At 42.6% G+C, this 112,272-nt stretch overlaps 2 protein-coding genes across 7 annotated transcripts; both read left to right on the top strand.

The window, feature by feature from the left end:
- Positions 620-82,827, top strand: GTF2I (general transcription factor IIi). 6 transcript variants are annotated; one of them, XM_018040483.1, is made up of 35 exons: positions 620-1,014; positions 19,668-19,771; positions 22,866-23,004; positions 25,744-25,878; positions 27,585-27,768; positions 27,938-27,966; positions 30,899-30,953; positions 31,415-31,458; positions 33,895-33,972; positions 40,331-40,387; positions 42,528-42,584; positions 44,649-44,711; positions 52,394-52,504; positions 53,888-53,953; positions 54,988-55,171; positions 58,973-59,031; positions 59,807-59,878; positions 63,694-63,877; positions 64,876-64,934; positions 67,927-67,998; positions 69,103-69,286; positions 70,943-71,001; positions 71,331-71,405; positions 72,493-72,594; positions 73,279-73,344; positions 73,667-73,850; positions 74,863-74,921; positions 75,294-75,374; positions 75,801-75,884; positions 76,253-76,436; positions 77,859-77,887; positions 79,567-79,608; positions 80,365-80,406; positions 80,877-80,952; positions 81,670-82,827. In XM_018040483.1, exons 2-34 carry the CDS (start codon positions 19,673-19,675, stop codon positions 80,933-80,935), a joined length of 2,997 nt encoding a protein of 998 aa, XP_017895972.1. In that variant the 5' UTR covers positions 620-1,014; positions 19,668-19,672; the 3' UTR covers positions 80,936-80,952; positions 81,670-82,827. The 6 variants fall into 6 exon arrangements, with proteins under 6 accessions (XP_017895972.1, XP_017895970.1, XP_017895973.1 ...); XM_018040481.1 differs by having other exon boundaries at positions 40,328-40,387; XM_018040484.1 differs by lacking the exon at positions 40,331-40,387.
- Positions 91,370-106,492, top strand: NCF1 (neutrophil cytosolic factor 1). The gene is made up of 11 exons (XM_018040750.1): positions 91,370-91,484; positions 95,992-96,072; positions 99,167-99,242; positions 99,394-99,559; positions 100,563-100,618; positions 101,687-101,809; positions 102,565-102,672; positions 103,504-103,621; positions 105,231-105,338; positions 105,878-106,020; positions 106,232-106,492. The coding sequence occupies exons 1-11, from the start codon at positions 91,413-91,415 to the stop codon at positions 106,357-106,359; spliced, it is 1,179 nt and encodes a 392-aa protein (XP_017896239.1). The 5' UTR covers positions 91,370-91,412; the 3' UTR covers positions 106,360-106,492.

Raw genomic sequence — 112,272 nt, 5'->3', positions numbered from 1 at the left:
GTCGAGTGAAAAGTGAGCAAAGCCTGGAGGAGGAGGCGTAAATAAAAACAGAATGGTGCCCTTCCTTCGCCCAGTCCGAAGTTGCGGCAAGAGTCTCTCGAGGCAAGCTTTAAAAACTAACAGGAGTTCTTTGTGTCCCGGAGGGTGGTGCAAGGCGGAGGAAGTCCCTTAGCGGAGCAGGGAAGGCGGCAGGCCGGCCTGGGGCTCCCGGCTTTTGCTGTATTCCAGCCTCTCAATTTGCAGGGAATCTCGGATGCAAGAGTGAGCGCGAGCCACGGGACCGTGGCTGCGGCCGGCTGAAGCCTGGCAAGGGAGCCGACTCGGCCTGGATTTTCATCCCTGCGTCCCCGCTCCCCTCCCCCACTCGGGCAGCCGCGCAGGCCCCAGGTGCAGCCATGTTCCTCGCTCCCACCACCCGCGCCTCCATTGACAGTCCTTGCCCGAGAGGGCCGGGCGCCGAGCTCGCCGCGTCCTCTGGCTCCGGGCTGGTCGGCGCGAGGCTTCCTGGGAGTCGTAGTCCAGCGCCCCTCGCCGTCGCGTTGGTGGGGACAAATAAGAGACTACAACTCCCGCTGGGCGGTGCTGCGGGTGCGCACGCGCAGCGCGCCTTCTAGGAACAAAAAAAAAAAAAAAAAAAAAAAAGAGGAGGAGGAGGGTGAGAGAGAGAAGCTCGGAGAGCAGAGAAAAGGGGCCACCGATCGCCCCCCCGCTTACCCGCACGCGCTCTCTAGCCGTGGCCGCCCGCCTGCAGCGGTTACCCCGGCCTATCCCTCGGTTCCCCTGTGAGAGGATCTAGGCGCTGAGCGAGGCCCTGCCAAGGGCGGCCATGCGGCGGTGACAGGAGCTCGGCCGAGACGCTCGGGCCCCCTCGCCCTCTCACCTCCTGCCCGCTCGCCAGCCCGTCTCAACCCCAGGCTGCTCCGCCGCGGCCACAGCTCGCGCGCGCGCGGCCCACATTCGCTTCCCTTCGGCGCCCCCCCGGCCCCGGCGCTGCCTGGAGGCGGCTGCACTCGGGTGAGTCCCCGTCGCCTCATCCCCGCTCGCCCCCCCAACCCCGGCCCCGGCTGCCATCTCGAGCGGGGCTTTTATTTTGAGACTCGCCCCCTCCCTCCGTGGGGGGTGCTGCACGGACAGCGCGGGGATCTGGGGACCGTCGGCGGCCGTGTTGGGGGGGGCCCACCCCGCCCCCCACCAGCCCCGGGCCGCCGGCGTTGGGGGTGGGGCAGGAGCAGACGCGGTCGCGGGGGACGACAGTTGACGCGCGCGCCTGGCTGCGTGGGGGAGGGGCGCGCGCACCGGCGCGGCGTGTGGCGGCGGAGGGGGGGGCGCCTCACGCGTGAGGGCCCCGCGCGCGAGCGAGCGAGCGAGCCTGCGGGCTGCGCATGCCCGGCCCGCTGATTGGCCGGCTCGGGCAGTGCGGGTGCGCGCTCGGTGCCAGGCCCCAGCCGTGGGGTCGCGCTTGGACTGGTGTCTCCGGGGCTCGTGCGCCCGGGCAGCAGACGCGCCGGATTGGCCGGCGGGCGGCGGGGGTGGGCGGTGCCGCGCTGCCTAGTAACTGCGGCCGGCGGGCGGGCCGCGGAGCGCCGCCCCTCCCCGCCCCTGCCCGCGCCCAGGTGGAGCCCGGGAGTGGGCTTTGTCCCGGGGCCGGGCCGGCGCGCCTGCCCCCGCGGGGCCTTGCTCTTTGGGGGAAATAAGCACAATGACCGGAAGGAAAACCTCAGCCTGCAAGCTTGGGAAAATAAGCCATCGGGATTCGGCCAGTATCCAGAGGGTATTCAGAGAAGACAACCCCCCCCCCCAAAAAAAAACCCCTGCCCTCGTTACTCCCGACTTTGTGCTTATCCAAATTTTGCCTTTTAATAGAGCGGTTTTTTTTTAAGTGTTCACGGTTTTGCGCTTGTTGGTGTCTGAGAATGTTCAGACATCGGCTCTAGTTGGAGTAGCGCCCACTCCTGAATGCGGGGCTCCGGGCACGCTTCTCAGCTTCTTGCGTTCAACTTTGCTGCAGACAATGGCTCGATGGGCCGCTGTGCGTAAAAGTGGTCTCTGGGTGCTCAGAAAACAAAAGGGGAACTTAGTTTACAGACGAGCGTGTGCATTAGAGTGCCGGGCGGAGGCCGGGTCTTACCCACGCCTCGAATCCCTCCCCCCACCCTCAGCTAAGCCCCGGGATTTGGGGTGACCGATTTTATGTCCTACAGCATATTTTTTCTTGGTCCGTTTTCCAGCCACTGCAATCTGCTACCGTGCACTTTTCGTTTGGCCTGCTTCTTGTGATCTTGGCTCACACCTGTAGGCTGGAATGACTTTTTCTTCCCTTGAGGCCGTGAAACTCTTATTGCTCATATGCAGTCACTTCTTTAAAGCCTTCTCTTATAATTTTGGGTCAGAATTTGTTGCTTTTTCTTACGGTCAGCTCGTTTGCCCCTCTTTATTTCCTCTTGGAGTTTGGTTGGTTCCGCTTTGTGTACACGTGCCTTGACCTGGTAACTAAGTTAAACTCCTGGAGAGGTAGGGATTAAGCCTTTTCTGTCTTTGTCTTTATCCCCCTTCCAGTCTACAACCGTCAAAGCTCATATTAGTAGCGACAGCTAGTGCTTGAGTAATGTTTTTATATGTCAGGCATCGCTCTTAGAAACTTAACGTGGTTTTCTTATTTAATATTCATAACAACCCCCTAATTCCACTGAGAAACAAGTCTAGAGAAGCTGGGTGATTACCTGTTGGTCACCAAGCCAGTAAACCTTGAACCTTTATGACTCTTAGCCCTTAGGCCATTGGTTCTCAGAATCCAAGCATCCCCTGCGGGGCTTGTTAAAACACAATTGTTGGGCCCCACCCCAGACGTTCTGATGCTGCACGTCTGGGATGGCCCGGAGAATTTGCATTTCTGTCTAATTCGCTATTGATGCTGCTGCTCTGAGGAAGAACTTTGTGAGAACTATTCACTCTGGTATGAAATTAAGTTGTGAGGGGAGTTTGTTCTAGGTGCATGCTTTTCCTTACTTTAAAACGAGGTCTTAAAGAATCAAAGTAATTCAGACTGCTTACTGTAGCTTACTTGGCAAACAGGGAGTTAAGAATTTTTGTTTAACTTGGCAGGCAGAGCAGCTGGAACTCCCCAACTCTTTCCCCCCACCCCCATTTCCAAGCACCAATGATTTGACTAACTTTTAAGAAAGTGACTAAAAGACTTTGTCATTGAAGCATAGGCTTTGGCCTTCATTGTCTTGGGGCACAAGTCTTGGTGAGAACGATTTTAATTTTTAGTATAATGGATTTCTGTTTTGGGAAAGTAAGTAATCTTAAATTAGATAAGGGTAGTGGGATTAGTTTCTAGTAATGTTCTATCATTTTATTTGGATGATCCTTAGATCGATGGTGTGTTCCAAAACATAAAATATAGAAGACAAGGTCTCTGCTCAAGTAAATCAAAAGACTGAAAAAGTTCCAAACACTTCACCTTTTCTGTTATTACTGGTGACCAGCTATTTACCTTGCATTCTACCTAATTAAATTCTATCATGTTTCATTCTTCTTTGAAAATATGAGTTTTTCAAATAATTGCAGTCTCTTCACATAACTGCTGTGGTGTAACTAACATGAAATTGTCTTAGTGGCTTAAACAGATGCTGATCAAGTGATTTTTATGTATGTCTAAGGGGAAGCATTTTTTTGAAGAATTGTTTGAGATTTAATTCTCTTTGAGAATAGTATTAATATTTCACTTTTCTGAAATGTATTAGAGGTAATCTACCTGAAAGATACGGGCTTCCCAGGTGGCCTGGAGGTAAAGAATTCAACTGCTAATGCCTGAGACAAACTTGATTCAGCCCCCTAGGTCGGGAAGATCCTCTGGAGAAGGAAATGGCAACCTACCTACTCCAGTATTCTTGCCAGGAAAAGCCCATGGACAGAGGAGCCTGGTGGGCTACAGTCATGGGTCGCAAAGAGGCAGACAGAGCTGAATACACATGCACACACCTGAAAGATAATTACCAAGAATTTTTTTAATAGTTTACTAAAGGTCCTTACATTGGTACCTCTTTTCTTCAAAAGTTGTCTCCATTTATTTGAGTTAAGCTTATTCATTGTTACTAAAAGAAGGTAGGAAATGTAATTAATCAGTTGTTCATCACAATTGTAGAGTTGGGTTTCCTTGTAATCAGTGAGCTTAAGTGGCAGTTTGGCAGTGTGAAGAATGTGAAGTGAAAGTCGTTCAGTTGTGTTGGACACTTTGCAACCCCATGGACTCTAGAGTCCATGGAATTCTCCAGGCCAGAATACTGGAGTGGGTAGCCTTTCCCTTCCCCAGGGGATCTTCCCCCATGCAGGGATCGAACCCAGGTCTCCCGCATTGCGGGCAGATTCTTTACCAGCTGAGCCACCAGGGAAACACCAATATGAAGAACAATACTCGATTAACCAATGTGTAGCTGAGGCTACTTGTGTGGGGGTAGTAAAACCAAGAATTAGTATTTGAGAGAATGTGTGTATATAATACTGGAAAAAATTAGGTGTATAAATCAGAAGTACTGAATGCATCTTAATATTCTTCTTTTTCTACTCTTTCTTTTTCTTCCTTTAGCGTTTTCTTCTTTCTTGGCTTTCCTTTACTGGAATGCTCCCAGATGCAGTTTTCTCGTTTTTCTTTTTTCTTTTTTTTCCTCTTTGTTTCTGCAATCCTCGCCTTCATACTCCATGCCTGTTTCTGTCACTACTCCTTTGCTTTTTCCCACTTTGACCTAGTGGGAAAGTAAGAAAAAGTTGCATAGGGATTGTCAGAGTTGATGGCAGATTGACTCATGTTCCTTGGTTGTAAGTTGAAAAATTATGGAGGACTTTAAAAGAATTCGCTTATTTAAAAAGTGTAACATCAGAGGCAAAATGAATTATGGCTGAGCGAGACAGAATATGGCTTCATTCAGTTCAGTTCAGTTCAGCTGCTCAGTCGTGTCCGACTCTTTGCGACCCCATGAATCGCAGCACGCCAGGCCTCCCTGTCCATCGTATGGCTTAGTGGGTGCCTGTTGACATGGATTCTGAAATTACTCCATCTGTGTCACCTTGAACAGTTCCCTTCGCATCTTTGTATCCCAGTTTCCCTGTGTTCCCTTTGTATTAAAAGGATGATGATAATAGAAACTGTTTCTCTTTTAGGGTTGTTCTGAAGATTGAATGAATTAAAATTAAATACTATGTTTAATACTTTACAGAAATTGAATTTCCTAAGGAAATAAAAACTGCATGTGATACCAATCCTTGTTATACTGATTACAGGGTTAATCTCCATAGACTCTGGAGAATGTAAATTCTGTGAGGGTAAGAATTGTTCTTTGGGGATTTTCCTCCTCTGACAAAGTGTTTTTGTCTTTGTAGGATGGCAAAGGAAATACATCACCCATTCCTCAGCTTAAAAGTGCTATCTGTGATTGTGCATGGGAATTCGTAGGTGAGAGTTGTGGAGTGGGTTGCCATGTCCATCTCCAGCGCCTCTTCCCAACCCAGGGATTGAACCCCGATCTCCTGGATTGCAGGCAGATTTTTTCTCATCTGAGGCACCAGGGAAACCTGTATGTGATTGTATTCTGGTATAATTGTAGAATCAGAGTGTAGTCAAGTGTTTGGTCCTATTTGGGGTATCTGGTTAAAATGAGCCCTGGTTAGTAGACAGCTATCTATAATGTGAATTTCTATAATGGAGATTAATGTCTGCCTTGTAATTAGTAAACTTAAAATTGGAAAATAGCCTTTAGAACTGGTTACCCAACACAGAATCCCTCCACCAATTTTCTTCAGCTATCACACAAGTTTTCAAAGCAGTATCTTCCCCCCACCCCACCCCTGCCCCGGGGTGTCGTTATATTTGAGGTAGAAACTCATAAATGTGTTGAAGGGCAATTGGTATTTCTTTGTTTTTATTGGGCAATTAAAGAAGGTAAGACAAGTTTAGCTGTCTTAATTGTGGTCAGGTCTCACTCACCTTAGTGTTTTCACTAGAAATGGACAATTAAATGATACCTGAGAAAACTGCTTATATCTTGTTCATTATTAAGAATTTGATATATTTAGAAAAAGCTCTTAGTATTGACTATAACATAAATGTGAACAGAGTTTTGTCTCAATTGAATTTTCAGACCAAAATTTACTTAAAATGAGATAGTGGAACTGCACTAAAATTAAAAAGTATTTGGCCTCAGTCTTTAACCCACTTAGATTACTTTATTGAAATGATAATTTGACAAAGGAGGATGACAGCATGTAAAATGCCCACTGTATAAGTAAGGAAAGTGCAAAGAGATTGACCCTAGTACTGGAATTAGTTTGAAAAGTGCCTAAAGGTGTTCAGGGAAATTTGTTTGCTTCCCACTTTTCTCCTGTTCTTTTTCTGTTTTTCCATTTAAAGCATTTTTAAGCCTTTTAAATTCAGTGCCTTTAATTACAATCACAGCATTGTATAACCATCACCACTATTTCTAAAATCTTTTTCATTGCCCCAGATAGAAGGCCATTAAATGATAACTTCCCTTTCCTTCTTCCCTGGAGTTCCTGGAAATCTCTTAATTTACTTTTAGTCTCTGAATCTGCTTATTTTAGATAGTTCATGTAGGTGGAATCCTGCAGCACTTGTCCTTTTGTGTCTGGCTGTTTCACTTGGAGTAGTAGTATTCTCAGGGTTCATCTGTGTTGTATGTACCAGAATGTCATTCCTTTTTGTAACATGGCTGAATGATACTGCATTGCATAATACACCGCATTTTGTTTTCTGCTCCTCTGTTGATGGACATTTAGATAGCTTCTACCTTTTGGACGTTACAGTGTTGCAACATGAACATTGCTGTACAAGTATTTTGAGTCTTCACTGTTTTCAGGCTTTTTGTGTGTATGCTTAGTGGAATTGCTGGATCGTTGCTTTTTCTTTTTATCGATTTCCTTGGGGCAGAATTTAGGTGGATCTGAACAGATCTCTCAATAGCAGAGAAAACCGCTGAGAAATGAGTTTGTCCCTTTGTGAAGAATTTGCGTTGGCCATTTCCACCATGAAAACCTCTTTCTTTCTGATAGTTGCTTATAGTGATTTTTTAAAAAATTGTGGTAAAATATCCACACCACAAAGCAGTGCTAAGGGCAGGCTGTACAGTCCCAGGGTTGGGCAGCCTTCATGAGGTCCAGCTCCAGGACTTTGTCATCTTCCTAAACTGAAGCTGCCCATTAACCCATTCCCTCTCCTTGCAGCCCCTGCACTCACCGTTTTACTTTGGGATTTGACTGTTTGATTTGTTTTATTTGGCTTTGGTGCAGAGATCTTAGTTTCCCCACTAGGAATCAAACCCAGGCCCACCACTGCAGTGGAAGCGCAGAGTGGGCAAGTCCCCATATGTGTGTATTTTAGAAATAAGTGATTTAATTAAATTTACAATTAAGTGCTTATTCAGTTTATGGAATGCTTATGTTTAGTATTCTGTCAGGTACTTGACAGATTCTGATAGGAACCTTGTGAGTTAAGTTGACATATTTATTGCCCTTTCCAGACTAGGAGATTTGGGATTAAAGAATCCCACAGCCAGCCATATCTAATATTGGAGCTAGGCCTTTAATTCAGAATTTTGGCCTGATTCCAAAGCTGCCGTTCATAATTGCTTGGCTCTGTTGCCTGCTTTCTGTGGACAATACACTAAAAAGAGAAAAGATGGAGCTTTTAGGCCAGTTACTTGATTTTTATTTCCTCCTCCAATTCATACAAAGTTAGAAAAAGACAAGTGAGCCAGTTTAACAAGTAAACCAAATGTTTTTTAAACTTGAAGTAAAGTAAAAGGAATATATTCTTTGTGTATTGGTAGAGAAAGCTGCTACTTTTAAAAAACTCTGGACTATCAGTATAAAAGTATACTTTATACATGTGTGAAAAATTTCAAACTAGTGCTGAGGAAAGTTGTGGATTTTCCTGAATAGTTGATAAGGTCTGTGTTTGTTTTACAAAGACTGTTCTGGATACTGTGAAACTCAGTGTTGAACTTGTGATCCACTATTGGGGAAGATCAACTTTCTCTGGCTTCATTTAATTATTTTATCATTCTTTCCTTCACCTGTTTTTTTTTTTTTTTTTTCCCTAGTTTTTATTTTTTTACTTATTTGACTGCATCATGAGGCCTGTGGGATCTGTTCCCTGAGCAGGGATCAAACAGACCTCTTGCTTGGAGTCTTTAACAACTGGACCACCAGGGAAGTCCCCTGGCTTTTTTATTTTTAAATATTTTATGTATTCATTTGGCTGCAAAGGGTCTTAGTTGCAGTGTGTGGGCTTAGTTGCCCCAAGGTATAAGGGATCTTAGTTTTCTGACCGGGGCTTGAACGCCTGTCCCCTGCATAGAAAGGCAGGTTCTTAACCACTGGACCATCCGAGAAGTCCCCCCTGGCTTTTTAAAAAAGGAAAAAATTTGACTGTTTTTGTTAGCTATCTCAACAGTTTTTTGGAAATAGGGTGGAGAGGGTATAATGTTTTAAGTATGAAAGTAAACACTTGGAGATCATTTCAAATCCTAACCTTTGCAATATATTTTGTTTTGTCTTGAGAGATTGCTTGATGTTTACTGATAAAATTACAAACTTTATTTCTGCAGAAATAAGAATTTACACTAGTGCTAAAGAACCTGCCTGCTGATGAAGGAGACGAGATTTGAGTTCCATCCGTGGGTCGGGAAGATCCCCTGGAGGAGGAAATGGCTACCCACTCCAGTATTCTTATCTGGAAAATCCCATGGATAGAGGAGCCTGGCAGGCTACAGTCCATAGGGTTGCAGAGTCGGACGCAACCAAAGCAACTTAACACATCTTAAAATGTAAACGTAGCCTACTATAGAAACTTAAAAGCATTGACTTAAAAATGAGCCTTGATCCATCTTGAATTAACCAGTGTGTCATGAGTTCTGACTGTGCTGAACTGGATGGAGGACCTGGCCCCAAACCCAAACACAGTGCTGTTGAAACTAAAAGACCCTGATATACCATTTGATTGATACATAGTCTGTAGGAGAAGTTTTTTCTGACAGTCTTTAGATAAAGTTGTGTGCATGTTTATACCTTTGACATGAAATTCTAATTACTCCTTCCTTAAAATGCAAGAAGCAAAAAAAAAATCCAATTTAATTTAGCTAATCGGGACAAATTCTAATCAGTAATCACAGTGTAACATCCTTCACTCTCCCAGTTCTAATACTCCACTTGTGACTGCAAAAGCAAAAAAGTTAGAACCCCTTTGAAGTCAGGTAAAAGTAGGAGGAATTTTAATTAGTGGCTATGTTTTAATTAATATGCATTAACTATTTTAAAAATTATTTTAATATTTAATTACTTTAAACAAAATAATTATAAGAAGAGCAAACAAAAATTTCCCACATACCCTTCATCCTGCAAGCCCGTTCATGTTTTGCCAAACACCCCTGTATGTAGCAAAAGGCCTAGTCCAGCAGCGCACTGAGTTCTCCGTCCAGGGACTGAACTGTGGCCTCGGCAATAAAAGCTCAGAGTCTTAACCACTGAACCACTAGGGAATCCCCAATATCACACTTTTCATCCAGTTGTCCCATCTCTATAATATACTTCACTGTTGAGCGGTTCCTCTGTCTTTGATGTTCATGCCCTCGACCTTTTTGAAGGTTACAGAGCAGTCATTTCATAACATGACTCTCAGCTCTGGTTTGTCCAGTGCGTTTTGGATAGGAGCATCACAGTGTTCTTGGGTTTTGCTGGGTGGGCACGATGTGTATTTGTCCTGTGACTGGAGTCACTTTGAACACTTGGTTAAGATGGTGGATGATGCATGCTGTATTTTCCTTTGCCTAGTAAGTGTTTTGTGAGGCAGTACTTAGGGATAATGAAAATATCTCTTGTCTTTTTAGCATTGCGGAATGCTGGGAATTTTAAAAATTTAGGCTGAGAATTCTAAACTTTTTTAGGGGTGACATTTAGTGCTTGAACCTAAAAATCTCATGTAGAGGAGTTAACCTAAGTCCTTGAAAACAATGAAATTTAAATATTGTGGGTAGTGGATTTTGAAAAATGTTAAAAATTGGGTTATAGTGTACAGTGTAGTTTAAAAGAACTTGGGAATTAAGAACAGTCGGATATGGATGATACTCTAATAATATAATAATTCTGTGATTGTGGGCAATTTACTTTCTAAGTTATCAACTAGTCTTATGTTAGAAAAGGTCTGCTTTGTAAAATGTGTCTGGCAGCTGTCACAAGAAACATGTCAAGATACTAAGTTAGCTTCTTGGGATCTTTCAGAAGTTAAACTAATGGAGTCAATGAATTACTATAAATACATTTTCTTTAGAAACTGCTCAGTGGACATAATTAGAACACATGGTTGGTGCATGCTCAGTCGTGTCTGACTCTTTGCGACCCCATGGACTGTAGCCCACCAAGCTCCTCTGTCCATGGGGTTTCTCAGTCAAGAATACTGGAGAGGGTTGCCATTTCCTCCTCCAGGGGATCTCCTGGGCCCAGGGATCGAACCTGCATCTCCTGCATTGCCAAGTTGGTTCTTTACTGCTGAGCCAGCTGGGAAGACCAGAACAAATGGTACTATGCTTAAAAAAATTTAAGATATTTATAAAATCTTTGTTCACAACCCACAGTGATTTCACTAAATGTATACTGACGTTTTAGGGATGAGTAAGTTTTCTCTCCTAAAAAAAACTTTAGCTTTTAGGATATTGTAGCTAGAACACGGAGCTATTAAATACAAGTTTCAGAGGTAGAAATTTTTAGGCAGACTAATAGATTGCCAGTATGTAATATTACATGATAACCTATACTAATTTTAGTGGAACTGAATCTTGTTTAGGATAAAATCAGCTGATTCAGCTATTAGGTCCTTGCCTTTTATTTTAGGTACCATCTAAAGAAAATATATAGTATCTTAGATGATGAATTTTAGCTTTTTCTTAGTTCTCTTGATTAAAAAAAAATTACTTTCATAAAATCAGAATTTTGTAAAAGTTTGAAATTCCATTTTACTGTTCTTAGAATTAAGTGATACTGAAAGTTATTTTACATTTCTCGCTGAAGATGAGTGTAGTTAAGACTGTAATGATGCCTTTAGTCACAATTTTTTTGAAATCTGGCTTTCATGGCTGTTAGTAAAATTAAATGAATTGGTAAATTTGAGACTTAGCTAACCTTATAAACAAAAAATAACCTGAGACCAGATCTCAAATAATGGAGACAGCTAACAAAGATGTGTGTGTGTTTAGTCACTCAGCTGTGTCTGACACTTTGTGACCCTGTGGATTATAGCCCGCCAGGCTCCTCTGTCCATGGAATTTTCCAGGCAAGAATACTGGAGTGGGGTGCCATGCCTCCTCTAGGGGATCTTCCCGACCCAGGGATCGAATGCACTGCAGGCAGATTCTGAGCCACCAGGGAAGCCCAAGAATACTGGAGTGGGTAGCTTATCCCTTCTCCAGGGGAACCTTCCTGACCCAGGAAACAAACTGGGGTGTCTGCATTGCAGGCAGATCCTTCACCTGCTGAAGCTACCAAGCAACAACCAAAAAACCAAGGAAGAGATAGCTCATCGTAAATGCTGGTACCGTGGAAGCAACCACAGCACAGGAAAGCCACGCTGCATTTTGTTGGAGTGCGGGTCGAAAAATTAAGTTTCGGTGGAAGATTTTCCTGGTTAATTAAAGTATTCCCCCCCCCTTTTTTTAAAACTCTTAAGCCTGTTTTATTGCAGAATTGAATACCGTATTATCTGTCCTAAATACTGTCTGTAGCTTTCCATGGCCAATATCCTAGGGGTAAGTATGTTAATTGATTTTTAATGTTTTCTCAGTTTTAATTGATCCAGGTATCTGAGGTTTAGTAATTATGGCTCTAGAAATAAAACAGTGAGTTGGGAAACTTACTGGTTTTTGTAGTCGTAAAGTTTATTTCACCATGCTTCACTAAATGTACAGTGTGGCTCTTAGTTGCTTATAATAAGTAAAAATAACAGAACTTAAACTGACTATAGAAAACTGAAAATGAAATTTTTGAGAAGAAAACGTTGAGCCTGGTGCCTGGCTGAGTGCAAACCCATTTCTTTCTAGCTGACCATGGATGTTGGTTTTGGGATTTTACTAAAATAAAGTGTTGCTTCAACGACTCATGGCTGTTTGTCATTGTTACTGGCGATGTGTGTGCCTGACCGTGCCTGTCAGCAGAATTTCGTGACGTAAAGTTACGCGCTCGGCTAGACGGTCGGTCTGCAAATCGTCCATATTTATTTCTTTGAACGATATTCTTTGTTTTTTTCAGAAAGTGCTGTTGTATGTTCATATGTACCCGTCAGTGTCCCTCTGCTGCTAAGTCGCTTCAGTCGTGTCTGACTCTGCGACCCCATAGACGGCAGCCCACCAGGCTCCGCCGTCCCTGGGATTCTCCAGGCAAGAACACTGGAGTGGGTTGCCATTTCCTTCTCCAATGCATGAAAGTGAAAAGGGAAAGTGACGTCGCTCAGTCGTGTCCAACTCTTCTCGACCCCATGAGCTGCAGCCCACCAGGCTCCTCTGTCCATGGGATTTTCCAAGGAAGAGTACTGGAGTGGGCTGCCATTGCCTTCTCCTCTAGTATTTGTCTTTTGGACAAAAAGGATATTATACTTTTGCTTCAGTTTGCTTCTAAGTGCCAGTTAATTTGCTGCCTTAGAAAGGTTGCCTAGTAGTACAGTTCTAATCACCTTTTAACCTACCTTTCTTGGATTATTTTTGTGCATGAAAGTTAGAATTTGGAGATACAGTTCTAGTCCCTGGTTATAAAATTAGCTGTCTCTATGACTTTATCCAGGCAGCGAATCTTGTTGGGTTGGATTTCTCATTTCTAATATAATGGAACAAAGAGGTTACACTAAAATATCTTGAATTTTCTTCTTGATCTAAGATTGTAAGCTTTAAGATTGAAGTGGAAAAATGCTTGTTGAAAATAACTATAACATCACAAAAAAGAAATAAGACATAAATGTGATAAAAAAAACACAAGATCAGAGTTATGACCCCTCTCCCCCCACTGATTTAACAATCTGACCTGAAGCTTAATTTGAAGTAGTTGTTACTTAATTCTAAATTTTAGCAATACTTTAGAAATCAACACAATCAGAAATCTTAAAGTCTCGGTTTTTTCATTAGAGTGATGATGGCCTATGTCAAAATGTTATAGAGCTCTGTTTGACTCTCTGTAAAATCTCTTTATTATTGTGCTGCTTAGCATTAATGGCAAGGATCAGAAAATTAAAATTGGAAGTGTGGTCAAATGAAAACACTTCCATGGGGGACTTCGCTGGTGGCCCAGTGGTTCAGACCCCATGCTTCCATTGCAAGGCCCGTGGGTTCCATCCCTGCCTGCTTGGGGAACTGAGATACTGCAGGCTGTGCAGAGCGAGTGGCCATAAATAAATAAGTAGCAGGCACACTGGTTACAGCAAAAACAAGCCATAAAAAACCCAAGCACTTACATGGAATTAATTATTGGCTAATTTTGAGGTAGAAGAGATCAGTACAGTGAGGACACAAACAAACCTAATCCCTGAAAGGGATCCAACGAGAAACCCAAGAAGACTTTACAGGCTGGCCGGAGTCCCTTTTCAGAGACATAAAAGAAGGCATTGCTTCTCTTAAACAATAGCTGACAGGTTAAAAGATAAAAAGATGAAACAGCAATAGGCCAATTAAGTTCAGTTTTGAAACTCATAAAGGAGAATTAAAATCAAATCAGGGAAACAAAAGATGAAGTTAAAAAACATTTGGAGTTGAAGAAGTAAGGAAATTGAAAACACGGGAAAGAAGGTGGAACGGATTCTGGTAGCCATGATTTTTGTGTCTCTAAGCACTTCTATCAAGCCCTTTCTCTGATGACAGTGTCCTGCTTTGCCTTTTGAATAACTGCTTCCCTTCCCTTCCTATTCCATGCAGTTCCGGCTGGACTGCCAGTCACAGTGCATCCCAGGTAGTCTTGTTCTGACTAGCCAGCTAAGTGGGCTTGGGATGCAAATCCCCAGACCTGTGCAGAAGGTAGCAAGAAGGTACAGGGATCACAGAATAGGTGTGTGGTCAAACTTTAAAGATATATGCATGGCTGTCTTCTTTGTCTTAGGAAAAAACTCATCTTCTTAAGGAGAAGTAAGGTCTGCTGGGAGGGAATAGAAGTCTAATGATGTCCCTTGTGTTCCTTGACTGGCTTTGCATGGAGTCAGTGCCACCTTTAGGCTGAATAAAACAGGAAAACTTCCTTTGTTTACTTGTGGTGCTTTGAATTGGGTAACCTTGCAGTTTAATAATAGTTCTGGCTAATTCATAAATTATTCTTGAAGATAAAGACTATTGTAAACTAGATATGGTTCCCAGAGTTGGTGGGACTACTAAGAATGCTCTAGAATTATAAAGAAAAACTTTTGTAAAACTACCAAAAAGTTGGTAGGAATTTTGAAGAGCTGTTATGAGAAAGCTAATATTAACGGGAGGATGGGGGACTTCCCAGGGGACCCAGTGGTTATCATGCCTCGCTTCCACTGCAGGTGGCAAGGGTGTGATCCCTGGTCGGGAAATTTAAGTCCCCATAGCTGCACAGTGGGCAAAAAAAAATTCTTTTTTAAGGGAACTAATAGTATAAGTGGAAATCTCTTTTGCTCTGAGGGCGTCTGCCAGTTTCACCATATGAACTTGAGTTTTGAAAACCTTGTGTGTTGAAGAGGCTGAAACCAAAGCACAGAATCTGCACAAAATTCAGGGGTCAGAGTCACCATTCCCCTCTATAACTGGCGACCCCCGATTGAATAAGACTGATTAAGAAATAAGCCAGCTTGTATCCCTGTCTGTGGTCTGGGTTAACATCTAGGGGATCCGAGGAAGGTGAATCCTTGAATTATGGTGATCTCCCAGGCAGGTACTGTTCCTAGACACCAGGTCTCTTGTTTAAAACAAGGTTTTGATGTAAAACGACCAGCAGACAGTAAAAGACAGGCAGGTATACACGGGAACAAGGACCATACATTCGAAGGTAGAACTATGAGAAACATCAGAAATACAACTGCAAAGACTTGAGATTTTGAATTATCCTAGACTATGAAACAACTCCCACTACTATGTTTAAAGAAATATGTCAAGCTTGAAAATCTTTGGGGTGAAGAAAATTTTAAATGTGACATAGCAGTGAACAAATAGTATAAATGAAAATTATAAACAAAGTAAAAATCCTGATGGGTAGTTTTAACAGAATAAGTACAAGTGAAGGAAAAAATGAGTGAAATGGAAGATAAGTCAGATGACCAGAGTTTAGTTCAGGGAGGATAAATGAGAAACATACAGAAGAGAGTAAGAGATTTAAGGATTAACATACAGTTAATCTGAGCTTCAGTGTGGGATAGGAGACAGAAAATGGGACAGAACCAATACCTGAGGAAAGTGTGTGTGTGTGTGTGTTCTCTCCGACTCTGCAACCCCATGGACTGTAGCCCCCAGGCTGCTCTGTCCATGGGATTCTCCAGGCAAGAATACTGGAATGGGTTGCCATTTCCTTCTCCAGGAGGTCTTCCCAGCCCTGGGTTTGAACGCGGGTCTCCTGCACTGCAGGAGATCTTTACCATCTGAGCCACCAGGGACGCCCCGAGGAAATAATAGCAGAGAATTTGCCACAACCAAAGGATGACAGTCCTTAGTCAAGATGCCCAGTGAATGATAAACATACTGAATGAAAGGAAATCTAAACTCTGCACACTGCTCACATTCTGAATTGTTTCAGTGCAATTTTTCTCTGTTAAAAAAGATTAAAAGCCATCCGCCATTTTTGTATTTATTCTTACATGGAGGACACAGTCGTTTTGGTCATTTCCCTTTTTGTTCCAGAGAACTCGCTGTCCCATTTTAGTTACTTGAAATTATTTTGTTTCATAGTCTCTTTATTTGGGAGCCTTCTGAGTTTTGATATGACTGATCATATCCTGGGGATTTTTCGTTGTTGCTCATTTCTAGACACACGAGACAGACACAGACACACAAGAGAGACACACAAACACAGCCTCCCTGTTTAACACACAGCCACACACATCCCTGTTTAAATTAAACCAGGAAAAGAGTGCCTGTTTCCTTTCTGTGAGGTGCTATACCCTTCAAAGTTCTTTTTTTCCTAGGCTCCCCGGATACTTTGTTTTGCTCTTACCCTTCCTCTCTCCCAGGGTTGTTGTGAATATGTAAAAGATGACTAATAAAACATGATAGCTATGTTTAATAAATGTTTATTTCTTTTTGGTCTGTCTTGCTCTTATTTTAAACTGACTGTATAGGGTGAGAGGTGAAAAGACCCTTCCTAGGAGGTGAGTGGTTGGGTGTCTCTGATCAGAGAGGAGGCGGCCGAGGGCAGCCCACCGGGGTCACGGAGCTGGTTGGTGGTCTGGGGCGCCCCCAGCCCGGCTTTCCTGCTCCTGGCTCTGGGAGGGCCCGCCCGTCAGGCCTCGTGCTCTGGAATCTCATGTCACCACCCGGCCTGGTGTGTGGTCACCGCTAATGCGGCGGGGCGATGACAGTTTCTTCCTGGCAAAGGCCGGAGGAGCGGACGCAGTCACGGGGTAGGGGTGCAGGGAATGTCCCACGCGCTGTGTTGACTAAGGGCGCTCAGGGAAGTGATCCAGATGCAGCCACTTCTAGAGAGCAGAAAGCCCCAGACAGAATCGGCCTTCCCCACGGAGCCCAACTGGACTCCGCCGCCTCCAGGGCTCTTCCCATCAAAGAGTACTGAGATGGCCCCGGGAAGTTTTGAGAATGGAGCGGGAGCGCTCGCCTCCTGTGGCTTGCCCACAGGCTGTTAGGATGGCGTCCTTCCCAGTTCTTAAACTTTGAATGTGTAGCATATCTGTGGCAATTGAAGGTGAGAGGTGGAAGCCCCAATAGGCAGGAAATTGTTCTAATGTTATATTCTGGCTCTGAGGATGACTATATGACCTTGAGAAATTACTGCATTTGTAACATGAGAACACATCTTTTTTCTCTTGCTAGAGAATTAAAGGAAAAGTGAGATTATTAACGTGCTATGAACTTTCAGAAATAATGATAGTATTAATATAATCTAAATGAAAGTGATTATAGAAAAACAGAATGCCTTGTCCATTTTGATTTAAGTGAATTTACATATAACTTAGGGCTTCCCAGGTGGCACAGTGGTAAAGAATCCACCTGCCAATACGGGAGACACGAGAGACTCGTGTTTGATCCCTGGGTCAGGAAGATCCTCCAGAGAAGGAAATGGCAACCCGCTCCAGTATTCTTGCCTGGAAACTTCCACGGAAAGAGGAGCCAGGTGGGCTACAGTCCATGGGGTCACACAGAGTCAGACGCAACTTAGCAACTGAATAACAATAGTTAAGAAATACTCAGGTGTCTTTAGTAAGTTAATTTATATATATGTACTTGTTTTATAGAATTATTGTTGGTCCTTAATTTTTCAGTTATCCTCTCATTAATTTCATTTCATTATTTGGTGTCTTGCTAAAACCTAGAATTAACTGAATTGAAAAGGGATAGTTTTTAATAGGCATCTAATTTGCATGCTATTTATAGGAAAGCAGTTCTTTTAGTATTATATTTTTTAAAATTTGCTTTAGATTTTGGCTTCTTAGAATGTCTTTATATGATATATGTTTGCCTTTTAAATTTTTTATTATATATATTAATATATAAAATTTAACATTTTAATGATTTAAAATTCCCCTGGCATTAGTTACATTCACAGTGTTGTGGGACCACCATCACTGTCTATCTCCAAACTTAGGCTCTGTATGCATTGAATAATAACTTCTCAGTGCTCCCTTTTGCTAGTCCCTGGGAACTAGCATTCTGCTTCCTGTCTCATAGTCTGATAGGTAGTCTCTTTTGAGTGGATCACACATTTGTCCGTTTGTGTCTGGATTATTTCACTTAGAGTAATAATATTTTTAAGGTTCATCTCTATTACAGCATGTATCAGGACTTCATGCCTTTTTAAGGCTGAGTTACATTCCATTTTATGGATGTATGATGTTTTGTTTGTTCATTCGTCTGACGGTGGACCCTTGGGGTTCCAGCTTTTGGATCTTGTGAATAATGCTGCTGTGAACGTGAGTGTGCAAATATCTGTTCACATCCCTACTTTCAGTTCTCTTGAGTATATACCCAGAAGTGGAATTGCTGCATCATGGTAATTCTGGGTAATTTTTTAGAGGAATACCAAACTGTTTTCCACAATGGATGCACCATTTTACACTCCTGATAGCACAGGGGTTCCTGTTTCTCCACATGCTTGCCAGCACTTCCTATTGAATGGTTTATGTGTTGCATTTTTATAGTGCTTGGAATTCAGCTGAGCCTCTTTGCTGGTACTGAAGTTTTCTAGAGCAAAAGTGTTATAAAGGAATCGTAGATGTTACTTGTCCTGCAGCCTGTTTCCTTCTTAGTGAAAAGTGAAAGTGAAGTCGCTCAGTCGTGTCCGATTCTTTGGGACCCCGTGAACTGTAGCCCACCAGGCTCCTCCGCCCATGGGATTCTCTAGGCAAGAATACTGGAGTGGGTTGCCATTTCCTTCTCCAGGGGATCTTCCCGACCCAGGGATTGAACCCAGGTCTCCCGCATTGTAGGTAGATGCTTTAACTTCTGAGCCACCAGGAAAGCCCCAAAGAAAGAAATCCCGTGCCCCACCCTGTCTGCTTCATCCACTTTTCTGTAATCAGGGCCCTCACGAGAAAGGGAGGTGGTGTGTGTTGAACTGTGATATAAACTTCGTGGATTGTGAAGTGCACTACCTCTTTCTGTCATTGGGAAACATTTTAACTAGTTCTGGGTGACATCTAAATTTATTTTGGAAGGTAATGAAGTGAAGTGAAGTGAAGTTGCTCAGTCATGTCCGACTGTTAGTGACCCCATGGACTGTAGCCTACCAGGCTCCTCAGTCCATAGGATTTTCCAGGCAAGAGTCCTGGAGGGGGTTGTCATTTCCTTCTCCAGAGGGTCTTCCAGACCCAGGGATTGAACCCGGGTCTCCCACATTGTAGGCAGATGCTTTACCATCTGAGCTACCAGGGAAGCCCATTTGGAAGGTGATGCTGACCTAATTTTATGGAAATAAAACTAGATGGAAAATTAGGGGATAGGTTCTGTATCTTATAGGGTAATAGCAGTTTGGGGCAAATAGAATACTTTTTTAAATAAATAAATTTTATTTATTTATTTTTGGCTGCATCTTATGGCATGCAGAATCTTAATTCCCCAAGCAGGGGTGAAACCCACACCCCCTGTGTTAGAAGATGGGGTCTTAGCTACTAGACCAGCAGGCAAGTCCCTAGAATACTTGGTTTTTGAGTCTCTTACTTTTTCTCTATAGCAAGAAAACTGTGGCTCAGATGGTAAAGCATCTGCCTACAGTGCGAGAGACCCAGGTTCAATCCCTGGATCAGGAAGATCCTCTAGATCTTGCCTGGAAAATGCCATGGATGGAGGAGCCTGGTAGGTTACAGTCCATAGGGTCCCAAGGAGTCAGACATGACTTCTCATTCTCGTTGGTTCTTAGGCAACTCATGGAGGACCCTTCCAGCTCTAAACATATGTTGAGCAGGACGCTGAGTTTCTAGCACTCACTTCCTTAATGCTTCTCTTTCCTAGGGATCATGGCCCAAGTAGCAGTGTCTACCCTGCCTGTCGAAGACGAGGAGTCCTCGGAGAGCAGGATGGTGGTGACGTTCCTCATGTCTGCTCTTGAGTCCATGGTGAGATGGCTCTGCAGTTGTGTAAAGTTTCCAGTTGGGTAACACTGGGCTTGTGAAAATGCGATTGATTGGTTTTTGGAAAACATACACTCTGTCTTTTTTTTTTTTTAGTATATACAGATTTTTTGCTTGAATAATATTTAATGGGATTTAAGCTTTTCAAATCAAATATTACTGCATAGCATGTTTTAGAATGTTCTTAACTTACCTGAATGTGTAATTTTTTACATTTCAGTTTTCTACCTCCTAATATCTTAGGCAATCCCTTGTTTTGCAAGCCTTAACTTTGAATTTGAGTGTGATATTTGAAGTTAGTCTGAGTTTATATATTATAGTGTGTTGCTGGTGTCTTACCGTATCGGTGTAAAGAACATTACCACAATTTGGGGCCTTAAGAGCATATTCACTATTTTACATCTATTCTTTATTATATTGTGCTTTGCATTAACAATTTTCTGAATTCAGTGGCCTTTACCAAATCTGTAGTGTAACTTTATTTGAAAAAAAAAAAAAACTTATTTATACATAATTGCAAAATAATTAAGTATTTTGTTGCATTTCTGTATTACTATCATAGTACTATAGTTTGCTTATCATGTTTTTATGAATATGTATGAGTTCATAGATTTAAAAACTATCAGACTTAGGTATTTTCGGACACAGTGAAATTATATATTCTAAGCAGGAGGAGGCAGTGTATTTACTGTCTTTAAGTATTATATATATATATAATATAATACATACATATATATATAGCAGAATACTAGTGGAATCTCTTATTTTTCCATTAGGGCATTTCCCGCCCCCCCTTTCTACTACATAGGAATTAAAAAAATTATCTCCTTCAAGAAAGCAATTTTAGAGTGGTTAGTGACCATATGTACTATTTCTCTCTGAATGTCACTTATTTCTCGCTTTTGGTCTTAAAATCAGTCAACATTTGTGGCTGTCATGTTAAATAATTTAGAGATTAAATCTACTCGGTTGATATTAAGTCATTTTCTTTAATACTAAACTTTACGTAGGATGACATAGTGTTGCACAGGACCCATTCTCTTCCTCAGACTGTCTTCATAGTTTCCTCGCCTTTGGCAGTGTTTATTTCCTCCTCACCTGCAGGAGTGAAGGTGTCTCCTCTTCCCAGTTGTGTACTGTGAAGTGTGGTAGGATATAGGTTGGCTTCATCCCTCTTCCTTTGGCCCATAGGTTTCTTTGATCTAAATCCTTAGACAGTACGTGAATCTTGCTTTGCTGTTTCATAAACGCTGCGTTTGGTGACAGGGTTGTCCAACTAAGAATGGATAGTGAAGCAAGAATGCACCCTCATTTATCACAAGGTACGTAAATAATAGTTCCTTATAGGTGAGCAGCCAGGGTCCATCTCACAGAAATGTAATATAACACAGCCTCAGTACAGCAGTGTTCGTTATGCTGAGAAGATTGTTGGCTCACCTCAAGGTCACAGTTTCTCTGCTGTGGCTTTATCACAGCTCAGACGCATTTTGATCATGAAAGTAGGTATAAAATGATTTATTCCAGATACCATTTTAAAGTGATAGTATGCAAGTAATTCCCATTTAAGAAATTAGAGGGTGGTAATTTCAAAAACAACCAGAGGAAGCTATAGTTTTCAACAAGTGATACTGAGAACTATTTGGCGGAAGAAAGTCTTTATCGTGTGTTAAGTTAAATTCTAGATGAGTAAAAATTTAAAGATAGTCACATTAAGATTAAAAAACCAGGAGAAAATGTATGTAAATTTGTATTTAATTCCATAAACAACTTTTCTATGCCTTATAGAGAAACACTAATATAGCATGAAAGATAAGCTGATTTACAGAAAACTGTCTAAAGTTCCATATTCTTTAATCCTCTTTGATTTTTATGCTACTCACTGGATTATTGGGTTTTTTTTTGTTTTGTGTTTGTTTTTTTTGCCATGCCTTGTGGCTTGTGGGATAAGTCCCCAGCCAGGAATTGAACTTGGGCCCCAGCAATGAGAGCACAGAGCCTTAACCACTGGCCCGCCAGAGAATTCCCTGGATTATTGATTATACTAAAGTATAATAATGGTTTATACTTTTAAAAATGGTTCTGGGAAAGTTGCACAGTAATTTTTGCTAGGATACTGAGAGCCCTTCTAGAAGTACAGATGGGAGTGTCAACTGATGACCCTTCTTAGAAAGCAATTTTCAGTAGGTTTTGAGGACCTTAAAAGTTTTTACTTTGAGAGTTTTTGGACTGTGGTTTCATGTCTCTGACTGTTCTCTGACTGTCTTTTAAGAAAGTCAGTCAAGGTACACATAACTATTTTGTTCCCAGATGATTTTTTCAGTGTTGTGTTTCAGAGTGATAATTTGAATCAGCAACATTTTCTATAAAGATTGCACTAAATGAATTATTGTTTATCCACAAAATGGAAGGCTGTATACTCTTTTGTAAAGATTTTAAAGAATATTTGGTCTCTAAGGAATGTACTCAGTAGAAGTGCACCTTTCTGAATGGGTTTCCAGTGGTGTATACATATGGAGATACTTGTGGAGGGGGGCATTTGTGATGGAAGTTGTAGTGAGGCTCTTGGGCCCCTATCCCCTGCAGGACTGCTGGCCTCTCTGTGTCAGGGGCTCCCTTGCCCAGGGGCTCCCCTGCCTTGGGGGAGGCCGGAACCAGCTCCCAGTGCCTGCAGCGCCTCCGCAGCAGCTGTCGGTTCCTGCTCTGCAGAACCCGGCTGCCCCTCACCTCACCAGGTTGCTGTCACTGGGAGTGCTCGCCAGCCAGCCTGTGTGCACATCTGAGTCTGTCTCTTGGGTTTTTGACCTATAATAGGTTACAAAGGATTTCTGCCCTTTTTTCATAAAGATTCTGTGAATCCTTAAAAATCAAGGTTATAAACAATTTAGAAATAATGGTCTCTTTAAAAAAATGGGAACTCTCTTCTAGATAGGATAACTTAAGGCCAGAAACTAGAAACTTTACCTTTTTCTAGATGAGGCATTAAGGCTGGTCATGTGATAAGATTTTTTTATTCATCCAGCTGAAAGAGTGCTTTTAAACGTCTGTGTGTAACATAAGATTTTCTATTTGTGTATTTTAGTGTAAAGAACTGGCCAAGTCCAAGGCGGAAGTGGCATGTATTGCAGTGTATGAAACAGATGTGTTTGTTGTTGGAACCGAGAGAGGACGTGCTTTTGTCAACACTAGAAAGGACTTTCAGAAAGATTTTGTAAAATACTGTAAGTATTGTTTTTTTGTCTTCTATATTCCATAATTGTTTATATTTATGGAGAACTCATTATTTTCACTTCTAAAGGTGAATGAGATTTATACCCAAAAAAGACTTTTCTGGAGTCTGTGGTGACATTTCAGAATGCTCAAAGGAAATCACTGACATGGTAACATATAAGGGGAAATACTGAAGAGCTTAAGAAAACTCGCCACTCTTTATTGTAGTGTGCTCCTTGCTTGACTCTGGCTAAGTGAAACACCTTAGAAGGTAGAGAAATGTCAGAGTGATTAAAATTTCTTAATTCAGATAAGAAAGTCTTGTCCCTGATAGATGTTTGATGTATTGGGGGAAAAAAGTTCACCTCTGCATTAAGTTTGGGTAAGCATGAAGAAAGTTCCACAGGTCTTCCTGACACCTCAGTGGAGTCATCTTATCCTCTGTTCTCAGTGAGGTTTGTGATCCTCCAGTCAGAAGCTCATCCAGGTAATGTGTTTATTTGATATTGGAACCAATGCATTAGAGAAATTTACTGTAGGGTGTTAAAACCTAGACCCTCCCACAGTATGACAGTGTTCATATCTGTGTCTAACCTAACACTGTCCATAGCTTTTGTCTTTAAGATCCAAACTTAAGTTTCCATTATCAAGTCAGATCCAATTCGTGATACATTAAGGTGGATAATAGGTGAATAAAAGTTCATTCTTAAGTCATTAATTTCAATTCTCAATTGTGTTTTTTAAAAAACGTCTCTCCCCTCTACTGTATCTGCCTCCCCTCCCCATTATCTTTTAAGCTTCACGGTAGTAATCTATTTAAATTTTTTCCCTCATTATTTCTTACCATTTTGAGAATTTTTAAGACTTTGGTTATGTTTGTCTATTTGAATTTGTACTAATAATGTTGCTTTGATTATGTGTGTGTCAGTTGCCATCCATCCCATGAATACTGGAATCCCACTGGCAGCTGTGTGTACATCCCTATTCCCTGTATGCTTTGCTAATGGGCTTCTTCAGTGGTTAGAACTAAGCATTAGGGGAATTGTCCTCAGTTGCAATTATAGTCCCTGCCTGTTAGTATTCATACTTTTTTTATTACCAAAACGTTGATGCCACAGAGAATAATCTTTTGGTATATAATGCTTAAGTACCTGATACTCGTTTCCTATAAATTGTTCTGCAGGTAAGATCAATTGTCTTCCGAAACCAAATCAATGGGTTTATGAGTCAGTTTAGAAATTCTTAGAGTTCTAAGCTCTTTTCCAGGGTTTTGAAAGACAGTATCCTATGGAAATAAAATAAGGTGAATCACTTAGGTAATTAAAATTTTTCTAATAAAAAGTAAGGAGAATGCATCATTTCTTTTAGTGCAGATATTTTAACCTGACATCTAAAACATCACTCAATATATATAATCAATATGAAGATTATTCTTTTGTACACCTGTGCAAATCCTTTATTAAAGCAACAACCAAAATACAGGATGGCTCATATGTTTTTTTTTTGTTTTTTTTTTTTTTTTTTGCTTTTTTGCCTCTGTATCAACTTACATATTAATCATTTGTTTATACTTTTAAATTATTTTTAAAAGGTGAACATTTATAGCTCGCAAATCAACAGTGACATTTCTACCCAGATATATTTTTCCATCTTATTTCCTGGTTTTAACAAGGGACATCCAGAACCAGGGGCACAGCACATCAAACTTAGGTGTCAGCACCTTCTGTGAGCAGCATTAGGTCATTTGAGAGATACACTGAAGGTTTACATTTTTCACTAAATACAAATAATTGATGCCAGGATATTCTTAGACCTATTTGCTTTCTGTTTTTACATTCTCTGTGAGCTTCAATTTTGATGAAACCCCTTACAAATGAAATCTCTAAAAAAAATCTCAATTAAAGGTCATTATCACCATCATATGTTATTTTCTTGTATAACAGACAGTCCTTCAAAAAGCATACTAAGCAATTCTGTTTTATTTGATTTTTTTCCCCCACCACTGATTTGTTTAATCCAAATCTTGTTAATCACTGTAGAAACCTTGTAAGTCATTAGGAAGATGACCTTTGTTATCTCCTAGACGATTTTAAAATGAATAGGTGAATGTAAAAATGTCTAGTACCTTGAAGGATGGGTGGTGGTTTAGTTGCTAAGTTGAGTCTGACTCTTTGCAATCCCATGGACTGTAGCTTGCCAGGCTCCTCTCTCCATGGGATTTCCCAGACAAGAATACTGGAGCGGGTTGCCATTTCCTTCTTCAAAAAAATTACTAATGGGGTATTTTGCATACAATTTTTGGCACTACATCTTTGAAATCTAGGCTATATTGTAAATGTACAACACGTCTTAATTTGGACTGTGCACATTTCAAGTGCTAAGTAGCCATACGTCAAGTGTCTATAGAAGCTTTTGTGTTAGACTTGGCAACAAGAATGATTTTGTAGTGATAATCTTCCCATATTAAATTTGTAGTTACTCTAAGGTATCTTTTCATTTTAAAATTACTAGTACCTAATTTTTACTTGGCAGAATTGTCACCTATAGCTGCTTTTGTTTCCGAGATGATCTGTGTTTCTTATAATTTCCATTCAAGTCATTTGTCTTTTAGGTTCTTATTTTTAAAGTTCCTCCTCTTCTCTTTCCTTTGTGTCAAATCATAAGTGTTAGCATTTAGAAAAAATATTCTTAGCAAAAATCAGATATTAAGATAATGGATATGGACCTTTTATAGCATTAATATTTTACAGGTGTTGAAGAAGAAGAAAAGGCTGCAGAGATGCATAAAGTGAAATCTACAGCCCAGGCGAATCGGATGAGTGTCGATGCTGTGGAGATTGAAACACTCAGAAAAACAGTTGAGGACTACTTCTGCTTTTGCTATGGTAGGGTTATACACTTGAATTGTCTAAAAAAATATGTTATAGAGTTGACTTTGCTAAAGGGCAGATTAAGTAATTGACTTAACAATCACATTACACACTTTCACAATTGAATGAGTTGATTCCCAGATATTGCGTTAACATTATGAATGACCTTTCTTTAGCTGTTAGAGTTGTTTTTCTTTGTTTTGTTTTTTAATGTAGTTTTAGGTTCACAGCAAAATTAAAGAGGAGGGTGCAGAGATTCCTTGTCTATCCCTTGCCTCTTCTACAAATGCTTAACTTCACCACTGTCCGCATCCCCCACCAGAGAACCTGCAGTGACAAAGCATAATGACCTGAAGAGTCCTGTTTATTTTTGACAAGTGTGCTGATCTCAGCAAGTCCCTGGGAAAAAAGCACCTTTCGTCAGTCTAGTTATGCAATAAACAGCTGTTTTTAGGGAAAGAGGAAAGAGGCGGAGGATAAAGGGTACACTGTGAAGTTGTAGGTAAAACTCAACTCTGGGGACCGGAGTTTCCAGCATGTGTGGGCCCGCCTGTCTGATACCCACAGACAGCCGAGAGGATACGTTCGCTTGTGAATGTAGGGTGTGTTTATCTAATAAGTTTTCAATGAGAATATTAGCCTGAAATTGCTTGGTGTTTTATGGTAACAGTAGGATTTGTCAGGGTTCCACGTGCTGAGGCTGAATTGTATATGAAAAGATTGTATTATACCACAGTGGGCCATTGCACCTTGCCTTTTGTGTGAATTTTATGTGTGTATTTTATCAATATATACTTTCCATTTTGGCTTTTTGAATTCGTTTCAGGTTTAGACCACTGCTAACATAGGAATAGGGCTCTCTAGTATTAGAAAGTAGTTTTGAAATCAAATACTGGTGATTGCAGCCATGAAATTAAAAGACGCTTACTCCTAAAAAAAAAAAAAAGATGCTTACTCCTTGGAAGGAAAGTTATGACCAACCTAGATAGCATATTCAAAAGCAGAGACATTACTTTGCCAACAAAGGTCCGTCTAGTCAAGGCTATGGTTTTTCCAGTAGTCATGTATGGATATAAGAGTTGGACTGTGAAGAAAGCTGAGTGCCGAAGAATTGATGCTTTTGAACTGTGGTGTTGGAGAAGACTCTTGAGAGTCCCTTGGAATGCAAGGAGATCCAACCAGCCCTGGGTGTTCTTTGGAAGGAATGATACTAAAGCTGAAACTCCAGTACTTTGGCTACCTCATGCGAAGAGTTGACTCACTGGAAAAGACTCTGATGCTGGGAGGGATTGGGGGCATGAGGAGGAGGGGACGACAGAGGATGAGATGGCTGGATGGCATCACCGACTCAATGGACGTGAGTTTGAGTGAACTCCGGGAGTTGATGATGGACAGGGAGGCCTGGCACACTGCAATTCATGGGGTCGCAAAGAGTCGGACATGACTGAGCGACTGAACTGAACTGAACTGAAAAGCATGAATGCGGGGGAGTTCCCTGGTTGCCTAGTGGTTAGGGTTTTGGGTTTTTCACTGATGTGGCCTGGATTCAATCCCTGATTGGGAAACTGAGATTCTGCAAGCAACATGGCAAAAAAAAAAAACCCCAAGAAACCTACTAATGCCATTTATTGAACCGTGATAACTGATCATGGTTAAGTTTTTCAAATTTTACCATTTAATGATGACTGTCTTTCTGCCTTTTCCCTATCTCTTAACCTCAGGGAAAGCTTTAGGCAAGTCAACAGTGGTTCCTGTTCCATATGAAAAGATGCTCCGAGATCAGTCGGCCGTGGTGGTGCAGGGACTTCCAGAAGGAGTAGCTTTCAAACACCCTGAAAACTATGATCTCGCAACCCTGAAGTGGATTTTGGAGAATAAAGCAGGGATTTCATTTATCATTAAAAGGTGAAGTACTTTCTCCCTTGCCCTGAATAGCTTTTTCAAATAAAGTTGAATAATTCTTCACCTTAAGTTAATTTGTTTTTATGATTGTTTATTGTAGAAGCCATTTAAATTTATGCTTTTTGATAACTTTTTGTGTTTACATGTAATATTTTGTTCTGTTTTACTGCAGACCTTTCCTAGAGCCAAAGAAGCACCTAGGTAAGTGATTGCTTTGCTTACATTATAACAGGACCAATTACTAAACCTGTTGTGTCAAAAATTTAATACATTGTAATGATGTCTCCTTTATTTTCTTTGCGAATATGATGTAAGACATTTTGGAGTGGAGTGGTACGATGTTTATATAAACCAGTGAAAAGTATTGAGCTGAAAAACCGGAGACTTATTGTTTTCAGCTCGGCCGCTTGCTTGATGATGTATTCAAGGCTTTGTGTTTGCAGGGTGTAAGGATCTGCCCTCATACCCCAGAATTATGAGGGATTTAATTTGCATAGTGTCCACTGAGCGGGCACAGAGAGATGGAACACAGGATTGGGGGGAGGGAATGCACAGCCACGTGTAAGCAGTAAAGGTGTTCAGTGCGGGTGGTCTAAGGGTGGGGTCACCACAGGAGGAGCACGGTGTACCCACTGGAGGAACGGTTAGTGGAGGTTCCAGGGAGGAAGCCCAGGAAGGAGTTTATGAGGAAGAGGGAATTAAGATGGGCCATTGAAAAATGAACAGGTTTTCAACAAGACTTCCTTCTGGGAAGTCCAGACATTCCTTTTGAAGGGAAAAGGGGTATTTAAAAGACTAGCACCCCTTTGAGAAGGCAATGGCACCCCACTCCAGTACTCTTGCCTGGAAAATCCCATGGGTGGAGGAGCCTGGTAGGCTGCAGTCCATGGGGTCGTGAAGAGTCAGACACGACTGAGCGACTTCACTTTCACTGTTCACTTTCATGCCTTGGAGAAGGAAATGGCAACCCACTCCAGTGTTCTTGCCTGGAGAATCCCAGGGACGGGGGAGCCTGGTGGGCTGCCGTCTATGGGGTCGCACAGAGTCGGACACGACTGAAGTGACTTAGCAGTAGCAACACCCCTTTGAGACTTGTAAAAGAAAATAATCACTGTGATTGGCAACTTCTAAGCAATGTAAACGTGAAAGGACAAGATAATATATGGATACCCAAGCATATATTGTTTTCTGATCGATAACCTTTGTTATCCTCACTACGATGAAAAGGTTAATTTTTTAGAAGCTTTATTGGGGTATCATTGACATGCCATAAATGAAGTTCACCCATCTCAAGTATACACTCCATATGGTATATGGAACGACTTTTTGGCAGTTGGTTAGTTGACCTTGTTTATTTCTGGACTTTCTACAGAGGGAATAGTATTGTATGTAAATCAAGACAGTTGACTTCACAGTCTGAATGTTTTGTATTTCTTAGTCTTGTTCTGGCAAGGATGTTCAGTGCAGCATTGAGTAGGACGTGGCTGTAGCAAATGTCATCTCGTTCTCCATACTATGTGGAAGCCATCTGAGCTTTCACCGTTGAGTTAGCTGTAGGTTTTTGTATATGTCCTTTTTGAGATTGAGAAAGTATAGACTTGGTTTTCATGTTTAAGTTAAAATTCATTTTTTCTTGATCAGTATTTTTTTGCCCTGATGTATAGCAGATTAGCTGTAGTTTGCCATTTGTATTTTATGAAGTCTGTGATTCTAGAAACATGTTCTGAAACATTGAGTCCTAGTGGTTAGTTAAACAATATTTCTATAGAGTGTTTAAAATAATGAGTTGTCCAGGTGGGTGGTTTTGTATGGCTCAGCTCTTTTGCCATACCGACTTTCAAAGTAATTAAAAAGTTGCAATTATAATGGGATTACATTTTCTAGTGTAAAAACTTTTAACAGGCTTATTGAGATATGATTGACACACAGTAAACTCCACATATTCAAAGTATACGGTTTGCTGAGCTTTGACACATGTATATGCCGTGAAAACTGTCATTGCAGTCAGGATAATGAAACCTCTCTCACTGCCATGCTTCCTCACCCCCCATCATAATTCCTCTCCTCCTCTCTGCCTTGTCCCCAGACTTTCACTCATGTTGTCAGCGGAGATTTCCTATATTTTTTTATGGAAATGGAATATTAGAGTATGTACTCTTTTTTTGTTTGTCTGGCTTCTTGCTTTGCGATTTTTCCGCGTTTCATGTATCAACAGATACTATTTTTTTTATTACTGACTAGTATTCCATGGTACAGATACTCCCAATTTGTTTACTGATTCACTTGCCCATGCACATGTGGGTTTCTATTTCTTGGCTTTTATAAAGAAAGCCGCTATGATATTTGAGAGCAAGGTTCTATGTGGACATTGTTTTCCTGTCTCTTGGGTAGACAGAGGGAATGGCGAGACCGTAACGGTAGCTAGTTATGTATTTGCCTTTTTAAGACGCTGCCAGAGTGGCTTTCAGTGTGGTGGTTTGGTTCAGGTTCCCACCAGCAGTGTGTGAACTGTAGTTGTTCTGCATCTTTGTCAGCATTTGATGGAGCCAGTCTTGCTCGCTCTTCCTTTTTTTTAATTTCTGCAGACATAGAATTCAGCCTTCTGTGGTGTATAAGCCAGTGGGTTGCAGTGTGTCTCCAAGATGTGCAGCTATCACACTGTCTCATCACCTTAAGAGGGACCTTGTACCTGTTAGCAGTCATTGTTGTCCAGTTCTTCTGAGTCAGAGATGGACTCATGGTGGATCTTGGTTCCCCAACCGGGGATTAAACCTGTGCCCATTGTAGTCAAAGTGCAGAGTCTTACCCTATGAACCACCAGGGAAGTCCCCAGATCTACTCCTAATAGAAATCTGACTTCCATTATACATCAGTATTGTCTTATTCAGTAATAGTATATTGGTATACTTGTTTCACTGATAAAAATAGGAGCTTTCTCATTAATGGGAGGTTTGTGGAGGGTTGAGGGGCTAAAAAGACACTCTTTCAAACTAACAGCAATACTCATTAGAATGACCTTGAGCTGTGAACTCCCTTTCCCCTGTTCATTCTGTAGTTAGGACCTTTGGAAGCATAGTCATATTTCATATTAGTGTTGGAAAAATCTAAATCTTAATATTTTCTTTGTACCTAGGTGGTCGTGTGATGGTTACAGATGCTGAAAGGTCAATGCTATCTCCAAGTGGAAGGTAAAGCATATTTCATTAGTACTAATGAACCTCCACACTTCAGCAAGTTTTAGTGTTTAGATTATTGATGTATTAGAATATTAAAAAGGCCTGCATTTGAATCCTTTGGAGGGCCTGTGAAAATGCACTTTTTGACTTAGTAGTTATGAGTGGCAGTAGTTAACCTGAATGAAGCTGGTGTGATTAGCCTGGTGACCACATTGTGAATAGGAAGGCCTTCTAGTAAGACTATGTTGTTTTACTTTACTTTTCCCTCCCAAAATGTTGATTGGAATTAGATTTCTAGATTCAGCTGACAAGTCATTGATGCAGGAAATAAATATGTGAATTTTAAAGTGAGTCACTGTTGTAGTGCCTGGGTCAGGTGAGTTGAGTTCACCCTGTGAGATCCAGGCATTTGAGCGCTGTGTGTGAGTGGCCCTCGTCGTGCCGAGCTTCATCAGGGTTTCTTTTCCTTACAGCTGTGGCCCCGTCAAAGTAAAAACAGAACCCTCAGAAGATTCTGGTATGTACCAGTGCTTTTAGAATCAGTTGTGAAATGTAAGTAAAGAAGACGTTCCCTTAGTTTATAAGCTTCTTTTTGGACTCATTACTTACTGCTTTGATGTGAAGTAGAACAAATTTATTCTAAAAGGTGACATTAATAAATAATATTAATTATTTATTAATATTACTGCTGCTTGTTCATGATTTGAGGCATATCTTCTAAAACCTTGTAGCATATATAAATAGTTCATACTGGGATATTGTTCCATTGTATGGGATATACTACTTTAATCCATTCACCATTTATTGGACATTTGAGTTCTTGCCAGTTTTGGTTGTTTTGAATAACAGTATGAAAATCTGTATATGTGTCTGCGGAGATATGTCTTCATTACTTTTTTTTAGTAGATTCAGAGGAGTGAATTGTGGGTGTTTGCTTCACTTTTTAAGCTACTGATGAATTGTTTTCCTTAGTGACTGTATTATTTTATGTTCTTAGCAGCAGTGTGTGAGGGTTTGGGTTTCCATCGCTTGACCAATGCTTGTTATTGCCCTTCTTTTTTGTTTTATTGCAATTCTAGTGTTTTCTTGTCTGTCTTCTTTTTCCCACACTCCCTTCTTTTCTTTTGCTAAGAAATGATGTGTTGGTGCTAGATGTTGCTGCAGTTGGAATATCATTGCTTCTCAGTAGGCAAAGCTGGAGTATCTGTTTATGTGTGTTCGTACTTATATACGTATGTTTACCCATCTCCATCTATGATTTTTTCTTGTCCATATCTTCAGTTCCACTCTTGGACACCCCAGGGTGTTTTTCTGTTTCCTTCCTTCCTGGAGAATTTTCTGAGAGTGGTGGAAACCTTGTTCAGCATGTTTACGTATTTCATTTCATGCAGGTTTCACTGCTAACTTCTTTGTCTTGCTGGCCCTTTGACACTTTCGCTGGGCTGTCACTGCTCACGAGTGACCCCCGTTTTCCTCCATCTCCCAGGCCTGTTGCTCAGTTTCTTCTGCCCCCTCACATAAATAAATAGTGTCCTTCTGCCAGCCTGCTGTGGGCCATTGAAACTCCCTGATGCAGCTGCATGTCTTGGTCAGAGCAATCTAATGGTATTTGAAATGGATTGTTGGCGTTAGGAGAAGTCTAAGTGTAAGAGAGAAAGAGAGACGGAATGAATGAGAATTTTTATGTATGTTATTTTTAGAGGGGTCTGCAAGAAAGGCAGCGTTGGATTCTCCTTACTGGGAATAAATAGTTGAGTTTGTTACACAGTTTGTTTCACAGAAGCTTTTTTTCTTTCCCTCTTTTCTTTCACGTCACAGGAAATCTCGGTTTAGTTTTTAGTTTATTGTGCTGAAATCACCATTTTGTAAATCTTCTCCCCTTTATTTATGTATTTCTCTCCTGAATAGTTTGGATCCAAAAATAGACTTGCTGACTTGAGAAAAATCATATTTTTTTGAATTTTTTAACCATCTTAATTGTAGATTAATAGTACACATAGTGGTTTATTTGTGAAGGGTTTTTTTTCTAATAGGTTTATTTCTTTCTGCCTTACACTTTGTTTTTGAATACGTGGGGAAAATACCTTTTATTAAGAACTCACTAAATAATTTGTTAAGAATCTTCTTTAAAACTTTTAATAAAATTGAAGTATAATATATGCCAAATATAAGTGTCTGTATGGCCAATGAATAACACTCACTGGGATATAGAATATTAACAACACCCCAAGAAGGGGCTCTCCTTCTCCCCTCTCATTACTCTTCTCTGAAAGTCAGCTGTTTGCTTGAATGTGTTTTTTTAACCTAAGGCTTATGCATTTTAATTTTCTTCAGCTTTTTTGAGGTATAATTGACATTACCTGAGTTTTAACAACATAGGTTTCTTTTCTCTAATTTTGACTTTCCTCTACATGGAATTGTACAAGATACACTCATTTATATCTGGCCACAAAGGTCTACTTCAAATCATTTATCCTCATTGTGGGCAAAGTGTTTTGCTAAAAGGTATGATTTGTTACCTTTTATTAATAAAGGGACATGTTAGGAGGGAAAAAATATATCTCATTATTAAAATCATTAAGAAGTATGCCATCTTTACTCTGGAATATTGGGTCATTAAAATTGATGTTTACAGGTGATTTTCATTGATTTATAAAAATATTTTAAACTCTGAAAGCAGTGTGACTAATTGTCTTTAATTGCAAAGATAACTTGTTGGAAGACAGATTTAGCATTAAATAATCCCAGAATGTTAGTAGGGTGGTTAAAACTTTGTCTTAGTTGGGTTTTAGGTTATTTTTGTCCCCATGACACCTTGCAAACATTTGTCTTTTGAAAACCTTTAAAATATGAATTGAATGCATTATTTTGCATTAGTAGCAGAGCACAGGGGACTTCCCTATACAATCTGAATGCCTCAAAGTATAATTTATAATTTAATTTGCTTTTATAGGCATTTCTCTGGAAATGGCAGCTGTGACAGTGAAGGAAGAATCTGAAGATCCTGATTACTATCAATATAACATTCAAGGTAGTACTATTTAATAAAGTTTTTCTTTCTAGAAATTATTGGTGGTTATAATTAAAATTTGTTAATTGCCTAAATTTCTTAGATATTGTTTTATTGATTGGTCCTTTGGTCCTTGACTAGCAGGTGTACTTGTAATTTCTCAGTGGAATAAAATTGATTTCAAAATGGGGCACTCAAAGTCAGTCTACAGGGGAAATGTTTAATCATTAATATTCTTTAAAAGGAAAGTAAAAGTTTCAGCTTAAGATAGAATTCAGTTTTACTTTTCAGAGTTATTTGCAAGGCATAAAAGGTCTTCTAAACCTTTAATATCTATTTGTAGAACAAAAATAACTTCACATTATTTTTATTATTTTAAAAATCTGTAAAAGATCAGACATTATTAAGTTTTAGGTATTTATCATTTTATTCTGTATCTTTTCTTGAGTGATAATCAAGAAGGAATTAAAGGTCATAATTTCACAATGCAGTTTGCTTTTCTGCATTGATGGATTTTAGTTTAGAAGAACATCTCTAGTTTATGGTAAGTTTAAATGTCATAGATGCATAAAGTACATTAAACATTTAAAGTATAAGATCTGTTTGGTTTTATGTATACCCATAAACCCAAAAACATTAGTCTTCACTGCACTCAAGATAATGTGTCCATAACCCTCAAATTTCCTTGAGCCTCTTTGTAATTCACAGCTCTCCCCAGCCAATGGCTGATTTGTTTTCTGTCATTTTATTTTAGTTTGCAGCTTTAAGAAATTAATATAAATGGAATCATCATAAAGTATGTACTGTTTTCTTGGGGTGGGGAGCTGTGACTTTCAAATTTCATGTAATTGTTTTGAAATTCATGCACATTGTTGCCTATGTCGATAGCTAATTCCATCTTGTTGCTGAATGTTACGCCATTGTTCATCGGTACCACCATTTATCCCTCCGTCTGTTGATGGACATTTTGGTTGTTTCTAGTTCGGGGCTATTAAAAATAAAGTTGCTATGAACATTTGTTTGGAAATAGCGTTCATTTCTCTGGAGTAGATTTCCTAGAACTGGAGTAGCTGAGATCTGTGGTAGGTATTGAAGCTACTGTGCTTTTACTTGTTGTACATCTACATCAGTGGGGACAGTAGTTCCTGTGGCTCCGTGTCCTCGTTAACACGGGTGTGGTCCGCATAATTTTTAGCCACTTTATTGGGTGTCTTGGGATAACCTCTTTTTGGTTTTAATTTGCATTTCTCTAATAGGTTTAGTTCATTTAAAATAATAAGTTTTTATCAGTTCTGGAGTATTGTAAAAGCTAGGGATAGATTTATTTTACTTTGTAATCATGTATACATATATATTAAATCTATGTACATATATTAAGTTGTCTCCTAGTGAATTTCATAATTTTTATGTCAGTTTTGATTGTTTTATTGCCATGATGGTAGTAATCACATGGCTAAAAGGTTTAGATAAATGTAAGGGTTTTTAATTGAAAAGTTAAAATTTTGGAAAATATTTAGCCGTTTAGCAGTTTTTGGTACCTTGCTAACATACTTAATAAACACTGTTTAATAAAATCTTTTTTAGCACATTATATTTAATTTTTTAAAGTAAAATTCTGCCTTTATCTGTGGCATTGTCTTTTTAGCTTTGCTGTTACTAGACAGGATTATATAAGATTTTTTTCCCCCCTTTAAAACAGGGAGTATGAGTGATTTAAGGTAATGCTTGAGTAATGGGAGTGGAAATCTGATATTTGTAGAAGAAAAGATTGCTGAAAAGATCAAGTGCAGTAGAAGAAGGTGGGAGCCAGACTATTGATTTTCATCTAGCCTGAGAGATACAGTCCATGCAGTTTTGGTATTTTTTGCAGTTCTTTGTATATTCTGAATAAAAGTCCTTTGTGATGGGATTTGCAAATAGGTTAATTTGACGATGTCCAACTTAGTGGGGAATTTTTTCCCTTGTATGAATTGTGCCTAAGTACCATACCTAAAAAAAAAAAAAATCTTAATTTACAGAGATTTTCTTGTGTGTTTTATAAGCATTTCAATAGTTCTACATTTAAGTGTATGATTGGTTTAGACCTAATTTTTATATAGTGTGCAGAATTCCAAGTGCAAACTTATACCTACAAATATCCAGTTTTTCCAGCACCTTTTGTTGAGAAGGCTGTTGTTTTTTTGTTGTAATACTTTTACATCTCAGAATATTCTGTTACATTGTCAGTTTTCTCAAGCGTATCCTGTTACATAGATATTTCTGTTTCTACCTTTTTCCAAAATTGTTATTGTCTTGAGGACTACAGTTTATAAAAGCCCTTGGGCATTTTGGTGGAGATTATGCTGAATCTATAGACTAAATTTGGCTGAATATCTTAATATTGAGTCTTCTGATACACAAGCATGATATGTGAATGTTGTCTAGCTCTTCTGGGATTCATCAGTGCTTGGTTTTCAGCATACATTTCTTACACATATTTTTTATAAGATTTATATCTAAGTGTTTAATGTTTTTCATTGTTACCATTTACTATAATTGGTTCTGGCTCTGGAACTGTTTCTGTTTTTTGTTTCTTTTTTACTCAAACATCTAGCTTTTGCAAAATTTCAGTAATTTTTTTCTTTTTTTGCTCTTGCCTTTTTTTTTTGTTGCTTTAATTTTAATTTAGTTTTATGTTTCCTAACATGGGATCTTAAATCATTCAGATAATTTCCAGTGTAAGTACTTAATGCTGTAAATTTACCTCTTAAACATTAGTTTAACTGCACCCTATAAACTTAGACATATTAGTATTAATAGTTCTTTTCATTCAGTTTAAAACATTTTCTAGTTTTCCTTGTGATTTCCTCTTTGTCCTTCGGTTTACATGGAAACTGTAGTCTCTTCAGATACTTGTGCAGTTGTGAGATAGCTTTCTGTTACTGATTTTTAGTTATATTTTCATTACAGTTGGAGAACATTCTTTGTATAATTTTAGCTATTTTAGATCTGTTAAGGCTGCTTAACAAATGATCATTCAGGTCTGCTGTATTCTTTCTGGCATTTCTCCCCTCTTGTTCTGTCCACCACAAAAGTACTGAAATCTTCATCTGCCTCTGTCTGTCTCTGGCCTCATGCTTTAGGAGTCAGCATGCTGGAGGCTCCCTTTCCCTTGGCTCCTTTCCTGGCAGCCCCCTTTCCAGCCCTGTTACCAGTGTCCTGAATGGTAACAACCTAAGTTAGTTTTGTCTGTTTTTGTAGTTTATGTAAATAGAATCCATCAGCATGTATCAGGCCTCTTCTGTAAAACATGTAATTTGTGAGACATGCTGTTGATTGTACTTACAGATCGTTTATTTGCACTGCTGTGTTGTACAGTCAGTACCCACGAGAATGGGTTCCAGAGTCACCCCCTCAACCCCCTCCATATCAAAATCCACAGATGATCAAGTCCCTTATATAGAATGGTGTAGTATTTGCATGTAACCTACAGACATCCTCCCGCATTCTTTATTTAAACCACCTCTATATTACTGAAATATCTGACACAATGTGAATGTTATCTTAGTAACTGCCAGCATGCGCATTTTGCATTTTGCATTCTGGAACTTTCTGGAGTTTTTCTGTTCCAAATATTTTTGATCCGTGCTTGGTTGAATCTGCAGATGCTGAATGCACAGATTCAGATGGCCTACTGTATTCTAAAATGCTTTTTAAAAATGTTTAAAGCCCACAAACATAATGTACATGTTCCCAGGTTTGCAGACTCTCACGTGAGGTCACACGTTGGCGGCATTATTGACACCCTTCTTTAGGCCCTTCCTATCCCCGTTTTTCCTCTGAGTTACCACTTTACTGAAATGGAGGTTTGCCCCTCCTGATAATGATTTTATACTTTAAATGAGTATACAGTTCCACAGAACATCTTCAGATGTGTATCCAGGCATACACATAATATTTTATGTTTTTTCTCAGGTTTTAACTTTGGCACAAATGGCATCATTCTCTATATGTGTTTTATGTGTTCTGCTGTATCAGTACAGGTTTTTGAGATGTACCTATTTTTGTCAGGAACAGGTTGTGGGTGGTTTTTTTTTTTTTTTTTTTTTTTTTTAGTATTTGTCCTTTTTTAATGACTGGCTTATTTCCTTTATTTGTTTTTGGCTGCACTAGGTCTTGACTGCTGCACGCAGGCTTGCTCTAGTTACGGCGAGCACAGGCTGCTTGGTTTTGCAGCGTGCGGGCTTCTCATTGCTGTGGCTTCTCTTGTTGCGTAGCACCGGCTCTAGGCACACGGGCTCAGTAGTTGTGGCACACAGGCTTAGTTGCCCCGCGCCGAGTGGGATCTTCCTGGACCAGGGATCGAACCCGGGTCCCCTGCACGGGCAGGCAGATTCCCACTGGACTACCAGGGGAGTCCCACGTACTGATGTGATACTGTCATTGCAGTAGTTACATATGTGATTATACTACAGTTCATTTGTTCATTCTTGTACTTTAAAACCATTCATGTTTTCTGTGAAACTTTTGGAATTCTAAAATAGACTTGGACACGTCTCTATGTACCTATCAGTCTCCTTCTAAGATGGCTCAGATGTGAGCACTGGGAAAGCGTGATTTGTCTGCAAAAACGGGTAGACACTCCTCAAGTTGTGAGGGTGCGTGTGCGACTCATTTAATGACAAAGAAAGTCCAAGTCATGTGCTATTAAAACGTGCCTAAAATTAACATAATTTGATAGTATAGTGATATGTGAAGGTAGCTGGGCAAATATTAACCAAAAGAAACCAAGTTTAGTAATAATAATTTGAGGCCAAAAAAAGAAAAACATAACAAGTACAAAGAGGAAGACTATATAATCAATATACTAATAAATTACTAAGTTGATAGAATAATCATTAACTTTTATTACCTAAAAATGTAGCCTCAAAAGTCAAAGTAGAAAATTGATTCAATTTGATGTAGTTGATAAATTTGTGAATACAGTCATATGGGAGATTTTAACAAATGACGATGCTTATAAAGTAGAGTATTTGAACTCTGCAGTTGATGAACATAAGCCAGTTCATGTATATCCAGAATTCCATACCCAGCAAATAAATGTTTATTTACAAAATATGGAACTTTTGCAAAAATAAACTTTATAATTGCTTATGGATAGCCTTGAGAAATTGCCAGAAAATATTGTAATTAATTAGAAATCAGTAATAAACATGTTATTTAAAATAGAAATCCTATACCATGGGAATCCTAAGAAATATACTTTGGCTTAAAGAGGACCGTATTAAATAATTTAGAGCAGAACAATATTGATAATGATATATAAGGTAGACTTGTGGAAGAGCAGCGACAGCAGTATTATGAGGTCAATATATTTTGCTATCATACAATGCATTTTTTCTGTATATTTTAAGCCTCGATTACGTGACTAGGAAGCAGTGAATCTGGCATTTGAAGTCAGGTCTTTCACTGAGACTCGAAATGTAAATAATTTTTCTGTTTTCCGTGAAATTATTTTCTATGCTATATCCTTCACTTATAATGTATACTTTTGTGCCTCTTCATGAAGTTCCTCATGCATTTGCAAAGCCTTTAAAAAGTCTTAGGATGTTTTCCAAAAAATATTCAGAGAAAGTGAAGTGGTTTATATTTATTTCAGATAAGAACATGTTTATGTTAAGTAGATGTTGAGAACACAATGTTGTGTTCTCTTTTAAATCTATTACTGTCACTGAAAGCATAATAAATGCAAGTGTGTTGTCAGTATCTATAGCAGTCTGTGAAGGTTTAATTAAGACAAAATGCATTGTATATTAATTATTGGGGAAAATCATGTTATTACATTTTTGTGGATCTGTAGAGAAAGGATTTTTGAATTAATAATTGTCATACTTCTATTTCATTGGAGTTTCAAGCTTATTGATAGGTTAATTGCATGATTTTAGAGATTCTAAGGAAGGTATAACAATTTGATTCTGCATTTTTCTTTAGTATGGCAAAGCATTAAGACAAATATTTGTCAAGGAAGAAACAAATGCACCTTGTAAGATACATCTGTGCTTGTAACCTATATGAAGTAAAAGTTGCAGTTTGCTGTCACGAACATGACCCATATCCACCGTTTTAGACATTTCATTCCCATTCAATTCATATCTAGACATTTTCAAAATTTCTTTTGACTATCTGTATATGGCTTTATCTGAATACACTTTTCCCATTCACTAAGACCATAAATTGACACCGTTCATTTGTCAGTCTTTTTTTTTTTTTTTCGCTTTTTTTTTAACCCATTGAAAAGGCTGTAGTATTCCATATCTCTCACCCAAATTTGTTTGCTGAAGTGACCCAAAATCTATTTTTGGGATTCATTTTGAAGTGTTATCTTTGTGTCCCAAAGCAGGCCCTTCTGAAACTGATGATGTTGATGACAAACTCCCCCTTTCGAAGTCTTTGCAAGGTATAACTTTTTCACTTCCGTTTTCCCACATAATGTTCTTATGTAATGTTTCTTTATACTGGACAGACTGTGTTTTTGTATTTATATCTGTATTATTACTTTTCTAAATGGAAAAGGAAATGTATTGGCCTTTTTTTTTTTTGAAACATAAATGAACTTCACAAGCAACAATTTTTGAAAACCAATTTTCCCTTTTGTGAATCTAGTAATGAATCTCGAAATGGGTACATGACACACTTTCATATTTAAGGTAAAGTACACATTTATACCTTATATCAGAATAGTCAGAAATAAGGCTTATATTGTATAGTTAGTAATGTAAATATCAGTAAGGTCATGTTGATACTTAATGTTTAGAAAGATTGTAAGATATCATTTGTAAATCCCTAATTTTATTGATTGAATGTCTTTTGGGGAATTGCTGTGTAGTGTTCCCTCCCTTGATGACCATAGGCTATTTGTGATGGCTTTGCTTCACCTCTGCTTATTCCGGCTTTGAGTGCATTAGATTTCATTCTTTTTTCTTCTTTGACTGCACTACGCAGCATGTGGGGTCCTAGTTCCCCCACCAGGATTGAACCCACGCATTGGGAGCACAGAGTATTAACCACTGGACCGCCAGGAAAGTCCCAAGATGTCTTTTCTTTAGCTCTACTTTTAATATAAATGTAATTGCTTGACTTACATTTGGAGAGAACAAAAAGTACTCACAGAATCATCCTTTACATGGACTGTTATCGTGTTATGACCTGATGGAATATCACCTTAGTTCCTCTTAGCCAGCCTTCCCTTTTTAAGTACTGGTCCTTTCTCCATTATCTCTCCTTGTTTTGACCTCACATTTTTGTTTTCTTTGGCATTACAGTCAAAGAATCCAGTGCTCCATAAATTCAAATGTTAATGTTTAATGGGTAGAGGGGAGCCGTGTGTTGAGAAAGTATAATTTAAGGAGTTAAGAATAATTCTTGGCTATAGATTTATAGATTTACCCATTGTTTTGAGCTCAGGTGAGTTTCAGAACATAAAATAAATGGAAAAGAACCCCAAGATAATTAGAGCTCCATAAAATTAGACATGGAAAACCCTAAATTTTTGGTCTTAGCATGGTACTTTAAATTTGGAGGTGCTAGGCACTGAATGACAGTTTTTTTAAACTGTAGTCAGTGCTCTTTAAAAATCAAGATAAAAGTGTATAAAACCTGTGTCCGGGGGTGGGGGTTACCTTTAGTATAGTTTCTTAAATTAGTTATCAGTGGATGACAAAATAGACCTGATGTTTCCTCCTGCCCCCTTGCTTTATTCTTCCCTATGGGTAATACATTTTTATTTCTACACGAAGGCAGTGATTTTCAATCTTCTCAATGTCAGTACCTCAGACATTTAAGGACAGAGGATCAATAGTCCGGGGCAGTTTGGGCACTTAACCTAATTGGCTCTCTTGGGTTTTAGATGACTTCTTTCCTGTTTATGAGTAAAGTTTCTCCAGTAGGATGAGCCTGTTCACTGTTGAATGCCTAACCTGATACATTGCTTTATGTTCCAGTTTGTAGAAGCAGGCAGATTATATTACCTGAATTAAAATGCTTTTGAGACTAAAGGTAGTATCTTAAGTTTTAACTTCTGCATTTCCTTTAAGTGCAACTTTGATTAAATAATGGGGATATAGTTTCCATAGCTTCCACTATAGTACAAATGGAAAGCAGGAAACGTTTCACAGCCAAACCTGAACTTGTGTTTCTCGACTTGATAGAGTGTTACGAGCAAAGACAGAACTGACTCTGATGTGTTTTTTTGTGTAAGTGCATCAATGGCAGATGAGCTTGGCACTCTGAAACATGTTATTCTAGTTCTCAAATTCGAATATCAATCAGTAATTATATCGTGTAGTTCTAGTAACTAATATTAAATCCCCAAACCTACTTAGGTCTACTCTACATGTTTGCATTTTAAAATGATTCTTTGAGTTTTCATACAGAAGTGTTAACATGTTTTTCTGAATTAGATAATATTGTTTGAATTAACTGCTAAGAAGTTAAAAGAATCAGCTTGTATTTGTGTTTTTATTTGCATTGTTACCTAGTTTCTCTTCTCCCAGCGTCAGTCTTTATTGGTTTATTATATGGGCTTATCTTCTTTTTAGGAAGCCATCATTCTTCAGAGGGCAATGAAGGAACAGAAATGGAAGTACCAGCAGAAGGTTAGATTTGGGAATTTTTACTTTGCTGTATTTATATTGTGTTGTTCTGTACTACAGGGAATACTATCCTTAAAGCCTTATTTGGAAATAAAATGATTGTTATGGTGTACCTTCTTAGCTAACGGGTGTTTTCTTTTAGCCCTAAAGATGTTATCCCTCTTTTACTGTATTGAATAATAAAGCATATGGGGACTAAAATTTAAGTGGTAAGTAAAATTCTTCATGATGCAAAACGTTGCCCGTTTTTTCTTGGTCATCTTATGCCATATTTGGAAAGAATGGTTTTAATATTTAAAATTTAAATTATTACTGGCTCTGTTCATATTAGGGTAATGTCGTCTACATAAGATTACTAAAAGAGAGATGATCTAGCTGCTCATTCTTATACCTACGGCCAACCCCGTGGAACTGCTTTGTTAACCAGCCATCCTCCTTTGATTGTAGGATTAAATGAATATTCAGCTACAGCTTTTTAAGTTATTGGAATCTTGAGTTAAACCGTTATCATGAAGAATGGCTTCCTAATTTGTAAACTGTTTAGATAGTTCCAAAAGAATTTTTGTAGGTTTCTCCCAAGGAAAATAAGTGGTAAGGCAACTGGATCTTATTTTGGAATTATTATTTCTCATATAAGCTGGTCATGTCAAGCCTAATTTTTTTAAGACTAAAAAAGGAGTCTATTCTGTACCTTTTTATTCTTTATATTTGCTTTTTAATTTTTTTTTAAATCCATAATTTGATATTTTACCCTCTTTGAGTGGCGGGAGTTCCAAAGGTCTTTGGAAAGTTGACTGATCTTTCTAAATTCAGATTTAGAATTGGAGTATTCTAATGGGCCTCCTGGGTGGCTCAGAGGGTAAAACATCTGCCCGCAATGCGGGAGACCTGTGTTCGATCCCTGGGTCAGGAAGATCCCCTGGAGAAGGGAAAGGCACTCCACTCCGGTACTCTTGCCTGGAAAATCCCATGGACGGAGAAGGCTTGTAGGCTACAGTCCATGGGGTCGCAAAGAGTCGGACACGACTGAGCGACTTCACTTCACTTCAATGGAATACATTTCTTACAGAAATACTGAGATACTCATTTAAAATAATATTTTAAATTTCTTGTTGAATTTTTTTAATAGATGATGGCGTTGGTGAATTTTTTTTTTTGGTTTGTTTTCTTTTACTGTGTGGAGGTAATTAGATATTTCCTCTGTAACAAAATCCTGTTTTAGATAGGCAGTATTTACAACAAGGAAATAACCTGATTACAAGATGAATCATACTGGTGTTCACTGGGCAATGTGATTTAGAAATTAGGCTTTGAATCACTTTATTTTTGAGGAAATTTTTATTGTCATATTGCAGTGTTGATAGAGTTGAAGTTAGGTTCTAGTCTTTATTCTTCTACTAACAAGTGAACATAATCTTTGGCAAATCAATTAATCTCTCAACCTTTGCAAAATGAAAGGAGAGTTGATAAAGATACTCTCTAGCTGAGCTTCCAGCACTAACATTCTGATGTACATTTGTTTTATGTAGTAACACAAATATTTAATTTTATAAAGTACGTTACATGCAAAGTTAGTCAGGTGATACAGTCCTCCTGTCTGTATTTGTTACAGTAGTCACTGTTTTGATATGAAGGTTCCCGCCGCAAAAACGTGGTTTTATTTAACAATATAAGCCACTCCTGGTATTTCTGAAAGAAGAGGAGAAATAGCTTTTTTTTTTTTTTTTTTTTACATAATAAAGCCTTTGTTTATATCCTAGCACCTTCTAGTTACAGCAGGAAAATAATTTTAACTTCATTCTGATCTGACTCCTCTAAAAAGTTTGAGTCCTTTAATGCAGGTAACTTGGTATTGTCTAATAGTTTCCCAGAGTTTCTCTACTTTCTGTTTTCTCTTCTCCCTGTTTAAAAGGGTCAGAGACTTTCACTTAACAAGTATGAGGTGGATTCAAACGGCAGTAAAATTTTATGGCAGGCTGCTTTCGGAATATCAAGTCCGCAAAATGTTGGAACGTAATAGAAAGTGCTTTATAATGAATGTCATTTTAGAATTTTATTTTTTTCAAGATTCTACTCAACATGTCCCTTCAGAAACAAGTGAGGACCCCGAAGTTGAGGTGACTATTGAAGGTTAGTTACCTAAAAGCCTTGATTCCAAAAGTGTACTTCTGGTCATAAAAATTATTTGTCACATTCACATTGCCAAGTATGCATTTCATTCATTTTTAAAGGGAACTTGTGGGGAAAAAAAAAAAATGGAAGCATATATGTGTATGTGTGACTAAAGTAACCACATCCCACAGCATACCCAGTGCTTTGGGAGTTTTAGACAGCAGAAGTCAGCTGTGAAGATGAGTGGTGGACCAGGCTATACACTGGTACTTTCTACCATTGGGAAACAGAGAATTTTTAAAAAGAGAAAACTATGACCAGACCGGGTGCACACAGAAATAGATTTATAACCTATTACTGAGCTGTGACATAGGAGCCTTACTTAGTACTGGGACCCCGGTTGTCAGCCTTAGTGAAGTGGAGGAGAAAGTATTGATAGTTCAATTTCTAAAGCGAGTTTTCCCCTTAAAATGCTAACATATAATGTGTCCTTCAAAACTTTTGAAGCAGCAGCTATAAAAATATTCTAAACTAATCTATATCAAGTTGCTTCAGACCAAGTTTCTTCTTCAGAGATAGCACATGAATTCAGATGAGCCAGTGTGTCCCGCATTATTTAAAGATTCAGCTAATTAATAACAGGAGCATGCCTTATATTTCATAATTATTAAGTGTATTGATATTTTTCCTTTTAAGTTATCTCACATGACTCCTATGAGTTTTTTTTTCTCCTCAAAGTAATTCTTTTCTAAAGCAAAAATCTTAACCCCCGCCCTGCTCCAGTGTCTCTCTACTCAGTGGTGGATGTCACTTTATTGTGACATCTAAAAATAAGTTAGATATGTACACATACATTTAGTTTGGCAAAAATTAATAGGTGTTTTCAGTGTACAGCTTTAAAATGAGCAAGTGAAATACACATATATCACATTTCCCATAGTGTTTTTCTCATAACTTTACATCTTGGTACTTCACTATTTTTTTTTAACTGCTGCATAACCTGTCTTGGTTTGCCATCTCTGTCTCTCCTTTTCTTCTTTGTTTATAATAACCTGTCTTCTCCTGGTGTCCACTGGTTATTTATGGTGTTTGGCTATTTCAGACTACTGAAAATGTTTGTCTTCATATAAGCTGATTGGTAGCTTTCGCCCAGTATCAGAAATTTTCTCCTACTTTGCATGTTGACATCTCAGTTAATTTAATATACACATTTTATCATTAGCATAATTTTACTAACCTAAAATTGTTTTGAATTGTTTCTAGTCTAGCATTTAATAATTTAATTTATTCATTTAGTCATTCATTCGTTTATTCATTGGCCACACCAGGCAGCTTGTAGGATCTTAGTTCCCTAACCAGGGATTGAATCAGCGTCCTCCTCCCCACCGCTGCAGAGGAAGTGTGAAGTTTTAACCCCTGGACCGCCAGGGAAGTCCTTAATAATTGACTTTAAATTAGAAGCTCAACTGTGAGAAGAAAATCTAGATTATATAATATCTAGATATTATAAATTAAAATTATAAGTTAAAATCTAGATATTATAAATACTCAGAACCTTTCCCTTCCTGTAGAGATAAGAAAAGCAGATGATGATTAAAATTATTAGCATAGGGACTCCCCTGTTGGTCCAGTGGCTAAGACTGAGCACTCTCAATGCAGTAGACTCGAGTTCAATCCCAGGTCAGGGAACTAGATCCGACATGCTGCAACTAAGATCTGGCGCAGGCAAATAAATATTTTATAAAATTATTAGCATAAAAAATTATTAGCATAAACCTTTAAAATAGGACTAGTAACCACACTGATTTATCTTAAACCTTGAAACCCATAAAGGCTATATTAGAATTGCTTAGAAAATAAACACTTGCTTTCCATAGTGTAATCCTTTAAAAGGATATCAAAATAATTAAGAAATCAATAGCTTATAAACCTGAAACGTGTGTCAGTCTTTTCAGTTTTCATTCTTTGAAGGGAATGATAAATCCCATTTCTTTTAAACTAAGACATAGTACCAAAATGTTGATTTATCATTCATATTTTCCAATAGTAGAATTTTGCTCTTGAGGCTGCTGCTTTATGTTCAGAAGACCAGAGAAATACCAGGTCTGTGTAAAGTAATTACTTTTCCTAGTAACATTTTCCATGGGATTTATGCTCACAAACAAGCTATATACCAACTCTAATTAAATTGTTAATAAATTGTTATCCGTACATTATGGAAGGTAAATTTTAAGTCTGTGATACTAACAAGGAAGGTCAAATGAGAACTCACATCCACATCTTTTTGATAAGTATATTGTATTTTTTTTTCTAGAAAGATGAGTATAGATGGTAGAAACTAGAAAAATATCCGTGGTTAGAAAATTAAATTTCGATACATTCTAATATTAGAAAAATATATCACACATTGAAATGGTAACTTTTAAAACATATAAGAGATCTGAAAAAAGACCTCTAGTGTATGTAATACGCTTAGTAGTGTGGTGGGGGGTAGGAGCCTCCTTTCCCGAGTAAGGCGTCTTTAAAAGGAGAAGTGTGCCTAGAGGACTGTGTTAGTTTTCTTTAGGAAAATCCTTGTACTTGAAAAGAAATAAGATAATCCTGCTTGCATGGTGGTGACTTTCGTTTTCTCTTATTGTATATTCCTGCATTTCCCAAAAAGTTTATAGAAAAGAAAAAAGAAACTTAGTCTTCAAGTGAGCTTTGTAAGATTTTCCACATTAACCTTGGTATCTTTATTTGCCATTATGTGACTGTGTTATGAAGGGTCTGATTGAGACCGATGCAGACATGTTATCCTGCAGGAAACAGTCCCCTGAGTGGAGATCTGCTCTTCCATTTGTTGTTGTTCAGTCTCAGTCATGTCTGACTCTTCGCAACCCCATGAACTGCAGCGTGCTAGGCTTCCCTTCCGTTTTTGGTGATCCGTGTGTTATTGAAGTCAGTGGTGCACATGTGGAACCTCTGTGACCTCGGTTTGGGAAACGGCCCTTAGAGTTATGTGGCTGTGCCTGCCTTGATTTCATAAACACCATGACTTCATTTTTGGGTAAAATCAGACTGTTGTCAGGACTTTGGCTTAGGCATGTGTTTGATAAGGGCAGAGAAAATCTTGCCCCAGAATTATCTGAAGTCTGGCTGTCATGAATGAGCTTAAAATGGAAAGTATTTTGCTTTAAAAGAGGTTTCCTTATATGCAGTTCACTTTCAAACATTTTTCCCCAACTTGAGCCGTGGCATAACCCCCTGATTTTTATTATTTGTCTTCAGATTGCTTTTAAATAGATTAAAAGGGTTTCATGTCTTCTTTTTTTTACAGTTTTTAAAATTTCATGTCTTGAGTAAAACTCTGAAATTTAAGGTTTTCTTCGGTACATAATTACATAAATATTGACACATAGGAACGCAGTTCATAACACCTCATATATATACATGGACTACTCTTTGGATAACACTGTTTTAGGGTTTCAGTAGTGGATTTCATCCTCTGATGGTATCGTTCTTTTTTTGTGAAATTTAGAAAATTTTGACTGTCGCACATAATTTTCAGGATTGTGCTATTCAAACGTTCATTTATCAGTCCACAAATATCAGACCCCTTGTATGTACTGAAGGCTGGAGTAAGTGTTAAAGATTTTGGAATGAACAAGATAGGAAAGTCCATTGGAGGGTTTTGAACAAGGAAGTAGTAAATTCTTTCTTTTTGAAGAAACAGGGCCGCTGTGAAGACTGAGAGAGCAGGTGATGATGGAAGCAAAGCGATTATAGTTACTCAGAGGGAGATGCTTTAGAATTGCCTGGTGACAGTAGGAACAAGGAGTGATTGAATTCTGGGTGTTTCTGAAGATAGAGCGATTGTTTTGATTGGTTGTTGTTTATTCTTATAAATGTTACTTGAGAGTTTGTAGAATCTATATAATTGAGTATGTTATCATTTGAATATTTTGTTTTTAATTTTACAGTTGCTAACAAATCACTTAGTTGACATCCAATTATTATATAAAAATTGGACTTTTGGAGGCATTAGGACCTGGATCCGTGGGTGAAAAATGCCATTTATTAATTTGAAATGTTGGAGGGTAATTAATAGCTCCAAGTAATTTCAAGGGAGAGGGTAACTGAGTTCTTTCATTTCTTTGAGTTTGAATAGGTGTCAGATTATTTGATAAAATGACCAATTTGATCTCGAAAATAATAAGTATTAAAAAAAAAAATGAGTTTTTGTATGTTAATGCATTCATTAATAATTAGATAAATTCAGTAACACATTTGAGCTCTGATTTCTGTGTTATTTATGGGCATATCTGTAAGTAGTATGTTGCAGAAAGGAAAACCAGGTTTTTCTCGATAGAAATTTTGACTTGGGGACTATCCCTGCCCTTTTTTCATGGGGTGGGAGGCTTGTTTTTAGCGCTGCGGCATAGCTAGCCCATAGTCTTCACTCATCTGCAGCTTTTGCATGCTAAAATACCTTGAAATTCATTTTATAAGCTTCTAGTTTTTAAGATATAAACATTTTTAGTTTGGGCTTAAATTTGAAGCATCCAGAGATGGGTTTTTTTTTTTTTTTTAACACAAATGTGATTGTTTATAATGTGGAAGCACCATGATAATTAGAAAACAGTGCTCCCTGCTAAACTGATTGTTAGAGGCAGACTGATTTCTGCGACAAAGAAATAATTTTAATCCTCTGTGAAATGAATTGTGAGGTCAAGAGTAACGTTTCCTCATGCTTTCCCAGAATCAGAGTGTTTTGCTGCAGTAGTGGAGAAAAAAAATAGGTGTGTTTGAGTTCATAGCTCTTCTTGACGTAATTCCATATTTCATATAAATTAAAACTCTTTATAATTACGTAGTGAGTATGTGAAATGGGTTAGTCTTTTAATAGAATTTATGTTGTGGTATTTTATTATCACAAATAACTTCACCTGTTCACATTTAATAGATTGACTTCATTATTGTCTCGAGAGAGAAACGCTTTTTAATGTTTTACAGTCTTTGTTAAATCATTTGCTAACTTGCTAAAAAACACTCTCCTAGATTTGTCTTTTTTCTAGTTATGGTCAAGGAGGTTATTTTTATAAAATATATTTATACTATTAAATCCTTTTGTTTTAAAGTAAGTTAATCTGATTGAAGAAATGCGGTTGTTGGACACTAAAGAAAAGCAAAGCTCTCTTGCCCTTTCCCCTTCACCTCAGTTTCAAACTTTTCAGATTACAATTGGATGAATTTTGTTACCATCATAAGCTATAGTTTCTTCATTTATTTTATACTCTCTATCAGTTTTCATTTTATCTAATTTAATTAACAATCATTTAAAATTATAATTTATAGAAATATTTGGGCTATATTAGCCTGTAAGGAAAATTGTTTTGTTTTAAATATCATTGCTTAATGTCCATAAAGGAATACACTGAATACAGTTAAAATGCTTGAATAGTATCCATAGGTCAAATAAGTATATTTCACTTTATCCTTTGCAGACTAGCCTAAAAATATTCTTTGGCTTCTAAAAATCTGTTTGGAAATTGGAAAAGGATTTTGTCTGTCTGTTTTCAGAAGCCAGACATTAGAGATACCTTATATGTTTTCCAAAATACATCTACTTGGGGCATTAAATAATTAGTTTCAAACCTATTATGGAATCTTTTGACTAGTTTTAATCCTTATACTAACTTATGAGCCCAGGATTCTTCATAGTCAAGTTTCTGTTTTACTGGTAGTTTGTCATTTTAAAATTGTTCTTTACTACAGATTTTTTTTTTTTCTGAATGTGCTTTTCTTTACAGTGGAATTTAGCACTTGAGAGTTTTTATGGTGTCGTACGTTGTTTATGGGGTAGCTTTTGTCTGAGACAGTGTCCGCTAGAGGAGTGCTTTTTCATTTACCAGCGCCTGTGCTGTGCTTAGTTGCTCAGTTGTGTCCAGCTCTTTGTGACCCCATGGACTGCAGCCTTACAGGCTCCTCCATCCTTGGGATTTTTCAGGAAAGAATACTGGAGTAGGTTGCCATTTCCTTTTCCAGATTTACCAGCATGTAAATAAGTCCTAATATGACTTTATCTGGCCCCAGTGACGCAATACTTTTTTCTCCTGTTGGTTTGAATGGTCAGTAAATGATTTCAGGTTTTTAGAAATCTGTTGACGTTTTAGTTGGCCCTCCATATCTCCAAGCTTTAACCAACTATGGATGAAGAGTATTCGGGAACAATTTTTTTAGCAAGTTCTAAAAAACAAAATTTGAATTAGCCAGGTGCCAGGGAGCTGTCTGTCCAGCACTTACATTGTCTTAGGTATTATAAGTAATGTAGAGATGATATGAAGTATAAGGGAGGATGTGCATAGGTTATGTGTGAATAATATGCTAATTTTATAGTGACATCAGCATCCGTGGATTTTGGTATCCGCAGGGTTTGTGGCACCAGTCCCTATTAGCCTATAAAGGAGGAACCCACAGTCAGTGAACAGGAGAATCAGTGTGCCCTGTCCTCTGATGCTATGAGAGGAATGACATTTAAGTATTTTAGGCTTACGCATAGATTCCCTTGATTAATATGCAGAGTATATAAAAGTCACCCATTGCTGTGCAAAGCAACATGGCGTATGAGGCTAAATTTGGATTTCATGTTATTCTTTGAGAGCTTATCTATTAATTATTAGTTATTCTTTAATAGCTTAAAGAATTATATCCATGATCTCATAACATAGTTAAGTCGTGTAACATTCTGTGATCCTGTTTGTTTAGCTATAAAATGAGAATGAAAATTACCCTGAAAAGGGTAATTTATTGTATCTTATGGTATCTCTTTGTTACTGCTGTTTCCTTTAACTCAATAATTATTATCTTCTTCACTCCATGTTTATTTTAAGTGTAGATTTCTTAAAATGATATTTTCAATAATTTACAGATGGTGTTTGAATAGAAATCTTAGTCATGTGCCAACTGATATTTTCCAGGGATCAGAAGAATATGACAGTGACAGCTTTTCTTACTTGATCCAATGTCCTTAATTCTAGCACCAGATACACTGAAGCATCATAGCAGAGTTGAGTTGTAGTCATAGCTACAAAGAAATCTTACTACAGGTTTCTTGGGTGGTCTATATTCTGTGCTTAAGTATATGATCGCCATACATAGGTATTGTATCGGATGAATCAACAATGCTTGTTTCACAAATGATGTAATCTTATTTCTTTTAGTTTTGTTTATTGAAAGTTATCTGTACAGTTAGTTATCTAGCCTGCTTTATGTGCTTGAATATTGTATAAGTTTAAATATTTTTCCATTCAAGCTACATATTCTTCCCCCTTTCTTACATATTTGTATGGTTTCCTTAGCTGTCTCCACTGAAGTCTTTTTCATGCAAGACTTAAAATACAGTATAATTCTTGACAGCACTCTGAGAGGAGTTAGGAGAAAAGGAAATTTCTAATGACTTAATTCAAACTAATTTCAAGCAAATTGAAAAAAGAAGACAAAGGAAAATGAGGATGATTCACTTGATCAGCTCCCAGAAGGGTAGGAAAGCTGGAAATGTGACTGGGAAAAGTGATGCTGAAATGGCAGTACAGAAATGAACCACTGACGTTCCAGTCGTACTTCAATCCCCCACGTCTTTCCAATGTTGAGACCTTTACAGGCAGTGGCTGTCATTCCTTTTGCCTGTCCCTCCAGTGATGATGGTTTTCTTTTTCAAGATGATGACTATCCTCCACCTGCCAAGAGACCAAAGAGCAGTGAGCCTCCCCAGCCACCCGTCACAGAACCTGCGAATGCCGGCAAACGGAAAGTGCGGGAGTTCAACTTCGGTAAGGTCCCGGTTCAGTGTGGTGTCTCCCGTTGTTAATTAGAACTGGGAAGCTTAGGGAAAGTCACTGGTGATCCAGTAGTTAGGACCACTTTCACTGCCTGGGCCCAGGTTTATAGTCCTGGGTCGGGGAACTAAGAGCCCACAAGCCATGGTACAGCCACCAAAAAAGAAAAAGAACGGGCAGGCTTAACAGTCATTGTTACTGACTTAGTAATTCAGTTATCTGTCTGAGATTTAGATCACTTTTTAATTTCAGATATAATTTTTGTAAAGATTGGTTTTATCTTTTGGCCGTGGTGGGACTTGGTTGCAATGCACGGGCTTCTCTTGTTGCCTTGCACAGACTCTAGGGGTCTGGTGGGCTTCAGTAGTTGGGGCTCACGGGGTCAGTTGCCCTGCAGCATATGGGATCTTAGTTTCTGGATCAGGGATCAAAGCCACATCCCCTGCGTTGGCAGGTGGATTCTCAACGAATGGGCCACCAGGGAAGCCCCAGATAGAATTTTGGTATAAGTGTAACTACTAGCTTCTAATCTAATCAAATCCCAGTGGAGACAATGTATCCATTTGAAGGGACTAAGTGAAATATTAGTGGCAAATTGGGTTTGTGATCCTTATTTTGAACAGATAGAACAGTTACCTGTATACATTTTAAAAAATAGCGCTTTAATATATTTTAACTTGTCTTTAGACATAATTACTGGGCTTCCTAGGTGGCGCTAGTGGTAAAGAATCCACCTGCCAATGCAGGAGATGCCAGTGATATGGATTCAATCCCTGGGTCGGGAAGATCTCCTGGAGAAGGAAATGGCTACCCACTCCAGTATTCTTTTGTGGAAAATTCTATGGACAGAGGCGCCTGGTGGGCTATAGTCCATGGGGTCACGAAGAGTCGGACACGGCTGAGCACGCATGCAGTGTGCCACAGCCATGCTGAGTTTGCATGTGTTTTTTAGCATGCTATTATGAGTTACAGCTATGCATAAACTCTTATTTCCATACTACTCTGACACGTGTTGGAAGGTTTCCTGCACAGCCTTGGAGACTCTCTCATTTTTGCCTCACTTTGTAGTGTTTAATTGTATGGGTCTTTTCTGCCTGCCTGCTTTACAGAATTTATGATTTTTTTTAAAAAAGTACTCAGTAAGAAGGATTTTGAAAATAAACTTTAAACACCCCTAACTCCAATCTTTATTGAACTAAGTACCATTTAAAAAAAAACTGTTCTTAGGAAAGCAGTAAAATTATATGGACAGTTTGTTTCAAATTAGGATATATTATATAGAAAATAAGTCTTGAGATGTTGGGTCATGTTAAAAGCATATTAGTGCCCCAAGCAGAGATTTATTATTGAGTTTTAACTTTTTCTCTAAATTTTCAGAGAAATGGAATGCTCGAATTACTGATCTGCGTAAACAAGTTGAAGAATTGTTTGAAAGAAAGTATGGTAAGTCTTAAACTCAATAATTCTTGTGATATTTTGTTCTCGAGCTTTTTAGCATTGGACTGTTCATCTAACAGGAGCAAGTCCCATTCTTCCAGTGTTGTGCCTTCCTTTTTTAATCTGTCCCTGAGAAGGCTGTGGATGGTGTCTATCCAAATCTTAGAAGTTTTGTTTCTACGTTAGAGCAAAGCTTTACAAGCGTTTCCTTTATTTAATTGTCAACTAATATTTCCTTTTAACTTTTAGCTTGCATATTTGAGAGTTTGTTTATATATATTTGTTGTAGACTTTGATGCAAAGCATTTTAAAGCTCTGGTGTCCAAGCCATCGTGTCATGTCACCTCTCAAAACTTCTCACTGAAAAGTGCTGAGTTCAGTGAGAGGAAGGTGTTCTCCTAATCTGAGTTCCATTGTCACACTAAGAACGTTGTATGTACTGTGTAACACCCAATTGCATTTACATGTCCATTATTATTTAGACAAACTGACTCTTTGCAGTTTAATAAAAGTATCAATGTCTGTTCATTATCTTTGATTTGTAACACTTCCCATCCTTTCAGCTTTTTGCACCTGTTGTATTATTTTGCTCTTGGATACACAAATCTTAGAATTTCTACATTTCGGAGAAATGTTCTTCTTCAGTTATTTTACTAAAAAATCCTTTTTACAAAAGCATATTTTAAAAATATTATTTCATTATATGCTGTTTGTACTAGCTGATATTAACTGGTATATTTTTCTGGATTCATTTGTGGTTAAAATTTCAAAGGAAGGTCTGCCTCTAGTATTTCAAGATAATACATTGTTCATATATCCTTGCAGTTGGGGTTAAGTAAAGTACTGACATCTTTGGTGTTCTTTTCCTTTCAGTTCTTTTGTGCTATTTTTCTTTTGATGCCTTGATAATAAATGAAATTTTAAAATAGTTATAAAAATTACCAAGTAATATCTGTGTATTCGATTATTAGTCTTTTCTGCTATCTGTGCTGAATCCTTGTCATTTCATAATTTTTTCCTTTCTCTTTTTACCCTTAAAGCTCAAGCTATAAAAGCCAAAGGTCCTGTGACGATCCCGTACCCTCTTTTCCAGTCCCACGTGGAAGATCTTTATGTAGAAGGACTTCCAGAAGGAATCCCCTTTAGAAGGCCATCTACTTATGGAATCCCTCGCCTTGAGAGGATATTACTTGCAAAGGAAAGGATTCGTTTTGTGATTAAGAAGTAAGACTCTTAAACTTTTTCTTTGACCTTGATTATTGCATCTTTTTGTATTGTTGACAAATATTCACTAGCCACTGAAGTGAAGTGAAGTGAAGTCGCTCAGTTGTGTCCAACTCTTTGCGACCCCATGGACTGTAGCCTGCCACGCTCCTCCGTCCATGAGATTTTCCAGGCAAGAATACTGGAGTGGGTTGCCATTTCCTTCTCCAGCGGCTCTTCCCATCCCAGGGATCGAACCCAGGTCTCCCACATTGTAGGCAGATGCTTTTACCGTCTGAGCCACCAGGGAAGCCCACTAGCCCACTAGCCCACTAGGCTATATTTAAAGTAAGTTGTTGTTTTATTTTCTGCTTTTCAGTGTGTCTGTGTAAGTTTTGACATAGTTGGCTTTTGGAATATGAACCCCTGTCCAAACCTGACTGGCATACAACCAGTATTTTCTTTTCCAGTTTTTTGCTAAGTATACTAAAAAAAATACTGAAGTATGACTGTCTTATTTTTTAGGTCTAAATTAAAAAAAAGTATGTGGAAATAAAGTAGGTTGTAGAAAAAAACAATAGAAGAATGAAAAGAAAGAAAGTAGCTGAATGCTATAAGTTCTTTAGTACTGACATAAGGGTTGTAGCAAGAAGGTGTTTTTTTTTTTTTAAGTATGTGTAGCATTTGGAAATGTATCTGCTTCCATTAAAAAATGGCAACCACATAACACATTTCCATATTTTCTACCAACTAAAATTTTATTAAGATTACAATAAAAGATTTAAAAAACTATCAGGACACTTATCACTATATTCAGCAAATGTAGATGTGTGGAAGCTTTCTCTTAGCTACATGAAGCGAGTATTAGATGCATTTGTAAATGGGAGCCCCTGGGAGACGAATTGTCTTTGGAAATTATTAAATATAATTGCTGCACTAAAATTTTCAATGAAAAGTCTAGAAGATTAGTTAGTATTATAAATCATAAAGACGATTATGTGCATGAGACATGAGGAAGACTAGTGAGTCCTTATCCAGTGACATCTGCTTGTTGTCGCGTCACTAAGTCGTGTCCAACTTTTTGTGACCCCGTGGTCTACAGCTCACCAGGTTTCCCTGTCCACTATCCATCTGGAGTTTGCTCAAACGCATGTGACATCCAACTTAACGTGAAAAGAGAAGGACAGTGTCAAAAACACATAGCATTTATTTTCCAAGCCTAAAAAAATGTGTGGAGCAGGGTAAATGAGAAGAAAACAAAGATATATGCCTAGTCACATTGCATGACCCTAAGTTTCAGTGCCCTAAGGATAAAGGCAGAAAGTACTAGGTTCCAGAGAACAAAACCATGTCACAGTAAGGAATGAAAATTATACTGATGTCATATCCTTTGTTTGAGAGGTAACAGATACAACTAACTGTTCAGTCATTCTTTCCAAGTTCTATGTGAAAATGAGTTGAACCTTCAGTTCTATAGCCAGACAAACATGTATGAAATCAGAGATTCCAGCATAAAAGAGGTTGGGTAGCAGTTGGGATGTCTCCAGCAGTAAATAACAGAAACCCTCCTTCAGGTTGGACTGATATTGTCAGTAAGCGTCTTATCTCACCTAGCTGGGAGATAGGAGGATTAGAACAGTGAGGCTCTGCTTCTGCTTCTCTCCAGATTCTTCCTTCCTTACACTGATAGCTTCCTTAGACTAGTTCTGAGTCTGGATGCAGCAGGTCCAGGAATCACAGCCAGACACCTCTACTGAGGGGAGGCACCAGCTGCCTGTGTTTCTCTGAGAGCAGGAAAACCCGACTTCTCCTTAGTTCAGTTTGTGTCAAATGCTCATTCCTCAGTCAGGCGCAGGCCTGGGTACGAGAACACCACGATGGATTTATTCTGTAGTCCTCACTTTTCAGCGGGGGTGGGGGGAGGTTCACTTATACATGACTTTGATTGTTAAGTCCTAATATGGATGTCTTTGAGTTATGTACATATTATAACTGATTTAATTTGTTCCTGACTTAGGGCTATAAATAGTAAGGTCAGTAACAGCAGCAGGATAGTCATTTGCAGAAATGTTGATTTTCTTTATTCTGGTTGAGAAAATGGAAACATTAACAAACACCTTAACCAATGAGTATAACCAAGCAGACTTCCTTCTGCATTGGTTTTAAATAAGGGAACAACAGAATTTAACGAAGGATGAAAAAGACCCAAGAGACCCCTCAGTTAATAGGTGAGCTATCCTCTACAGAGAAGCTTGTTATTAACAGATACTCTGCTTTCAAACAAATGATAGTTTAAAGATTTTGGCCTCCATTTTCCCATGATCAGTCAAGTGCTGTCGAGTGTGACACGGGACCATGCAGTAGGCAGCCACGCAGACTAGCAGCATCAGCATCACCCACAAGCTATGAGAGACACTGAATCGCAGATCCTGCCCAGACCTACTGCATCCAGCCTGTCTGTGATGCGGGCCCCCGGTGATTCCAGTGCTTATTAAAATTTGAGGCTTCTGGGCATGGGGAACAAGCTCTAAAGGATGATAATAATGGCAGTCCAGCACGATATGTCCAGTATAGCCCAGCAGTTTACCTGATTGCCCACGCCTTTTTTTTTTCCTTTTTTTAAACAGATGAGGGATTATGGCAGTGAGAAAGAGGAAGTAAAGATTTCATAGTCTCTCATGAAACTGAATGGTAAACAAAAAGGGCTTGTTGTAAAACCCTGGCACTAGTCCTAGGCAGGAATCGTAAACAACCTTGCCCCCGCCCCCAACACACACATTGAGACATTAAGAAGCATATAGTTTTCAGAGCTCTTATACTGTCATTTTCTTACAGTGCTTGGTTTTTAATTTGTTAGAAGTTTCAAATTTTTTTTAATAACTAAGGAAAATATGCAGATTAGTGTGTAGATTTTGCTTGTTGCTAATATTAAAGCATATAAAACTATATATTTGGTATTTAAATCTTTGTGCAAGTTCGTCACAAGATACTCATGCCTTGCATGTTCTGTTCAAGTCCTTTTGATATCCTCATTTATTGGAAGCCATCTTTCACGTTTGGAAAATACTTAGTAACCCTTTCCCCAGATGTTAAATGTGGTTAGTCTTGATACACATATACTATTTGTTTATTGAGAGGGGTGATTCTATACTTCAGCAAATGTTTTATTTCACAGCTCCCTCCTCCGTTACCTTCATCCTGTACTAGTTTCCAGCGTTTCTGAGATTACAGCTAATACATTGTCATGCTTCTCTGTGATCCCACTCTCCTGCCCTTGGTCTGTTACTTGAGGATATTACAATAAAATACTGATACATAAGGCAGATTGTGCAAATTCTTTGGAGTATTTATGTATTTGGAAAATTTTTAAAGCATGTGTATTCTGAAACACATTTAGTTCAGTTAGTTTTGAAATTTATTTAGGATTTTTATAGCTAGATTATAGATAAGTTAAAGTAAGGTTATTTTGAATTTAAAGTGAAATTGAAGAATCTCATTTAAAATTTTGTAGTTTGATTCTTTTGGGGTTCTGCTTTTGTAAAATACCTTTGATTTATCAAGTTAACTCTGTGTGTGTGTGTGTGTGTGTGTGTGTGTGTGTGTGTGTGTGTGTTTGAGCACATATGTTCCATGAAGACCACTATGAAACAACTTGCAGTTACCAAGTTGTCTTAAATATCTTAGGATTTAATTATGCTCAGGAGTCCAGGCTATCTTTTGAAATCTGGCCTTGAAAACTGAATTATTATATAAGTGCTAGTAGTTACTACTTTTGCTGAATATTGATGGGGTAAATATTTAGTAATTTTTCTCACCTTTCAGGCATGAACTTTTGAATTCAACACGTGAAGACTTACAGCTTGATAAACCAGCTTCAGGAGGTAGGTCTCCAGTCTTACGTCAAATTGTATGTTAAATCAGAACATGTTATACAAGGAATATTGTTCTAGATTCTCGAGAATAATAATCTCCTTTTCTTAATAACTCATTATAAATAAATGTAAACATCACATTTCTGGGTAGACTATAAAAGGACGATCCTCTGTTCTCCATTGAGAGGAAAAATTTCTCTGGCATAATGTGTTGAACAGTTTATTATGCTAGTCGAGATTAATCGGTTGAATGATCATCCATTTTGATACCCACAACTTAAAGACTTAGCACAGAAAGCCACGAGCATCATCACTTGTTGGTTAAATGTGTTTTGAAGGAAATATAGTCATGATTTGTTCTCCTAGTTGCTTTTGCTCTGTAGTGGAGGACGTTGGGTGGGGACATAAAATGAAAATTTTATCACTTACAGTTGGTATAATAAAAGGATTGCCCGCATTATCATAGCCCCAAACGTATTGTAACAAAAACTGCCTGCTAGCTGTTCTTCAGTGAAATGGATTCTCTCTCCTAGCTTTAATGATGACATGTTATGGTACCTGTGCAATAGTACTATTAAATTATACACTTTCATTTTGTCATTGTTTTGTGAGTTTTTACACGTTTCATTCAGTGTCAGCACTGTTTTAATAAACACATTATGAAATCTTAGAGATAATTTTAGAACAGGAAAACAATACTGCCTACTTAATAATTTATTTCATGATATTTAGTAATTTTATTACTGTCGTCAAACTAAAGCATTTGTGTATGTTACTCTTACAGTCAAGGAAGAGTGGTATGCCAGAATCACTAAGTTACGAAAGATGGTAGATCAGCTTTTCTGTAAAAAATTTGGTAAGTCTAATTTCCTCCCTAGCTAAAGTATTAACAGAATAATTTTTCCAAATTTTGGTTTTTAGGAAAGTAGATACCATGGATAGCTCATCTCCAGCTCTCTTTTACTGTTTGCTTTTTGAACATATATTGTGAAAAGTTTTAAACCTGTGCGGAGGGGGAGAGAACATTGTGATGAACCCCCGTGTCCTCTTGACTAGGTTACTGATACTACGGACAGGCTTTTCTGCACTGAGCGGCTCGCAGACAGGGAGTCCTTGTAGCAGTGTGGCCCAGTGGAGTGTGTTTGGCCGCCGGAGGCGCCCTGTCCTGGAGGCAGGCGGTGTCTGCAGTGCTTGCTGGGCTTCGTATCTCCAAACAGTTACAGTACTCAGCTTTGGTTTATCATCGTGACGGCTTTTGTCACTTTCTTACTTAAGCGTTTTCACTATTGTTATGGAAAGTTTGAAACGTCACTGGCACTGCGTTTCTTTCCATCTTACTGGCTGTCCTCTTCATTCTCTCCTCAGCCCCCGCCTTAAGTTCAGTCTTTTCATGTTGGATGCTACTCCACAGCTCAGTCCTCAGCCCTCTGGCTGTGCTTTCTCCGCAGTTGGTCTCACTCTGTCTACCTTAAAAATGGTGTATCGTCTGTATTGAATAGTGACTTTCACATTCAAGTTTCTAGCCCTGAAAACTTTTACCAGTGGACCCGTGTATTCACCCAGCTGGTTGGCAGCTCTTCCAGCTCCACGCATCCCAAGTCGAGTCCTTGACTCCCCCTGCAGCCCGTCCCTTTCCCGTCCTCCCAGAGCTACCACCCTCCCCCGGGCGTCCAGGCCAACCCCCCTGCAGTCACGCTTGGTTTCTTCATTTCCACAAGGCCTCCTGCTGACTCGACATGGGCAACATAGTGCAGATCGGTGTCTTTCTCTTGTCACCGCTGTCTCCCTGTAGTCAAAGCTGTTCCCAAAGCAGCCAGCTTTCAGTCTCACTGAAAACTTACGATGGAGCTTGTCACTGTTTGTGCTCCGGGGCCTCCCTCTGTGCTGCGAGTGAGTCCCGCAGCCCCTGATCCCGGCCGGCCCGCCTTCCTGCTCGCTCACTCGGTGGCAGCTGTAAGGACCACCTGCTTGTCCTTTGCTTTTGTCAGGCCGTGCGCTCCTCGGACTGTGGCACTGTCAGCACTCTCGTTCCTGGAATGCTCTTCCCGCAGAGGTGTGGTGCCTGCCCCTGATCTCGGTGTGCACGTGTCTGCTTTGGAGCGGGCTTCACCGGCTGCTCATCTGACATGAACCACGAAGCACACCCTGTGTCATCATGCTCAAATTTTTTTTAAAGGACTAATGGCTGCCTTTTTCCTTCCACTATGATACAGTTTGTACAACAGCCCACATCCTGTGTATCTCGGCTGTTCCTAGAACAGTGCTTGGTGCCTGAGCAGATGACCAACCAATAGTGAATGGACCAGTGTCATTAAAGACTACTGAGAAATTACTGAGCCTTTCAGTCAGATAGTATACTTGGGGCCTCACTGAATTATAACACTGCAAAGATCAAAGGAAGCCCAGAAGTGCCACAGAGAATCACGAGGACACGGGGCTTTTCTCAGTTTTGTGAAAGAAACCATGTGAGTTTTACACAAAAAGTTGAAGTCTCCTGGGTGCAGATTCTTGCTCCTCCCCTGGTTTCCGAGAGTGGCTTATGGCTCTGGCTTCTACAGACTCAGGAAACCAGCTTTTAGGAGTAGTTCCAGTGGCAACTAAAAACTTAGTCCATTTAATTGTTTGCTGTTTTCAGAATCCATGTACTTCAGTTTTACTTACATGGTTTAGCTCCCTGAGACTCAATGCCTTGAGGAAAAGTCAGAATTTAAGTCTTTCTCCCTCATATCCTTGATTGCCCAACATGAATATTTGGGTAGCTTAATGAAAATTTACCTCTGTGTGCATCTGGTCAGAAATCAGCTTAGGAACAGTAAAGAATCTGTGCTTTAAAAATCACTATATTTCCAAGCCATTTAGCGAAAGAAGATTGTGAACGTTATCATTAGAGATGCCACCATGGTATTGTCCTAATTCATAACTAGTTGGCATAGATAATGGGCATCTACATGAACAGCCTTAAACTTTAGCCTCTAGGACGTTTAGTTCTAGAAATTGAACCTGGTCTGTAAGAAACAGCCAATCCTAGTAGAGCATTGGTGCTCGCTAGTAAGCTGACTTTTCCCTCATGGAAGAAGAAAGCTGTGCGTATGGTAGTATAGTCACAGAAAGAAAAATGGGCCAGTAGGAAATACAGAGCTAAGAAAATAGATAAAGAGTTTGTGTGAGGTGGCGGGGGAGGAAGGAGGTTTCAGAGGGAGTGGATATATTTATACTGAAGGCTGAGTTGAGTTGCTGTAGGGCAGAAACCAACGCAACATTGTAAAGCAGTTATCCTCCAATTAAAAATTTTAAAAATAGATAAGACTTTATATATTGTTAAATTACAAACAACAAAATTCTGCTCCTGGCCTGTACTTCAACTTTAGAGAGAGAGAGACACCAGCGGAACTGTTGCTTTCTTCAAGGCTCCTGGCAAGGAAAGAGGAAAACTTAAGACTGTCGATCATATCGAACCCAAGTCCTGAAAGTTACACTGCAGATCGGCACCTATGAACCCCTGTGTGTCTAGTACTGAGAACTCAGCCCCACAGAAGACAGTGAATGCTTCCCCCCTCCCCAAGGATTCGTTTATAGATTAGGGTGATACGCATAGCAAAGCAACAAGTAAATAGTGTAGTATACTAGAAAGTGTTAGGTGTTCAGGAAAAAATTAAGCAAAATTAAGCAGAATGACTAGGGAGACAGAAAGGTTACTAAATATAGAGGAGACCTTGTTCATGATGAGATGAATGCTAATGCACTTGATCTTCCCCCTTTCTGTAACTTGTGCTGTTTCTTAGCTCCAACAATTTGGTTCTTTTTTATTTTATAGGAAGTTTTTTTAGAATTAAGTTTGTGTCCTTTATTGTTATATTTAGCAGAGTAACTATAATAAATATTACTCCCAGGTGTGAGTGTGAAAGCCTTTACCATGTTTTCAGAGGTAATATTTCTTTAAACAGCTCTGATCTAAATTACATTGTATTTGGGTTTTCAAATACACACTCCCGGGACTTCCCTGCTGGTCCAGTGGTTAAGACTCTCAGCTCCCAATGCAGGGGTCCCAAGTTTGATCCCTGGTCAGGGAACTAGATCCCACATGCTGCAACTAAGACCTGGTGCAGCCAAATAAATGAAAAATATTAAAAAAAAAAAAAACAAGAACACAAATACACGCTCCTTACTTAGACTGTCGGGATCCTACAATATAGTAGAGCCGTTCAGATTTGGTACTGATGAAATGAAGGAAGGAGTTAAGGCAGAAGGCGTTTGAATTTGAGAGGAAGGTCAAAGTGAGAGTCAAAGAAATACAGATGCTTCAAGAAGGCACTTTTTTTCAACCGTCAGATTATAAAATATTTAAATGTAACACACAGAATACAAGGGACACCTATAAATGCCGATATTTTGTAAATTGATTCTTTCTTGTTACACCTCTCTTTGGATGTGGCTTTAAAGTTGAATTAGTAATTACATTTTTACATTTTAAAGTTTCAGTGCTGCGCTTATTCAGAAACAGAATAGTAAGATACATTCCCATGTTGCTGTTTTTGTACTCAGTGATTGTTAAGGTTATTTTAAAGATGCTTTTTAAAAAGTTGACAGGTCCTTTATTATGGATTTTTAAAAAACTATTATTTCAACGAAAATTTAGTCTCCAGTCTTCTGAATTGCTTTTCTTTCATAAAGCTGAAGCCTTAGGGAGCACCGAAGCCAAGGCTGTACCTTACCAGAAATTCGAAGCACACCCTAACGACCTCTACGTGGAAGGACTGCCGGAAAACATTCCTTTTAGAAGTCCATCGTGGTATGGGATCCCAAGGCTGGAAAAAATTATTCAAGTGGGCAATCGAATTAAATTTGTCATCAAAAGGTAGGATTATAATTTACAGAAACATATTTAATGTTGTCTTTAAGAAAAGTTGATTTCATATAAATGGGCTTTCCCCCCTCCCAGTTGGACTTTGCTCCCCGTATTTAAAGCTGAGGTATTACATGTAGATTCGGTTTTCAAGCAGGTGTCTCTGTAGTACCAGGTACCAGATATACCAAATTGGATCCAACAGAAACTCCGTCCTTGGGAGGCTTGTTACATCGATCAATACCGAAAAGCGCCAGCTTTGGGAAAGATGGCCAGGGCAGCATGCAGAGGGTTCACTTGTGCACAGAGGATGCAAGAAAGGGGGTTCAAATGAAGGAAATAGCCTAAGTAGGTCAGGGCAGGGAGGTGTCAGGTGGCCTTGCATATTCAGATAACCACACAGTCTGTGTGGAAGGGAGTGATGCCCTTGAGGGCATGATACACTGAGGTGGCCCTGGGGAGGAAGCCTAGCTTTACGTCCTATACAGTCAGTGAAGGGTTGAAGAGGTTTTGACGCTGATTCCTCTTAAAACAATTTGAACTGGCTCTTAAAAGGGTTGGTCTGGCTTGAGTTGGGAAGGTAGCAGAATGGGTAATTTGAGGGCAGAGTATGGGAGTGGAAGGCCCATTTAATACAAAAGAACTGTCCTTGAGGTAGACTTTGCTTGCTGACTTGGGTTGCGCGTTTGTGGACCTGTTTGTTGGGACAAGCCTCAGGGTGACAACACCAGATGCACCTCCCTGTGGTGTTGTCTAGCCCACCTGAAGGGCAGAAGCCCGAGGTTGACCTGGGATGGGGCCAAACACAGCTGTTTCGCCGCAAGTTAGCCTAAAATGCCTTTGAGGACGTAGAGGTGGTCCCACCTGAATCTTTATAAATTGCTATTTTCAAACTAATCTAAAGTCACCAAGATGATTTTTTATTCACTGCAAATGAAGGTAGAGTGAACCATATGTGAAGTAAAGGCGGTCTTAATGCTCTCATCCTGATACCAATTGTATTTTTACAGACCAGAGCTTCTGACGCACAGCACTACTGAAGTTACTCAGCCCAGAACGAATACACCAGGTAAGAAAGTTGTGAGATCCTTTTTAAAAGCTTGTAAATCAAATAGTTTCTAAGTTTTCATTAAACTTTTAATGCCATAGGATTGTTCTTTTCTCCCTTCCACTCAAAAAAAATGTTTCATGAAAGATCAACACAGGCACTCCTTGTTTTATCAAGATGAACATAGCAGTTTGGGACAAACTTGAGCTTGAATTTAGACCCATGGTGTTCAGTAGAAATAGAATGTGTCACAAATGCAAGCCATGTATGTCATGTGAAATTTGTACATGGTGCATTGGTTTACGTTTTTCATTTCACTTATTTACATCCTTTGTTTGAGTCTCTGATGTATATTGTATACTTCCAGCACATCCCAGTTCAGGTGACCACATTTCAAGTGCGAAACGGCCCACACGTGCCTAATGGGCCAGACCACGAGATTTAGACCTTCATCTTTTCACGAGGACCTTGGTTTTGAAATGACAGATACTGTGATGGCAGCAGCTGCGCTGACATCCTGCCCGACAGAAAAGAGCTTTAAAAGTCTCTGTCTCAGTTATCAGAATGGTTTTGTTTTCTTTATCTGAGGTAATAACTGTGCCTTTCTTTCTTTCTGATGTTTTTATTTTCCATTCCATAATGTCAGATAAAATGACCATAACGTGTAGGTCTGCATATTAGGTTCTGCAGGTTCTGCAACCTTAGGAACTTCTGTTGCTAAGAACCAATAATGGGTTCTTCTGAGTTTTTGTTGTTAAATCTTTTCCCATTCCTTCTTTTTCTTGCTTTTGTTTTTGCAGTTAATCATTCTCGTAAATGCTAAGGTGAACTGCTGTCCAAAGTGGGTTATTTGTCTGTACTGGAGTACTGATTCTTGTAGGTACCTGGGTACAACTGGTGAAAGTCATCAGTATGTTAAACAGATGGTATAATCTTTTTGTGTTCATCACGGCATGAGAAGTATTTGGAAAAAAACTATACTGGGAAACAGGCCATCCTGTGCCCAGAATTCTGCCGGGGAGAAGAGGTGATGCTTAATTTCTCGGGATGAATGCAGCTTCCTCAGTCCAGCAAGCTCTTCAGAATGCATTTGACTTAGGCAAAGAAACAAGATATTGGTGACAGATTGGAGACTGGATGTGACAGAGACTTTACTAAGCAGCGTAAGGCAAGCAAAAATATTCCCAAAGGTAGAGCTGTGGTATGCGTTAGTCTGAATGTGATGGAACTCTATGTGTGTCTTCATTTCTCAAGACAGACCTCAAGTTCAAGCTTGTGATTATTGTGATGCCTGATTTTATTAGGAACATTTCTCATAGTGACTGTGAACTGAGGGTGTTAAACATGTATCATTGGAACAATCTGTAGGCAGCATAGACGTTACTCTGAGGATTCAGTAACAGTTTTAGCAGCACTTGATCTGCTGTTTTCTGGCACAGACAGTTACAGGCCTTGTATCTGAAGACACTCCATTCTCCCAGTCATTAACAGAACTTGGCCTTCCGCCATTCGTAGACCTTGGAAAGAATCAAAGCTTGTCCTTCTTCATTCCTACAAAATGGTATTTGGTCTGTCCGTGCCCTGGGTGTTAGTCTTGCCAGGCTAATTCCGGTCCTTGAGTACCTGCCAGAAGCATTGTGTTAGTCGTTGCCGTCAGAGACACCTGCCTGACTCTTAGGTTAACAGTTGCATGCTGAAACACGTGGCCGGGCACTTGGTTCTCAGTCTGGGAAAAGGGAGAGGTCTCGTGCGAGAAAGCTGTGGACCTAGCCAGGTAATTGAGCCTTGCAGGGGAAGAGAGAGAAGGCAGTTGGTTCCTGTGTGGAATGGTGCAGAGATCTATTTGTATTAGCATAGAAATACCAGAGAAGGAAGTGCAGGGTGAGGCAGAAGGGGAGCGACGAGTTGTCAGATGCCCTTGACCTTGGAGAAGGCAGACTCTGCTGACTGGTATAGTAGTATTCTGACTTGCTTCATACCAGACTGACTTTGTCTAGTTGAATGGCTGAGTTATCGTATTAAACCCTTGAGATGCTAGGTTTTGTTTTAAAGAAAAGGTTTTAAAGTACTTTCTTGGTAAAAGTAAAGGAAAAGAAGGAGTTTCTGAGGCTCCCAACCTTGAGCAGTATTTTTAGAACTTCTCCAACGTTTCCTGCCGCCTCACCCACAGACACGGCTGACTTTTGCTCCCGGGACGACTCGTGCACTCTCTGCCCTTTTCTCTAAATTAACTCTCTCTCACCCTCCTTCCTCATCCAACACCTCCAAGCATCCTCCACGGTCCCCAAGATCACCTCTATCCTCTGCATCCTCACCTCCACCAAACAAGCCCCGATAGTCTGTCCAAGTGATAACCCTGCCTGTCTTTTCTAATAGCTTATTTTTTCTTTATTTTTGTGTTGTATTTAAAGGGATATGGTTGTCTTACAAATAAAGGGTAAGGAAATCAGGTGTAAATAGTGCTCAGTGACACCTCCCTAATCACTTTATCATTCATTTCTTGCTGTGATGAGTGAAGTTTTCCTTTGTGTAAATCTGTAGGTGTACATGTGTTCAATAAAACAAGGAATGCCAGTTTAGAAAAGCGAATACAATTGTAGCTCTGGTTGAACCTGGTAGCGGAGGCCTGGGTCCTTATACAGGTGGTCCTTCTTTTCCTGAGAGGGTTCTTCGATGTACCTCCAAGGAGGAGTGTTTAAAAACTATTCATTCTAAATGCTTCTGAACAGGTTCTTCTTTATCTACATTGTGCACTTAAATTGGAACTCTATCTTCCTGAACTTCTTGACAAGTGCAGGAAATCATTCTTTTCCTTATGAACAGAAGCTTTTGCTCTTAAGAGAAGTTGTATGAAGAGTGTCCCTGGATATACACCTGAAACTGTTACAGTGTAATATGCTGATTATATCTCAGGCTTTAAAAAATGGCATCACTGGAAAGAAGAGCATCCAATCTGATTTTGTGTCAGCACCCATAAGGGACATGGTTAATTAGATTGATTTTTGCTTTCTAGTCAAAGAAGATTGGAATGTCAGAATTACCAAGCTACGGAAGCAAGTGGAAGAGATTTTTAATTTGAAATTTGGTAAGTAAAACATAGTCTTAGTTTTATAATGTTAAGGAAAGGCAGTGTTCTGAATGAACATTTTAGCAGTTCAGTACCTAAAGAGGGAAGGTCTCAGAAACTGGGTTTGACTTTCTTTCTGCTCTGACATTGGCTGCTTAAACTGAGCGAGTTACCTTCTGTCCCCTGGACTCCTGATTTCTCGTGTATCAGAGCGGGAGAGTGTGGGAGGTCTCGGGAGGGACCTCAGACCCACTGTCTGTACTTGTAACCTGGCTGACACCATGTGACACAAGGGTTTGATCATCTGTTTCAACGTAGATTTGTTGACAATGGTTTCCTGGAATGCTGTCTTGAGGATTCTGACAAGGCTCAGCAAGTGTTTCAGTTGATTGGGTATGTCTCGTGGAGAAGGAAGGAAGGAGTAGAGTGATCCCAGTATTCCCGGGACATTGCCGTCATTGTCTTAATATCTGGTGTTAACGTTTGTGTCCTGGATCAGGAACCTTCGGTGCACTTGACCAGTCTGCTCAGGTGGATTTTCTTGTGCACTGCTTACCTTCGGCATGTGGGATCGTAGTTCCTTGACCAGGGGTCAAACCCAGGCCCTCAGCAGCGAAAGCCTCTGGACCACCAAAGAATTCCCTCTTATCTTTTAACAAGATGCTGGGTTCAAGGGCTAGGTACTTGCCATATGGCTGTAGTTCATTTCCTCCCAGAGCACAGAGGCAATTTTGATTGTCCTGTGGGGATAGTTAATGGTCCTGTCCTTTGAAGTGTTAAAAGGTTCCTTTTGTTTTTTTAGGCTTGTTCTTCAGTTTTCCCCAATGTACTAAGTAAGATGCCTACAATGTTAAGTGGAAATTGCTGGATTGTTGGGAACTTTGGCCCAATGTGTTTGAGCATGCACAGATGTCAGCTACACTTACTGTGCTGATCACTTGAGAATATATGCAAATAGCAAGTCATTAGGCCATGCACTTGAAACTAACATACTGTTATATGTTCGTTGTATCACAGTTTAAAAATGCATATAATAAAAGCATAAAGAGAGACTGCTGTCAGACAAAAGTAAAAGATTGTAAAATTTTACCTTTCGTAAGTTATGTTCTCTTGCACTTTCAGCTCAAGCTCTTGGACTCACAGAGGCGGTAAAAGTACCATACCCGGTGTTTGAATCAAACCCCGAGTTCCTTTATGTAGAAGGCTTGCCAGAAGGAATTCCCTTTCGAAGCCCTACCTGGTTTGGAATTCCAAGACTGGAAAGGATTGTCCGTGGAAGTAATAAAATCAAGTTTGTTGTTAAAAAGTAAGTTCTCTTGGCCATTGCAATCCTTTCTGGAATTTAGGCAATTAAGTTGTATTTCTATTGAAAATCTTCTCTAACTTCAGGTTATGGCTAAGCTTTTGAGGTCCATGATAGAAAGTGTAGCATGAGCCTGGGACCGCACCTTGTCCATTGCTGCTGTTCTTTAGCCTGCACTTGATTTTTTTTTAATAACCTCAGATATGCAGATGACACCACCCTTATGGCAGAAAGTGAAGAGGAACTAAAAAGCCTCTTGATGAAAGTGAAAGAGGAGAGTGAAAAAGTTGGCTTAAAGCTCAACATTCAGAAAATGAAGATCATGGCATCCAGTCCCATCACTCCATGGGAAATAGATGGGGAAACAGTGTCAGACTTTATTTTTGGGGGCTCCAAAATCACTGCAGATGGTGACTCCAGCCATGAAATAAAAAGACGCTTACTCCTTGGAAGGAAAGCTGTGATCAACCTAGATAGCATATTCAAAAGGAGAGACATTACTTTGCCAACTAAGGTCCGTCTAGTCAAGGCTATGGTTTTTCCCGTGGTCATGTATGGATGTGAGAGTTGGGCTGTGAAGAAGGCTGAGCGCTGAAGAATTAATGCGTTTGAACTGTGGTGTTGGAGAAGACTCTTGAGAGTCCCTTGGGCTGCAAGGAGATCCAACCAGTGCATTCTGAAGGAGATCAACCCTGGGATTTCTTTGGAAGGAATGATGCTAAAGCTGAAGCTCCAGTACTTTGGCCACCTCATGCGAAGAGTTGACTCACTGGAAAAGACTGATGCTGGAAGGGATTGGGGGCAGGAGGAGAAGGGGAGAACCGAGGATGAGATGGCTGGATGGCATCACGGACTCGATGGATGTGAATCTGAGTGAACTCCGGAGTTGGTGATGGACAGGGAGGCCTGGTGTGCTGCGATTCATGGGGTCGCAAAGAGTCGGACATGACTGAGCGACTGAATTGAACTGAACTGAACTGATTTTTTTCCCCCTTGATTTTCTTCACATGTACAAGGAGAGCTGTGCTTGCCCCACAGCGGTGGTGCTGACGTTTGCTGAGAGATGCTATGATGCTGTAAGAGTCTTATCCATAGATACTTGAAGAAAGAAAGAAAGTGCTGATTTTTAATGTGCTCTGTTTATTCGTGGTTAAACTTATGGGCAACTGAATTTCACCAATTAAGTTTCTCGTTTATATGTCTCCAAAATTTCAGGAGCTGAAGAAACTAAACCTGTTAGTATTCATTTTCATGAAAGTGAAAGTTGCTCAGTCGTGTCCGACCCTTTGCCACACCATGGACTGTACAGTCCATGGAATTCTCCAGGCCAGAACACTGGAGTGAGTAGCCTTTCCCTCCTCCAGGGGATCGTCCCAACCCAGGAATCACACTGGGGTCTCCTGCATTACGGGCATATTCTTTACCAGCTGAGCTATCATGAAAGAAGTCATTTACTCTTCCTAAAATCTTTTAGCAGCTAGTTGTGGGAAGGAAAAGTGAATTTTTTTGTGTGCACAATGATAGAGATTATTTTTGCCTTACAGAGTTATTTTGTGGTCACCTTCATTTAAAAAAAAAAAATTGGTCGTCACAAGTTTTACTAGCTATGAAGACCGATATTATACTGGCCACTGTAACATTTCTTGGTTTTCTCTCTAGACCTGAACTAGTTATTTCCTACTTGCCTCCTGGAATGGCTAGTAAAATTAACACTAAAGGTAAGAGATTATGTATACCTTTGTTACACTTCGGTGTGGCAGAAATTTGTGTGGGGGGTGGCTTTTGATTTGTTTTTGAGCTTTTTAAGATATTTAATGCCTGCCCCCCCCCAAAGTAAACATTTCATTGGCAGTTTCATATTGCAGTCATCTTTCATTCATCTGTCCGCAGCTTTGTTGAGACTCATGTGGAGTATTACACCATCAGTTTAACTCTTCAGGTTTCTGTGAAAAGAGCCAAACTGAATTTCAGTACTCTGCTTTTATAGAGCATTTCCTTATGGATTTTTTACAATATCCAAAAGAAATGGTATATGCTTACTTTACAGCTTTGCAGTCCCCGAAAAGGCCACGAAGCCCCGGGAGTAATTCGAAAGTTCCTGAAATTGAGGTCACTGTGGAAGGTGAGATTGCTCTGCGGCCCGTTTCTGTCCACAGTCCAGTTCACTGATTACAGCTGTTGCCTCTTAACTCTAGTGTTGACATTTTTAGGGAAACGGGCCTTCACAAAACTTGTTTCAGGTGTGGAAAGCTAACCTGTGGTAAGTCTAGAGTTCTAAATGTTTTTAATCAACAGTTTCAAGTAGAGGAAATTTCTCTGCAGCCTCGCCGCTACTTGTTATTTTCTGCTTTTAGATGATATCCATCCTAGTGCGTGTCCGTTCCTTTCTGTTGCTGAGCAATATTCCATTGTGTGGATGTGTACCGCATTTTGTTTATTTATTCGTCACCTGATGGACATCTGGGTTGTACTGCTTTTTGGCTATTTATGAGTAATGCTACTCTGAGTATTCATGTACAAGGACAGTGGTGGGTTAATGAAAAGCTCTTTTGACCTGCCTTCAGGGTGATGGGGTGGAGAGATCAAGCTTCTCCAGAAATACCTTGCTTTTATCACTATGCCATTTAAAAAAGCTTTGGTTTTTATTCAGTAGCTTGAAGTAATTAAAGATTAGAATGTTGAGTCTTCATATTTTATTGAATTCTGAGGCCATAGTCAGGCTTTTAGTGGGAAACAACTCAGAACCCATAGCATTGTCTCTGTGTATTTCTTAGAATTCAAAGAAAAGATATGTCACAAATAGCCAGAGAATCCAAAGGAGAGCTTCACAGTGTAGGTGAAAGACTTGTATCTAAAGTTGTGTTTATGTTCAGAGGCCAACAGAAAAACCTAAAGGCAAACGTAAGTGAGCAGTGTCTTCAAAAGGCTGTGATGAGTCATGAAGTGAACTGAAAGTTCCTCATACCAGCCAGAAAACTAGATCGGGCGGGAAATGCCTCGTTGTAGGGATGGAAGTAGAAAAACGGACAGAGGTCTGTAGAACTCACAGCAGTGGCCTTTTCCTTTGCAGACTGCTTATGTCCTCACTGGACTCAACTTTTCCAGCACAGGTTGGCCTTCAAGAGCAGGTTGTACAGAAGTCACTAGCAGGTGATTGATTGTGTGTGCTGACTATGTTTTTTGTTTGTTTGTTTTTTATTCTTCTTTAGGCCCTAATAACAGCAATCCTCAAACCTCAGCCGTTCGAACCCCTACCCAGACGAATGGTTCTAATGTTCCCTTCAAGCCTCGAGGGAGAGAGTTTTCCTTTGGTAAATATATACTTCATTTTTCTTTATTTCATTACTTCAAATGAAAGGAATTAGTAAAATACTGTATTTTAGTAGCTGCACTGTTTTTTAAAGGCGAAGACTACAGAGCCAGATTGAGTTCAAATCTGGCACTAGTACTTATGATTCCATGACCTTGAGCAAGCTGCTTAACCTCTCTGTGCCTCCGTTTCCTTGGCTGTAGATGGGGATGACGTTATTTCTGGTTCCATAGGGTGATTTTTAAGATGATAAATACAGATCATCTAAAGGGTAGAGCTGTGTCTGCAGAGTAGATAGTATAATTGTTGGGGGGGCGGTATTTTGGTCTTTGTTTATTTTGTTAATTTGTAGCTGACATATTAGTAATATACTAAGTTAAAATTAAGTTAGTTGTTCAGTTGCATCTGACTGTTTGTGGCCCCATGGGCTGTAGCCCATCAGGCTCCTCCGTCCATGGACCTTTCCGGGTCTCCAGCATTGCAGACAGACTCTACCATCTGAGCCACCAGGGAACCCCAGTAATATAATAGAACAGTTAAATAATGCATCAGGATTAGAATAGTTACCAAGACATGACTGTGTTAAAAACCTATGTATTTTTTATTTTGTGCTGAGTAAAGATGCACAATAAAAGATGAAGAAGTTCCTCACCTTTCTGCGTTTTTTTTTTTCTTTTTCATGCAGAGGCCTGGAATGCCAAAATCACAGACCTAAAACAGAAAGTTGAAAATCTTTTCAATGAAAAATGTGGTAAGTTTATTTTGAAGTATTATTGCTATTAAAATATGAGATAGCTTTTTTATAAAACAGAAAAATGTGATCAGTGTAAAAATGTTCAACATTTAACTTATCATCAGATGTTTGTGGGCTTTGCAGGCATGAATTTGATCATTTTTCCCACATTTCTTCAAGAAATTGAAGACATTTTTCTAAAATTAAAATTCATGTGATTCTTTTAAAGAATAGTTTTAGTAGCTGCAAAATGTAGTTTGAATGCTTTTTTTTTTAAGGTTTAATTTTTCAAAAAATTATGTATATGAGAAACGATAAGTGTGTTTTGGTTTTTTTTTAGGTGAAGCTCTTGGCCTTAAACAAGCTGTGAAAGTGCCGTTTGCGTTATTTGAGTCTTTCCCAGAAGACTTTTATGTGGAAGGCTTACCCGAGGGTGTGCCATTCCGACGACCGTCTACTTTTGGCATTCCAAGGCTGGAGAAGATACTCAGAAACAAAGCCAAAATTAAGTTTATCATTAAAAAGTAAGGAAATAAGATGAAACGAGCTTGCCCCCTGAGTTGGTACAGTTTGACTCTGGGAGATGGCATGTGGATTCAGCTTTGGGGCCCTAGAGTCAGAGAAGCTCTTTGAGCTATACTTTTATATATATTTAAAAATTTTTGTAAGTGGTCAAAAGAGGGAAGGAGGGCTGTGACTTACCAGAGGGATAACAACTTGATTTTGCGAAATCTCCTTATAGTCTATATTTTTACTGGTTGATACGGCTGGAACCTTAAGTGGAGGTTCAGTGTTCTAAAGCTTTTTTATTTCTCCAATTTACAGAATAGTTTAAATCTCTCTTCTGTTTGCTTGGGATCTGTGAATTATGCCAGCACAGCTGAAGCAGATGAAAGTAACTGGAGTTAATAAAATATGTGTCAGTGTCCAGGAATTGTTCAAAATTAGTTGAAAGGAATTTTAGGATTTATTTATTTATTAATGGCCACCCTCTGTACTTTCAGCCAGGTCTCTAGTGGCTAAGACCCTGCCTCTGCTTCCTCAGAGAGACAGACTGTTTAATTTTTACTTTTTGGCCTTGCCCTGAGGCATGTGGGATCTTAGTTCCTTACCCAGGGATCAAACCTACATTCCTTAATTGGAAGCCTGTTATTGAAGTCTTAACCAGTCCCTCCAGGGAAAACCCAAGAGAGACAGACTCTTGGTGCTTGACTTTTCACAGCCTATCTTTATATTTCCATGCTGCTTGCGTGCGGGGCTCTTGTGTTTCCTTCTCAAGTCTAGCATTGCATCTTTCCAGGATATACTGAAACCATAGGAAGAAGCTATTTAAACTAAATAGGGCTTGGTGGATGTTAAAATCACAATGACAGCTAGTCTTTTTGTGTGTGTTCCTTTAGATGTCCATGTTATTTCTGTCCCTGCTAAGAATGTGTATGTATATAAAGTTACTAGCTTTTTCAGTGTCTTACTTGTTTAATTTTTAGTGTTTTACTATTGGAATACTAACACACATGCTTTTTCTCTTGTTTTTAGGCCAGAAATGTTTGAGACTGCAATTAAGGAAAGCACCTCCTCATCTAAGAGCCCTCCTAGTAAGCATTTTGCTACAGAAAACACTTTGTCAGACACTTACTTTGCAGCAGTAGTTTTAAAAATTATTGCAAGAGTAGCTGTTGAAATAAAACCTGGAAAGTACATTCAAAATTGGGGTTGTATCTAGTTTATGGTTTTTAAGTTTTTTAGTAGCTTAAAGATCTCTACATGTCTGATGCTCTACAAAGCAGCATGAGGAAGACAAAAAATGAAAAACATCTTTCAGGAAGCCCAATGTCACAGAACAAGAAAACATGTCATGAGGAACAAAGTTGGCTTAAAATATGGTCTTTTATAGTCTGTATTGTAAGCGTTAGGGAAGATTTCATTACATTTTGTGTATGTTTTTAATCTGAGGTTTCCGTTTTCAGGAAAAATCAATTCATCACCCAGTGTTAATACTACTGCATCAGGTGTTGAAGACCTTAACATCATTCAGGTGACAATTCCAGGTATGATCTCGCTGCCTCAATTATAGCTTGGTAGGGCTTCATGGAGATTGAATATGCTGCACATTGTCTGTTGTTCCCCTAGCCCCTGCAGAAATTATTGACCAGATACATCACCATGTCAGTTTATCTCTATAAACAGTGCTTGGCAATTATTAGATTCAACATGAGCTAAAACCTGTATGCTACCCAGATGCCTAGTGTGTTTAAAAAATTTTTATGAAACGGCAAACAAAACTCTTTATAACTGGAATGATGTTGTTGCATTTTCAGTTTAGTGCTGTTATTAAATTGTTTGGTTAAGTCATTTCAATCTTGATTGCTTTTTTAAAAAACATTCCCATAACATAACATTACATAGAGCACCTAAAAATGTATCTGGTCTTAAAATGGCATTGTTAAGTTACAGCTTTCTCTTAACCTTTTCAGACGATGATAATGAAAGACTATCAAAGGTTGAAAAAGCTCGACAGCTAAGAGAGCAAGTTAATGACCTCTTCAGTCGGAAATTTGGTAAGCTTTGCATTTGTGCATGGCTTTCCAGGTGTCTCAGCATCTGCCTGCCAATCAGGAGACGCAGGTTCCATCTCCGGGTTGGGAAGATCCCCTGGAGGTGGAAATGGCCGCCCACTTCAATATTCTTGCCTGGGAAATCCCATGAACAGAGGAGCCTGGTGACTCCTATAGTCTGTAGGGTTGCAAAGAGTCAGACATGACTGAGCATGGATGCAGGCATTTGCATAATACAGCTTGCAATAAGCCAGGAAAACTTTGACTCAGTTAGATCTTAAAACTGAATTATGCTCAAGTAGTTGTCATCTGTGCTTCTGTAAACCCTCACTAAGGTGGACTCTGCTTTTATGCCATTTGTCTCACTATAGGTGAAGCCATTGGGATGGGTTTCCCCGTGAAGGTTCCCTACAGGAAAATCACAATTAACCCTGGCTGTGTGGTGGTTGATGGCATGCCCCCCGGAGTGTCATTCAAAGCCCCCAGCTATCTGGAAATCAGCTCCATGAGAAGGATCTTAGATTCTGCTGAGTTCATTAAATTCACAGTCATTAGGTACGTGAGAGTGACTTGCTTGGTCATAGGAATGAACCTGCAGATGACTGAGGCCGAGTCATCGTCCAAAATGTGGTCCTCTGTAGTAAGTTTACTGTGTGATGAAATGAACTAATACAGTCCTTAAGTTACAGTGAGGCTCTTTCGTGCCTGTGCTGACTCTTCATTCTCTGGTTTTAAGGCAAGGTGCTGTTAGCACACTGTGACCTGTGGACCAGCTCCAGCCCGCCACATGTTTTTATTTTTATGTATTGTTAAAACCCAGTCACTCCTGCTTGTTTACATATTGTCTGTGGCTGCCTTCATATTGCAGTGATAAAATTAAGTAGCTGGAACAGAGACAGTGTGCTCTGGAAATATTTATGTCTGGCCCTGTACAGGAAAACATTGCCAGCCCTTGCCTGTGAGGCATCTTCCCGGGCTTCAGGTCAGACCAAGGATCCAATGCTAAGCCACTCCTGTTTCCTTGTCTGTCCAGTGAGATGGTAGTTGTTCCCTTTGAGAGTGTGAGCCGCTTATCCACAGAGTAGGAATGGTTGCCACACCTGCACGCTCACAGCGCTGTGCAGATTCCATTTGTTGATATGTGCTTGTCACAGTAAGTGCCACACACGTCCCCTTTGCCATCACCCAAGTAGAAATTCCCAGGGCCCTTCCCGCTTCTCTTCCACCTCCCCCAAACTTCAGGTTCCCGCTGTCGGCTTAGGACCAACACTCAGAAATAGTTAATGTCTTATCCTCCCAAAGCTTCTTCTCATTTCACTTGTGGAAAACATAGTCGTGGTTGTTTCTTTTTTCAGTGTATTCATTTTTAATTGAAGGATAGTTGCTTTACAATATGGGGTTGGTTTCTGCCATACATCAGCATGAATCTGCCATAGGTATACATGTGTCCCCTCCCACGTGCACCCCCATCCCACCCCTCTAGGTTGTCCCAGAGCCCCTGAGTTCCCTGAGTCATACAGCAAGTTCCCACTGGTTGTCTCGTTCACCTGTGGTCATGAATACGTCTCCATGCTCCTCTCCTGATCGTCCCTCCCCTCCTTCCCCTTCACTCTTCCACCTCCCCAGAGCTTAGCTGTGGTTAGATACACCCACTCATTGTCCAATTCCCACTGTCTGCTTAGGACCGACACTCAGAAATAGCCAATACGGTACTCTCCCAAAGCCTTTTCTCATTTTACTAAAATTACTCTGTTTCCCTTACTTTGTTCCTATTTTTTCCCCACTGTCTTTGGTGTAGCGTTTTCTAATGGTTACTTGCCTGTCTATAGGTTTCAAAGTAGAAGATTAAATGATAGTGCACAGCTTTTGTGTTTCTAGCACATAAGTAACATGGGCTAAATGTTAGTTGAGTAAAAATATACATGTAAATTCTTGTAGAGTAAAAAAAACACTTGTACCATCTGTTTCTCTCTTCAGACCATTTCCAGGACTTGTGATTAATAACCGTGAGTATTTCTGCATGTCTTTTTTTTTTTTCCTTCTCTGGGATGTGAGAAAAGGGGATGGATGGGTTTATGCAGGTCTGCGTGTACACTTAGAGGCGTAATCCAGCAGTAATCATTCAAAGTCGTCGTTTTAGCCCTCAGTATAAAGCACCACAGGTCACTTTGTGGATGTGATACTGGGCAAGTTGCTTCGCTTTTAAAAATCTGTTTACTTACTCATATAATCAAATAGAAATGATACTTGCACCCATTTTGGCCGTTTTAGAGCATTTTAAATGACACATTGTATGTCAAGCCTCTAACACAGTGCCTAGCAAGCTCCTTACTGTGTGAATATGAAGTTCTAATACAGCACTGCTGGGCCCATGTGCTTACGACTCAAGAAATCACAGCAGAGCAGCCTGCAAAGCCTAAAATATTTGCTCATTGCCTCTTTGTGATGAGGCTTGTTGACTCCTGATCTACAGAATGTGTTCAGTAAGCACAATCTATATCTATTCCTGTTTTCACCCTTACTACTGTCACTATTATTTTCTGATTACCGGGCTAGAAAAGGCAAGTCTTCTAACGTAATTTGGCGGCTTCTGTTAATATTGAGGCATTGTGTCTGACAGTCACTGGGCTCTCAGATAATCTTGCACAAACAAGTGTAAGTGTTTTTCCAGTTCCCTGATATTCCTGTCATTTTGAACAGGTTTTGTGTGTGTGTGTTTTTTTTGGTGTGAAACAAGTATGCTAATATGTTTTATGTTCTTCTATTACCTTTCTTGTTAAAAATTTTCCAAAGTGACAGTTATCCTTAATTGATACACCATTAGCATTTTAGTCATTTTTCCAGCTGGTATCGTCTCGGCTCTTTAACATCCATCTATATTGAGCGTTCTGTTCTGTATTTGCTGAGAAAGTGTTCAGGAGTTTTCAGTGACCGCTACGCAGCTGAGCCCTGTGAGTTGTCGGTTCCCCGCCTGAGCTGAGAGCCACGCGGCTGTTGGGCCTGTCCCGCTGCCCCGTGGGCTTCACGCGGTCGATGCCCTTTGGCTGTCTTGCCTTTAGGATTTGGTCTTGTCTCTTCTGCTTCCCAGTTTTGAATTTCATTTTATCCTAAAATGTATTTATTTGCTTGTTCCCCCAAGCCACTAGTTCTTTTTCAATAGATTCTGTTTTTATTATTCTATCTTGGCCAAGTGTGTCAGTATCTGGGGGTGTCAATAATGAATGAAAGGAAATCTTGCTTCATAGATTTTTCAGTCATCGGCATTCAGCTTTAATTAACCCAGAGACCTTTAGACGTCCAACCCCATGATAAGGTGTGGGGTTTTTGTTTTGTCTTGTTTTTTGGAAAACTTTTTTGATTGCAATTCATCTCTCTTCTATGTAACTTTTAATTTCAAAAGACATTGTGTTTTATGACTCCTTGCCCCTTTCCCGTATGTGTAAAGTGTTCAGTTTTGTTCTTTTCCTTGTGTGGTAATAATTTACAGAATTTTATGTTAATTACCGTGAGTTAGTTACTTGGATGGGACCTACCACAACTTCTAATCTTTGTTCCCTCCTTCTCATAAGGAAAATAGTGTCTCTTATAGCAGAGTTGGAGCATCAGGTTAGAGAATGTATGCAAAAATGCTTTTCAAATGTAGCAGTGTGTCATTATTACTTAAATGAATCTGCTTTCTTTTCAGAGTTGGTTGATCAGAATGAGTCAGAAGGCCCAGTGATCCAAGGTAAATTAAGCAGGGTGAAACATGGAAATATTCCTGCTGACGCAGTAGACCAGATCACATCAATGGTGTGGCCTCACGTGCTACTGTGTACCCAACTCTAAGGAAAGTTAATTCCACAGCACACATGTCCACATGTATGCACACACTCGAGCACACACAGATTTGGTTTCTTTGACTCCTTTGTCTGAAAGCCTGTGTGGGTCACACGTAGGTCATCACTGAGAACCGGACCGCATGCCGTTGGCTCCACCTCCCCATGTCAAGCTCAAGCTCAAGCTCAGGAACCTGAGACCAGTGGCGTTGAGTGTGGTTGTGTGATGAGAAGGTTGTCTTAACTTGGTGCCTTATGCCCTTCATTTCTAATGGTTGCTGTAAGCCAGACTGTTGGCTCAAAATTCCTTGGAAGCAAGTGTTTGTTTAGGCCTGCTGTGTGATTCACTGAAAGTAATGAAAGACTTTCATTAAAAGGGATCCTGCAGAAGGAAGGGGGAAAAGACATAAAGAACCTCCTACTTTCCTGTTGGACCTGTGTTAAGATTGTTATTGATTGTGTAAGATAGCAGGTTTTCAGGAAAGCAGATTTTTAACAGTCCAGTTGAGTAACCCTGCTTTTAATTCCCCAAATTGTAGCTATTGTTTCATCCTAGATGGGGGCTTTGTGTATGTCTAGAGAGCTTCCTCCCTCTAGGCTTTTTACATAACTGAAGGCGACTTTTGATTAGTGTGTTAATAAAATCTTCGTGTGTTTCTCTTCAGAATCAGCTGAGCCAACCCAGTTGGAGGTTCCTGCAACCGAAGGTAAAAAGGGTAGCCTGGTTGTCAAAAATTGAAGTGCCAAAGACAAAGAATTAATTGTAGTTTAGAAGCTCTTCACCTGGAAACACGTGGTGGTTTTGTTCCTTGGTTTCTGGGTCAAGTGGGTTTGTAGTTTATGCCCAGAAGCATTGTATTTAGAGATGACTTACAGGTTCTTTTCTTCCATTTTCCCCAAATGACCCTTAATGAATTCTGAAATTGTTGAATGAATGCTTTGTAACCTAGATTCAGCTAGTGTGGGTCCTTTACATGCATAATTAATAAGGCGTTTGTGACCTTGAAAATCTAAGTAACAAAATTCAGAACTTGACTGCTGGAGAAGAGTCTCTAGTTGCTACTGGTTTTAGTATCCTGTCGAGCTGTAATGAATAGTTTGGTATGAGTAGCTGTATAATCAAGTAAATCTGTATTCATAGTGCAGTTAATCGGTTCCCTTTTGTTTTTCTTGATAGAAATAAAGGAGACTGATGGAAACTCCCAAATCAAGCAAGAACCAGACCCTACGTGGTAGAACTCTTCCTTCCCAGGGTAAATCAGCTTCTCTGTCCAGGACACCATGTAGTGTCTGGGAGAGCCTCCCTGCATATCAGTAAGCTGAAGTGTTTTCCCTGCTTCAGCCATAAACGGTGGCCCACCTTCAGGGCACGTGAGGACCAAGTGTAAGCATACTGGGTGGTCTGAGCTAGCGGGCTCAAGCATGGAGAGTTTCCTTGGATCAACGTATGTCTATCAGGCAAAGATGTTAAAGCACTTGGCCTCCAAAGTGTTTTGTTTCTGATCTGTAGGTTAATTCTTGTCCTTGCCATTGGATGCACTGTGAGTCAATGTCACCAGACTGACTCTCCCCTAATCACTGCAACAGTATTTGCAGAGTCTGGCTGAGCTGCACAACCATTGTGTATCCTGGTATGATTTGGCCTGATCCAGTCATTCCAAACACCTTAAACCTTTCCAGGAGGGGCATTCCTAGACCATCAGTCAGTGAGACTTGGTGTTCATGTCGAGCTGAACCTCACTCAGCCCCAGCATTGACTTTTCATGATAGTTAGAGGGTACAGTTATCTCTCACCTGTAGCTGACCCTCTGTTTTTTTTTATATGGAGACTTTTTTGGTCATGGAATGGGCCATGTACCTCCAGTCCCTGGACTGATGTGGTAATTAAGTTGTGATATTAGTGAAAATCATAAATTCCTATAATCAGATTAACCTGTTTTCTCACTTGTCTGTTTTCTCTCCTATTTTAGCTTAAAGTATCAGTGGGTGAGAAGAGCTTTTCGGACCTGTTACTGCCCCAGGCTGTGTAATATACTTGTATAACAGAAATACCTTCTATACAAACCTTTTTTTCTACTTTTAGATAGAAATGTCTACTTTTTCAGCAGTTCTGTGAATTGAATTAAAGAGCAGAGTGACTGTAGATTTGGAATGGCTGGTTTCCTTGGGAATGTATTATAAGGATTTTACAGCAGTGCTGGAAAAAACGACAGGGAAAATAACAGGGGTGGAGCTCATCAGATTTTTTACATATTCAGCAGAGCCTTCAGCGATGGTGTTTGTTTTTCAATCAAGTGAAGATATCTCCTACTGGAACATCTCAGCTTCGGCAGTGAAGAAAACCCCTGTGATATAGTTCAGCTCTTTAGTTTTTCTATTGGAGAAAATCATTTAAATGATCCTTTTGTTCACGGCTCTCCTTAATGACTGAGTGAACAGTTAGTATCTGTATATTTGACTAAACCTTTTCCTAAGCTCTCTATCATGGTTCATATGTTTTTTATCATCATTAAAACACAACCATCAGGATCAGCTAACAGCCAGTAAGAGGTCGGTAATCTCCGCGTGTGGCTTATAGATGGAACACAGAGAACCTCTTCCATCCACATTTACTTTTCATCCAAATAAAATGCATGGCGTACCAGAAGTTTGAGGTCAGGTATGAGTGTTGGGGCGAGCTGAACGACACTAGAGCCTCACTGCCATGAGCCCAGTCGTGGTGTGGAATTCTTTGGAACACCACCCCAGCTCGGCTCAGAACTTGGGGAGGGGGGGTTTCGTTGCCTTCATTACTCTGCGGTTGAACCGGTGACACTGAGGCCCAGTGTGGGCAGTGAGGGGTCAGTCAGCTGACCAGGCACCCTCTGACATTCTGCGCCATTTGTAGGAGAATCTTACGTGTGTTGAGATTTCACCAACAGTAAGAGATGTAAAATACCAGCTATACGAAAAGCTAGAGTATGTGATGGCATAGAGTTTTCATTAGCTTTATCACAATATTCACAATGGAGAATTATATTACATGGTAGCAGAAATAGGCATTTTTATGTGTTGCTTATATTTTACCTCAAATTAAATTGTAGATATAGGGTAATAAATAAAATCCATCCATGCCTTTCACACACTAATTCATTTCTTTCTAAGGTGTTTTCATGACTGTTGGGAAACCTGGGGCGGCTCGGCGGTAGGTGGATTGTGAGGTGAGGTCATGTCGCCGCTGTCCAGTGGGTCCGTGCCTCATCAGGACACCCCTGCCGGGGGTGAGTCTGAGACCGGTGTGTCTCTGGTCTGAGCTGGGGCTGGAGCCCCCACCTGTTTGTTCGTGACCTGCCAACGGCATGCGATGTTTGAGGTCAATTCCTCCCAGGATGGAGCCTGTCCGTGAGCCCGTCCCACATAAAACTCTGGCTCCAGGTCCTTTCTGTCTCTCCACATCACCTTCTACCTCTCTGTGACCCTTACCCGTGTGACCTCAGGGAAAGCCAAACCGATTTGTTGACAGACTTAGCAGCCGGCCACCCGGGGGAGTCAGCTGCTCTAGTAGACCCCTGGGGTTACTTTCAGGTGTGCCCCATCTGGCTGCCACCACCCACACTTCCCATGCCAGTCACCGGGAATTCATAGTCATCCAAAGGCTGCTTTTTCAAAGGGATTACACTTGTACACATAACCCTTCAGCAGAAATTTTCTGGACGCACAGACTTGGAAGGAGATGGACTTTCCTACGCAGTATAAGTATATATATCTTCAGTATGAACATCCTGTATCTATGCATACACGTATGTTTGGGGATTTTTTAAGTTTCTTACAGCTAAAAATGAGCGTATGAGTCTCTGCATTGTGGACCACAGCTCAGAATCTGTGGCATCCTCCTCCTGCTAACTTAGGTATTAAGATGCGGTCTGGTCCCATCCTGCCTCTGAACAGCTTACAGGTTCCTTTAAGAAATGTTGACTCTCAGTTGAAGCTGTGTCTGTGAGCAGAAGAGCATGGAGATGGAAGAAGCTGTTTTATTAACTCACTGTGTCTCCTGGAGGTTTTCACACACCCCTGTTGACTCTGCTTACCCACAGTCGGGGGTCTCTCGGTACAGCCTCTCCTGGCAAGGTGACCGCCTTAGCAAATTGCCTTCTTACCTGCAGTGCTCAGATGAGACCTAGTTTCAGCACCACAGGCTTGTTTAAAAATGTCTGGGGTCACCCTGCCTTGCTCATGTGGAGCCCAGGAACCATCTAAGGAGCAAGCCTTCCGCCGCCTGTGTTAGTGAATAGGTTTTGCCCTCATAAATGAGACAGTTGACAAAAGAGCGTGAATCTTCAGAGGGCGAGGGGTGTAAAACTCTCCCACCAAGGTCTTTCCTGGAGGACCAGACTGAAACACGAGCTACAGTTCACATAGGTCCCATCAGTAATTCTAACGCGCCCTGTGTTTCTGAAACAACATCCTGATCCCTGTGATGGCTGATGGTTCAACATTATTTTATCAGGAAATATAGCAGAATGACCAGGGACATAGGCTTTGTGACCAGCTCCAAGCCATGCTTCTGGATAGCTGTGATTTTGAGTAAGTCTCCAACAGTAAAACCAAGGAAGCGTGTACCATTGCAGGACTGTTATCAATTAGACCCTGATGGTGAAATTGGGCCAACTACTTACAGCCTCTTGCCCAGCTCTGGGCCTTGGGTGGCATGGAGAGCCAAGCTCTGTTTCTGGGTCAGCTTCTGCCCTGGGGCGGGCGGCAGAGCTGCTGCAGGTGGGGCCACTGGCACCTCCAAAAGAAATCACATTTACCCACCTACCGCCACTCGGACTGTGCCGTGCACGTAAGCTTTCCCTGTTGAGCAGTTAGCACGTCCTAAGACGTTTTATCGTTTCAATGGTCTAAATCGTCTGTGTGACCTGAAGTGCATGCATGTCGCCTGCCCAGGTCACCTTGGGACTTGAGAGAAGAGGTAGGCCACTAATCCAGCCATGGCCACAGTCTTACCCCTGAGATGGCAGCGTGGACTGGGCTCCGGTGTGCCCAGCGTGGTCTGCAGAGTGCCCACTGTGCCCAGGACAGCTGTCTGCTACAGCAGGCAGCCAGTCCTACTTGGAAGTAGGTCATCTCTGAGCATCCTTCCAGCAACGTTTCTGCCGTGTTTTGTTTTTTCTTTTCCTCCCCTCCAGGGACCAAAAAGGTCCACTGGAGAGGAAGATTGAGAGACCAGACCTTTCCAGTGTCCAGACCTCAAGCCCCATCCTGAATAAGCTCAAGCTGCTGGTTGGTTTAACCACTAGTGAACCGTAATTGTCGCACTCCACAGCGCACCTCTGGACACCTTCCTTCCTAGTGGAAGAAGCCACGTGTGTGTATTTTGAAAGAAGTGTTCTCCACAGATGCCTGTTTCCCTGTGATACAGACAAGGAGACAGAGTTTGGGGAACTGAGGCGACCTCTGGCCCCGGTTCTGCCCAGTGCTGAGTCCAGTTGGATGAGCACAGGTGGGGCTGTGCAGGTCTAACCAGACGCCCCCATGGAGTTGCTGTCCAGCCCCTGCAGTTTGGGTTCTGTTTTACTCCCACGTGTACTGAGGGGTGGTTGACTTCACCTCGTGACTGCCAGCTTTGGCTGAAAGGGCAGATAATGAAAGCAGGTTGTTGAAGTCCTAAGTCCCTCAGGTTTTGGTGGCCGGTTGACAAATCAGTGGGTAAACCTGGCTGCTGCAGCTCCCTGGCTTCAAATCCCTGTGAACTGAGTGAAAAACAGCGAAGCCGCTTGTCTTCCCAGCTCCCCAACTCCGATCAAAGGTTTTGCGTGTCAGCTCTCTCCTGCCCCATCCCACCCTTCAACCCCCCTTCCCTTGTGGTTTTATTTTGAGGAAGTTGTCAGGAAAGGTAGCACTGAAAACATGCTATGATGCAACACCCGTGTGTGTAACTGTTTCCTGCCGGGTTTCTCAGGCCAGAGTAGGTGGCTGGTGGGCCTTTTGTAGCACTGACTTCCCGCAAGATCGCAGGCTGCCTGCTGATGCCCGTTGTTCCTGACCTGGAAAGCCAGTGTGATCCTTAGCAAAGACCACGTGCTGGTCAGTGCCTGGGGGGAACCAAGCGAGAACCGTCCCCACTCATACCCACTCAACCGCAACCAGAGGCAGCAGGAGAGACAGCCACCTCCAAGGCTCTAGGAAGATTTCAGATAAATCCCAAAAGAATCTATAGATTTACATCATCTGTGATTTTGACAAACTGTCCTCTCCTTTATAACGACCAATCTAGACCTCAAGGGAAAATCCTTAATGAAAGACAGCAGGTGCAGGTTTGCAGAAAGGCTACGTCAGAGCAGGCACCCACCCCATGGGCACAGGGTCAGAAAGCCATAGCAAGTGTTGGCCTGCATGAGAGGAGCTTTCAATCGAGGGGAGTGGCTTCGCTGCCCCTGGTGCTTGATGCAAGCTGGGCCGCCGCCAGACACCCTTGTAAGCAGACCCGCTGTTGACCAGCGCCTCACCCCGGGCCTGTGCGTCTGCACTGCCCTGTACCCCCTCAGATGGGGCAGAGGTGCCGAGTCCATGGCCAAGCCCTGGACTGAGGCCATGCTGCCAGCTGCCTTCGCACAATCTCTGGGCAGAGTGGGGGAGACAATGGCAACCCAGCCCTGATGACGGGATTTAGGAGGTGGGATTTTTCTCATTACTGAAATTAGCTTCAAGTTCAGAAGAGCTCACCGCAAAACCCCCTGTGGCGGTAGCACACAGCTGGATTTAGCCTTGATGGTTGATGATCTTCAAATGACTTTGGCCACGTGACGCATCTGGCCCCAGTGAGGAAGTGGGGTGGGAGCAGGCAGGGTGCAGGCAGGCCCCAGGGCTCCCGGTTCTGGAGGGGACCAGATGGAAGTGAAGTCACTCCGTTGTGTCTGACTTCTTTTGACCCCGTAGACTGCAGCCCGCCAGGCGGCTCCATCCATGGAAGTCTCCAGCCCAGATGGAATTCTGGCCGTGGGTAAGCCGTTCCCTCCCCTAGGGGATCTTCCCAATCCAGAGATTGAACCCAGGTCTCCTGCATTGCAGGCGGATTCTTTACCGTCCAAGCCACCAGGGAAGACCTGGCTTTGGAGTGGGATCAAATGGTAGAGTCCCTTTGATTTTGGCCCAGAACCCACTTTGGATCAGGACGTCCTCCAGACGCTACAGTGCAGGAGGGACAGCCCTGGCCCCACCCCTAGAACTCAGGCTCCTGTCTACCATCCTCCCCAACCTGGCCTGGGAAAGCCCCCACGGCCCTGGGCATAGCCAAGGCTGAGCTCTCCCAGGGCTAGACCGGGGGCTGCCCCACACACAGCCACCCAGCTCACCGGCGACAGCTCCAGCAGAGAACACAGGCTGCCTGCCCTGGGTCTGAGCCCTGCACCATTTGCCCCAGCAGCCTGCAGTGACGGCTCATTCACCTGACATTTCCCTCATTCCAGGCCCAGCTTAAACAGCAAGAAACTGCCTTGGACCTCCCTAAATATTCCACAGTCCTTGGAGTAGGTACAGATGATAAAAAGGCTTGGAGCTTGCCAAGGGCACCCAACCCTGTATGAATAGGTCAGTGTGGGTTGGGCTCCAGGCCACTGTGCCCACAGCCAGCAGTTGATGTATGCATGGCCTCCTGCAGACCAAAGGCTCAGGCTGACTCTTGTGGTGTTTGGGGCGCTCGCTCCTGTGTCCCTAGGCCAAGGACCATGTCATCAGGCCCAGGGGAGAAGGAATTCGCAGGATGTGTGGACCAGCTGTGTCCTAGCTCCACTGCTGAGTACAGGTTCCTGGTTCTCTTCTGATGAGGCTGCAAGGCCCACCCCAACCCAGCCAGAGCCCGTCCCTGGTCTGATCTGCTGAGAAAGGAAGACTGGAGGTCCCCTGGGAACGGGTGGTTAGTGGCATGCATATCCACATTGAGGCACCTGCTTGCCCTTCAAAGCCTCCACCCCATGCAGCTAACCTCAAGACCAAGGAAGCCCTCAACCAGCAGCTCAGGGACCCCTCCTGCACCTCCTGGCACCAGGCGAGACCTGGGCCTGTGGGCTGACCCAGAAGGCCTTCGTCATAGGCCCGGCAGGAGGCTTAACTTGGCCTCTGAGAACTGTTGCGTGGTGAGGGCTGCTGTGCTCTCCTCCTGGGAAGCTGGACAGGAGACCGCAGAGGGCACTGCCGGGGCCTCAGGCTCTCAGGCTAGACCCATCCCCGTGGCCCAGCCTTGGGGGTTTCCTGGTTGAGGACTGCCCAGCCACGTCCATCCGGAGAAGGCAGCATCTGAAGCGAGGCCAAGGTCTTTGGGCCAGACAGGAACCCCTGCCTCCCCTCCCGTCAGGCCTGTCGTGAGAACCTCTCTCTTCAGGGAGGTCGAAGTCTGGCTCCTCCCTCGTGAGCCCCCCAACATCATTCATTCACAGGGGCCGATGGTTAAGAGCGTGGGTCCAGACTGCCTGGGTTCAAGACCCAACCTTTTGCTCCGCAGAGGTGACAGCCCGTTTAACCTCTCTGCATCTGTCTTCCCATCTATCAAGCGGGGGAAATCACAGTGCCTTCCCGAGAGTCTCACTGTGCAGATGAGATCAGATCATAAGTGTAAGGCACTCCTAACCCAGGCTAAGTCCTTTGTTAGCCGTTGATGGGAAGTGGGTGGGGGAGATTCTAGGAACTCTGGTATTATTATTATTTTTTACGTACCCATCAATAATCACTTTATTTTTTTAACTTAAAAAAAACTTTTTCTTTTAATTTGGAGTATAGCTGATTAACATTAATGTTGTGATAGTTTCAGGTGGACAGCAAAGGGATTCAGCCACACATCCACAAGTATCCATTCTCCCCTAGACTCCCCTCCCATCCAGGCTGAGCAGAGTTCCCTGTGTTCTACAGTAGGTCCTCGTTGATTATCCATTCTAAATACAGCCCTGTGTACATGTCCATCCCGAACTCCCTACCTATCCATTCTGGGGATCCTACAAGCTCTGGTATTCTAATACCTGGCGGGTGTATAACAAGAGCTGCATAATGCTAGCTAAAATCTTAGAATGTTTAGTTCAATTTCATTTTTTCTGCAAAAAAAAAAAAAAACCTTAAAAAACCCAAACTTTTATTTATTAATGACGTCTAATTTTGCTCATTTTTGTTTGTATGTTTTATCTTTTTTTTCTTTCTAGTTTTGCTAATTTTTTAAAAATTGATCATTTGGTCACTTGTTTCATCCATGCATTAAAATAAATCCTTTCTTATCCTGACAAAAAGCCTGCTTAGGGAAGTCTTACAAGGTAAACATGAGTTTTTAGCGCTTTGTACTTTGGTTCCCTCCTCTCTGCCCCGGGTGTGGTGAGAAGCAAGGCGAGGTTCGGGGTTCGGGGAGACCGCAGGAGGGAAGTGGAGAGGTGGCAGCTGACGGCTCAGGCCGCTGGGTCGTGCCTGGTGTCTGCAGGACAGGGCAGTCTGGCCGGGCAGTTATGCAAGAGTGGAAAGACTTCTGAGAAGAAAGGAAGTCAGTGGCGGGCTGTGACCTGGACTGGTGCCCGGGAGGGGGTACCGCTTGCAGCCAGCCCCACCTGCCACTTCCTCTGCCCTTCCCAGGTGAGCGGCACCGAGAGTCTGACCTCAGTGCGGGGGCCCGCAAGGCAGCACCATGTGAAACGGGGAAGACCAGAGACAAGCTGAGCATCCCTCAGGGAGGGGGCGTTTAGTGAATGATTAAAGGACCATCACTCAGCTGTGAGCCAAGTGCCGGGTGCTGTGGGTTCAAGGGAGGACTGCCATCATCATGGGACCCCACTCAGTCTATTCTTGCTTCCAACTTTCTGTTGCGGTAAAAGGAACCCACAGAGAAGGGCTGCACACGAAACTCAACGTGCCTAGGGCCGGGCTAATTTTAGGAAGTGAGCGCACTTGTGGAACTGGCGTCCTTAGCAACAGAGTGAATCACTTGCCGCCTCTGGCTCCCCTCCACTCACTGCCGGCCTCCTCCCCTGCCCCTGGAGGTCACCCTGGGTTCCAGCCCCACTGGCTTGGGCAGGTTTGGAGCTTGGGGTCAATGGCATTCTGCAGGAGGGGCATTTTGTCTGCTTCTCTATCCCTACATTGTGCCTAGAAGGTTCACCCGTTTTGTGTGGGGCAGTGCTTTCCCATCACTGAGCTGTGCACCCTTCTATGCAGGAAGATCCCTGCTGTGTAAGTGGAAATGACCAGAGCAAGGACTGGCAAGGCTGGTTACACCCAGGGTTGGTGACCTCGGGGTGCCTGGGGGGCAGCAGTGTCTAGAGGGGACCTGCTGAACAACTCCTCCAGAGCAGAGGAAAGAAATGGACCCCGAGCTTCGGAGATAACAGCCTCTGCCAAACGTCGAGCCTTGCCCCTGGTGGTCCCGGGAGACCCGTGGCTCTCAGCGTGCTCCCAGCGCTGACGGCCTTGGCCACCATCTCTCCCTCTTGGAATCTGAGAGTCTGGGCCACACAGTGACCCTGCCCACCTGAACCTGCAGTCAAATTTCCTGGGTCCAAGACCACTTGCTCTGTGACCATGAACCAGCCCTATAACCTCTGAGCTCCTGGAGCCTCGTGTCTCCCTGGCCAAGCACCGCAGGCTTTGGCATCATCGACTCAATGGACATGAGTTTGAGCAAATCTCGAGAGGTAGTTGAAGGACAGGGAAGCCTGGCATGCTGCAGGCCATGGGGTCCCAAAGAGTCAGACATGACTGAGCGATTGAACAACAACAACCCATCCTCTCCCAGCAAGCTGCTCCTCCCTCACCCCTGCATCCCAAATCCCCTTCTCCCCATTCTCAGCAGAGATGAGGGTCCCCTTTCACTCAGGAGGAAACCAAGCCGGCTCTGAGGGGCCATTCTTTGACCAGGACTTGAATCGGGTCTTAGTCTGCCTGCCCACCACTGTTCTCAGTCACGCTCACCCAGGGTGTGCACGGGAGGCTTGCACACACTTCTCTGGAGGATTCATCACTCCATGAGCAATGCAGTTACTATCTGAATACTTGCAGAAGGCCCACTGCATGCCAGGCACCAGCTCTGGGGCATTGGGGCCAGAGCCCATGTCAAAACAGGCCAGAGCCTTCTCTCACGGGCTCACAATCTGGTCGGGAAAGACATTGCAAAAATAAAATAAAACAGTGGTGAGTGCTCTGAAAAAAAAAAGGGGGGGAAAGAGGAGTAGGGGCCCATGAAGTGCTGCTATTTTATGTGAGGTTAGCAAGGACAGTCTCTCCAAGGAGGTGCCCTTTCTCAGAAGAGAAACCTGCAGACACTGAGGGTGGGAGTTACAGGCCTGCCGGAGATGGGCCAGGTGGAACGGGGCGTGCAAAGGCCCTGAGGTGCGAGTATTGGGGGAGTTCCCAGGACAGATAAGCCAACGCGGCTGGCGCGGAGGAGCCGGGAGGAGAGAGCCAGGAGCCGGGCACCTCACCTGTAGGGCCCTAGAGGCCACAGGGAGGACAGGGGCCAGAGTCCCCTGCACACCTGCGTGCGTGTGGCCGCCCACGTCCCGCAACGGGAGCCCCAGGAATCCCAGAAAACGAAAGAAGAAGCGGAGACCTCTCTGCACGCTCCCTACCCCCTCTTGCCACCTCCTCTCCCCTCTCCCCCCGCCCTCCCCCCGCGCCCTCCGCGACCGAGGCGACTTCCTCTTTCCAACCAATTTAAGTCCCAACCCCTGAGCACCCCGGAGGAGAGGGTGCCGCGCGCAGCCGAGCCATGGGGGACCACTTCATCCGCCACATTGCCCTCCTGGGCTTCGAGAAGCGCTTCGTCCCCAGCCAGCACTACGTGAGTACCGGCCGGGAGCGCCCTGCGCTGGGACACGCCTGGGGGTGGGTGGGTGGCGCACGTGCGGGTCCCCGCACAGCCCCGGGGCTCCCTGCCCGAGGGGAGAGGGTGCAGGGTCGTGGCCGAGACTCCGGGTCCCCCGGCCTCAGGCCGCCTATCTGGGGCCGCAGTCCATGTGAGCCCTCCAGATGATGCGCGGCCCCCGCCCCTGCCCCACTCCCTGCTCTCCCCGCTGGCACGTGTCTCTGCCGGCCCTCCGCGAGGGGTCCCCGGGAAGGCGCGCTGGTGGTGATCAGTTACATCAGAGTCTGGGCCCCTCCTGTAGGGTGACACCACCGCAGGGACTCGAAGAGTCCCCCCTCCTGCCCCCGGGGAGCTGGGGAAGTGTTGGCTCAGACCCGGCCCCCCCACCCATCATCATAGGGTCTCCAAACCCAGAGGAAGAACAGAGAGGGATCCACGTTATAAGCAGCCCGTGGGCTGCATTCAGAGTATATGCGGAGACCTTTCGTCTTTTTTTAACTTTTAATGTTGAAATAATTTCAGATTTACAGAAATGTTGCCCCGGGAAAATGCCAATTACTCCAGTATTCCTTCATCCGCATTTTCTGTGTGTGTGTCTCTCTGTTCCCTTGTCCCTCCCTCCTTTCTCTGTAAATATATATATTCTGAATCGTTTGACAGTTATTTGGAGACGTTGTGCTTCTTTACTCCCCCCCAATATTACAAGTGTGTATTTCTTAAAACCAAGAACGCTCTCTTACATAGCCAAAGGTGTCGAAATGAGGAAATTAACCTTGATAAAACACTGTCGTGCATCCCACAGACTGTATTAGGATTTCAGCAAGTGTCCTACTTGTCCCTCGGCAGGGACATTTTTTCCAGGCCCAGGATCCAATCCAGGTTATCCTGTGTATTCGAGTTGCCACGTCTCTTTGGTGGTCTCTAACCTGGATCGGTCTTAATCAGTCTTGGTCCTTTTCAATTTTGACTTTTTGAAGAGATGGGACCAGTTATTTTGTAGAACGCCCCTCAATTTTGGTGTTTCTGATACCTCTTAGGGACTTTCCAATGGTTCCGCGAGTAAAGAATCCTCCTGCAATGCCGGAGACACAGGTTTGATACTTCCTTAGATCTCAATGGCTTCCATGATAGCTCAGATGGTAAAGAATCTGCCTGCAATGAAAGAGACCCTGGTTTGATTCCTGGGTTGGGAAGATCTGCTGGAGAAGGGACAGGCTGCCCACTCCAGTCTTCTGGGCTTCCCATGTGGCTCAGCTGGTAAAGAATCTACCTGCAATGTAGGAGACCTGGATTTGATCTCTGGCTTAGGAAGATCCCCTGGAGAAGGGAAAGGCTACCTACTCCAGGATTCTGTCCTGCAGAATTCCATGGACTGTATAGTCCCTGGGGTTGTGAAGAGTTGGACACAGTTGAGCGACTTTCACTCTTCACTTTAGATCCCAATAATTCAAGGACACCCTGGAAGTGACTCTCTGTTCTTCTCTTTGATCCCATCAGGCGATTTTTATTTATTCCTATATTAGTGATGTTTGATCACTAAACCCTAAGTTTGTCTTCCAAGTTTCTCTGCTGTAAAGCTCCTGTTTCCCGCTTTGTAATTCATAACTGGGCTTCCCTGGTGGCTCGGTGGTAAAGAATCCACCTGCCAATGCTGGAGATGTGGGTTTCATTCCTGGGTCTGGAAGAGATCCCCTGGAGAAGGAAATGGCAACCCACCCCAGTATTCTTGCTGGAGAATTCCATGGACAGAGGAGCCCGGCGGGCTGTAGTCATTGGGGTTGCAGAAGAGGTGAACAAAACTTAGTGACTACAACGAGCAACAGAATTAATAACGAACCTGTGGGGGAGGTTGTGGAAAGCTATATGAGTATCCTGTGCCTTACAGAAACTGGATGACTCTTGCTTGACTCAAATGACGATCGTGATTGCCAAATAATGAGCTTTAAACTCTACTGGGCCTCCTGCGCGCATTTCCTGTGTCTTCCCTTCTTCCTGGTTTATGTCCCTATGGATCCATGGATTCAGTGGGTCAGAGTCCATTACTATTATTTCTTATTTTGATGCTCAGAATGTTCCAGATTTGGTGACTGGGAGCTCCTTCAGTTTGGCCTCTGTGCTCTTTTGGGGATATATCATGTCATTCTTGGAGCACTTTTTTTTTTTTGAGAGGGCACCAGAATCCGTTCTTACGGCGCAAGGTGGTCCAGCTTAAGCTGGACTCTTTCAGCCCTAGGCCTGGACTCAACTATTTCAGTAAAGAACCCTGGTTCTTTAGTGGGAGTGATATTAGAACACAAAATCTGGAAGCTAGGTGTGCTCATTGCCACCAAGGTGTCATGGCGCGTGACTGCCTTTTCAGTGGACAGACTGGGGGAAACAGCCATGTCGTACCATTCTTGCCTCTCACCGTTTTATATCGGTAGCTCCTTTCTCTCACTGTGGGAACAGTGGGTCCCAAGGAGATTAGTGTATCACTCCTCTGCTCAATTCTAAAGTAAACATAAATTTGTTTCAGAGTAACTACACCCACACCGCTGTCAACAATAAACCTACTGCTAAGGTATTAAGTCACTACTCCCACGCCACTGTTAACAATAAACCTACTAACCTAATAAGTCAAAGTTAAGTTTTCTCTGCAGTTGTTTTTGTCCTTTTGGACTGAGAACAGTGACAGTGCTATAACTAAAAGCTACTTGGAGTCTTTTCCATTAAAAAAAATTTAGATTATTACCCATTTTATATACTGTTAAGTTCATTTGGTTTTGTTTGTTTTCCACTTTAAAGTTAAAAAATCCTTGTTGGTTCAACTTTATTTCTAAATATGTAAAATATTAGTAAGTTCACCCATTTAAAGTGCAGTGTGGTTTTTGGTATATTATAAGTTGTCCAGCTCTCCCAACTATCTAATTTTGTAGAGTATTTTAATCTTCCCCAATGGGTAGCTATTCTTTTGATTCCCCAATATTTTATTCTGAGAAACTTCAAATATGGAGAGAAATTGAAAAAAATTTTACAGCAGGACAAAACCAAAAAATCTAACCAGTCATATGCTCACTATCTAGATTCTTCCATTAATGTTACCTGTAGCCTTTGTTTTATGATGCCAACCATCCATCCACCCATCAGTCTATCTTATTTTTGATCCACTTCAAGGCAAAGCACAAATCAGTACACTTTGCCCTGAATATTTCAGCAGGCGTATCACAGCCAGAGTTAAGCATTTGCTTATAGTTTTTTCTCTTTTGATGTAAAATTCGTGTAGAATGAAACCCACAAATCTTAGAGATACATTTACTGAGTTTTGACCCTGGGAGTCCCTACAGAACCCAAACTCTCATCGAAATGCTGACCGTGACCTTCACTCCATCTCATGTCCCAGTCATTCCTTCCCAGCCCCTAGAAGCAACTATTTAAGGTGTCTTTTTCCACCTTGAATTAGTTGAGGTCACTCTAGAATGTCACAGATGTGGAACAGTATGTAGCCTTTCATGCCTGACTTGTTGCATTCAGCACAGTGCTTTTAAGATTCATCCACGTGGTTGCAAATATCAGTTATCTGCTCTTTTGTGTGGCTGAGTGATGTTCTCTTAACTGTTTCTACAGGCTTATTTTTCCGTATTGAGTTTTTGTTTGTTTGTTTTATATAATGGTTTTTTTGGATATTGGAGAAGGAAATGGCAACCTACTCCAGTATTCTTGCCTGAAAAATCCCATGGACACAGGAGCCTGGCGGGCTACAATCCATGGGGTCTCGAGAGTTGTACACGACTTAGAGACTAAACCACCACAGTTCTTATGCCATGTGATTAACTTATGTGAATTGCATAATTCAGTGGTTTTCAGTACATTCACAGAGTTGCACAATCATCACTATAATCTGTTATTTTTCATCACCCCAAAGAAATCCTATTCCCAGTCAAGCCTTGGCCCCTCTACCCCGACCCCGCCCAGCCACTGGCAACCACAAATCTACTTTCTGTTTCGATAGATCTGTCTCTTCTGGACATCTCTTTCTTTCCTTTTCTTTTTTATTTTGTGGCTGCGCCCTCGGCTTGTGGGATCTCAGTTCCCTGACCTAGGACTGAACCCGGGCCGTCAACAGTAAAAGTGCAGAGTCCCAGCCTCTGGATCTCCAGGGAACTCCCTGGACATTTCCTATAAATCCAGCCACACAACATTTTACTGTGTTGTGTTGTGTTTTGTTATTTGAGCCCAGCCCTTTCTGTGTCTTACCTCCTGTTAACTCTCACAGCAGCCCTAGTGGTGAGGTCCTGCTTTTACCTCTAGTCTACGGAGAGGGATTTGAGTAAATCTGAGAGAGTTAATTTGCCCTGGGGTCCATGAACCTGGTGCTCTTTCTATGGCCCAGGTTACCCCAAATAGCACTCTCCCTCCCACCCCCCAGTCCTGTGGGCTTCCACCGTGGGTAGGGGCTGCCCAGATGCGTGCTTGAACAAGGTCCCCTGCTTCTGCCTCCCCCCAGGTCTATATGTTTCTGGTGAAATGGCACGACCTGTCTGAGAAGGTGGTCTATCGGCGCTTCACCGAGATCTACGAATTCCACGTGAGTGCCCTGTGTGTGTGGGTCGGGGGTAAGGGGAGACACCACGCCCAGCCCCAGCTCTGCCTTCGGGGAGGGAAACTTGGAAACCCCCTCCCCTCCCAGCCCACAGTTAAGGGGGCATTTTTTTAAAAAAAAATTGAGGTATAGTTGACTTACAATGTTGTCGGCCTTATATTTTTTTAATTTAAAGAAAACACTTCAGGTGATTTTTATTGTGAAAATATACGTAACATACACTTACCATTTCACCTGTTTTAAGTGTACAAGCCAGTGGCATGAAGCGTGTTCGCTATGTCACCCTACATCACCACCATCCATTTCTAAACAGTCTCATCTTCCCAAACCAAGACTCTGCACCCACTGCACACGAACTCAAGGGGGCTGTCTCAAGGGTCCCCCTGCTTGCTCTGTCCCCGCAAGGGTCATCCCAGGCGCTTGCTCTTTCACTCATGGTCCCTGGCCTGATGAAGACCCTGGCGGACCGGAAGGAGGGTGGATAATCCTGATACCCATGGAACCTGGTCTTCTTGCTTTGTGGGAGCCTGTTATCACCAGGGTTTACATGGGAGAATCCCTCAGGGTTCCCAGCACCAGAGACTGTTTGGACAAAACTGGGAGGAGGTTATGGGGGGGTCACGGTGTGTGGAGCTTGGCTGCTGGGTCCTGGTCTAAGACAGGTCAGAGGAATGGAGGGACCACAAAAGCACTTCTCTTATTTGAATTATTTAAAGTGAAATGCAGATAAATGTGAAAAAAAACTATATCCAGCCTTTACACCAGCACCTGGAATCACAGCTGATGTCACTGGGCTGTTTGCACAAGACTTTTAGATAAAGGAGATGGGGCTGCTCAAGAGGGAGGGGATATATATATTTAAATATATACATATAATTCTGGGCTTCCCTGGTAGCTCAGATGGTGAAGAATCCACCTGCAATGCAGGAGACCCCGGTTCGACTCCTGGGTTGGGAAGATCCCACGGAGAAGGGATAGGCTACTCACTCCACTATTCTTGGGCTTCCCTGGTGGCTAAGTCAGTAAAGAATCTGCCTGCATTTGAGGGACCAAAAAAAAAAAAAAAAAAAAAAAAGAATCTGCCTGCAATACAGGAGACTGTGGTTCGATCCCTGGGTTGGGAAGATCCCCTGGTGAAGGAAATGGCAACCCACTCCAGTAGTCTTGTCTGGAGAATCCCCAGGGACAGAGGAGGCTGGAGGCCTGAAGTTCATGGGGTTGCAAAGAGTCGGACCTGACTGAGCGACGAAGCACACACAGTTCATATATAATTATGACTGATTCGTGCTGTGCAGCAGAAACCTACTCAATATTGTAAAGCAATTATCCTCCAATCAAAATTACAAAAGGAGTGGAAGCCTCCCTTCATCTCATAGCCCATATTAGCTCCTACCCTACGTGGCCACACACACACACACACACACACACACACACACACACACACACACACAGAGCCTAGGAACAGCATACAGTAGCGTGGAGCATGCATTTTCTGAGGTGTAGGTGAATGCCATCAGCGTGCCTTTTGCCTGTTTCTCAATCTTGTTACCGTCACTGGGTTACAGTTTTGAGACCAGTCCACGATGATACATCGTGGGGCTTCATCTCACCTATTTAAACTGTTTTATTGGAGAAGGCAATAGCACCCCACTCCAGTACTCTTGCCTGGAAAATCCCATGGATGGAGGAGCCTGGTGGGCTGCAGTCCATGGGGTCACTGAGGGTCGGACACAACTGAATGACTTCACTTTCACTTTTCACTTTCATGCATTGGAGAAGGAAATGGCAACCCACTCCAGTATTCTTGCCTGGAGGGTCCCAGGGACAGGGGAGCCTGGTGGGCTGCCGTCTATGGGGTCGCACAGAGTCGGACACGACTGAAGTGACTTAGCATAGGATTGTAGGATTAGCAACTCCCCCTTGCTTTTTTTTTTTTTTTTAAACTTTTTGGCCATGCCACGTGGCATGCAGGATCTTAGTTCCCTGTTGGCGGATTCAACCCATGTTCCCAGTAGTGGAAGCATGGAGTCTTAACCACTGGACTGCCATTGAAGTCCCAGGATAGTCCCCTTTTATTACTTGGTGGACTCATTCATTCATCCAACCACTATTTATTGAGCACCTACTAAGTGTCAGGCACATTCTTCTTGATTAGTAGGCAATACTACTGAAAGGTATAAGAAACAGGTGCAAATCCTTGCCTGCCCTTGTAAACCTTATGTTCCAGTGGAGAAGTCAGGATAACAGACGAAAAAAAACAAACAAAATAAGTAATTTCTATAGCGTGTTAGATGATCCTTAGAAGGAGCAAAATAGAGCAGGGAAGGAGGGTGGGAAGGATGGGAGAAGGAGGGGCAATTGTCAGGAAGGAGGCCTTGTGAGGGGGAGATAGCTGAGCAAGGACTTGAAGAAGGGGAAAGAGGGAGAGAGCGAGAGAATGAGCTATTGATCTGCATGGGGCGGGGAGGGAAGAATGGGGATAACACATGCAAAGGCCCTGGGGCAGGAGTGGGCCTGGAGCTTCCAAGGGCGGCTGGGGCAGAGGGAACAGGGGGGAGAGTGGTGGCAGGAGAAGTTTGAGCAAGGCTGGCAGAGGCAGGTCACGTGGCACCTCGTGGAATAACACACCCTTTGTTTCCATTCTGAGTGAGCTGAGAGGTAGGGAGCGTTCTGAGGGAGGGAGGGAGGGAGTGGAGGAGAGACAGGATCCAACTTGGGTTTTAAGAGGATGCCTCTGGATGGTGGATTGAGGACAGACCAGGAGAGAGGGGGCAGTGACTTAAGAAGGTTGTAATAATCAAACCAGGCAGAAGCGGGCATAGTGAGAAGGATCTGTTTCTGAACAGATTTGGGGAGCTGAGCCGAAAGGATTGGCTGGTCGGTTGATGTGAGGCAAGAGAGAAAGAAGAACCCAGGATGCCACGAGAAGCTTCTTGTTGTTCAGTTGCTAAGTCGCATCCGACTCTTTGGACTGCAGCTTCTAGCCCCAGCGATTGGAAAGTGTTTAGGTCGTGTCCAATTCTGTGCCTTTACAGTGCTCTAATAACACAGATTCCTCTGTATCTGCTTTTCTGTCTAGAAAATCTTAAAGGAGATGTTTCCTATTGAGGCGGGGGACATCAACCCAGAGAACAGGATCATCCCGCACCTGCCAGGTGAGGAGTGGGGCTGAGTCAGTTGGGTGGGCTCCCCTGCCCCGGATCCCCTCGTCTGCCCTCTGACTGTCCCCTCCACTCCCACCGTCTCCGGATCTGACCTTGCAAATATGCTCACTGGTCCTCTGGTGTCCTTCCCTGGTCCCACCAGCCCCGCGGTGGTTTGATGGGCAGCGGGTGGCCGAGAGCCGCCAGGGCACTCTTACCGAGTACTGCAGCGCGCTCATGAGCCTGCCTGTCAAGATCTCCCGCTGCCCGCACCTCCTCAACTTCTTCAAGGTGCGCCCCGACGACCTCAAGCTCCCCACAGACAGCCAGTGAGTGGTGGGAGAGGGAAGGGGTGGTTGGCTCAACCTGGAGAGGGCAGGGCTTTCCCCATGTTACACAGGAAGAGCCTGAGGATCAGAGAGGGCAAGCGACCTGCCCAAAGTCACACAGCGAGAAAGCGAAGGAAGACACCCCCAGCATCCCTGCCAGGCTTCAACCTGCACCCCTCTGAGCCTCAGGATGCTGGGGGTTGGGTGGAGGAGGCACTCCGGGCTGGGGGTCCTAGGTCCTCAGTCTTTGTCCTATCTCTGCCTGGCCATGGGACCTGGAGCCTTCTGACAGCAGCTTCCCCAACTGTGACCCAGTGCTGAGGCCCAGATGCAGTAGTGGGTGCCTGGGAGAGTGCTTATAAACTGGGAAGTGAGGAGCCCCTGAGAGGATATGGGGCTTGGTGGCCTCTGTTCATTCCTGAGCATGTCTCAAGCCCCTCCTCTCCTTTGCCACCTCATTCTCTGTCTGCCCTCGCCCTAGGGGTCTCCTGGACACAGGGCCCTGCATGAACGGCATCAGAGAAGCTGAGTGAGATCTCAGGGGAATGTGCTGCAGAAGGTCCCTCTCTCTGTCCTCGCTGGTACTGAGTGCCAGGGGACACCTGGAGGACAGGGTTTGCCATAGACAGACAGCAGCGCTCCAGCTAGTGATTATGGACCCTTGAACACAACCCTGGTCCCAGGCAGGGCAGCTCCCCTCGGCCCCTGCAGGACAAGGCACCCACCCCCGTTGGCTTCTCTCTCGAGGCTCCAGCAAAAGGGAGCTGGGCTACAAGCCTTCTCCTTTGGGTCTGCAGGAAGCTGGGCAACCCCCTCAGGCTCTGAACAGCTCCTTCTTTCTTCAAAGCCCCTTCCTCCCAGGCCAGCCGCTACCTTCTCTCTGCGGTGGCCCCCATTTCCCACGTTCTTTTTGGGAACTGTCTTGGGAAGTTCTTCTGTAGGTCTGTCCTGAGCATCCCAGGGGGAAGCCCAGTGGTCTAACCCAGACTGTTCTCTGCTGCAGGGTGAAAAAGCCAGAGACATACCTGATGCCCAAAGACGGCAAGAGCAACGCTGCGGGTAAGAGGCTGGGGGCAGCCCCGCGGGGTCACCCTCAGGGACTGCTGACACGACCAGGGACCCTGAGCTTGGGGTATGCAGGGAAAAGAGCAGGAGATGAGAATAGCTGTGAAGGATCTTGGCGGCTGCACTAAAGAGTTGGGGTCTTGGGACTTCCCTGGTGTCCAGTGGCTAAGACTCTGCACTTTCAATGCAGGGAGCGGGGGTTCGAACCCTGGTTGGTGCACTAAGATCCCACGTGCTGTGGGGCATGGCTAAAAAGTTTAAAAAAAAAAAGTTGGAGTTTTGGGAGCTCACTTCTGTGGCTGCAGCGTCAAGCACAGACCCTGGCTTCCGACAGCCAGGGAATGTTCTGGCTGAATGAATGATCAGATTTGGGGGCAAAAGTGGCCTTTAGTGGCCCCAAATACACTCAGATTCTAAGGTACTGAGGATTAGCACTTCAATATATGAATTTGGTGGTAGGGGTGGCTACAAGTCAGTGCTTAACAGGCAGCTGCAGCATCACCTGGGGGCTGGTTAGAAATACAGACCCTCAGGTCCTACCCGAGACCTATGGAATCAGTGCTTGTGTTTCAGCCAGATCCCTGGGTGATTTGTTTGCATGCTAAAGGGTTTTAAAAAATATGTATTTATTTATTTGGCAGCACAGTAGACGCATGCAAACTCTTAGTTGCAGCGTGTGGGATCTAGTGCCCTGATCAGGGATCAAACCCAGGGACCCTGCATTGAGAGCATGGACTGTTAGCCACGGGACCACAAGGGAAGTCCCCTGTGCACATTAATGTTGAGAAAGGCTGCTTGCAAACCTCATCAAATGAGAGAGAGCGTGTGTAAAGTGTGCGGCTGGTGTCTGGCACACGGAAGGTGCTGAATAGGTGCAGGGCTGCGAAGCCTAGCTTGTCTCCACTGCTTTCCAGGACACAGGGCGTGTCCACCCCCGGCCTGTCTGGAGCTGGGTGGGGACAGGACATAAGTTCCTGTCCTAGCGATCCACGCAGGGCCAGCAGGGGAGAGCCGGGAGGAGGCGCCCACTGTGTCCACTCACCCTGCCCTCTCTCTGCCCAGACATCACGGGCCCCATCATCCTGCAGACGTACCGCGCCATCGCTGACTACGAGAAGGGCTCGAGCTCGCAGATGGCGCTGGCCACGGGTGACGTGGTGGACGTCGTGGAGAAGAACGAGAGCGGTCAGCCTCCTCACCCCGCCTGGACCTCCCTCCCCTGGAGCCCGGGCCCTGGGCCACAAGCCCCCACCAAGGCTCTGCCCGCCCGGAGAGCAGCCCTGGGCCTCGTCCCCGCCTGGCCCACAGCGGGGCTCGGGCTCCTTCAGGGGCCCTGACTGTCCTCCCCACACTGGGCGGAGCGGGGGTAGGGGGTGGGGCGGGGGGCATCACCCTCTCTCTGAGAGTGCGCCCCCTGGCGGCTCTGGGGATCTGCACTCATTCGGGGCGTGAAGGAGCATCTCTGCGGGATTCAGCCGGGTGGGCAGGCCAACTTCTCATCACACCTATGAAGTGGCTTCTGAGCTGTAGTTCAGTGGTTCTCTGTGTACCGGTGTGTGTAATTTCGGCATGGAATGTGGTGAGGGTGACAGGCTTCCCAGGTGGCGCAGTGGTAAAGAATCTGCCTGTCAACAGAGGAGATGCAAGAGCTGCGGGTTCAATCCCTGGGTCGGGAAGATCGCCTGGAGTAGAAATTGGCAATCCGCTCCAGTATTCTTGCCTGGAAAATTCCATGGGCGGAGGAGCCTGGCAGGCTACAGCCCAGGGGGTCACAAAGGGTCGGACACCACCGAGCGACTGAACACACACAAATCAGTCTGAATGCGAGTGTTGGATGTCTGTGTGTCTGCGTCTGACTGTCCTCACCCCTCCCCACCCGGTGATGGCTGAGGGAGGCTCCCAGACCCACCCAGGCTTACTGCCCCATATCCCTGGCATAGGTTGGTGGTTCTGCCAAATGAAGACAAAGCGTGGCTGGGTCCCAGCGTCCTACTTGGAGCCTCTGGACAGTCCTGATGAAGCCGAGGACCCAGAACCCAACTATGCAGGTACCTGCTGCCCTCCCCAGCTGCAGGGATGGGAGGAGGGGCAGGAGGGGCTCAGGAATATTGAGGAGCCAGAGTGACTGCTTTGGGGTCAGACATGACTGAGGGCTTGGGCAGAGATGGAGGCAGGGCTGACACCCCCGAGTCCAGGTTGGGGCAGGAGGTGGTGCCTTTGGTCAGGACGGGGGACCCAGGAGGTAGAATAGAGGAGAGAGGGTGATGAGGTCAATCCTGGATATGTGGTAGCTGCCAGCCTGGGGCTGGGTCCAGGGGGAAGTGATACCGTGAGCCAACCTGAGGCTCAGGAAGGAGGGCTGCCTGGAGGTGGGGGTATCGTGGCTGACTAGAATGGGAAAATGGGCAACCCCTCCTGGTTGGAGGGGGCCCATGTGGGGTGTGATTAAAAAAGTTTTGGTTGCCCATATCTTCAAATATTAATAGAAAGAGTTTACAATTTTATGTGGATTTGTGGCTTCTCTTTAAAAACTGGGCAAGATGCGTACACAGGGCTGGCAGCCCCACGTGTGAACAGTGGGCTGGAGTGATGGTATTCTTCCTCCCCACTTCCTGTCTGGCCACTCCTTGTGTGCAGGTGGCTGGCCAGGTCTCTGGGGTCATGGGAGCTCCTGGCCTCTGGTGTGGATGGCGGTGGGTGGGAGTGGGCGAGCTCCCCTGTATAGAGCAGGCAGAGGACAGAAGTCCAGGAGGAGTGGGAGAACTGGAGGAGATGGTGTCCTGAGCTCCAGCTGGAGGAAGCCCCAGGCCCAGAGAGGAGGGGAAGGGCGGGGAGCCATGTGCTGGGCGGACCTCCTCACTATGCCCCTCCCCCTCCAGGTGAGCCCTACGTCACCATCAAAGCCTACACTGCTGTACTGGAGGACGAGATGTCCTTGCAGGAGGGTGAAACCATTGAGGTCATTCACAAGCTCCTGGATGGCTGGTGGGTCATCAGGTAGGAGAGTCGTGCCCTCCCTCTCTTCCTCCCACTGCACCTGTCCTGAGAGTCAGCCTGGCCCAAGGTTGGACCTGCGCGGGCTCAATGCTGACCTGACTGTGACTCTGGGTAGGCCATGCCACTGCCTTTCTCTGGGCTGTTTCCATTTTGGAAGCAGACTGCTTCCATCCCAGCCTGCTCGTATTGCAGGGTTCGGTGTCCTTGTCTGAGTGGGCACTTCTTTCCTTTGTGACTTGGAGTCACATCCCCTGACCAGTCCATCTATTCATTCTCCAGCAACACAATTAATTGTATTAATATTTTTTAAAAAACACAATACCATTTTATAAAGATTTATTTGTTACTTTTGGCTGCTCTGGGTCTCTGTTGGGGCACGCAGGCTTTCTCTAGCTGCGGTGAGCCGGGGCTACTCTTTGTTGCGGTGTACGGGCTTCTCCTTGCGGTGGCTTCTTGTTGCAGAGCCCAGGTTCCAGGTGCTCAGGCATTAGCAGTGCTTTAGTGGTGGATCAGGGATAGCACCCGTGTCCCCTGCATTGGCAGGTAGATTCTTAACCACTAGACCACCAGAAGAAGTCCCTGAATGAATTATTATATTTGACAGCTGCTGGAGCAGACCCTGTCATCCCTTTTCCTCTTAAATCCGTCATTGTAATTTTCATCTGTTCATTCCTTCAAATGAATGTAAGAATACTAGTTTTTCCTGGTGCTGGGGAAAGCAGAGTCCTGGGGTCTTACACATGATTGCCAAGCCTGGAGTCACAGCGCCCATCCGTGACTCCCATGAGCTTGTGGCCACAATACCCCTCATCGGCGTGGCCCTCCACTGAACACTTTGAGACAGGATTTCTCCAACTTTTATTTATTTTTATTGGTGAAAGTTGTTTTACAATGTTGTGTTAGTTTCTGCTGCACAGCAAAGTGAATTAGTTTTTCAAACTCAAATTCAGTGAACCCCCATCATGTACTCCTGAGGCATTTGTGATTCTCCCACCAGCCAAGCAGAATGAGTTTTACTGAGTAAAGTCTGTAGCATACAAAGACTACTGTTTTTTTTACTCCCAAACGTAGTAGTAAGAATGGGAAGAAAAATCTTCTCAACAAATGGTGCTGGAACAACTGGATATCCCTGGGAGGGGTGGTGGGAAATGAACCTTGACCCTGCCTCACACCATACACCTTTATTTGGGATGGATCGCAGGTTTTACCACGCACAAAACCCCAAACTAGGAAGTTTTTGGAAGAAAGCGTAAGGGAACTTGTCGACTTGGAAGTGGGCAAAGATTTCTTAGGACACAGGAGACCATCACCTTATATAAGAGAAAAAACTGACAAATACAAGATTGCAGAGGTTTCATAGCAAACACCTGTCCCAGGAGAGCTGGATCTGCTCATTTGCTTTCCTCTTCTCAGCGTCACAACTAGGAAGGCCTGTGTCACACCCATGAGGAAATTGAGGCACACAGGTGCAGGGGCTGGTGTTGGCTGCTGTGTTTGCAACCTCCCAGCTGCCTTGACCTCAGATGACCCTAAGGGACCCTTGACCCCCTATCTGAGGCTCCACCCCCCGCCGCGACTGCCCAGACCTCAGGGGCTGCCTCTGTTACAGGAAAGAAGATGTCACAGGTTACTTTCCATCCATGTACCTGCAGAAGGCAGGGCAGGACGTAGCCCAGGCCCAAAGCCAGATCAAGAGCCGGGGGGCGCCGCCCCGCAGGTGAGCAAGGGTCCCAGGGGCAGTGGGGTGAGGCTGGGCGGGGCTGAGGAGGGTGTACCACGGCTTCCCTCTGTGGGTCCAGGCCCTAGGCTGACAGTGCTAGGGCGGGGGAGACGGGGTGCTAGCCCTCTCTCTGAGCGAAGGCTGGAGTGCCCTCCTACACTGTGGGGCCGGCACAAGGGCAGCAGGGAAGCAGGGTTGTGAGATGGAAGTGGGGGCACCGATGCCCACCGTCCTTGGGATGGCTCCTGAGGGTTGGGGCAGGCCGGAGGGCTTCCAGTAGAGGGGGTAGGCTGAAGGCCGGCGGGGAAAGGCGGGTGAGAAAAGGGCCTGGGCTCTGAGTCAGGGCAGGGGGTCCGTGTTGGGGAGGGGCAGTGGCCTTCATGCCTCTCGGGGCTGGGCAGGACTCCCTCCACCGACAGCTCTTCCTCGGCCTAGTCGTTGGACCCCAGGGTTGGCTATGAGTCCCCTCGGGTAGGGCTGCGGCAAGGGTGCGTACGCGGGGCGCTAACCGATGTCCCGCATCCTGCTGGATCCAGGTCGTCCATCCGCAACGCTCACAGCATCCACCAGCGGTCACGGAAGCGCCTCAGCCAGGACACCTATCGGCGCAACAGCGTCCGTTTTATGCAGCAGCGCCGCCACCAGCGGCTCGGGCCTCGGAGCTCGCGGAGCGCCCTGAGTGAGTTCGGGCCGGGGGCTGGGGGCGGGACCGGGCGATGGAGGCGGGGCCTGGGGCGGGGCCGGGCGGTGGAGGCGGGGCTCTGTGATGGAGGCGGGGTCTGGGCGGGGCCGGGCGGTGGAGGCGGGGCCATGAGTGTGGGGCCCGAAAAGTGAAGCGAGGCGAGGCGGAGCAGGCGGGGCGGGCCTCAGCTGGTGCTGTCCATCCGCAGAGGAGCAGCAGCAACCCAAGACCGAGCGCCCCAAGCCGCAGCCGGCCGTCCCCCCCAGGCCCAGCGCAGACCTCATCCTGCACCGCTGCAGCGAGAGTACCAAGCGGAAGCTGGCCTCCGCCGTCTGAGGCCGCCCCCACGTGATGCTCTCCCCAGCCCAGCCCCTAAACCTGTATATACGTGTATAGAGCCTGAGTTAGCAGCCCCTGGCCCCGCCCACCCAGCTGTTCGATACCCTTAATAAACGTTGCTTGGAGGGAACTGATGCTTTGAAAAGTTGCGCCGCGGGCAACACCCTTGATATTTCTAGACTTAGGACTGGAGGCTGTGAGCTCTGTTGGGGAAGTTGCAAGAACTTTTCTGGCCTTGGCCAAGGCCAAGTTTGCACAAGGCCAAGTGTAAGAGGAAGCGCCAGCCTGGACAGACTGCCTGCTTGAACTCTGGCCTCACTGCAGAAGAGTCCTGAAGAAGAGTGGACACAGTGCATAGCTGGGGCGGGGCGGGGTAGAGGGTGGGGGTCAGGGCTGTAGTTGACCTTGTGTGTACACTTTGAATGCCAAAAAAATTGTAATTTAGGTTTAGGGAGACACACATTAGATGTAAAGGTATACCATAAACTGAAAGGGAAGAAATGGAAAAAGACATTCATGTAAATAGGAACTTAAAAGATTGCTGGAATAGCTATACTTAGAGAAAACAGACTCTGTAACAAAGACTGTAATAAGAGACAAAGGCATCCCATAACAATAAAGGGGTCAATCCAATAAGAGGATGCAACATTTGTAAATATTTATGCACCCAACATAGGAGCACTAACATATACAAAGCAAATATTAACAGACCTAAAGGGTGTTCCCTGGGGGCTCAGACTATAAAGCGTCTGCCTACAATGCAGGAGACCCAGGTTCAATCCCAGGGTCAGGAAGATCTCCTGGAGAAGGAAATGGCAACCCACTCCAGTATTCTTGCCTGGAAAACCCCATGGACGGAGAAGCCTGGTAGGCTACAGTCCATGGGGTCTCAAAAGAGTCAGACATGACTTCACTTTTCACTTTCACTTTCAAAGGGAGAGACAGACAACAATACAATAATAGGAAGGGACTTTAACACACTCTGTTTACATTAATGGACAGGTCATCGACCCAGAAAATCAGTAAATGTTTTCCAAGATAAATCATATATTGGACTGTAAAACAAATTTTAACAAATATAAGAGGATTGAAGTCATATTAAACATTTTTTTCAGTCATGGTGGTGTGACACTAGAAATTAATTACACGAAGAAAACTGGAAGACTCACAAATGTGGAGATTAAACAAGTTACAGATGACCAACGAGTCAAAGAAAAAATCAAAAGAGAAACAAAAACACCTCGAGACAAATGAAAACAGAAGTGAAACATACTGAAATTTATGAAATGCAGTAAAAGCAGTTCTGAGAGGGAAGTTCTTAGCAATAAATGCTTACCTCAAGAAACAAGAAAAGTCTCAAACAACCTAACTGTACGCCCCAAGGAACTAGAAGAAAGAAGAACAAATGAAGCCCAAAGTTAGTAGAAGGAAGGAAGGAACAAAAATTAGAGCAGAGATAAATGAAATGAAGACTGAAAAGATGATAGAAAAGATCAGTGAAACTAAGAACTGGTTCTTAGAAAATATAAACAAAACTGACAAACTTGTAGCTAGATTCAGCAAAAGAAAAAGAGAGAGGACTCAAATCAGAAACAAAAGAGGAGATATTACAGCTGATAACACAGAATACAAAGGATCAGAAGGGACTGCTATGGACAATTATATGCCAAACTAGATGAAACAGATAAACTGGACAACCAAGAAGAAATGGATAAATTGCTAGAAACATACAATCTACAAAGCTTGAATCATGATGAAATAGAAAATCTGAAATGAAAATCTCAAATGAAACAGACTAATTGCTAGCAAGAAGATTAGGAGTTTGAATAAGCAAAACAAACAAACAAACAAAAAACTCTCAGTAAACAAAAGTTCAGGACCAGGTGGCTTCACTGGTGCATTCTACCAAACATTCAAAGAACAGTTATTATAAGATCAATCTTTATCAAACTCTTCCAAAAAATTTGTGAGAGGGGAACGCTTTCAAATGTATTTTACAAGGCCACCATTACCCTGACAAAGGACGCCACAAAACAAGAAAATTACAGGCCAATATCTCTGACTACCCTAGATACAAAATTCTTCAAAGAATATTAGCAAACAGAATTCAACAATACCTTTGATCACACCGCATGATCAAGTGGGATTTATTCCAGGGATGCAATGATGGTTCAATAATCAGTCAATGATACGCCATGTTAAAAACACGAAGGCTAAAAATCATATGATCATCTCAATAGATGCAGAAGAAGCATTTGACAAGATTCAACATCCATTTATGATAAAAATACTCAACAAAGCAGGTATGGAGGGAACATACCTCAACATAGTAAAGGCCACGTATCAGGAGTACATAGCTAACATCAAATTCAATGGTGAAAAGCTAAAAGCTTTTCCTCTAAGATCAGAAACAAGAAAATGATGTGTGCTCTCACCATGTACATTTCTAAAAAAAAAAAAATTAAAAACAGAACTACCATATGATCCAGGAATTCCATCAGAATCTGAGCATTATATGAAGAAAATGAAAACACTAATTCAAAAAGATAACTGCACCTCGAAGTTCACTGCAGCATCATTTTCAACAGCCAAGATATAGAAACAACCTAAGTGGCCATCAGTGGATGACTAGATTAGGAAATTGTGGCATAAATATAAAATGGAATATTATGCAGCCATAAAAAATAATAAAATCTTACCACTTGCAACAAAATGAATTTGAGGGCATTATGCTAAGTGAAGTCAGGCAGAGAAGGACAAATACTGTATTATCTCTCTTATATGTGGAAGCTAAAAGACAAAAACCAACAAATAGAAAACAGGCTGATGGCTGTTGGAGGTGGGAGGTGGCAAGGTGGAAGAAATGGGTGAATTGGTTATTTATTTTAGTTTAAATAAATCGAATAAGCATTTTTTAAACTGGAAAATATAAATAGGAGAATATAATTGATGTTGCATTCCAGATTTAACTGACAATAGCCATCCTGGGGCCATTGCTAAGGCACAGAAGGGACACAGAAATTGGAAAGTTTACCCAGGTTTCCCTCCCTGAGAAACAGTGGGGGTCTTGGCTAATTTAAGACTTGTGAATATTCAGTGAAGTTCAGTTCAGTTCAGTCGCTCAGTCATTCTGACTCTTTGCGACCCCATGAATCTCAGCACACCAGGCCTCCCTGTCCATCACCATCTCCCGGAGTTCACTCAGACTCACGTCCATCGAGTCTGTGATGCCATCCAGCCATCTCACCCTCTGTCGTCCCCTTCTCCTCCTGCCCCCAGTCCCTCCAAGCATCAGAGTCTTTTCCAATGAGTTAACTCTTCTCATGAGGTTGGCCAGAGTACTGGAGTTTCAGCTTTAGCATCATTCCTTCCAAAGAAATCCCAGGGTTGATCTCCTTCAGAATGGACTGGTTGGATCTCCTTGCAGTCCAAGGGACTCGCAAGAGTCTTCTCCAACACCACAGTTCAAAAGCATCAATTCTTCAGTGCTCAGCCTTCTTCACAGTCCAACTCTCACATCCATACATGACCACAGGAAAAACCATAGCCTTGACTAGACGGACATTAGTCGGCGAAGTAATGTCTCTGCTTTTGAATATGCTATCTAGGTTGGTCATAACTTTTCTTCCAAGGAGTAAGCATCTTTTAATTTCATGGCTGCAGTCACCATCTGCAGTGATTCTGGAGCCCCAAAAAATAAAGTCTGACACTGTTTCCACTGTTTCCCCATCTATTTCCCATGAAGTGATGGGACCGGATGCCATGATCTTCGTTTTCTGAATGTTGAGCATTAGGCCAACTTTTTCACTCTCCTCTTTCACTTTCATCAAGAGGCTTTTTAGTTCCTCTTCACTTTCTGCCATAAGGGTGGTGTCATCTGCATATCTGAGGTTATTGATATTTCTCCCGGCAATCTTGATTCCAGCTTGTGTTTCTTCCAGCCCAGCGTTTCTTATGATGTACTCTGCATAGAAGTTAAATAAGCAGGGTGACAATATACAGCCTTGACATACTCCCTTTTCCTATTTGGAACCAGTCTGTTGTTCCATGTCCAGTTCTAACTGTTGCTTCCTGACCTGCATACAGATTTCTCAAGAGGCAGGTCAGGTGGTCTGGTATTCCCATCTCTTTCAGAATTTTCCACAGTTTATAAGCTTATCAAATACACAGAGAATTGTATTTGGCTATAGAGACAGGTGACAGGGTGCTGCTGATTATTCAGAGAGCCTGCCTAGTTAGGGAGTTGTACCAGAAAGCAATTATTACCACCCATTCCAGCACTGCAGCTGCCTCAGGGCCTTCACGTCTCTGCTAATGGGTCTTTCTCCAGATGCAAAGACACTTCGGTGCAAACTAGAATTGCAAATCTTATTAAAAAAAAACCAAACCAGAGTTGGACCATAAAGAAATCTGACTGCCGAAGAATTGATGCTTTTGAACTGCAGTGTTGGACAAGACTCTTGAGAGTCCCTTGGACTGCAAGGAGATCAAACCAGTCAATCCTAAAGGAAATCAGTCCTGAATATTCATTGCAAAGACTGATGCTGAAGCTGAAGCTCCAATACTTTGGCCACCTGATGCAAAGAACCGACTCATTAGAAAAGGCCCTCATGCTGGGAAAGATTGAAGGCAGGAGGAGAAGGGGCAGAGGATGAGATGGCTGGATGACATCACCGACTCGATGGACAGGAGCTTTGAGCAGGCTCTGGGAGTTGTGATGGACAGGGAAGCCTGGTGTGCTGCAGTCCACGGGGTCGAAAAAAGTCAGATACGACTGAGCGACTGAACTGAACTGAGCTGACTGACAGAAGACATAGATTGTCTCCAAGGCTGTGGGAGGCATGGAGGGCTTCTGTTCCTGTGTGGGAAGCAGTATATGAGTGAGGCTGGACAAGGCTGGTCGCTTGAGAGAAGTCAGTTTCTCCCAGTCTTGGCTCAATCATACAAGTGATTGTGCTGGTCAAGCCACCTCATCCCAGGACACTCTACAGGTCAAGAAGCAATCTGGGGACCCTGGGAGTTGAATCAAAGCAAAACAGCCCCATGAATAGCCCACCCAACAGAAGGCAGCCCTGGCTGAACTCCATAGTCCCCTCCCTAATACTCAATGGGCTAACCACCAGGGAGCCACAGGTGACAGTGATGAGCGGGGCTCTAAGACAGACACCTCCTAGGTCTCCACAGAAGCATGGTGGCTGCTTAGAAAAGGAAGAAGAACACGGACTTCGGCATCATGCGGACCCGGGACTGAATCCCTTCCTGGCTATGTGGCCTCAGGCAGGCCATTTAATCATTCTGAGCCCCAGCTGTTTGAAAACCTGGGGGCTGGTGTTTCCCCGCGGGGTTTGCAGGACCGTGCCTCTTATGCTGAGTCAACTTCTGCTCTGGTATACCAGCAGCCGGCCTCCCACGACTTCCGCGGTGAACTAGTCCGGAAGTGACTGGACTCACTTCCCAGGAAGTGAGCCTCGGACCCAGCTGGACCCAGCCGGACCTGCAGTCAGGCTCCTAGAGACAGGAACTGCCCAGCATGGGTCATTCCTGTGTCTGAGGACATCCACCCAGGCCCCAGCTGGGGCTGGGTCCCCTACACAGGGTGACCCGTTGGAGGCTGGTCTCTCCTCCCGTCAGCTTCCTTTAATTTGCATCAAAGCCTTTTCCTCCATTATTCCTGAATGTGCCGTCAGGTAGGATCTTCAACACTTTTGTACCCTAATCAGGTTAATTCCTCCAAATCTGGAAAGTATTCACAATTTCGGGTCACTAATTTCAGCAACTAATAGATACTAAGAACATATATCTCTAACTTTATACCTTTAAACCTGTTCAGTTCAGTTCAGTTCAATCGCTCAGTCATGTCTAACTCTGTGACCCCATGGACTGCAGCATGCCAGGCCTCCCTGTCCATCA

The sequence above is a fragment of the Capra hircus genome, chromosome 25, assembly GCF_001704415.2.
Source record: "Capra hircus breed San Clemente chromosome 25, ASM170441v1, whole genome shotgun sequence".
Classification (NCBI taxonomy): domain Eukaryota; kingdom Metazoa; phylum Chordata; class Mammalia; order Artiodactyla; family Bovidae; genus Capra; species Capra hircus.
The sequence above is the reverse complement of the archived record's forward strand: the minus strand, read 5'-3'. Positions and strand labels throughout refer to the sequence as shown.

What these genes read in the sequence shown, in the direction of transcription:
- GTF2I (XM_018040481.1), top strand. Translation starts at nt 19,673, where the DNA reads ATGGCCCAAGTAGCAGTGTCTACCCTGCCTGTCGAAGACGAGGAGTCC. An exon ending in GAAAGATTTTGTAAAATACT is followed by an intron (nt 23,005 to 25,743) that starts GTAAGTATTGTT and finishes AATATTTTACAG; the next exon opens with GTGTTGAAGAAGAAGAAAAG. An exon ending in ATTAAGTTTATCATTAAAAA is followed by an intron (nt 73,851 to 74,862) that starts GTAAGGAAATAA and finishes TCTTGTTTTTAG; the next exon opens with GCCAGAAATGTTTGAGACTG.
- NCF1 (XM_018040750.1), top strand. Translation starts at nt 91,413, where the DNA reads ATGGGGGACCACTTCATCCGCCACATTGCCCTCCTGGGCTTCGAGAAG. An exon ending in CGGGGGGCGCCGCCCCGCAG is followed by an intron (nt 105,339 to 105,877) that starts GTGAGCAAGGGT and finishes TGCTGGATCCAG; the next exon opens with GTCGTCCATCCGCAACGCTC. An exon ending in GAGCTCGCGGAGCGCCCTGA is followed by an intron (nt 106,021 to 106,231) that starts GTGAGTTCGGGC and finishes GTCCATCCGCAG; the next exon opens with AGGAGCAGCAGCAACCCAAG.